Source organism: Crinia signifera, chromosome 3, assembly GCF_055691185.1.
Source record: "Crinia signifera chromosome 3, ASM5569118v1, whole genome shotgun sequence".
Classification (NCBI taxonomy): domain Eukaryota; kingdom Metazoa; phylum Chordata; class Amphibia; order Anura; family Myobatrachidae; genus Crinia; species Crinia signifera.
In genome coordinates this window covers 338,703,161-338,847,339 of record NC_139219.1, presented here as the reverse complement: position 1 = coordinate 338,847,339, position 144,179 = coordinate 338,703,161, and the positions used below count along the sequence as shown (strand labels likewise).

The 144,179-nt window shown below is 48.0% G+C and overlaps 1 protein-coding gene across 1 annotated transcript; it reads left to right on the top strand.

Moving 5' to 3' along the window:
- The first annotated feature begins 58,489 nt into the window (after positions 1–58,489).
- On the top strand, positions 58,490–142,941 carry LOC146063100 (uncharacterized). Its single transcript, XM_083175114.1, has 8 exons — positions 58,490–58,535; positions 80,033–80,103; positions 96,517–96,820; positions 99,743–99,936; positions 117,169–117,472; positions 118,565–118,716; positions 127,777–128,092; positions 142,009–142,941. The coding sequence occupies exons 2-8, from the start codon at positions 80,034–80,036 to the stop codon at positions 142,169–142,171; spliced, it is 1,503 nt and encodes a 500-aa protein (XP_083031240.1). The 5' UTR covers positions 58,490–58,535; position 80,033; the 3' UTR covers positions 142,172–142,941.
- The last annotated feature ends 1,238 nt before the right edge of the window (positions 142,942–144,179 follow it).

The following is a 144,179-nucleotide window of genomic DNA, read 5'->3' as shown; positions in this document are numbered from 1 at the left end:
GACCACACATGGAGACCACGGCACATACAGACTGTACTGACCACACATGGAGACCACGGCACATACATACTGTACTGACCACACATGGAGACCACGGCACATACATACTGTACTGACCACACATGGAGACCACGGCACATACATACTGTACTGACCACACATGGAGACCACGGCACATACAGACTGTACTGACCACACATGGAGACCACGGCACATACATACTGTACTGACCACACATGGAGACCACGGCACATACAGACTGTACTGACCACACATGGAGACCACGGCACATACAGACTGTACTGACCACACATGGAGACCACGGCACATACAGACTGTACTGACCACACATGGAGACCACGGCACATACAGACTGTACTGACCACACATGGAGACCACGGCACATACATACTGTACTGACCACACATGGAGACCACGGCACATACATACAGCAGTGACCACACATGGAGACCACGGCACATACAGTACATACTGTACTGACCACACATGGAGACCACGGCACATACATACAACAGTGACCACACATGGAGACCACGGCACATACTGTACATACTTTACTGACCACACATGGAAACCACCGTACATACTGTACATATGGTACTGACCCAGTGCTGCAAGAGAGGCGGTACGGGGTGGTACGCGTACCACTAAAACATAGGGTGCCAGTACTCCGTACAGCCATAAGAAATTGCCCCCCAGGAACATTGTGCACATGCGCGCATATGTAAGTGGCGGGGGCCGTGGCCTGTACAGGTCCACTGCCCCCAGCCACAGCAGATTTCCTATGGAGGGGAGGGGCGGGGAGCGCATCTCGCGTCTCTCCTTCCTTTCCCTCCCCTCCCTCAGCAGCAGCAGCACGGAGGTGGCGGCGCGTAGATGGCGGCGGGAGGAAGCAGCGGCTGGAGCCGGAGAGAGTGAGACCAGGCTGCAGCAACCAACGGTGAGTTGTGCTGTTCTGCAGCTGGCACTGTGGGGGGCACTGTGGGGCATATTTGGCACTGTGGGGGCATATCTGGCACTTGTGGCATATGTGTGGCACTGTGGTGGGCATATCTGGCACAGTGGGGGGCCTACCTTGCACAGTGGGGGCATATCTGGCACTGTGGGGGCATACCTAGCAGGGGGCATATCTGGCACTGTGGGGGCATGTATGGATCTGTCTGGCACTGTGGGGGCATATCTGACACTGGGGGCATATCTGGCACTGTGGGGGGCATATCTGGCATTGTGGGGGCATATGTGTGGCACTGTGGTGGGCATATCTGGCAATGTGGGGGCATGTCTGACACTGTGGGGGCATATTTGGCACTGTGGGGGCATTTATGGCACTGTGGGCATATGTGTGGCACTGTGGGGGCATATCTGGCACTGTGGGGGCATACCTAGCACCGCGGGGGCATACCTAGCACCGTGGGGGCATATCTGGCACTGTGGGGGCATATATGGTTCTGTCTGGCACTGTGGGGGCATATGGCTGGCACTGGGTACATATGTGTGGGCATATCTGACACTGGGGGCATATCTGGCACTGTGGAGGGCATATCTGGCATTGTGGGGGCATATATGGTTCTGTCTGGCACTGTGGGGGCATACCTAGCACTGTGGGGGCATATCTGGCACTGTGGGGGCATATATGGTTCTGTCTGGCACTGTGGGGGCATATGGCTGGCACTGGGGGCATATGTGTGGGAATATCTGACACTGGGGGCATATCTGGCACTGTGGGGGGCATATCTGGCATTGTGGGGGCATACCTAGCACTGTGGGGGCATATCTGGCACTGGTGGCATATGTGTTGCACTGTGGGACATATGATATCTGGCACTGGGGGCATATGTGTTGCACTGTGGGGGCATATAATATCTGGCACTGGGGGCATATGTGTTGTACTATTGGGCATATAATATCTGGCACTGGGGGCATATGTGTTGCACTGTGGGGGTATATTAGTAATGGGCATCAGTTGTGCTGTGCAATGAGCATTATGGCATGGGTCATATGTATTGGGTGTGTGACGCATAACAGGCAATACTGTGTAAATTTTGGCCGTGGGCAATATTCTAGCCACTCCCCCTAGTGTCATGACCACACCCCTGTCCACGCCCCTGATCATGCGGCACAGTACCACTAAGTCGTTTTTCCTACTTGCACCACTGTACTGACCACACATGGAGACCACGGCACATACATACTGTACTGACCACACATGGAGACCACGGCACATACATACTGTACTGACCACACATGGAGACCACGGCACATACATACTGTACTGACCACACATGGAGACCACGGCACATACATACTGTACTGACCACACATGGAGACCACGGCACATACATACTGTACTGACCAAACATGGAGACCACGGCACATACAGACTGTACTGACCACACATGGAGACCACGGCACATACATACTGTACTGACCACACATGGAGACCACGGCACATACAGACTGTACTTACCACACATGGAGACCACGGCACATACATACTGTACTGACCACACATGGAGACCACGGCACATACATACTGTACTGACCACACATGGAGACCACGGCACATACATACTGTACTGACCACACATGGAAACCACGGCACATACATACTGTACTGACCACACATGGAGACCACGGCACATATATACTGTACTGACCACACATGGAGACCACGGCACATACATACTGTACTGACCACACATGGAGACCACGGCACAAACATACTGTACTGACCACACATGGAGACCACGGCACATACAGACCGTACTGACCACACATGGAGACCACGGCACATACAGACCGTACTGACCACACATGGAGACCACGGCACATACATACTGTACTGACCACACATGGAGACCACGGCACATACATACTGTACTGACCAAACATGGAGACCACGGCACATACAGACTGTACTGACCACACATGGAGACCACGGCACATACATACTGTACTGACCACACATGGAGACCACGGCACATACAGACTGTACTTACCACACAAGGAGACCACGGCACATACATACTGTACTGACCACACATGGAGACCACGGCACATACATACTGTACTGACCACACATGGAGACCACGGCACATACATACTGTACTGACCACACATGGAAACCACGGCACATACATACTGTACTGACCACACATGGAGACCACGGCACATATATACTGTACTGACCACACATGGAGACCACGGCACATACATACTGTACTGACCACACATGGAGACCACGGCACATACATACTGTACTGACCACACATGGAGACCACGGCACATACATACTGTACTGACCACACATGGAGACCACGGCACATACAGACTGTACTGACCATACATGGAGACCACGGCACATACAGACCGTACTGACCACACATGGAGACCACGGCACATACAGACCGTACTGACCACACATGGAGACCACGGCACATACAGACCGTACTGACCACACATGGAGACCACGGCACATACAGACTGTACTGACCACACATGGAGACCACGGCACATACAGACTGTACTGACCACACATGGAGACCACGGCACATACAGACTGTACTGACCACACATGGAGACCACGGCGCATACAGACTGTACTGACCACACATGGAGACCACGGCACATACATACTGTACTGACCACACATGGAGACCACGGCACATACAGACTGTACTGACCACACGTGGAGACCACGGCACATACAGACTGTACTGACCACACATGGAGACCACGGCACATACAGACTGTACTGACCACACATGGAGACCACGGCACATACAGACTGTACTGACCACACATGGAGACCACGGCGCATACAGACTGTACTGACCACACATGGAGACCACGGCGCATACAGACTGTACTGACCACACATGGAGACCACGGCGCATACAGACTGTACTGACCACACATGGAGACCACGGCACATACAGACTGTACTGACCACACATGGAGACCACGGCACATACATACTGTACTGACCACACATGGAGACCACGGCACATACATACTGTACTGACCACACATGGAGACCACGGCACATACATACTGTACTGACCACACATGGAGACCACGGCACATACAGACTGTACTGACCACACATGGAGACCACGGCACATACATACTGTACTGACCACACATGGAGACCACGGCACATACAGACTGTACTGACCACACATGGAGACCACGGCACATACAGACTGTACTGACCACACATGGAGACCACGGCACATACAGACTGTACTGACCACACATGGAGACCACGGCACATACAGACTGTACTGACCACACATGGAGACCACGGCACATACATACTGTACTGACCACACATGGAGACCACGGCACATACATACAGCAGTGACCACACATGGAGACCACGGCACATACAGTACATACTGTACTGACCACACATGGAGACCACGGCACATACATACAACAGTGACCACACATGGAGACCACGGCACATACTGTACATACTTTACTGACCACACATGGAAACCACCGTACATACTGTACATATGGTACTGACCCAGTGCTGCAAGAGAGGCGGTACGGGGTGGTACGCGTACCACTAAAACATAGGGTGCCAGTACTCCGTACAGCCATAAGAAATTGCCCCCCAGGAACATTGTGCACATGCGCGCATATGTAAGTGGCGGGGGCCGTGGCCTGTACAGGTCCACTGCCCCCCGCCACAGCAGATTTCCTATGGAGGGGAGGGGCGGGGAGCGCATCTCGCGTCTCTCCTTCCTTTCCCTCCCCTCCCTCAGCAGCAGCAGCACGGAGGTGGCGGCGCGTAGATGGCGGCGGGAGGAAGCAGCGGCTGGAGCCGGAGAGAGTGAGACCAGGCTGCAGCAACCAACGGTGAGTTGTGCTGTTCTGCAGCTGGCACTGTGGGGGGCACTGTGGGGCATATTTGGCACTGTGGGGGCATATCTGGCACTTGTGGCATATGTGTGGCACTGTGGTGGGCATATCTGGCACAGTGGGGGGCCTACCTTGCACAGTGGGGGCATATCTGGCACTGTGGGGGCATACCTAGCAGGGGGCATATCTGGCACTGTGGGGGCATGTATGGATCTGTCTGGCACTGTGGGGGCATATCTGACACTGGGGGCATATCTGGCACTGTGGGGGGCATATCTGGCATTGTGGGGGCATATGTGTGGCACTGTGGTGGGCATATCTGGCAATGTGGGGGCATGTCTGACACTGTGGGGGCATATTTGGCACTGTGGGGGCATTTATGGCACTGTGGGCATATGTGTGGCACTGTGGGGGCATATCTGGCACTGTGGGGGCATACCTAGCACCGCGGGGGCATACCTAGCACCGTGGGGGCATATCTGGCATTGTGGGGGCATATATGGTTCTGTCTGGCACTGTGGGGGCATATGGCTGGCACTGGGTACATATGTGTGGGCATATCTGACACTGGGGGCATATCTGGCACTGTGGAGGGCATATCTGGCATTGTGGGGGCATATATGGTTCTGTCTGGCACTGTGGGGGCATACCTAGCACTGTGGGGGCATATCTGGCACTGTGGGGGCATATATGGTTCTGTCTGGCACTGTGGGGGCATATGGCTGGCACTGGGGGCATATGTGTGGGAATATCTGACACTGGGGGCATATCTGGCACTGTGGGGGGCATATCTGGCATTGTGGGGGCATACCTAGCACTGTGGGGGCATATCTGGCACTGGTGGCATATGTGTTGCACTGTGGGACATATGATATCTGGCACTGGGGGCATATGTGTTGCACTGTGGGGGCATATAATATCTGGCACTGGGGGCATATGTGTTGTACTATTGGGCATATAATATCTGGCACTGGGGGCATATGTGTTGCACTGTGGGGGTATATTAGTAATGGGCATCAGTTGTGCTGTGCAATGAGCATTATGGCATGGGTCATATGTATTGGGTGTGTGACGCATAACAGGCAATACTGTGTAAATTTTGGCCGTGGGCAATATTCTAGCCACTCCCCCTAGTGTCATGACCACACCAATGTCCACGCCCCTGATCATGCGGCACAGTACCACTAAGTCGTTTTTCCTACTTGCACCACTGTACTGACCACACATGGAGACCACGGCACATACATACTGTACTGACCACACATGGAGACCACGGCACATACATACTGTACTGACCACACATGGAGACCACGGCACATACATACTGTACTGACCACACATGGAGACCACGGCACATACATACTGTACTGACCACACATGGAAACCACGGCACATACATACTGTACTGACCACACATGGAGACCACGGCACATACATACTGTACTGACCACACATGGAGACCACGGCACATACATACTGTACTGACCACACATGGAGACCACGGCACATACATTCTGTACTGACCACACATGGAGACCATGGCACATACAGACCGTACTGACCACACATGGAGACCACGGCACATACAGACCGTACTGACCACACATGGAGACCACGGCACATACAGACCGTACTGACCACACATGGAGACCACGGCACATACATACTGTACTGACCACACATGGAGACCACGGCACATACATACTGTACTGACCAAACATGGAGACCACGGCACATACAGACTGTACTGACCACACATGGAGACCACGGCACATACATACTGTACTGACCACACATGGAGACCACGGCACATACAGACTGTACTTACCACACATGGAGACCACGGCACATACATACTGTACTGACCACACATGGAGACCACGGCACATACATACTGTACTGACCACACATGGAGACCACGGCACATACATACTGTACTGACCACACATGGAAACCACGGCACATACATACTGTACTGACCACACATGGAGACCACGGCACATATATACTGTACTGACCACACATGGAGACCACGGCACATACATACTGTACTGACCACACATGGAGACCACGGCACATACATACTGTACTGACCACACATGGAGACCACGGCACATACATACTGTACTGACCACACATGGAGACCACGGCACATACAGACTGTACTGACCACACATGGAGACCACGGCACATACAGACCGTACTGACCACACATGGAGACCACGGCACATACAGACCGTACTGACCACACATGGAGACCACGGCACATACAGACCGTACTGACCACACATGGAGACCACGGCACATACAGACTGTACTGACCACACATGGAGACCACGGCACATACAGACTGTACTGACCACACATGGAGACCACGGCACATACAGACTGTACTGACCACACATGGAGACCACGGCGCATACAGACTGTACTGACCACACATGGAGACCACGGCGCATACATACTGTACTGACCACACATGGAGACCACGGCACATACAGACTGTACTGACCACACATGGAGACCACGGCACATACAGACTGTACTGACCACACATGGAGACCACGGCACATACAGACTGTACTGACCACACATGGAGACCACGGCACATACATACTGTACTGACCACACATGGAGACCACGGCACATACATACTGTACTGACCACACATGGAGACCACGGCACATACATACTGTACTGACCACACATGGAAACCACGGCACATACATACTGTACTGACCACACATGGAGACCACGGCACATACATACTGTACTGACCACACATGGAGACCACGGCACATACATACTGTACTGACCACACATGGAGACCACGGCACATACATTCTGTACTGACCACACATGGAGACCATGGCACATACAGACCGTACTGACCACACATGGAGACCACGGCACATACAGACCGTACTGACCACACATGGAGACCACGGCACATACAGACCGTACTGACCACACATGGAGACCACGGCACATACATACTGTACTGACCACACATGGAGACCACGGCACATACATACTGTACTGACCAAACATGGAGACCACGGCACATACAGACTGTACTGACCACACATGGAGACCACGGCACATACATACTGTACTGACCACACATGGAGACCACGGCACATACAGACTGTACTTACCACACATGGAGACCACGGCACATACATACTGTACTGACCACACATGGAGACCACGGCACATACATACTGTACTGACCACACATGGAGACCACGGCACATACATACTGTACTGACCACACATGGAAACCACGGCACATACATACTGTACTGACCACACATGGAGACCACGGCACATATATACTGTACTGACCACACATGGAGACCACGGCACATACATACTGTACTGACCACACATGGAGACCACGGCACATACATACTGTACTGACCACACATGGAGACCACGGCACATACATACTGTACTGACCACACATGGAGACCACGGCACATACAGACTGTACTGACCACACATGGAGACCACGGCACATACAGACCATACTGACCACACATGGAGACCACGGCACATACAGACCGTACTGACCACACATGGAGACCACGGCACATACAGACCGTACTGACCACACATGGAGACCACGGCACATACAGACTGTACTGACCACACATGGAGACCACGGCACATACAGACTGTACTGACCACACATGGAGACCACGGCACATACAGACTGTACTGACCACACATGGAGACCACGGCGCATACAGACTGTACTGACCACACATGGAGACCACGGCGCATACATACTGTACTGACCACACATGGAGACCACGGCACATACAGACTGTACTGACCACACATGGAGACCACGGCACATACAGACTGTACTGACCACACATGGAGACCACGGCACATACAGACTGTACTGACCACACATGGAGACCACGGCACATACAGACTGTACTGACCACACATGGAGACCACGGCGCATACAGACTGTACTGACCACACATGGAGACCACGGCGCATACAGACTGTACTGACCACACATGGAGACCACGGCGCATACAGACTGTACTGACCACACATGGAGACCACGGCACATACATACTGTACTGACCACACATGGAGACCACGGCACATACATACTGTACTGACCACACATGGAGACCACGGCACATACATACTGTACTGACCACACATGGAGACCACGGCACATACAGACTGTACTGACCACACATGGAGACCACGGCACATACAGACTGTACTGACCACACATGGAGACCACGGCACATACAGACTGTACTGACCACACATGGAGACCACGGCACATACAGACTGTACTGACCACACATGGAGACCACGGCACATACAGACTGTACTGACCACACATGGAGACCACGGCACATACAGACTGTACTGACCACACATGGAGACCACGGCACATACATACTGTACTGACCACACATGGAGACCACGGCACATACATACAGCAGTGACCACACATGGAGACCACGGCACATACAGTACATACTGTACTGACCACACATGGAGACCACGGCACATACATACAACAGTGACCACACATGGAGACCACGGCACATACTGTACATACTTTACTGACCACACATGGAAACCACCGTACATACTGTACATATGGTACTGACCCAGTGCTGCAAGAGAGGCGGTACGGGGTGGTACGCGTACCACTAAAACATAGGGTGCCAGTACTCCGTACAGCCATAAGAAATTGCCCCCCAGGAACATTGTGCACATGCACGCATATGTAAGTGGCGGGGGCCGTGGCCTGTACAGGTCCACTGCCCCCCGCCACAGCAGATTTCCTATGGAGGGGAGGGGTGGGGAGCGCATCTCGCGTCTCTCCTTCCTTTCCCTCCCCTCCCTCAGCAGCAGCAGCACGGAGGTGGCGGCGCGTAGATGGCGGCGGGAGGAAGCAGCGGCTGGAGCCGGAGAGAGTGAGACCAGGCTGCAGCAACCAACGGTGAGTTGTGCTGTTCTGCAGCTGGCACTGTGGGGGGCACTGTGGGGCATATTTGGCACTGTGGGGGCATATCTGGCACTTGTGGCATATGTGTGGCACTGTGGTGGGCATATCTGGCACAGTGGGGGGCCTACCTTGCACAGTGGGGGCATATCTGGCACTGTGGGGGCATACCTAGCAGGGGGCATATCTGGCACTGTGGGGGCATGTATGGATCTGTCTGGCACTGTGGGGGCATATCTGACACTGGGGGCATATCTGGCACTGTGGGGGGCATATCTGGCATTGTGGGGGCATATGTGTGGCACTGTGGTGGGCATATCTGGCAATGTGGGGGCATGTCTGACACTGTGGGGGCATATTTGGCACTGTGGGGGCATTTATGGCACTGTGGGCATATGTGTGGCACTGTGGGGGCATATCTGGCACTGTGGGGGCATACCTAGCACCGCGGGGGCATACCTAGCACCGTGGGGGCATATCTGGCACTGTGGGGGCATATATGGTTCTGTCTGGCACTGTGGGGGCATATGGCTGGCACTGGGTACATATGTGTGGGCATATCTGACACTGGGGGCATATCTGGCACTGTGGAGGGCATATCTGGCATTGTGGGGGCATATATGGTTCTGTCTGGCACTGTGGGGGCATACCTAGCACTGTGGGGGCATATCTGGCACTGTGGGGGCATATATGGTTCTGTCTGGCACTGTGGGGGCATATGGCTGGCACTGGGGGCATATGTGTGGGAATATCTGACACTGGGGGCATATCTGGCACTGTGGGGGGCATATCTGGCATTGTGGGGGCATACCTAGCACTGTGGGGGCATATCTGGCACTGGTGGCATATGTGTTGCACTGTGGGACATATGATATCTGGCACTGGGGGCATATGTGTTGCACTGTGGGGGCATATAATATCTGGCACTGGGGGCATATGTGTTGTACTATTGGGCATATAATATCTGGCACTGGGGGCATATGTGTTGCACTGTGGGGGTATATTAGTAATGGGCATCAGTTGTGCTGTGCAATGAGCATTATGGCATGGGTCATATGTATTGGGTGTGTGACGCATAACAGGCAATACTGTGTAAATTTTGGCCGTGGGCAATATTCTAGCCACTCCCCCTAGTGTCATGACCACACCCCTGTCCACGCCCCTGATCATGCGGCACAGTACCACTAAGTCGTTTTTCCTACTTGCACCACTGTACTGACCACACATGGAGACCACGGCACATACATACTGTACTGACCACACATGGAGACCACGGCACATACATACTGTACTGACCACACATGGAGACCACGGCACATACATACTGTACTGACCACACATGGAGACCACGGCACATACATACTGTACTGACCACACATGGAAACCACGGCACATACATACTGTACTGACCACACATGGAGACCACGGCACATACATACTGTACTGACCACACATGGAGACCACGGCACATACATACTGTACTGACCACACATGGAGACCATGGCACATACATTCTGTACTGACCACACATGGAGACCATGGCACATACAGACCGTACTGACCACACATGGAGACCACGGCACATACAGACCGTACTGACCACACATGGAGACCACGGCACATACAGACCGTACTGACCACACATGGAGACCACGGCACATACATACTGTACTGACCACACATGGAGACCACGGCACATACATACTGTACTGACCAAACATGGAGACCACGGCACATACAGACTGTACTGACCACACATGGAGACCACGGCACATACATACTGTACTGACCACACATGGAGACCACGGCACATACAGACTGTACTTACCACACATGGAGACCACGGCACATACATACTGTACTGACCACACATGGAGACCACGGCACATACATACTGTACTGACCACACATGGAGACCACGGCACATACATACTGTACTGACCACACATGGAAACCACGGCACATACATACTGTACTGACCACACATGGAGACCACGGCACATACAGTACATACTGTACTGACCACACATGGAGACCACGGCACATACATACTGTACTGACCACACATGGAGACCACGGCACATACATACCGTACTAACCACACATGGAGACCACGGCACATACAGACCGTACTGACCACACATGGAGACCACGGCACATACAGACCGTACTGACCACACATGGAGACCACGGCACATACAGACCGTACTGACCACACATGGAGACCACGGCACATACAGACCGTACTGACCACACATGGAGACCACGGCACATACAGACTGTACTGACCACACATGGAGACCACGGCACATACAGACTGTACTGACCACACATGGAGACCACGGCGCATACAGACTGTACTGACCACACATGGAGACCACAGCACATACATACTGTACTGACCACACATGGAGACCACGGCACATACAGACTGTACTGACCACACATGGAGACCACGGCACATACAGACTGTACTGACCACACATGGAGACCACGGCACATACAGACCGTACTGACCACACATGGAGACCACGGCACATACAGACCGTACTGACCACACATGGAGACCACGGCACATACAGACTGTACTGACCACACATGGAGACCACGGCACATACAGACTGTACTGACCACACATGGAGACCACGGCACATACAGACTGTACTGACCACACATGGAGACCACGGCGCATACAGACTGTACTGACCACACATGGAGACCACGGCACATACATACTGTACTGACCACACATGGAGACCACGGCACATACAGACTGTACTGACCACACATGGAGACCACGGCACATACAGACTGTACTGACCACACATGGAGACCACGGCACATACAGACTGTACTGACCACACATGGAGACCACGGCACATACAGACTGTACTGACCACACATGGAGACCACGGCGCATACAGACTGTACTGACCACACATGGAGACCACGGCGCATACAGACTGTACTGACCACACATGGAGACCACGGCGCATACAGACTGTACTGACCACACATGGAGACCACGGCACATACAGACTGTACTGACCACACATGGAGACCACGGCACATACATACTGTACTGACCACACATGGAGACCACGGCACATACATACTGTACTGACCACACATGGAGACCACGGCACATACATACTGTACTGACCACACATGGAGACCACGGCACATACAGACTGTACTGACCACACATGGAGACCACGGCACATACATACTGTACTGACCACACATGGAGACCACGGCACATACAGACTGTACTGACCACACATGGAGACCACGGCACATACAGACTGTACTGACCACACATGGAGACCACGGCACATACAGACTGTACTGACCACACATGGAGACCACGGCACATACAGACTGTACTGACCACACATGGAGACCACGGCACATACATACTGTACTGACCACACATGGAGACCACGGCACATACATACAGCAGTGACCACACATGGAGACCACGGCACATACAGTACATACTGTACTGACCACACATGGAGACCACGGCACATACATACAACAGTGACCACACATGGAGACCACGGCACATACTGTACATACTTTACTGACCACACATGGAAACCACCGTACATACTGTACATATGGTACTGACCCAGTGCTGCAAGAGAGGCGGTACGGGGTGGTACGCGTACCACTAAAACATAGGGTGCCAGTACTCCGTACAGCCATAAGAAATTGCCCCCCAGGAACATTGTGCACATGCGCGCATATGTAAGTGGCGGGGGCCGTGGCCTGTACAGGTCCACTGCCCCCCGCCACAGCAGATTTCCTATGGAGGGGAGGGGCGGGGAGCGCATCTCGCGTCTCTCCTTCCTTTCCCTCCCCTCCCTCAGCAGCAGCAGCACGGAGGTGGCGGCGCGTAGATGGCGGCGGGAGGAAGCAGCGGCTGGAGCCGGAGAGAGTGAGACCAGGCTGCAGCAACCAACGGTGAGTTGTGCTGTTCTGCAGCTGGCACTGTGGGGGGCACTGTGGGGCATATTTGGCACTGTGGGGGCATATCTGGCACTTGTGGCATATGTGTGGCACTGTGGTGGGCATATCTGGCACAGTGGGGGGCCTACCTTGCACAGTGGGGGCATATCTGGCACTGTGGGGGCATACCTAGCAGGGGGCATATCTGGCACTGTGGGGGCATGTATGGATCTGTCTGGCACTGTGGGGGCATATCTGACACTGGGGGCATATCTGGCACTGTGGGGGGCATATCTGGCATTGTGGGGGCATATGTGTGGCACTGTGGTGGGCATATCTGGCAATGTGGGGGCATGTCTGACACTGTGGGGGCATATTTGGCACTGTGGGGGCATTTATGGCACTGTGGGCATATGTGTGGCACTGTGGGGGCATATCTGGCACTGTGGGGGCATACCTAGCACCGCGGGGGCATACCTAGCACCGTGGGGGCATATCTGGCACTGTGGGGGCATATATGGTTCTGTCTGGCACTGTGGGGGCATATGGCTGGCACTGGGTACATATGTGTGGGCATATCTGACACTGGGGGCATATCTGGCACTGTGGAGGGCATATCTGGCATTGTGGGGGCATATATGGTTCTGTCTGGCACTGTGGGGGCATACCTAGCACTGTGGGGGCATATCTGGCACTGTGGGGGCATATATGGTTCTGTCTGGCACTGTGGGGGCATATGGCTGGCACTGGGGGCATATGTGTGGGAATATCTGACACTGGGGGCATATCTGGCACTGTGGGGGGCATATCTGGCATTGTGGGGGCATACCTAGCACTGTGGGGGCATATCTGGCACTGGTGGCATATGTGTTGCACTGTGGGACATATGATATCTGGCACTGGGGGCATATGTGTTGCACTGTGGGGGCATATAATATCTGGCACTGGGGGCATATGTGTTGTACTATTGGGCATATAATATCTGGCACTGGGGGCATATGTGTTGCACTGTGGGGGTATATTAGTAATGGGCATCAGTTGTGCTGTGCAATGAGCATTATGGCATGGGTCATATGTATTGGGTGTGTGACGCATAACAGGCAATACTGTGTAAATTTTGGCCGTGGGCAATATTCTAGCCACTCCCCCTAGTGTCATGACCACACCCCTGTCCACGCCCCTGATCATGCGGCACAGTACCACTAAGTCGTTTTTCCTACTTGCACCACTGTACTGACCACACATGGAGACCACGGCACATACATACTGTACTGACCACACATGGAGACCACGGCACATACATACTGTACTGACCACACATGGAGACCACGGCACATACATACTGTACTGACCACACATGGAGACCACGGCACATACATACTGTACTGACCACACATGGAAACCACGGCACATACATACTGTACTGACCACACATGGAGACCACGGCACATACATACTGTACTGACCACACATGGAGACCACGGCACATACATACTGTACTGACCACACATGGAGACCACGGCACATACATTCTGTACTGACCACACATGGAGACCATGGCACATACAGACCGTACTGACCACACATGGAGACCACGGCACATACAGACCGTACTGACCACACATGGAGACCACGGCACATACAGACCGTACTGACCACACATGGAGACCACGGCACATACATACTGTACTGACCACACATGGAGACCACGGCACATACATACTGTACTGACCAAACATGGAGACCACGGCACATACAGACTGTACTGACCACACATGGAGACCACGGCACATACATACTGTACTGACCACACATGGAGACCACGGCACATACAGACTGTACTTACCACACATGGAGACCACGGCACATACATACTGTACTGACCACACATGGAGACCACGGCACATACATACTGTACTGACCACACATGGAGACCACGGCACATACATACTGTACTGACCACACATGGAAACCACGGCACATACATACTGTACTGACCACACATGGAGACCACGGCACATATATACTGTACTGACCACACATGGAGACCACGGCACATACATACTGTACTGACCACACATGGAGACCACGGCACATACATACTGTACTGACCACACATGGAGACCACGGCACATACATACTGTACTGACCACACATGGAGACCACGGCACATACAGACCGTACTGACCACACATGGAGACCACGGCACATACAGACCGTACTGACCACACATGGAGACCACGGCACATACAGACCGTACTGACCACACATGGAGACCACGGCACATACAGACCGTACTGACCACACATGGAGACCACGGCACATACAGACTGTACTGACCACACATGGAGACCACGGCACATACAGACTGTACTGACCACACATGGAGACCACGGCACATACAGACTGTACTGACCACACATGGAGACCACGGCGCATACAGACTGTACTGACCACACATGGAGACCACGGCGCATACATACTGTACTGACCACACATGGAGACCACGGCACATACAGACTGTACTGACCACACATGGAGACCACGGCACATACAGACTGTACTGACCACACATGGAGACCACGGCACATACAGACTGTACTGACCACACATGGAGACCACGGCACATACAGACTGTACTGACCACACATGGAGACCACGGCGCATACAGACTGTACTGACCACACATGGAGACCACGGCGCATACAGACTGTACTGACCACACATGGAGACCACGGCGCATACAGACTGTACTGACCACACATGGAGACCACGGCGCATACAGACTGTACTGACCACACATGGAGACCACGGCGCATACAGACTGTACTGACCACACATGGAGACCACGGCGCATACATACTGTACTGACCACACATGGAGACCACGGCACATACATACTGTACTGACCACACATGGAGACCACGGCACATACAGACTGTACTGACCACACATGGAGACCACGGCACATACAGACTGTACTGACCACACATGGAGACCACGGCACATACAGACTGTACTGACCACACATGGAGACCACGGCACATACAGACTGTACTGACCACACATGGAGACCACGGCACATACAGACTGTACTGACCACACATGGAGACCACGGCACATACAGACTGTACTGACCACACATGGAGACCACGGCACATACATACTGTACTGACCACACATGGAGACCACGGCACATACATACAGCAGTGACCACACATGGAGACCACGGCACATACAGTACATACTGTACTGACCACACATGGAGACCACGGCACATACATACAACAGTGACCACACATGGAGACCACGGCACATACTGTACATACTTTACTGACCACACATGGAAACCACCGTACATACTGTACATATGGTACTGACCCAGTGCTGCAAGAGAGGCGGTACGGGGTGGTACGCGTACCACTAAAACATAGGGTGCCAGTACTCCGTACAGCCATAAGAAATTGCCCCCCAGGAACATTGTGCACATGCGCGCATATGTAAGTGGCGGGGGCCGTGGCCTGTACAGGTCCACTGCCCCCCGCCACAGCAGATTTCCTATGGAGGGGAGGGGCGGGGAGCGCATCTCGCGTCTCTCCTTCCTTTCCCTCCCCTCCCTCAGCAGCAGCAGCACGGAGGTGGCGGCGCGTAGATGGCGGCGGGAGGAAGCAGTGGCTGGAGCCGGAGAGAGTGAGACCAGGCTGCAGCAACCAACGGTGAGTTGTGCTGTTCTGCAGCTGGCACTGTGGGGGGCACTGTGGGGCATATTTGGCACTGTGGGGGCATATCTGGCACTTGTGGCATATGTGTGGCACTGTGGTGGGCATATCTGGCACAGTGGGGGGCCTACCTTGCACAGTGGGGGCATATCTGGCACTGTGGGGGCATACCTAGCAGGGGGCATATCTGGCACTGTGGGGGCATGTATGGATCTGTCTGGCACTGTGGGGGCATATCTGACACTGGGGGCATATCTGGCACTGTGGGGGGCATATCTGGCATTGTGGGGGCATATGTGTGGCACTGTGGTGGGCATATCTGGCAATGTGGGGGCATGTCTGACACTGTGGGGGCATATTTGGCACTGTGGGGGCATTTATGGCACTGTGGGCATATGTGTGGCACTGTGGGGGCATATCTGGCACTGTGGGGGCATACCTAGCACCGCGGGGGCATACCTAGCACCGTGGGGGCATATCTGGCACTGTGGGGGCATATATGGTTCTGTCTGGCACTGTGGGGGCATATGGCTGGCACTGGGTACATATGTGTGGGCATATCTGACACTGGGGGCATATCTGGCACTGTGGAGGGCATATCTGGCATTGTGGGGGCATATATGGTTCTGTCTGGCACTGTGGGGGCATACCTAGCACTGTGGGGGCATATCTGGCACTGTGGGGGCATATATGGTTCTGTCTGGCACTGTGGGGGCATATGGCTGGCACTGGGGGCATATGTGTGGGAATATCTGACACTGGGGGCATATCTGGCACTGTGGGGGGCATATCTGGCATTGTGGGGGCATACCTAGCACTGTGGGGGCATATCTGGCACTGGTGGCATATGTGTTGCACTGTGGGACATATGATATCTGGCACTGGGGGCATATGTGTTGCACTGTGGGGGCATATAATATCTGGCACTGGGGGCATATGTGTTGTACTATTGGGCATATAATATCTGGCACTGGGGGCATATGTGTTGCACTGTGGGGGTATATTAGTAATGGGCATCAGTTGTGCTGTGCAATGAGCATTATGGCATGGGTCATATGTATTGGGTGTGTGACGCATAACAGGCAATACTGTGTAAATTTTGGCCGTGGGCAATATTCTAGCCACTCCCCCTAGTGTCATGACCACACCCCTGTCCACGCCCCTGATCATGCGGCACAGTACCACTAAGTCGTTTTTCCTACTTGCACCACTGTACTGACCACACATGGAGACCACGGCACATACATACTGTACTGACCACACATGGAGACCACGGCACATACATACTGTACTGACCACACATGGAGACCACGGCACATACATACTGTACTGACCACACATGGAGACCACGGCACATACATACTGTACTGACCACACATGGAAACCACGGCACATACATACTGTACTGACCACACATGGAGACCACGGCACATACATACTGTACTGACCACACATGGAGACCACGGCACATACATACTGTACTGACCACACATGGAGACCACGGCACATACATTCTGTACTGACCACACATGGAGACCATGGCACATACAGACCGTACTGACCACACATGGAGACCACGGCACATACAGACCGTACTGACCACACATGGAGACCACGGCACATACAGACCGTACTGACCACACATGGAGACCACGGCACATACATACTGTACTGACCACACATGGAGACCACGGCACATACATACTGTACTGACCAAACATGGAGACCACGGCACATACAGACTGTACTGACCACACATGGAGACCACGGCACATACATACTGTACTGACCACACATGGAGACCACGGCACATACAGACTGTACTTACCACACATGGAGACCACGGCACATACATACTGTACTGACCACACATGGAGACCACGGCACATACATACTGTACTGACCACACATGGAGACCACGGCACATACATACTGTACTGACCACACATGGAAACCACGGCACATACATACTGTACTGACCACACATGGAGACCACGGCACATATATACTGTACTGACCACACATGGAGACCACGGCACATACATACTGTACTGACCACACATGGAGACCACGGCACATACATACTGTACTGACCACACATGGAGACCACGGCACATACATACTGTACTGACCACACATGGAGACCACGGCACATACAGACTGTACTGACCACACATGGAGACCACGGCACATACATACTGTACTGACCACACATGGAGACCACGGCACATACAGACTGTACTGACCACACATGGAGACCACGGCACATACAGACTGTACTGACCACACATGGAGACCACGGCACATACAGACTGTACTGACCACACATGGAGACCACGGCACATACATACTGTACTGACCACACATGGAGACCACGGCACATACAGACTGTACTGACCACACATGGAGACCACGGCACATACAGACTGTACTGACCACACATGGAGACCACGGCACATACAGACTGTACTGACCACACATGGAGACCACGGCGCATACAGACTGTACTGACCACACATGGAGACCACGGCGCATACATACTGTACTGACCACACATGGAGACCACGGCACATACAGACTGTACTGACCACACATGGAGACCACGGCACATACAGACTGTACTGACCACACATGGAGACCACGGCACATACAGACTGTACTGACCACACATGGAGACCACGGCACATACAGACTGTACTGACCACACATGGAGACCACGGCGCATACAGACTGTACTGACCACACATGGAGACCACGGCGCATACAGACTGTACTGACCACACATGGAGACCACGGCACATACATACTGTACTGACCACACATGGAGACCACGGCACATACAGACTGTACTGACCACACATGGAGACCACGGCACATACAGACTGTACTGACCACACATGGAGACCACGGCACATACATACTGTACTGACCACACATGGAGACCACGGCACATACAGACTGTACTGACCACACATGGAGACCACGGCGCATACAGACTGTACTGACCACACATGGAGACCACGGCGCATACAGACTGTACTGACCACACATGGAGACCACGGCGCATACAGACTGTACTGACCACACATGGAGACCACGGCGCATACAGACTGTACTGACCACACATGGAGACCACGGCACATACAGACTGTACTGACCACACATGGAGACCACGGCACATACATACTGTACTGACCACACATGGAGACCACGGCACATACATACTGTACTGACCACACATGGAGACCACGGCACATACATACTGTACTGACCACACATGGAGACCACGGCACATACAGACTGTACTGACCACACATGGAGACCACGGCACATACATACTGTACTGACCACACATGGAGACCACGGCACATACAGACTGTACTGACCACACATGGAGACCACGGCACATACAGACTGTACTGACCACACATGGAGACCACGGCACATACAGACTGTACTGACCACACATGGAGACCACGGCACATACAGACTGTACTGACCACACATGGAGACCACGGCACATACATACAGCAGTGACCACACATGGAGACCACGGCACATACAGTACATACTGTACTGACCACACATGGAGACCACGGCACATACATACAACAGTGACCACACATGGAGACCACGGCACATACTGTACATACTTTACTGACCACACATGGAAACCACCGTACATACTGTACATATGGTACTGACCCAGTGCTGCAAGAGAGGCGGTACGGGGTGGTACGCGTACCACTAAAACATAGGGTGCCAGTACTCCGTACAGCCATAAGAAATTGCCCCCCAGGAACATTGTGCACATGCGCGCATATGTAAGTGGCGGGGGCCGTGGCCTGTACAGGTCCACTGCCCCCCGCCACAGCAGATTTCCTATGGAGGGGAGGGGCGGGGAGCACATCTCGCGTCTCTCCTTCCTTTCCCTCCCCTCCCTCAGCAGCAGCAGCACGGAGGTGGCGGCGCGTAGATGGCGGCGGGAGGAAGCAGCGGCTGGAGCCGGAGAGAGTGAGACCAGGCTGCAGCAACCAACGGTGAGTTGTGCTGTTCTGCAGCTGGCACTGTGGGGGGCACTGTGGGGCATATTTGGCACTGTGGGGGCATATCTGGCACTTGTGGCATATGTGTGGCACTGTGGTGGGCATATCTGGCACAGTGGGGGGCCTACCTTGCACAGTGGGGGCATATCTGGCACTGTGGGGGCATACCTAGCAGGGGGCATATCTGGCACTGTGGGGGCATGTATGGATCTGTCTGGCACTGTGGGGGCATATCTGACACTGGGGGCATATCTGGCACTGTGGGGGGCATATCTGGCATTGTGGGGGCATATGTGTGGCACTGTGGTGGGCATATCTGGCAATGTGGGGGCATGTCTGACACTGTGGGGGCATATTTGGCACTGTGGGGGCATTTATGGCACTGTGGGCATATGTGTGGCACTGTGGGGGCATATCTGGCACTGTGGGGGCATACCTAGCACCGCGGGGGCATACCTAGCACCGTGGGGGCATATCTGGCACTGTGGGGGCATATATGGTTCTGTCTGGCACTGTGGGGGCATATGGCTGGCACTGGGTACATATGTGTGGGCATATCTGACACTGGGGGCATATCTGGCACTGTGGAGGGCATATCTGGCATTGTGGGGGCATATATGGTTCTGTCTGGCACTGTGGGGGCATACCTAGCACTGTGGGGGCATATCTGGCACTGTGGGGGCATATATGGTTCTGTCTGGCACTGTGGGGGCATATGGCTGGCACTGGGGGCATATGTGTGGGAATATCTGACACTGGGGGCATATCTGGCACTGTGGGGGGCATATCTGGCATTGTGGGGGCATACCTAGCACTGTGGGGGCATATCTGGCACTGGTGGCATATGTGTTGCACTGTGGGACATATGATATCTGGCACTGGGGGCATATGTGTTGCACTGTGGGGGCATATAATATCTGGCACTGGGGGCATATGTGTTGTACTATTGGGCATATAATATCTGGCACTGGGGGCATATGTGTTGCACTGTGGGGGTATATTAGTAATGGGCATCAGTTGTGCTGTGCAATGAGCATTATGGCATGGGTCATATGTATTGGGTGTGTGACGCATAACAGGCAATACTGTGTAAATTTTGGCCGTGGGCAATATTCTAGCCACTCCCCCTAGTGTCATGACCACACCCCTGTCCACGCCCCTGATCATGCGGCACAGTACCACTAAGTCGTTTTTCCTACTTGCACCACTGTACTGACCACACATGGAGACCACGGCACATACATACTGTACTGACCACACATGGAGACCACGGCACATACATACTGTACTGACCACACATGGAGACCACGGCACATACATACTGTACTGACCACACATGGAGACCACGGCACATACATACTGTACTGACCACACATGGAAACCACGGCACATACATACTGTACTGACCACACATGGAGACCACGGCACATACATACTGTACTGACCACACATGGAGACCACGGCACATACATACTGTACTGACCACACATGGAGACCACGGCACATACATTCTGTACTGACCACACATGGAGACCATGGCACATACAGACCGTACTGACCACACATGGAGACCACGGCACATACAGACCGTACTGACCACACATGGAGACCACGGCACATACAGACCGTACTGACCACACATGGAGACCACGGCACATACATACTGTACTGACCACACATGGAGACCACGGCACATACATACTGTACTGACCAAACATGGAGACCACGGCACATACAGACTGTACTGACCACACATGGAGACCACGGCACATACATACTGTACTGACCACACATGGAGACCACGGCACATACAGACTGTACTTACCACACATGGAGACCACGGCACATACATACTGTACTGACCACACATGGAGACCACGGCACATACATACTGTACTGACCACACATGGAGACCACGGCACATACATACTGTACTGACCACACATGGAAACCACGGCACATACATACTGTACTGACCACACATGGAGACCACGGCACATATATACTGTACTGACCACACATGGAGACCACGGCACATACATACTGTACTGACCACACATGGAGACCACGGCACATACATACTGTACTGACCACACATGGAGACCACGGCACATACATACCGTACTGACCACACATGTAGACCACGGCACATACAGACCATACTGACCACACATGGAGACCACGGCACATACAGACCGTACTGACCACACATGGAGACCACGGCACATACAGACCGTACTGACCACACATGGAGACCACGGCACATACAGACCGTACTGACCACACATGGAGACCACGGCACATACAGACTGTACTGACCACACATGGAGACCACGGCACATACAGACTGTACTGACCACACATGGAGACCACGGCACATACAGACTGTACTGACCACACATGGAGACCACGGCGCATACAGACTGTACTGACCACACATGGAGACCACGGCGCATACATACTGTACTGACCACACATGGAGACCACGGCACATACAGACTGTACTGACCACACATGGAGACCACGGCACATACAGACTGTACTGACCACACATGGAGACCACGGCACATACAGACTGTACTGACCACACATGGAGACCACGGCACATACAGACTGTACTGACCACACATGGAGACCACGGCGCATACAGACTGTACTGACCACACATGGAGACCACGGCGCATACAGACTGTACTAACCACACATGGAGACCACGGCACATACAGACTGTACTGACCACACATGGAGACCACGGCACATACAGACTGTACTGACCACACATGGAGACCACGGCACATACATACTGTACTGACCACACATGGAGACCACGGCACATACATACTGTACTGACCACACATGGAGACCACGGCACATACATACTGTACTGACCACACATGGAGACCACGGCACATACAGACTGTACTGACCACACATGGAGACCACGGCACATACATACTGTACTGACCACACATGGAGACCACGGCACATACAGACTTTACTGACCACACATGGAGACCACGGCACATACAGACTGTACTGACCACACATGGAGACCACGGCACATACAGACTGTACTGACCACACATGGAGACCACGGCACATACAGACTGTACTGACCACACATGGAGACCACGGCACATACAGACTGTACTGACCACACATGGAGACCACGGCACATACAGACTGTACTGACCACACATGGAGACCATGGCACATACAGACTGTACTGACCACACATGGAGACCACGGCACATACAGACTGTACTAACCACACATGGAGACCACGGCGCATACAGACTGTACTGACCACACATGGAGACCACGGCACATACATACTGTACTGACCACACATGGAGACCACGGCACATACAGACTGTACTGACCACACATGGAGACCACGGCACATACAGACTGTACTGACCACACATGGAGACCACGGCACATACATACTGTACTGACCACACATGGAGACCACGGCACATACAGACTGTACTGACCACACATGGAGACCACGGCGCATACAGACTGTACTGACCACACATGGAGACCACGGCGCATACAGACTGTACTGACCACACATGGAGACCACGGCGCATACAGACTGTACTGACCACACATGGAGACCACGGCGCATACAGACTGTACTGACCACACATGGAGACCACGGCACATACAGACTGTACTGACCACACATGGAGACCACGGCACATACATACTGTACTGACCACACATGGAGACCACGGCACATACATACTGTACTGACCACACATGGAGACCACGGCACATACATACTGTACTGACCACACATGGAGACCACGGCACATACAGACTGTACTGACCACACATGGAGACCACGGCACATACATACTGTACTGACCACACATGGAGACCACGGCACATACAGACTGTACTGACCACACATGGAGACCACGGCACATACAGACTGTACTGACCACACATGGAGACCACGGCACATACAGACTGTACTGACCACACATGGAGACCACGGCACATACAGACTGTACTGACCACACATGGAGACCACGGCACATACATACTGTACTGACCACACATGGAGACCACGGCACATACATACAGCAGTGACCACACATGGAGACCACGGCACATACAGTACATACTGTACTGACCACACATGGAGACCACGGCACATACATACAACAGTGACCACACATGGAGACCACGGCACATACTGTACATACTTTACTGACCACACATGGAAACCACCGTACATACTGTACATATGGTACTGACCCAGTGCTGCAAGAGAGGCGGTACGGGGTGGTACGCGTACCACTAAAACATAGGGTGCCAGTACTCCGTACAGCCATAAGAAATTGCCCCCCAGGAACATTGTGCACATGCGCGCATATGTAAGTGGCGGGGGCCGTGGCCTGTACAGGTCCACTGCCCCCCGCCACAGCAGATTTCCTATGGAGGGGAGGGGCGGGGAGCACATCTCGCGTCTCTCCTTCCTTTCCCTCCCCTCCCTCAGCAGCAGCAGCACGGAGGTGGCGGCGCGTAGATGGCGGCGGGAGGAAGCAGCGGCTGGAGCCGGAGAGAGTGAGACCAGGCTGCAGCAACCAACGGTGAGTTGTGCTGTTCTGCAGCTGGCACTGTGGGGGGCACTGTGGGGCATATTTGGCACTGTGGGGGCATATCTGGCACTTGTGGCATATGTGTGGCACTGTGGTGGGCATATCTGGCACAGTGGGGGGCCTACCTTGCACAGTGGGGGCATATCTGGCACTGTGGGGGCATACCTAGCAGGGGGCATATCTGGCACTGTGGGGGCATGTATGGATCTGTCTGGCACTGTGGGGGCATATCTGACACTGGGGGCATATCTGGCACTGTGGGGGGCATATCTGGCATTGTGGGGGCATATGTGTGGCACTGTGGTGGGCATATCTGGCAATGTGGGGGCATGTCTGACACTGTGGGGGCATATTTGGCACTGTGGGGGCATTTATGGCACTGTGGGCATATGTGTGGCACTGTGGGGGCATATCTGGCACTGTGGGGGCATACCTAGCACCGCGGGGGCATACCTAGCACCGTGGGGGCATATCTGGCACTGTGGGGGCATATATGGTTCTGTCTGGCACTGTGGGGGCATATGGCTGGCACTGGGTACATATGTGTGGGCATATCTGACACTGGGGGCATATCTGGCACTGTGGAGGGCATATCTGGCATTGTGGGGGCATATATGGTTCTGTCTGGCACTGTGGGGGCATACCTAGCACTGTGGGGGCATATCTGGCACTGTGGGGGCATATATGGTTCTGTCTGGCACTGTGGGGGCATATGGCTGGCACTGGGGGCATATGTGTGGGAATATCTGACACTGGGGGCATATCTGGCACTGTGGGGGGCATATCTGGCATTGTGGGGGCATACCTAGCACTGTGGGGGCATATCTGGCACTGGTGGCATATGTGTTGCACTGTGGGACATATGATATCTGGCACTGGGGGCATATGTGTTGCACTGTGGGGGCATATAATATCTGGCACTGGGGGCATATGTGTTGTACTATTGGGCATATAATATCTGGCACTGGGGGCATATGTGTTGCACTGTGGGGGTATATTAGTAATGGGCATCAGTTGTGCTGTGCAATGAGCATTATGGCATGGGTCATATGTATTGGGTGTGTGACGCATAACAGGCAATACTGTGTAAATTTTGGCCGTGGGCAATATTCTAGCCACTCCCCCTAGTGTCATGACCACACCCCTGTCCACGCCCCTGATCATGCGGCACAGTACCACTAAGTCGTTTTTCCTACTTGCACCACTGTACTGACCACACATGGAGACCACGGCACATACATACTGTACTGACCACACATGGAGACCACGGCACATACATACTGTACTGACCACACATGGAGACCACGGCACATACATACTGTACTGACCACACATGGAGACCACGGCACATACATACTGTACTGACCACACATGGAAACCACGGCACATACATACTGTACTGACCACACATGGAGACCACGGCACATACATACTGTACTGACCACACATGGAGACCACGGCACATACATACTGTACTGACCACACATGGAGACCACGGCACATACATTCTGTACTGACCACACATGGAGACCATGGCACATACAGACCGTACTGACCACACATGGAGACCACGGCACATACAGACCGTACTGACCACACATGGAGACCACGGCACATACAGACCGTACTGACCACACATGGAGACCACGGCACATACATACTGTACTGACCACACATGGAGACCACGGCACATACATACTGTACTGACCAAACATGGAGACCACGGCACATACAGACTGTACTGACCACACATGGAGACCACGGCACATACATACTGTACTGACCACACATGGAGACCACGGCACATACAGACTGTACTTACCACACATGGAGACCACGGCACATACATACTGTACTGACCACACATGGAGACCACGGCACATACATACTGTACTGACCACACATGGAGACCACGGCACATACATACTGTACTGACCACACATGGAAACCACGGCACATACATACTGTACTGACCACACATGGAGACCACGGCACATATATACTGTACTGACCACACATGGAGACCACGGCACATACATACTGTACTGACCACACATGGAGACCACGGCACATACATACTGTACTGACCACACATGGAGACCACGGCACATACATACCGTACTGACCACACATGTAGACCACGGCACATACAGACCATACTGACCACACATGGAGACCACGGCACATACAGACCGTACTGACCACACATGGAGACCACGGCACATACAGACCGTACTGACCACACATGGAGACCACGGCACATACAGACCGTACTGACCACACATGGAGACCACGGCACATACAGACTGTACTGACCACACATGGAGACCACGGCACATACAGACTGTACTGACCACACATGGAGACCACGGCACATACAGACTGTACTGACCACACATGGAGACCACGGCGCATACAGACTGTACTGACCACACATGGAGACCACGGCGCATACATACTGTACTGACCACACATGGAGACCACGGCACATACAGACTGTACTGACCACACATGGAGACCACGGCACATACAGACTGTACTGACCACACATGGAGACCACGGCACATACAGACTGTACTGACCACACATGGAGACCACGGCACATACAGACTGTACTGACCACACATGGAGACCACGGCGCATACAGACTGTACTGACCACACATGGAGACCACGGCGCATACAGACTGTACTAACCACACATGGAGACCACGGCACATACAGACTGTACTGACCACACATGGAGACCACGGCACATACAGACTGTACTGACCACACATGGAGACCACGGCACATACATACTGTACTGACCACACATGGAGACCACGGCACATACATACTGTACTGACCACACATGGAGACCACGGCACATACATACTGTACTGACCACACATGGAGACCACGGCACATACAGACTGTACTGACCACACATGGAGACCACGGCACATACATACTGTACTGACCACACATGGAGACCACGGCACATACAGACTTTACTGACCACACATGGAGACCACGGCACATACAGACTGTACTGACCACACATGGAGACCACGGCACATACAGACTGTACTGACCACACATGGAGACCACGGCACATACAGACTGTACTGACCACACATGGAGACCACGGCACATACAGACTGTACTGACCACACATGGAGACCACGGCACATACAGACTGTACTGACCACACATGGAGACCATGGCACATACAGACTGTACTGACCACACATGGAGACCACGGCACATACAGACTGTACTAACCACACATGGAGACCACGGCGCATACAGACTGTACTGACCACACATGGAGACCACGGCACATACATACTGTACTGACCACACATGGAGACCACGGCACATACAGACTGTACTGACCACACATGGAGACCACGGCACATACAGACTGTACTGACCACACATGGAGACCACGGCACATACATACTGTACTGACCACACATGGAGACCACGGCACATACAGACTGTACTGACCACACATGGAGACCACGGCGCATACAGACTGTACTGACCACACATGGAGACCACGGCGCATACAGACTGTACTGACCACACATGGAGACCACGGCGCATACAGACTGTACTGACCACACATGGAGACCACGGCGCATACAGACTGTACTGACCACACATGGAGACCACGGCACATACAGACTGTACTGACCACACATGGAGACCACGGCGCATACAGACTGTACTGACCACACATGGAGACCACGGCACATACATACTGTACTGACCACACATGGAGACCACGGCACATACATACTGTACTGACCACACATGGAGACCACGGCACATACATACTGTACTGACCACACATGGAGACCACGGCACATACATACTGTACTGACCACACATGGAGACCACGGCACATACATACTGTACTGACCACACATGGAGACCACGGCACATACATACTGTACTGACCACACATGGAGACCACGGCACATACAGACTGTACTGACCACACATGGAGACCACGGCACATACATACTGTACTGACCACACATGGAGACCACGGCACATTCATACTGTACTGACCACACATGGAGACCACGGCGCATACAGACTGTACTGACCACACATGGAGACCACGGCACATACAGACCGTACTGACCACACATGGAGACCACGGCACATACAGACTGTACTGACCACACATGGAGACCACGGCACATACAGACTGTACTGACCACACATGGAGACCACGGCACATACAGACTGTACTGACCACACATGGAGATCACGGCGCATACAGACTGTACTGACCACACATGGAGACCACGGCACATACATACTGTACTGACCACACATGGAGACCACGGCACATACAGACTGTACTGACCACACATGGAGACCACGGCACATACATACTGTACTGACCACACATGGAGACCACGGCACATACATACTGTACTGACCACACATGGAGACCACGGCACATACATACTGTACTGACCACACATGGAGACCACGGCACATACATACTGTACTGACCACACATGGAGACCACGGCACATACATACTGTACTGACCACACATGGAGACCACGGCACATACATACTGTATTGACCACACATGGAGACCACGGCACATACATACTGTACTGACCACACATGGAGACCACGGCACATACATACTGTATTGACCACACATGGAGACCACGGCACATACATACTATACTGACCACACATGGAGACCACGGCACATACATACTGTACTGACCACACATGGAGACCACGGCACATACAGACTGTACTGACCACACATGGAGACCACGGCACATACAAACTGTACTGACCACACATGGAGACCACGGCACATACAGACTGTACTGACCACACATGGAGACCACGGCGCATACATACTGTACTGACCACACATGGAGACCACGGCACATACAGACTGTACTGACCACACATGGAGACCACGGCACATACATACTGTACTGACCACACATGGAGACCACGGCACATACATAGTGTTTTGTGGTCCAGCATCTGCAGACTGTTATGAATAAGATGTTTCCTCAGAAAAGATTTTTAATCCTTAATCTGTTTCTCTTGGGAAATTCAACAGGATGAAATTACTGTATATTGGGCAATATTTACTATGTGTCTACTTTTATCTGATAGAGAAGTGTTTACTCCCCAGTGTCAGAGGTTATGGCTACAAGCAGTAATATGCTGTATACACAGTATATAAGGGACTGCACCTAATACAGAACAGCACCAAGACAGAATCGCACACAGCAAGGTAGGCGTGGGTATGCCCCACCACCATTTTATTGTACTTTGGTAATGCCCATTACTGGTACATAAACTGCTAAATGCACACGCCGCTATTATATACTGTGCTATGGCAATGCTTGTTACTGGTACATAGACCACTAAGTGCCCACACCACCATCATACACTGTACTTTAACAATGCCTGTTACTGGTACATAGACTACTAAGTGCCCACACCACCATTATACACTGTACTATAACAATGCCCGTTACTGGGACATGAACCACTAAATGCCCACATTACCATTATACACTGTACTATAACAATGCCTGTTACTGGTACATAGACTACTAAGTGCCCACACCACCATCATACACTGTACTATAACAATGCCCATTACTGGTACATAGACTACTAAATGCCCACACCACCATTATATTGTACTTTGGTAATGCCCGTTACTGGTACATAAACTGCTAAATGCACACACCGCTATTATACACTGTGCTATGGCAATGCCCGTTACTGGTACATAGACCACTAAGTGCCCACACCACCATCATACACTGTACTATAACAATGCCTGTTACTGGTACATAGACTACTAAGTGCCCACACCACCATCATACACTGTACTATAACAATGCCTGTTACTGGTACATAAACTGCTAAATGCACACACCGCTATTATACACTGTGCTATGGCAATGCCCGTTACTGGTACATAGACTACTAAGTGCCCACACCACCATTATACACTATACTATAACAATGCCCGTTACTGGTACATAGACCACTAAATGCCCACACCACCATCATACACTGTACTAAAACAATGCCCATTACTGGTACATAGACCACTAAATGCCCACACCACCATCATACACTGTACTATAACAATGCCCATTACTGGTACATAGACTGCTAAATGCCCACACCACCATCATACACTGTAATATAACAATGCCCATTACTGGTACATAGACCACTAAATGCTCACACCACCATCATACACTGTACTATAATAATGCCCAATACTGGTACATAGACCACTAAATGCCCACACCACCATCATACTCTGTACTATAACAATGCCCGTTACTGGTACATAGACTGTTAAATGCCCACACCACCATCATACACTGTTCTACAACAATGCCCGTTACTGGTACATAGACTACTAAGTGCCCACATCGCCATTATACACTGTACTATAACAATGCCTGTTACTGGTACATAGACCACTAAATGCCCACATCACGATTATACACTGTACTATAACAATGCCCGTTACTGGTACATAGACCGCTAAGTGCCCACACCACCATCATACACTGTACTATAACAATGCCCGTTACTGGTACATAGACCACTAAATGCCCACACCACCATCATACTCTGTACTATAACAATGCCCATTACTGGTACATAGACTGCTAAATGCCCACACCACCATCATACACTGTACTATAACAATGCCCGTTACTGGTACATAGACCACTAAATGCTCACATCACCATCATAAACTGTAATATAACAATGCCCGTTACTGGTACATAGAGCACTAAATGCCCACACCACCATCATACACTGTACTATAACAATGCCCGTTACTGGTACATAGGCCACTAAATGCTCACACCACCATCATACACTTTAATATAACAATGCCCGTTACTGGTACATAGACCGCTAATTGCCCACACCACCATCATACACTGTAATATAACAATGCCCATTACTGGTACATAGACCACTAAGTGCCCACACCACCGTCATACACTGTACTATAACAATGCCCGTTAATGGTACATAGACTACTAAATGCCCACACCACCATCATACACTGTACTATAACAATGCCCGTTACTGGTACATAGACTACTAAGTGCCCACACAACCATCATACACTGTACTATGGCAATGCCCATTACTGGTACATAGACTACTAAGTGCCCACACCACCATTATACACTGTGCTATGGCAATGCCCGTTACTGGTACATAGACTACTAAATGCCCACGCCACCATTATACACTGTACTAAAACAATGCCCGTTACTGGTACATAGACCACTAAATGCCCACACCACCATCATACACTGTACTAAAACAATGCCCGTTACTGGTACATAGACCACTCAGTGCCCACACCACCATCATACACTGTACTATAACAATGCCCGTTACTGGTACATAGACCACTAAATGCCCACACCACCATCATACACTGTACTATAACAATGCCCGTTACTGGTACATAGACCACTAAATGCCCACACCACCATCATACACTGTACTATAACACTGCCCATTACTGGTACATAGACTACTAAGTGCCCACACCACCATCATACACTGTACTATAACAATGCCCGTTACTGGTACATAGACCGCTAAGTGCCCACACCACCATCATACACTGTAATATAACAATGCCCGTTACTGGTACATAGACTACTAAGTGCCCACACCACCATCATACACTGTACTATGGCAATGCCCATTACTGGTACATAGACTACTAAGTGCCCACACCACCATCATACACTGTACTATAACAATGCCTGTTACTGGTACATAGACTACTAAGTGCCCACACCACTATAATACACTGTACTATAACAATGCCTGTTACTGGTACATAGACCACTAAATGCCCACACCACCATCATACACTGTACTATGGCAATGCCCGTTACTGGTACATAGACCACTAAATGCCCACACCACCATCATACACTGTACTATGGCAATGCCCGTTACTGGTACATAGACTACTAAATGCCCACACCACCATTATACAGTGTACTAAAACAATGCCCGTTACTGGTACATAGACCACTAAATGCCCACACCACCATCATACACTGTACTATAACAATGCCCGCTACTGGTACATAGACCACTAAGTGCCCACACCACCATCATACACTGTACTATAACAATGCCCGTTACTGGTACATAGACCACTAAATGCCCACACCACCATCATACACTGTACTATAACAATGCCCATTACTGGTACATAAAATACTAAGTGCCCACACCACCATCATACACTGTACTATAACAATGCCCGTTACTGGTACATAGACCGCTAAGTGCCCACACCACCATCATACACTGTAATATAACAATGCCCGTTAATGGTACATAGACTACTAAGTGCCCACACCACCATCATACACTGTACTATGGCAATGCCCATTACTGGTACATAGACTACTAAGTGCCCACACCACCATCATACACTGTACTATAACAATGCCTGTTACTGGTACATAGACTACTAAGTGCCCACACCACCATCATACACTGTACTATAACAATGCCCATTACTGGTACATAGACTACTAAGTGCCCACACCACCATTATACACTGTACTATAACAATGCCTGTTACTGGTACATAGACCACTAAATGCCCACACCACCATCATACACTGTACTATGGCAATGCCCATTACTGGTACATAGACCACTAAATGCCCACACCACCATCATACACTGTACTATGGCAATGCCCGTTACTAGTACATAGACCATTAAATGCCCACACCACCATCATACACTGTACTATAACAATTCCCGTTACTGGTACATAGACCACTAAATGCCCACACCACCATTATACACTGTACTATAACAATGCCCATTACTGGTACATAGACCACTAAATGCCCACACCACCATCATACACTGTACTATAACAATGCCCGTTACTGGTACATAGACCACTAAATGCCCACACCACCATCATACACTGTACTATGACAATGCCCGTTACTGGTACATAGACCACTAAATGCCCACACCACCATCATACACTGTACTATAACACTGCCCATTACTGGTACATAGACTACTAAGTGCCCACACCACCATCATACACTGTACTATAACAATACCCGTTACTGGTACATAGACCGCTAAGTGCCCACACCACCATCATACACTGTAATATAACAATGCCCGTTACTGGTACATAGACTACTAAGTGCCCACACCACCATCATACACTGTACTATGGCAATGCCCATTACTGGTACATAGACTACTAAGTGCCCACACCACCATCATACACTGTACTATAACAATGCCTGTTACTGGTACATAGACTACTAAGTGCCCACACCACTATAATACAATGTACTATAACAATGCCTGTTACTGGTACATAGACTACTAAGTGCCCACACCACCATCATACACTGTACTATAACAATGCCCATTACTGGTACATAGACTACTAAGTGCCCACACCACCATTATACACTGTACTATAACAATGCCCGTTACTGGTACATAGACCACTAAATGCCCACACCACCATCATACACTGTACTATGGCAATGCCCGTTACTGGTACATAGACCACTAAATGCCCACACCACCATCATACACTGTACTATGGCAATGCCCGTTACTGGTACATAGACTACTAAATGCCCACACCACCATTATACACTGTACTAAAACAATGCCCGTTACTGGTACATAGACCACTAAATGCCCACACCACCATCATACACTGTACTATAACAATGCCCGTTACTGGTACATAGACCACTAAGTGCCCACACCACCATCATACACTGTACTATAACAATGCCCATTACTGGTACATAAAATACTAAGTGCCCACACCACCATCATACACTGTACTATAACAATGCCCGTTACTGGTACATAGACCGCTAAGTGCCCACACCACCATCATACACTGTAATATAACAATGCCCGTTACTGGTACATAGACTACTAAGTGCCCACACCACCATCATACACTGTACTATGGCAATGCCCATTACTGGTACATAGACTACTAAGTGCCCACACCACCATCATACACTGTACTATAACAATGCCTGTTACTGGTACATAGACTACTAAGTGCCCACACCACCATCATACACTGTACTATAACAATGCCCATTACTGGTACATAGACTACTAAGTGCCCACACCACCATTATACACTGTACTATAACAATGCCTGTTACTGGTACATAGACCACTAAATGCCCACACCACCATCATACACTGTACTATGGCAATGCCCGTTACTGGTACATAAACCACTAAATGCCCACACCACCATCATACACTGTACTATGGCAATGCCCGTTACTAGTACATAGACCATTAAATGCCCACACCACCATCATACACTGTACTATAACAATTCCCGTTACTGGTACATAGACCACTAAATGCCCACACCACCATTATACACTGTACTATAACAATGCCCATTACTGGTACATAGACCACTAAATGCCCACACCACCATCATACACTGTACTATAACAATGCCCGTTACTGGTACATAGACCACTAAATGCCCACACCACCATCATACACTGTACTATGACAATGCCCGTTACTGGTACATAGACCACTAAATGCCCACACCACCATCATATACTGTACTATAACACTGCCCATTACTGGTACATAGACTACTAAGTGCCCACACCACCATCATACACTGTACTATAACAATACCCGTTACTGGTACATAGACCGCTAAGTGCCCACACCACCATCATACACTGTAATATAACAATGCCCGTTACTGGTACATAGACTACTAAGTGCCCACACCACCATCATACACTGTACTATGGCAATGCCCATTACTGGTACATAGACTACTAAGTGCCCACACCACCATCATACACTGTACTATAACAATGCCTGTTACTGGTACATAGACTACTAAGTGCCCACACCACTATAATACACTGTACTATAACAATGCCTGTTACTGGTACATAGACTACTAAGTGCCCACACCACCATCATACACTGTACTATAACAATGCCCATTACTGGTACATAGACTACTAAGTGCCCACACCACCATTATACACTGTACTATAACAATGCCCGTTACTGGTACATAGACCACTAAATGCCCACACCACCATCATACACTGTACTATGGCAATGCCCGTTACTGGTACATAGACCACTAAATGCCCACACCACCATCATACACTGTACTATGGCAATGCCCGTTACTGGTACATAGACTACTAAATGCCCACACCACCATTATACACTGTACTAAAACAATGCCCGTTACTGGTACATAGACCACTAAATGCCCACACCACCATCATACACTGTACTATAACAATGCCCGTTACTGGTACATAGACCACTAAGTGCCCACACCACCATCATACACTGTACTATAACAATGCCCATTACTGGTACATAAAATACTAAGTGCCCACACCACCATCATACACTGTACTATAACAATGCCCATTACTGGTACATAGACCGCTAAGTGCCCACACCACCATCATACACTGTAATATAACAATGCCTGTTACTGGTACATAGACTACTAAGTGCCCACACCACCATCATACACTGTACTATGGCAATGCCCATTACTGGTACATAGACTACTAAGTGCCCACACCACCATTATACACTGTACTATAACAATGCCTGTTACTGGTACATAGACCACTAAATGCCCACACCACCATCATACACTGTACTATGGCAATGCCCGTTACTGGTACATAAACCACTAAATGCCCACACCACCATCATACACTGTACTATGGCAATGCCCGTTACTAGTACATAGACCATTAAATGCCCACACCACCATCATACACTGTACTATAACAATTCCCGTTACTGGTACATAGACCACTAAATGCCCACACCACCATTATACACTGTACTATAACAATGCCCATTACTGGTACATAGACCACTAAATGCCCACACCACCATCATACACTGTACTATAACAATGCCCGTTACTGGTACATAGACCACTAAATGCCCACACCACCATCATACACTGTACTATGACAATGCCCGTTACTGGTACATAGACCACTAAATGCCCACACCACCATCATATACTGTACTATAACACTGCCCATTACTGGTACATAGACTACTAAGTGCCCACACCACCATCATACACTGTACTATAACAATACCCGTTACTGGTACATAGACCGCTAAGTGCCCACACCACCATCATACACTGTAATATAACAATGCCCGTTACTGGTACATAGACTACTAAGTGCCCACACCACCATCATACACTGTACTATGGCAATGCCCATTACTGGTACATAGACTACTAAGTGCCCACACCACCATCATACACTGTACTATAACAATGCCTGTTACTGGTACATAGACTACTAAGTGCCCACACCACTATAATACACTGTACTATAACAATGCCTGTTACTGGTACATAGACTACTAAGTGCCCACACCACCATCATACACTGTACTATAACAATGCCCATTACTGGTACATAGACTATTAAGTGCCCACACCACCATTATACACTGTACTATAACAATGCCCGTTACTGGTACATAGACCACTAAATGCCCACACCACCATCATACACTGTACTATGGCAATGCCCGTTACTGGTACATAGACCACTAAATGCCCACACCACCATCATACACTGTACTATGGCAATGCCCGTTACTGGTACATAGACTACTAAATGCCCACACCACCATTATACACTGTACTAAAACAATGCCCGTTACTGGTACATAGACCACTAAATGCCCACACCACCATCATACACTGTACTATAACAATGCCCGTTACTGGTACATAGACCACTAAGTGCCCACACCACCATCATACACTGTACTATAACAATGCCCATTACTGGTACATAAAATACTAAGTGCCCACACCACCATCATACACTGTACTATAACAATGCCCATTACTGGTACATAGACCGCTAAGTGCCCACACCACCATCATACACTGTAATATAACAATGCCTGTTACTGGTACATAGACTACTAAGTGCCCACACCACCATCATACACTGTACTATGGCAATGCCCATTACTGGTACATAGACTACTAAGTGCCCACACCACCATCATACACTGTACTATAACAATGCCTGTTACTGGTACATAGACTACTAAGTGCCCACACCACCATCATACACTGTACTATAACAATGCCCATTACTGGTACATAGACTACTAAGTGCCCACACCACCATTATACACTGTACTATAACAATGCCTGTTACTGGTACATAGACCACTAAATGCCCACACCACCATCATACACTGTACTATGGCAATGCCCGTTACTGGTACATAGACCACTAAATGCCCACACCACCATCATACACTGTACTATGGCAATGCCCGTTACTAGTACATAGACCACTAAATGCCCACACCACCATCATACACTGTACTATAACAATTCCCGTTACTGGTACATAGACCACTAAATGCCCACACCACCATTATACACTGTACTATAACAATGCCCATTACTGGTACATAGACCACTAAATGCCCAATCCACCATCATACACTGTACTATAATAATGCCCGTTACTGGTACATAGACCACTAAATGCCCACACCACCATCATACACTGTACTATAACAATGCCCGTTACTGGTACATAGACCACTAAATGCCCACATCACCATCATACACTGTACTATAACAATGCCCGTTACTGGTACATAGACCACTAAATGCCCACACCACCATCATACACTGTACTATAACAATGCCCGTTACTGGTACATAGACCGCTAAGTGCCCACACCACCATCATACACTGTAATATAACAATGCCCGTTACTGGTACATAGACTACTAAGTGCCCACACCACCATCATACACTGTACTATGGCAATGCCCATTACTGGTACATAGACTACTAAGTGCCCACACCACCATCATACATTGTACTATAACAATGCCTGTAACTGGTACATAGACTACTAAGTGCCCACACCACTATAATACACTGTACTATAACAATGCCTGTTACTGGTACATAGACTACTAAGTGCCCACACCACCATCATACACTGTACTATAACAATGCCCATTACTGGTACATAGACTACTAAGTGCCCACACCACCATTATACACTGTACTATAACAATGCCTGTTACTGGTACATAGACCACTAAATGCCCACACCACCATCATACACTGTACTATGGCAATGCCCGTTACTGGTACATAGACCACTAAATGCCCACACCACCATCATACACTGTACTATGGCAATGCCCGTTACTGGTACATAGACTACTAAATGCCCACACCACCATTATACAGTGTACTAAAACAATGCCCATTACTGGTACATAAAATACTAAGTGCCCACACCACCATCATACACTGTACTATAACAATGCCCGTTACTGGTACATAGACCGCTAAGTGCCCACACCACCATCATACACTGTAATATAACAATGCCCGTTACTGGTACATAGACTACTAAGTGCCCACACCACCATCATACACTGTACTATGGCAATGCCCATTACTGGTACATAGACTACTAAGTGCCCACACCACCATCATACACTGGTCTATAACAATGCCTGTTACTGGTACATAGACTACTAAGTGCCCACACCACCATCATACACTGTACTATAACAATGCCCATTACTGGTACATAGACTACTAAGTGCCCACACCACCATTATACACTGTACTATAACAATGCCTGTTACTGGTACATAGACCACTAAATGCCCACACCACCATCATACACTGTACTATGGCAATGCCCGTTACTGGTACATAGACCACTAAATGCCCACACCACCATCATACACTGTACTATGGCAATGCCCGTTACTAGTACATAGACCACTAAATGCCCACACCACCATCATACACTGTACTATAACAATTCCCGTTACTGGTACATAGACCACTAAAGGCCCACACCACCATTATACACTGTACTATAACAATGCCCATTACTGGTACATAGACCACTAAATGCCCACACCACCATCATACACTGTACTATAACAATGCCCGTTACTGGTACATAGACCACTAAATGCCCACACCACCATCATACACTGTACTATAACAATGCCCGTTACTGGTACATAGACCACTAAATGCCCACACCACTATCATACACTGTACTATAACACTGCCCATTACTGGTACATAGACTACTAAGTGCCCACACCACCATCATACACTGTACTATAACAATACCCGTTACTGGTACATAGACCGCTAAGTGCCCACACCACCATCATACACTGTACTATAACAATGCCTGTTACTGGTACATAGACTACTAAGTGCCCACACCACTATAATACACTGTACTATAACAATGCCTGTTACTGGTACATAGACTACTAAGTGCCCACACCACCATCATACACTGTACTATAACAATGCCCATTACTGGTACATAGACTACTAAGTGCCCACACCACCATTATACACTGTACTATAACAATGCCCGTTACTGGTACATAGACCACTAAATGCCCACACCACCATCATACACTGTACTATGGCAATGCCCGTTACTGGTACATAGACCACTAAATGCCCACACCACCATCATACACTGTACTATGGCAATGCCCGTTACTGGTACATAGACTACTAAATGCCCACACCACCATTATACACTGTACTATAACAATGCCCGTTACTGGTACATAGACCACTAAATGCCCACACCACCATCATACACTGTACTATAACAATGCCCGTTACTGGTACATAGACCACTAAATGCCCACACCACCATCATACACTGTACTATAACAATGCCCATTTCTGGTACATAAAATACTAAGTGCCCACACCACCATCATACACTGTACTATAACAATGCCCGTTACTGGTACATAGACCGCTAAGTGCCCACACCACCATCATACACTGTAATATAACAATGCCCGTTACTGGTACATAGACTACTAAGTGCCCACACCACCATCATACACTGTACTATGGCAATGCCCATTACTGGTACATAGACTACTAAGTGCCCACACCACCATCATACACTGTACTATAACAATGCCTGTTACTGGTACATAGACTACTAAGTGCCCACACCACCATCATACACTGTACTATAACAATGCCCATTACTGGTACATAGACTACTAAGTGCCCACACCACCATTATACACTGTACTATAACAATGCCTGTTACTGGTACATAGACCACTAAATGCCCACACCACCATCATACACTGTACTATGGCAATGCCCGTTACTGGTACATAGACCACTAAATGCCCACACCACCATCATACACTGTACTATGGCAATGCCCGTTACTAGTACATAGACCACTAAATGCCCACACCACCATCATACACTGTACTATAACAATTCCCGTTACTGGTACATAGACCACTAAATGCCCACACCACCATTATACACTGTACTATAACAATGCCCATTACTGGTACATAGACCACTAAATGCCCACACCACCATCATACACTGTACTATAATAATGCCCGTTACTGGTACATAGACCACTAAATGCCCACACCACCATCATACACTGTACTATAACAATGCCCGTTACTGGTACATAGACCACTAAATGCCCACACCACCATCATACACTGTACTATAACAATGCCCGTTACTGGTACATAGACCACTAAATGCCCACACCACCATCATACACTGTACTATAACAATGCCCGTTACTGGTACATAGACCACTAAGTGCCCACACCACCATCATACACTGTACTATGACAATGCCCATTACTGGTACATAGAGTACTAAGTGCCCACACCACCATTATAAACTGTACTAAAACAATGCCCATTACTGGTACATAGACCACTAAATGCCCACACCACCATCATACACTGTACTATAACAATGCCCGTTACTGGTACATAGACCACTATGTGCCCACACCACTATCATACACTGTACTATAACAATGCCCATTACTGGTACATAGACCACTAAATGCCCACACCACCATCATACACTGTACTATAACAATGCCCATTACTGGTACATAGACTACTAAGTGCCCACACCACCATCATACACTGTACTATAACAATGCCTGTTACTGGTACATAGACCACTAAATGCCCACTCCACCATCATACACTGTACTATGGCAATGCCCGTTACTGGTACATAGACTACTAAATGTCCACACCACCATCATACACTGTAATATAACAATGCCCATTACTGGTACATAGACCACTAAATGCCCACACCACCATCATACACTGTACTATAACAATGCCCGTTACTGGTACATAGACTACTAAGTGCCCACACCACCATTATACACTGTACTATGTCAATGCCCGTTACTGGTATATAGACTACTAAATGCCCACACCACCATCATACACTGTAATATAACAATGCCCGTTACTGGTACATAGACCACTAAATGCTCACACCACCATCATACACTGTACTATAACAATGCCCGTTACTGGTACATAGACCACTAAATGCCCACACCACCATCTAACACTGTACTATAACAATGCCCATTACTGGTACATATACTACTAAATGCCCACACCACCATTATACACTGTACTAAAACAATGCCCGTTACTGGTACATAGACCGCTAAATGCCCACACCACCATCATACACTGTACTATAACAATGCCCGTTACTGGTACATAGACCGCTAAGTGCCCACACCACCATCATACACTGTACTATAACAATGCCTGTTATTGGTACATAGACCACTAAGTGCCCACACCACCATTATACACTGTACTATAACAATGCCTGTTACTGGTACATAGACCACTAAATGCCCACACCACCATCATACACTGTACTATGGCAATGCCCGTTACTGGTACATAGATCACTAAATGCCCACACCACCATCATGCACTGTACTATGGCAATGCCCGTTACTAGTACATAGACCACTAAATGCCCACACCACCATCATACACTGTACTATAACAATTCCCGTTACTGGTACATAGACCACTAAATGCCCACACCACCATTATACACTGTACTATAACAATGCCCGTTACTGGTACATAGACCACTAAATGCTCACACCACCATCATACACTGTACTATAACAATGCCCGTTACTGGTACATAGACCACTAAATGCCCACACCACCATCTAACACTGTACTATAACAATGCCCATTACTGGTACATATACTACTAAATGCCCACACCACCATTATACACTGTACTAAAACAATGCCCGTTACTGGTACATAGACCGCTAAATGCCCACACCACCATCATACACTGTACTATAACAATGCCCGTTACTGGTACATAGACCGCTAAGTGCCCACACCACCATCATACACTGTACTATAACAATGCCTGTTATTGGTACATAGACCACTAAGTGCCCACACCACCATTATACACTGTACTATAACAATGCCTGTTACTGGTACATAGACCACTAAATGCCCACACCACCATCATACACTGTACTATGGCAATGCCCGTTACTGGTACATAGACCACTAAATGCCCACACCACCATCATACACTGTACTATGGCAATGCCCGTTACTAGTACATAGACCACTAAATGCCCACACCACCATCATACACTGTACTATAACAATTCCCGTTACTGGTACATAGACCACTAAATGCCCACACCACCATTATACACTGTACTATAACAATGCCCGTTACTGGTACATAGACCACTTAATGCCCACACCACCATCATACACTGTACTATAATAATGCCCGTTACTGGTACATAGACCACTAAATGCCCACACCACCATCATACACTGTACTATAACAATGCCCGTTACTGGTACATAGACCACTAAATGCCCACACCACCATCATACACTGTACTATAACAATGCCCGTTACTGGTACATAGACCACTAAATGCCCACACCACCATCATTTACTGTACTATAACAATGCCCGTTACTGGTACATAGACCACTAAGTGCCCACACCACCATCATACACTGTACTATGACAATGCCCATTACTGGTACATAGAGTACTAAGTGCCCACACCACCATTATACACTGTACTAAAACAATGCCCGTTACTGGTACATAGACCACTAAATGCCCACACCACCATCATACACTGTACTATAACAATGCCCGTTACTGGTACATAGACCACTAAGTGCCCACACCACTATCATACACTGTACTATAACAATGCCCATTACTGGTACATAGACCACTAAATGCCCACACCACCATCATACACTGTACTATAACAATGCCCATTACTGGTACATAGACTACTAAGTGCCCACACCACCATCATACACTGTACAATAACAATGCCCGTTACTAGTACATAGACCACTATATGCCCACTCCACCATCATACACTGTACTATGGCAATGCCCGTTACTGGTACATAGACTACTAAATGTCCACACCACCATCATACACTGTAATATAACAATGCCCATTACTGGTACATAGACTACTAAGTGCCCACACCACCATCATACACTGTACTATAACAATGCCCGTTACTGGTACATAGACCACTAAGTGCCCACACCACCATCATACACTGTACTATAACAATTCCTGTTACTAGTACATAGACCACTAAGTGCCCACACCACCATTATACACTGTACTATGGCAATGCCCGTTACTGGTACATAGACCACTAAGTGCCCACACCACCATCATACACTGTACTATATCAATGCCCGTTACTGGTACATAGACCACTAAATGCCCACACCACCATCATACACTGTACTATAACAATGCCCGTTACTGGTACATAGACCACTAAATGCCCACACCACCATCATACACTGTACTATAACAATACCTGTTACTGGTACATAGACCACTAAGTGCCCACACCACCATCATACACTGTACTATAACAATGCCCGTTACTGGTACATAGACTACTAAATGCCCACACCACCATCATACACTGTACTATAATAATGACCGTTACTGGTACATAGACTACTAAATGCCCACACCACCATCATACACTGTACTATAATAATGACCATTACTGGTACATAGACTACTAAATGCCCACACCACCATCATACACTGTACTATAACAATGCCCGTTACTGGTACATAGACTACTAAGTGCCCACACCACCATCATACACTGTACTATAACAATGCCCGTTACTGGTACATAGACCACTAAATGCCCACACCACCATCATACACTGTACTATAACAATGCCCGTTACTGGTACATAGACCACTAAATGCCCACACCACCATCATACAATGTACTATAACAATGCCAGTTACTGGTACATAGACTACTAAATGCCCACACCACCATCATACACTGTACTATAACAATGCCCGTTACTGGTACATAGACCACTAAATGCCCACACCACCATCATACACTGTACTATAACAATGCCCGTTACTGGTACATAGACCACTAAATGACCACACCACCATCATACACTGTACTATAACAATGCCCATTACTGGTACATAGACCACTAAATGCCCACACCACTATCATACACTGTACTATAACAATGCCCGTTACTGGTACTTAGACTACTAAATGCCCACACCACCATCATACACTGTACTATAATAATGCCCGTTACTGGTACATAGACCACTAAATGCCCACACCACCATCATACACTGTACTATAATAATGCCTGTTACTGGTACATAGACTACTTAATGCCTACATCACCATCATACACTGTACTATAATAATGCCCGTTACTGGTACATAGACTACTAAATGCCCACACCACCATCATACACTGTACTATAACAATGCCCGTTACTGGTACATAGACCACTAAGTGCCCACACCACCATTATACACTGTACTATAACAATGCCCGTTACTGGTACATAGACCACTAAATGCCAACACCACCATCATACACTGTGCTATGGCAATGCCCATTACTGGTACATAGACCACTAAATGCCCACACCACCATCATACACTGTGCTATAACAATGCCCGTTACTGGTACATAGACTACTAAGTGCCCACACCACCATCATACACTGTGCTATGGCAATGCCCATTACTGGTACATAGACCACTAAATGCCCACACCACCATCATACACTGTACTATAACAATGCCCATTACTGGTACATAGACTACTAAGTGCCCACACCACCATCATACACTGTGCTATGGCAATGCCCATTACTGGTACATAGACCACTAAATGCCCACACCACCATCATACACTGTACTATAACAATGCCCGTTACTGGTACATAGACTACTAAATGCCCACACCACCATCATACACTGTGCTATAACAATGCCCGTTACTGGTACATAGACTACTAAGTGCCCACACCACCATCATACACTGTGCTATGGCAATGCCCATTACTGGTACATAGACCACTAAATGCCCACACCACCATTATACACTGTACTATAACAATGCCCGTTACTGGTACATAGACTACTAAATGCCCACACCACCATCATACACTGTGCTATAACAATGCCCATTACTGGTACATAGACTACTAAGTGCCCACACCACCATCATACACTGTGCTATGGCAATGCCCATTACTGGTACATAGACCACTAAATGCCCACACCACCATTATACACTGTACTATAACAATGCCCGTTACTGGTACATAGACTACTAAATGCCCACACCACCATCATACACTGTGCTATAACAATGCCCGTTACTGGTACATAGACTACTAAGTGCCCACACCACCATCATACACTGTGCTATGGCAATGCCCATTACTGGTACATAGACCACTAAATGCCCACACCACCATCATACACTGTACTATAACAATGCCTGTTACTGGTACATATACTACTAAGTGCCCACACCACCATCATACACTGTAATATAACAATGCCCATTACTGGTACATAGACCACTAAATGCTCACACCACCATCATACACTGTACTATAATAATGCCCGTTACTGGTACATAGACCACTAAATGCCCACACCACCATCATACTCTGTACTATAACAATGCCTGTTACTGGTACATAGACTGTTAAATGCCCACACCACCATCATACACTGTTCTATAACAATGCCCGTTACTGGTACATAGACTACTAAGTGCCCACATCGCCATTATACACTGTACTATAACAATGCCTGTTACTGGTACATAGACCACTAAATGCCCACATCACGATTATACACTGTACTATAACAATGCCCGTTACTGGTACATAGACCGCTAAGTGCCCACACCACCATCATACACTGTACTATAACAATGCCCGTTACTGGTACATAGACCACTAAATGCCCACACCACCATCATACTCTGTACTATAACAATGCCCATTACTGGTACATAGACTGCTAAATGCCCACACCACCATCATACACTGTACTATAACAATGCCCGTTACTGGTACATAGACCACTAAATGCTCACACCACCATCATACACTGTAATATAACAATGCCAGTTACTGGTACATAGACCACTAAATGCCCACACCACCATCATACACTGTACTATAACAATGCCGTTACTGGTATATAGACTACTAAATGCCCACACCTCCATCATACACTGTACTATAACAATGCCCGTTACTGGTACATAGACCACTAAATGCTCACATCACCATCATAAACTGTAATATAACAATGCCCGTTACTGGTACATAGACCACTAAATGCCCACACCACCATCATACACTGTACTATAACAATGCCCGTTACTGGTACATAGGCCACTAAATGCTCACACCACCATCATACACTGTAATATAACAATGCCCGTTACTGGTACATAGACCGCTAAGTGCCCACACCACCATCATACACTGTACTATAACAATGCCCATTACTGGTACATAGACCACTAAGTGCCCACACCACCATCATACACTGTACTATAACAATGCCCGTTAATGGTACATAGACTACTAAGTGCCCACACCACCATCATACACTGTACTATAACAATGCCCGTTACTGGTACATAGACCACTAAATGCCCACACCACCATCATACACTGTACTATAACAATGCCCGTTACTGGTACATAGACCACTAAATGCCCACACCACCATCATACAATGTACTATAACAATGCCAGTTACTGGTAAATAGACTACTAAATGCCCACACCACCATCATACACTGTACTATAACAATGCCCGTTACTGGTACATAGACCACTAAATGCCCACACCACCATCATACACTGTACTATAACAATGCCCGTTACTGGTACATAGACCACTAAATGCCCACACCACCATCATACACTGTACTATAACAATGCCCGTTACTGGTACATAGACTACTAAATGCCCACACCACTATCATACACTGTACTATAACAATGCCCGTTACTGGTACATAGACCACTAAATGCCCACACCACCATCATACACTGTACTATAACAATGCCCGTTACTGGTACATAGACTACTAAATGCCCACACCACTATCATACACTGTACTATAACAATGCCTGTTACTGGTACATAGACCACTAAGTGCCCACACCACCATCATACACTGTACTATAACAATGCCCGTTACTGGTACATAGACTACTAAATGCCCACACCACCATCATACACTGTACTATAATAATGCCCGTTACTGGTACATAGACCACTAAATGCCCACACCACCATCATACACTGTACTATAATAATGCCCGTTACTGGTACATAGACCACTAAATGCCCACACCACCATCATACACTGTACTATAATAATGCCCGTTACTGGTACATAGACCACTAAATGCCCACACCACCATCATACACTGTACTATAATAATGCCCGTTACTGGTACATAGACCACTAAATGCCCACACCACCATCATACACTGTACTATAATAATGCCTGTTACTGGTACAAAGACTACTTAATGCCCACACCACCATCATACACTGTACTATAATAATGCCTGTTACTGGTACATAGACCACTAAATGCCCACACCACCATCATACACTGTACTATAACAATGCCCGTTACTGGTACATAGACTACTAAGTGCCCACACCACCATCATACACTGTACTATAACAATGCCCGTTACTGGTACATAGACTACTAAATGCCCACACCACCATCATACACTGTACTATGGCAATGCCCATTACTGGTACATAGACTACTAAATGCCCACACCACCATCATACACTGTACTATAATAATGACCATTACTGGTACATAGACTACTAAATGCCCACACCACCATCATACACTGTACTATGGCAATGCCCATTACTGGTACATAGACTACTAAATGCCCACACCACCATCATACACTGTACTATAATAATGACCATTACTGGTACATAGACTACTAAATGCCCACACCACCATCATACACTGTACTATAACAATGCCCGTTACTGGTACATAGACTACTAAGTGCCCACACCACCATCATACACTGTACTATAACAATGCCCGTTACTGGTACATAGACCACTAAATGCCCACACCACCATCATACACTGTACTATAACAATGCCCGTTACTGGTACATAGACCACTAAATGCCCACACCACCATCACACAATGTACTATAACAATGCCAGTTACTGGTACATAGACTACTAAATGCCCACACCACCATCATACACTGTACTATAACAATGCCCGTTACTGGTACATAGACCACTAAATGCCCACACCACCATCATACACTGTACTATAACAATACCCGTTACTGGTACATAGACCACTAAATGCCCACACCACCATCATACACTGTACTATAACAATGCCCGTTACTGGTACATAGACTACTAAATGCCCACACCACTATCATACACTGTACTATAACAATGCCTGTTACTGGTACATAGACCACTAAGTGCCCACACCACCATCATACACTGTACTATAACAATGCCCGTTACTGGTACATAGACTACTAAATGCCCACACCACCATCATACACTGTACTATAATAATGCCCGTTACTGTTACATAGACTACTAAATGCCCACACCACCATCATACACTGTACTATGGCAATGCCCATTACTGGTACATAGACTACTAAGTACCCACACCACCATTATACACTGTGCTATGGCAATGCCCATTACTGGTACATAGACCACTAAATGCCCACACCACCATCATACACTGTACTATAACAATGCCTGTTACTGGTACATATACTACTAAGTGCCCACACCACCATCATACACTGTACTATAACAATGCCCGTTACTGGTACATAGACCACTAAATGCCCACACCACCATCATACACTGTACTATAACAATGCCTGTTACTGGTACATAGACTACTAAGTGCCCACACCACCATCATACACTGTACTATAACAATGCCCGTTACTGGTACATAGACCACTAAGTGCCCACACCACCATCATACACTGTACTATAACAATGCCCATTACTGGTACATAGACCACTAAATGCCCACACCACCACCATACACTGTACTATAACAATGCCCGTTACTGGTACATAGACCACTAAATGCCCACACCACCATCATACACTGTGCTATGGCAATGCCCATTACTGGTACATAGACCACTAAATGCCCACACCACCATCAAACACTGTACTATAACAATGCCCGTTACTGGTACATAGACTACTAAATGTCCACACCACCATTATACACTGTGCTATGGCAATGCCCGTTACTGGTACATAGACTACTAAATGCCCACACCACCATCATACACTGTACTATAACAATGCCCGTTACTGGTACATAGACTACTAAGTGCCCACACCACCATCATACACTGTACAATAACAATGCCCATTACTGGTACATAGACCACTAAATGCCCACTCCACCATCATACACTGTGCTATGGCAATGCCCATTACTGGTACATAGACCACTAAATGCCCACACCACCATCATACACTGTACTATAATAATGCCCGTTACTGGTACATAGACTACTAAATGCCCACACCACCATCATACACTGTACTATAACAATGCCCGTTACTGGTACATAGACTACTAAATGCCCACACCACCATCATACACTGTACTATAACAATGCCCATTACTGGTACATAGACCACTAAATGCTCACACCACCATCATACACTGTACTATAATAATGCCTGTTACTGGTACATAGACTACTTAATGCCCACACCACCATCATACACTGTACTATAACAATGCCCGTTACTGGTACATAGACCACTAAGTGCCCACATCACCATTATACACTGTACTATAACAATGCCCGTTACTGTTACATAGACTACTAAATGCCCACACCACCATCATACACTGTACTATGGCAATGCCCATTACTGGTACATAGACTACTAAGTGCCCACACCACCATTATACACTGTGCTATGGCAATGCCCGTTACTGGTACATAGACTACTAAATGCCCACACCACCATCATACACTGTACTATAACAATGCCCGTTACTGGTACATAGACTACTAAGTGCCCACACCACCATCATACACTGTGCTATGGCAATGCCCATTACTGGTACATAGACCACTAAATGCCCACACCACCATCATACACTGTACTATAACAATGCCCGTTACTGGTACATAGACTACTAAGTGCCCACACCACCATCATACACTGTACTATAATAATGACCGTTACTGGTACATAGACTACTAAGTGCCCACACCACCATTATACACTGTACTATAACAATGCCCATTACTGGTACATAGACCACTAAATGCCCACACCACCATCATACACTGTACTATAATAATGACCGTTACTGGTACATAGACCACTAAGTGCCCACACCACCATCATACACTGTACTATAACAATGCCCGTTACTGGTACATAGACCACTAAATGCCCACACCACCATCATACACTGTACTATAATAATAACCGTTACTGGTACATAGACCACTAAATGCTCACACCACCATCATACACTGTACTATAACAATGCCCGTTACTGGTACATAGACTACTAAATGCCCACACCACCATCATACACTGTACTATAATAATGACCGTTACTGGTACATAGACTACTAAATGCCCACACCACCATCATACACTGTACTATAATAATGCCCGTTACTGGTACATAGACCACTAAATGCCCACACCACCATTATACACTGTACTATAACAATGCCTGTTACTGGTACATAGACTGCTAAGTGCCCACACCACCATCATACACTGTACTATAACAATGCCCGTTACTGGTACATAGACCGCTAAGTGCCCACACCACCATCATACACTGTACTATAACAATGCCTGTTACTGGTACATAGACTGCTAAGTGCCCACACCACCATCATACACTGTACTATAACAATGCCCGTTACTGGTACATAGACCACTAAATGCCCACACCACCATTATACCACACCACTAGCACTCTGTTTCTCCACTGTCATTACAACAGAGGATGCCGGATCACATCGCAGTCAGTGCAGGGTGAGCTGCTGTAGGTGACAGAGGCCTCGCATTAGCCTGGATTTGTAAGCATAGAGGTGTAAAATCAGTGGCGGCTTTTACCATTTAGAAGTAGGGGGGCTGCTGCAATGCATGGCCCCCCTCTGCTGCTGATGCCACTGTCCCCCGCCGCAATCCCCAAGCCATCCTCTGCAGAGGACTGACAGCCGGGATGGCCTGGGGATTGCAGTAACTTCATACAGTATCCGGACAAGGGATCTACAGCAAAAAGATAGGCAACCATTAGGTCGACATGCAAAAAGGTTGACACAAGCATTAGGTCGACGGTGTCTAGGTCGACAGTCAAATGGTCGACATGGGGTTTTTAACTTTCTTTTGAGCCGACATGTGCCGACAGGCAGCATTTCATGTCCTACCATTCACTAGGGCGTAGTGTGCCAAGCGTAGCGAGGCACCGTGCCCGAAGCATCGCGAGTGGTGCACGTCAAACTGTGTCCATGTCGACTGTGTCGACAATCGGGGTAAAAAAACAGTGAAAAAACCCATGTCGACCTTTTGACTGTCGACCTAGACACTGTCGACCTAATGCTTGTGTCGGCCTTTTTCATGTCATTCTTTTTACATGTCGACCTTTTTGCATGTCGATCTAATGGTGTCGACCTAATGGTTGTCTATCTTTTTGCTGTAGATCCCTTGTCCCGGTTTCCTTCATACATGCTGCACATGCGCTGGCCCAAGCCTCCAGCCCCCGGAGGCTTAATCTGGTTCCCGGGTATTGTGTGCGGTTTGGGGGCTGCCGCGCATTTGCGCACAGAGAGGCATCCCGGAGGGAGGGAACACCTCCCAATAGGACTGCCTTGACTGACTGCATACCTCCCAACTTTAGAAGTTCTGTAGGCGGGACGATGCTCCTTAGTGCCGGAGGCGCGGTGAAATTTTCGGGGGCGTAGCCTAATATGGGGGCATGGCATATACTCGCGGCTCTTCCGCGAGGCCACGCCCCCATTTTGCCGCTATGGGGGCATGACCCAGAGGCTCTGTGAGCCTCTAGCCATGCCCCCAGCCCCCTGGCTGCGGGAATAGACGCTGTGTGCATGCGCACAGCATTTATTCCCCGCTGCTTAGCAGCTAACAGGGGGGACTCCCAACAGCCCCCCCACACCGCGGGACACTGCCGCCCGCGGGTGGGACATCGGGACAGGCCCTGACAATCGGGACTGTCCCGATAAAATCGGGACTGTTGGGAGGTATGGTGACTGGCAGGTCCGACAGGAAGTCACCGCCAGTCACAATGAAGCCAGAGCAGTCTCACAGACTGCATCTGCTTCGCTTTAGGCAGAGACAGTGGTGGATTTTACCTGGGAAGCGGGGGGGGGGGGGGGCTGCAGCCCTGCGGCCCTTAGATAAAAACTACCACTGTGTAAAATGAATGTGTGTGTATAATAAACTTTTAGTTTTCACTGTGTCTGTGTTTTTTTAAACATGCTTTTTACTGGTGGACTACAAGTTCAAGGCGGCCATTTAATGCTGCACATGCTGGATTTGTAGTTCATCTGTAAAAAGCAATGTTTAAAAATACGTATCAGCCAGTCATCCACCAGCCAGAGACACCAGGGACAGCCCCGGGCTTCAGCTCTGGATGGTTGAAGTTTGGGAGACCCCTGTATTTGGGGGGGGGGGGGTCCCCACTCCCTCAGGTACCCTGTCCAAAGTTCCCCGTCTATACATTGCAAATGCTACGGATGGGGAACCTTATGTAAAAAGTGTCCCCCGGCTGTGGCATGACACCGCGGGCTGTTGGAGACCGGTGCTGATTTCGAAATATGGGGGGACCCCCTGTTTTTGTCCCCTGTATTTTTGGAACCAGGACTGGTCCAAGAGTCCGGGGCTGGTTTCATAAATACGAGGGAGTCTGGTTCTGGTTATGCTCAGGAGGGGGGACCCCTCGCCATTTTTATTTTAACTTTGTTTATGACAGAACCATGCACAGATCTCAATGATCTGTGCATGTTTCTGTCAAATTCGCCTGTCAGAACCTTGTCCATTGTTTTTGCGACTTTTAGTAACGTTTTCTTGAAATCATATCACTTTAAAATTACGAGTTGTATACTTTATAATGGGAAAACATCTGGATGCGAATTGAAGTGTGACGAAAAATCGCCAGTTCAAAATGTGCGAATTTGCTGCAAAAAGTGCAATTTATAGCACAATTCGCATTTCATTAATTTGGCGATTTTGAAAAAAAATGTGCAAATTCGGCCATTTTTTTTTTTACTAAAAATCGCAAATAAAATGAATTTGCATCCCATTAAATCTCACCCATTGTCTCATAACACATCCAATATACAATTTCACCTTTATTAAACTGCAAACAGTAATGATACTCATACCACCCAGTAGGCTAGCCTTCAAATCTTCCATTAAACAATTAGATTAAGTAACACTAAGGTGTATATAACATCACTTGATGGGTTATTTACTACCTTTTTCACTTAAAGAGTGACTATAGCTTATAACACACCTAACCGTGTTTATACCGTTAAACTATATATATATATATATATATATATATATATATATATATATATATATATATATATATATATATATATATATATACACACATATATATACACATATATACACACATACACATATATACACACATACACATATATACACACATACACACATACACACACACACACACACACACACACACCGTATAATGTACATTTAACTTATTATTGCACAATTATGTGTATTATATGATCAACCTGGAAAGTACTGCTATGTTACCAGAGCCATTGGGTGACATTTAATAGAGTCCGATATTGTGTTTTTGGCGATAATCAGGAAACAAAATGGCAATTTTCCCCCGAAAACTCGCACTTTCTCAATGTGGGGGAAAAATTCACATTTTTATCGCATCCAGATGTTTTCACACAGAAAAGTATACAAATCGCATATATAATGGGATGCGCAAATGGAAATCGCACTTTTGAGGTGTCTATAAATCGCACTGTTTTCAGACCAGGGTCTGATGTGCGAATTGGTCAGAGACATGCAAAGATCATTGTGTGAGTTAAATTAAAAATTTGAAAAAAAAAAAAAACGGCGTGGGGTCCCCCCTCATGAGCATAACCAGCCGGTCCTGGTTTCATAAAATCACAGGGACAAACAAGTTGGGGTCCCCTGGATTCTATAAAACCAGCACCAGGCTCAAGGGCCGGTCCTGGTTCCCAAAATACGGGGGACAAAATGACTAGGGGTCCCCTGTATTTCAAGAACCAGCATCGGGCCCAACCAGCCAGCAGGGTAATGCCACAGCCGGGGGGAGACTTTTTATACAAGTCCCCCTGGCCAAAGCATTCATCCCCGTGACCAGTCAGCATGGGCAGGGGTCCTGGGGGAGTGGGGACCCCCCAAAGAAGGGGTCCCCCCCCTCCAGAACTTACCTGCCCATGCAGGGCTGGCGCTACCCACTCAGCAGCTCCTGCAAAGCAGGGAGGCGCCATGCTGAAAAGGCGCTGTCTCCCTCCCTGCTCTGTGCTGCCTTAGCCCTCACTATCACTGCCTCCTGCACGCCGCCCGCAGCACCTGTCTGACAGCGGGCAGCAGTATGGAGAGGCTGAGCAGCTCCCTGCACCGCGCACACACTGTCCTCCTGCGACCGGCCCCCTCTTCCTCACGGACACTTGCGCTGAGGCATGTAGCGCTGTCTGTGAATGCCTGGATGACATGTCATGTCCGGATCAGCCCCCTACCCATTGCTCCCTGCGCCTGTCAGCTGTCAATCAAATGACGAACAGGCAGCAGCGCCTCCCCTTCCTTCCCTCTTCTCAGTGTGCTGTGCCAGTGCCGCTGCCAGTCCTCAACACTCCGCCCCCTCTATCTCCTCCCCTCTTCCTCCATCTCCTCCTTCTCTCCCCTCCTTTCCCCCTCAGTCACGAGTGCTGCACATACTTTTTGAACTGCTTTCGGATCGCATCGCACACACATTGCATGCATGCCGTGCGATGCGATCTAGCCCATAACGTATGCGATTCTCGCAGAGTGTATGGGCACCTTTAGTTCCTGCAACATTTTGCGGACACAGCTCTGAGATGGTGTATCTGTCCTCTTGATCCGACATAGTCCAGGTCTTCTTTTTTAAAAAAAAATGCATCTACTGGTGCTGGTTTTATAAAATCCAGGGGACCCCAACTTGTCATTGTGATTTTATGAAACCAGGACCGGCTTTTTGAGCCCGGGGCTAGTTATGCTTAGGAGGGGGGACCCCGAGACGTTCTTTGCGCAATTTTTTTTTACCAAAAATCGCATGTTTTGAAATGCGCACATTTCCATGACATAAAATCGACACAAATCGCACCATATCGCAATTTTTCCCTGCGAATTCGCTTTTCATTAAATATGGGGATTACAAGGGAAAAATGCGAGTTCTAAAAGTGCGATTTGCGGCAATATGGTGCGATTTCTAAAAATGCGATAAACTTGCATAATATTAAATGTCACCCATTGAGTCTAAAGTGTTTTATTTGTATGTCTCTTTCCTAGGATGCGGTCTCTTTACTGACACTCTCTACTTTGTATAATTACACTTGTCAGATTGTTCTAAATAGATTCAATTAATCTCTAATGTCTTGCTAACTTCTGCTGTATGGGAAATTTTATTATTCTTGAGAAATAAAAACGCTGGTATTCACAGATAGTGTCCTGAGGATAGATTCGATTTTTTTATAACTCTCTGATGTTCTCTCTTTTGCAGGAGGTGTTTAACCAACACTGGTGAAATCGCGCTATTTCCTGCAGGTAAGCAGAGTGAGCTAAAGGTTATCACTGTGGGTAGTAAAATGTATCTCCTCTCTGTTCTGTGAAACACTCCTCTTTTATGCTGCATTTATGGACAGGAAAGAATGTCACTTTGTGGTGCACCTCAGAAAATTTTTATTAAAATGTAAACTTTATTGATAGCATTTAAAAATATTCATGGCGATAATAAAAGACACACAACATGAAAAAATACACAAAAATCATTAAAAAAAGGATATAAGTATCCTTACAACGTGGGACCCCACACTCCCAAATATCCCGAATTTTCTCACTATAATAGTGATATCTATATTGTCTAGTTAAGGTGCAAGAAGGTTTTCAAATAGTTTTCAAGTAATAATGTATGGCGGTGTGGTGAATTGGCAAATTATTAATGCCCAAACGTAAGTCAGAATTGACCTCTGCCCATTGGTTTAAATAGGATTTTCAGTATATCCTCCAAGGAGAAAATCTGCGATATGTATTGGGCTTTGTTAGCAGTGTAACAGTGTTAGCTCATACAATAGTCATTAGGTTATAATCCCCATCAGAAATGTCTGGTGAGCTAGGAGGCAGCAAATAACAAACAGTCCCCTTAGTTCCCGTATGCTACAGGATGTGGGGTGCTCCACTGAGACACGCCGTCTCGCTCTTACTGTAAGTCGGGGGACACCGATACTGCTTTTGTAATGCCCTATTGTGTTTCAGCGGAGTAGGCTAATAGTTCACCACAAGACTCGCCGTTTTATAGTTTACATACAGCGTGAGGTAGCGGTGATATGTTAGCACACGCTCCGTCACGTCCTTCAGCCAGCCGGCTGTCTATGCACAAACCGCTCACCGTCTCACACTTAATGTCAGGCGAGAAGCAGCAGTGGTATATTGGTATGTGTACTATCGCGCCTCACAGCCAGACGGGCTGATAACTTAGGCGGACCGTGTGAAGATACGAGTTCTTCAATCACTCAGACACCGAGCAGATGAAACCAAAATATGGTTTATTTTTATCACAGCACACACATGTAGATGAAGACAGGAAAAAGATTCAAATGGTAGCATAAAAACATCCGGGTAGCAAAGTCCTTGTAGCATCACAGTCCAAATAACGAAACTATCACTTATTCCACACAGCAGTGATAGCAGATAAGTCCACACGATACCTAGACAGAGCATAACCTCTTAGTCCAGGACAGTCCATCAAATCTCTCCCTCCTGGCTTGTGTGCCAGTCATTTTAAAAACTTCTAAATTCCCACGCATCTCCATACCATCAGTGGGCTTGCACTCAATCTCTATTGGTGGATTCAAGTCAGGTTTATCCCCCCTCCCAGGTACTGCTGCTGCCCCCCCCCCTGCTGTGTCAGGCCCCAGAAAGTCTGGAAGTGGCCAGGATATGCAGAGCAGTGTCAACACAAGATACAAAACACAGTCTGATTACATTATGTCCTGATTACCCCCTGTGAACATTTCCTGTTGATAGCAGGGGAATTGGATCACCCCCTGTGAAGATTGTCCCTCAGCTACCACCCTCCTGTGATAGCAGGAACAAAAGTATGGTAATTGGACATAACCTTTTGGTGAATTCTTTCCTGGGTATTTCCTGTCCGACCATATTTGCATCACAGCATCTAATACTATGGTACACACAGATATGGGGGATAGAAACATCTGCAGTGAACAAGAGACCTAAAATGTACATTAATTACTGTGGAGTTCTACAGCCTAATACTATATGATCTGGAAATACACACAGCTATGGGGAATATAGACATATATGGAGAATAAGAGGGTACAGACGGACTAAAATAGTACATTAATTACTACACCTAATAACATATCATAATTACAGTCTTACGGTCAGTTTGCTAACCTCACAACTATCACTTATTCCACACAGCAGTGATAGCCGAAACCTGTGTAAATCCACACAGCACGGTAGGATGCCCCCCCCGGGCAAACGTTGTGCTCCACAAGATCCAGTGGAGGGTATGACCCCTGAGCCAGGATTGCGACTAACATAAGGAGCCGGCATGTGTACAAGTCATTTTAAAACCTTCTAAATTCCCACACGTGCACAAACCAAAAGTGGGCTTGCAGTGGGTCTTGATTGGTGGATTCAAGAGTCAGGTATATCCCCCTCCCAGCTACTGCTGCTGCTCCCCCCTGCTGGGTCAGGCTCCAAAGAGTCTACTAGAGTCCAGAGATATGCAAAGGAGTGTCAATAAGGAGGAACAACCACAAGGTAATTTGGTTTATGTCCTGATTACCCCCTGTGGACATAACCTTCCTGTAAATAGCAGGGGAGTTGGATCACACCCTGTGGTGCCCGGTTCCACTAAGTCTGGTCTTGACCAGCATTACACAAAGGAAATGAAGATAGAGACACAAACACTGATTGCATTATGTCTTGATCACCCCCCCGTGGAGATTGTCTTTTGGTGGAATTCTACAGCCTAATACTATATGATCTGGGGAATAGAAACATCTGCAGAGAACAAGAGGGCTAAAATGTACATTAATTACTGTGGAGTTCTACAGCCTAATACTATACGATCTGGAAATACACACACATATATGGGGAACAGACATATCTATAGAGTACGAGAGGGTACAGACTGACTAAAGTGTACATTCATCACTACAAATAATAAAATATCATAAATACAGTCTTACTGTCAGTTTTCTAACCTCACAGACCACACGCACCAGATTGTTAAACTAGACAGTTCAAAATTTTTAGTACATTTCAAAGGGGAAGGGAGAGCCGGGGGTAGCCCACGAAGTGTACGGTCAGCGTACGCTTCGCCAGTGAGATTCGTCAGGACCAACCAGGGTGGTACCTGGAAGCTTGTTAAATACCTGTGGTCTCATGAATATGGTAATTGGTAAGTGGTTGTACGGTTCACTCATAGGTTGCACGCCCTCTGCATATGATGGAAGGATCAACCACAGTCCAGTTCCTTGTCTTGAAGTTGTCAATGTTGTACACCAGAATTAGGAAATTGATGTAGCTGGTGCTGAGGAGGAAGTTGATGAGAAGGAGGATGCTGCTGATGGTGATGTGGTTTGCTTAAATTAGACACCGGGTGAGACAGTAGTTTTTGGTGGGATGCAAAAGGCCGTCGCCATGCCTGGGCAGAAGACCAAAAAATCCACCTTGGTCTGGAATTATTTTTATCCAGTTGCGGCCAACAATTGTCTCGCCATATGTAGCTTATGCAAAGCTGCAATAAGTAAGGCTATTGGCCACCTAGGGACATCCTCACTTATGCATCGCCTAAAGCTAGTTCATAAGTCACTGCTTAGTTCAGAAACTGTGGCTAGGACGTAAGCAGTCCAGGGACACCGAAATCCCTTGATCCAGTTGTATCCAAGCGCTGCAAACCACACCAGCAAGTCACACCATGTCAATTTCCTCCTCCATCTGGAAAGGAGGTAGTCCTGCAGGCCATGTCACCTTCATGACTGACTCCTCTTCCATCCGGGATCATGCAGCGGTACGCCTACTACTGCTGCCGCTAGGAGTTGGTCATCGTATCCAAAGCAGATAACTGTGGCCTTGACAGCTATGTCAGTCTTGCATCCAGTGTCCGCCATCAGTGGAGTGGGATTTAGACAGTTGGAGGTATTGTGTCCCCAGTACCAAATCCCATCTAGATTCAACTTCATTAAGCAGGTGATATCGAGGATGTACAGAGATATCCGAAAAAGTGTCTTCGGTGCCCTGAAAAATGTGGTTGTAACCATACCATTAACATTGTGCGGGCATTACATATGGGCAATTTCCAGCACGTGCCTTGTTTTGCCCACACAATAAATTTGATGGTGCAGCATATTCTAAAAACTGAAGAAAATGGAGATGCTTGCGGTGGCCCGCAAAATTGCTGGCCACTTTCGCCATTATGCCACTGCCTGTGGCAGCAAAAACTCCTCAACCTGCCCTGCCATCAGCTTAAAAAAGAGGTGGTGACATGCTGGAACTCCACCCTCTATATGCTGCAGAGGATGGAGGAGCAGCAAAAAGCCATTCAAGCCTACACGGCCACCTACGACATAGGCAGAGGAGCGGGGCTGCACCTGACTCAAGCGCAGTGGAGGCTGATTTACGTGTTGTGCAAGGTTCTCCAGCCGTTTGAACTAGCCACACGTCAGTTCCAACACTGCCAGCTTGAGTCAGGTGATTCCCCTGATCACTCAACACATTTGTTGGCAAGGTGCCAAAAAGGAGGGGTAATTCTGGCTAGAAAAAAAAAAAAAAAACATTTTGTATCCCAATTGCACACTGAGTGAATATCTACCTAATAATCAGATAATACAGAGATATTGGTTGCATATATCTGCAGATATAATTTGGGTGGGGTGTTTTGAAACTGAAATCTAAATTGCAGTGTAAGAATAATGCAGCCAGTTTTTACCCTGCACAGAAACAAAATAACTCAATAACTCACACAAATCTAACTCTCTCTATACATGTTACATCTGCCTCACCTGCAGTGCACATGGTTTTGCCCATTTTGGGAACAAATTTGTACAGCAATCAAATCTGAATAAGGGCCATAGGGCTAAGCCCCCTGGCCATACATCAAGGCATCTCTGTGTCACTGGAGGTCCCTAATACTGGGTATGGGTCTGGGGTGTGGGCCCCCAACATGCCAGCACAGGCCGAGTACGCCAGGGGAGCACACAAATGAAAATTAGTGGGGGTTAAAAAGAAGTACATAAGTGTTATGTAAGAAAGTGAAGGTGTGAGTAAAATAATATAAAATATATACAATGTCATATGGAAAATATAAGTGTTAATAAAGTGTTAGGGTGTGCTATGTTGTGTCTCTGTTTGCAGCAGACACAAGTCTACAAAGGTGCAAAGATCTGCTGGTCAGGAGATTGTCATCTAAAGCGGACCGTGACATGACAACATCTCCTCCCTCATTTTCTCCCACACCTTTGGCTGCAAGGAAACAGCTGCAATTTCCCACACAACCCGCTGGTGGGATGCAGGGCAGGCTGGAGGGAGTTTGGACATCTGGTCTGGACTAAAGGACCTGCCAACGATTGTTTATGTGTCTACTGTTGCTGCATTGGATGCTGCCACCATTGAGAAAATGGTGGAGGATTACTTTGGTGACAGCATCCAAGTAGACATGTCAGACAGTCCATACCTCTACTGGCAGGAAAAAAAGGCAGTTTGGAGGCCCCTGTACAAACTGAATCTATTTTACCTGAGTTGTCCCCCTCAAGCGTGTACTTCAAAATAGTTTTTAGTACAGTGGGGAACCTGGTCAGTGAGCGGCATAGAAGGTTGCTTCCAAAAAATGTGGAGAAGATGAATGAAAATGAATGATCAATTCTTGAGCGAAGACCAGCAATTGCCTCCAGAGATTATAGAGAGACCTGTGATTGTGGAGTCCAGTGGGGATGAATTGATAGTCTGTGAGGATGAGGAAGTACACACTGAAGGGGGTGAGGAATCAAAGGATGAGGATGTCATCTTGGCTCTATTGAGCCGGTTTGTACAGGGAGAGGTGACTTGCTTCTTGTGGGTGCCCAAACAAACCAATCATTTCAGCCACAGTTTTGTAGGCCCTGTTGCTGAAATGATTGGTTTGTTAAAGTGTGCTTGTCCTATTTCCGCAATATAAGGGTGGGTGGTAGGTCCCAAGGAAAATCTTGCACCTCTTTTTTTGCCATTATGTGCTTTTCGGGGCCTAGATTTTCAAACTGCCATCCTATCTGCCGCTGCAGTGGCACTCCTAGATGGGGCACGTGTTGGTGCCGCACACTTGTATGGCTTAGCATAGTTATCCAGCTACCTGGGTCCAACCTTTTGCCCTGAAAACAATATTGTGAGGTGTGAGGTGAATAGACTGGAAATGAGTTATGATATTGAAGTTAATATAGTGTAGGAGCAAAAAAATACCAACATTCTTAGATTTTAGTGATTTTTATGTTTTTTGACAAAAAATACAGATCTCATACACGAAACACAAAAATGGTGGTGTTTTGGAACAGATCCAGATCCAAAACAAGGTCAGGTATACAGACCCAAAACACATTTCACGAAACAAGAGATGTGCCCGGTGCACATCCCACCTCTCTCTCTCTCTCTCTCTCTCTCTCTCTCTCTCTCTCTCTCTCTCTCTCTCTCTCTCTCTCTCTCCATATATATATATATATATATATATATATATATATATATATACACATTGTAGGGGCTCTGCACACACTAAATTAACTGATAATAGTGGGGATTTGGTTCATGAATTGATCAATGCATTTAAGCCTGCAGCCCCCTTCACGGGACCCCACTTCTCTGCAGGTCCTAACACTATCACTGAAAATGGCTACAATACACATGGCTATCACATCAATGTTTGATTCCAGGCATGCTATCTGGTCTAAAGCTGGGTACACATATATACAATTGTCGGGCCGTTCTTCCGTTCTGGGTCAGACGGCCGTTCAATTGTATATGTGTGTACGCTGTCCCGTACGAGCGATAAACGGCAAAAAACTGTCTTGACCGTCCATACTCGGTTGTCGACGGTTCTTTGCTGTTTAATTTTCATCCAACAGGACGGCCCCATATCGGTACAAAAGTGCAGTGTGTACGCACGTGCGACCGATATGCTGCTGTCCTTGCGACTATACTGACAAAGCTGGAACGCCCATGTGGGCGTTCCATAGCTGCATCATCTCTCCTACAGCACAAGAAGCATTCACCTCTCCCCATGTATATTTAAAGAAATAATCATATTATACATGCACCCCATCATTATAGCAGGTCGCCGTGTTTGTCCCTAGTCACCCTGCCGGCTGCTATAAAGACGGGGGAAAGCGTCTACAGTCAGCCGGCAATTATACCTTGATTGTATTACTGCAACTGTTTCACTTTGTATGTTTCATACGTTGCTCTTATAAGCATTAAATTGAGACAAAGTATCAGATTGCAGAATAGTGTTAAACTGCGTTAATTGCTGCAGTATGATATTGCAGTATGACCCGTCTTTATAGCAGTTTGGCGCTCTGTGTGCAGCAACTGTGCCTTGATATCATTAGCCCTTTTAAGGGCTATTGCCTGTCTGCTTGTGCTGCTCAAATTCCTTTCTGTTGTGACAGCCTGCTCTTATATATCATGCGCAGCGAGCCGCTGCTCCGTAATCTACATTAACCCTGTGACCACCACACATGATTTATTGAACTGTGCGTTCTGAATGCAATGTGCTTATTATACTACACTGCAGCAACTAGTGTACAGTAGTTCATTATTTGTAACTCCCCCCAGTCTATTACCATATACAGTACTTACAATATCATACTGCAGCAATTAACGCAGTTTAACACTATTCTGCAATCTGATACTTTGTCTCAATTTAATGCTTATAAGAGAAACGTATGAAACATACAAAGTGAAACAGTTGCAGTAATACAATCAAGGTATAATTGCCGGCAATGTTTCAGTCTCAGCAGAGACTAATAAGTTAATGGGAAATGCCGGCAAGGACTGTATGAATTAACGGGGTTAACAGTGATTAATGTGACTTCACAGGAACCTTAACCTTAATTATCCTGTGATGGTTCTCTAATGTGTCTTAAATAAACACTGTTATCACTGCGAGTCTGGCCCCTGATTTTTATGTGGGGATGACACCGTAATGACTGAGATACTGCAACCAACATTTCGAGTTGAGGTGATCCCTTAACTAGAGGATGTCAGTCACCTCTGTGTTGTGGTAATAAATCCACACCATGTTCAGTGGATGCAGCATCTGGGGATCAAGTAGGTTAAATGTGAGCGTAGCAGCTACAGGTAAAGTATAGACGCTAGTCACAATATAAAGGAGACGCATCACAGAGTCTATGTGTTCCGTCTATGTGTTATCTATGGTCTTCTATGTGTTCCGTCTATGTGTTATCTATGGTCTTCTATGTGTTCCGTCTATGTGTTATCTATGGTCTTCTATGTGTTCCGTCTATGTGTTATCTATGGTCTTCTATGTGTTCCGTCTATGTGTTATCTATGGTCTACTATGTGTTCCGTCTATGTGTTATCTATGGTCTTCTATCTGTTCCGTCTATGTGTTATCTATGGTCTTCTATCTGTTCCGTCTATGTGTTATCTATGGTCTTCTGTGTGTTCCGTCTATGTTATCTATGGTCTTCTATCTGTTCTATTTAGCATTTCAAAGGTGCTCTGTTCTGAACATGAATTTCCCAGACATGGGGCACATTATGTTACACTGTGGCAATGTAATGTGTAACATAATGTGCACCATGTCTGGGAAATTCATGTTCAGAACAGAGCACCTTTGAAATGCTAAATAGAACAGATAGAAGACCATAGATAACATAGACGGAACACACAGAAGACCATAGATAACACATAGACGGAACACATAGAAGACCATAGATAACACATAGACGGAACACACAGAAGACCATAGATAACACATAGACGGAACACACAGAAGACCATAGATAACACATAGACGGAACACATACTCTGTGATGCATCTATGACCTGCCGGCTGCTATAAAGATGCGGAAAGTGACTACCTAGTCACTTTGCCGTATCTGTCCCTAGTCAACCTGCTGGCTGACGCGTACCCCGTCTTTATAGTGGTCCACCTATATATTTCGTTTAGGTTCTGTAATCACGCCCCTTTATTTTGGTATGCCCTTAACCCAGCCCATTATGATAATTATGTTTATATATATCGTGTCAAAAGCCCAAATCGGGAGAGTGTGTACGGTGGTACAATCTTTTTCTGTTTGGACGGGAGTACAGTACATCGGACGTCGCAAGTAAAATTGTACAGGTGTGTACGCGCGTGATCGGCTGTTGTTTGTGGACAGGCCGACGGGAGTACGGTCGGCCGAACGGTTGCAAGAAACAGGGATTGTATATATGTGTACCCAGCTTAAGGCTCACAGCACACTAATCTTTTATATGTGAGCAGTTACCAACACACCTGTCACTATCAATTCATGAACCAAATCCCCACTATTTATTATCAGTTAATTTAGTCTGTTTAAACAATGTGGTCACAAGCCATAGGGCACCCCAAAACTAGGAAAGGTGAGTGCCGATGTTTAGTGTATATATATACATATATATATATATATATATATATATATATATATATATATATATATATACATATATATATATATATATATATATATATATCCCAGGTTCTTGTCCTACACCTTTTAGAAACAGGTGTTTTGCCTCACAGAGGGCTAATCAGCAAGCAAGCTGTAAAAAGGCTGCCAGAGAGCAGTGTGAGGGAACTGCCTGGGAGATTGCAGAGTCTCTGTGTGAGAAGCAAACCTGCCTTTTACAAGTGAGTCCCCAGTGTTGACAGTTAGGAGCATCCTGTGTATAGTTAGTGCTGGACAGGCAAGGTATTTTCTTTTTATGTTTATTTTGTTTTCTGCTGAAATAAAACTGGTTGCGGCCAGTTGTACCACAAAGACTGGACTGGTGTGATTACTCAGCTGCTGTTGGCTGCCTTCTACCCCAGGAGAAGGCATCCAAATTCCCCTACAGTGTTACAACTTATATATATATATATATATATATATATATATATATATATATATATATATATATATATATATATATATATATATCCAATTTCCCAAGGGAAAATAACAGCACTCAGGAGACTGATTGATAGCAGAAAAATTGTATTCAAGGTGTAAGGGGAACGTTTCGGGGAGTGACCCCCATCTTCAGCCCCAACCTACAGCACAGGAGTGAGCAACAAACATACAATTTATACTTACCTGCCCCCGGGACGCTCCAGGACACGCTAACAGCATGTGTCAAGCCGGCGGAAGTGGTCAGCTCGCAACTTCCTGTGCGTGACGCTAGCTGCAGGTTGCTAAGCAACCCCTGGCTTGCGCTTCACCAACCAGGAAGTGTAGCGTTCCATATCCCTCTCACGGCGGACCGCACTGAAGCCACGCACATAGAACGCCCGGGGCCAGGCACAACAATAAACTAATTGGCTGATTACCACACACTGATCCAGCACAAGTGACACAGCAACGGACAGCCAGTTACATGCATATGACACCCGGTCACACTGATTTGATGGTGCCTCTTACCGTGGATCCCCCACTCTGTAAACTTACGCAGCGCCCAGGAGTCAAATTGCATGAACTGTGGCTGACACAATGCCGTCAACTGGGCTTCTTGATCAGTTGTGTCGGCAAAGCCTAAAAAAAACAAGGCAATACATTAGAACAATTATACATGGGTGGAACATGTACACAGCGTGACAGACTAGAAAATAGACAATCAGCCCTGATGAGATACAGGGTCAATGGAAAGGCTTAATAAAGGCTTATTAAAGGGTATTCCAATTGATCTTCTCGTTGAGGCCATCAGGGTGGATGGTCCCCAATCTGAAGATCCACTCGGATTCCTTAATCAACAATTTTTTAGAACGATCTCCGCCATGCAGAGTTTCTGCTATTTGATCAATCATAAAATACTTGAGGGCGGAGATGGGGTGACCACATTTTTTAAAATGGCGAGCCACCGGCTGGTCGACCTCCCTGCCACGAAGTGACAGGTTAATCGCCGACCGGTGGCCCGCCATTCTTTCCCTGAAAGTGCGGGTGGTTTGCCCAATGTAGTAGAGCCCACATGGACATACAATGATGTATACCACGTGGGACATCCTGCAGGTCAACCCCTGACGAATGTCAAACATTTTGGACCCATGTGGATGTTTGAATTGCTTGCAAGATATGAGATGCTTGCAAGTCTCACACGACCCACAGCTGTAACAACCTGGCGCTTTAGTATAAGTGTTAGGAGGCTTGGGGATACCTCTGCGAGTGATGTCGGCCTTCACCAGGCGGTCCCTGAGATTTGGGCCCCTACAGAAGGCTGCTAATAGTCTGCATTTATTTAATCCCGGAAGATCCGGGTCTGTTTTTACAATGGGCCAGAGGGCATTAGTGGCATGCCGAATCACCACACTGGCCGTGGAGAAAGAGCTCGACCAAGGTAAAACAGCTGCAGGATTTTTGGGTCTGGGAGTGAGCAGATCAGTTTGGGACATCTGGAGAACTTCTTGTTTTTGTGACTGTAATAAACTGGGATCATAGCCCCTAGCCACAAATTTGGAAACCAAAGAATCCAACCGTGGTTCCACCTCCACCGGGTTGCTGACTATGCGGGCAACCCGCATCATTTGCGAGCATGGTAATCCACGCTTAAGGGCAGGTGGATGATGGCTGGAGCCCATCAAAAAGGTATTTCTGTCGACATCTTTGTAAAAAACATCAGTGCCAATGACATTATCCTTAATTGACACTGCCACATCAAGGAAGTGGGCTTTGGCACTGCTGTAGTTGGCTGTATATATGATGGTAGAATTGCCGCTATTGATGCCAGCAATGAGATTGCACAAAGCCTCCTGTCCACCCGTCCACAAGATGAAGATATCATCAATGTAACGGGTGTACAGGACCAGACTATCTCTAACAGCAGGGTCAATGAAGAATCTGAATTCCTCCTCAAAGAACATAAAGATATTAGCATAAGAGGGGGCCACAGGAGACCCCATGGCACACCCTCTTAGCTGTAGGTAGTACCCACCATCGAACAGAAAATAATTGCGCTGTAAGGTTAACAACAACAACTGAATAAATAACTCATGATCAAAAATAGCAGGATCTAAAAACTGTGAGATGAACCTCCGCACAGCCTCCACTCCCCCATCATGTGGGATGGAGGTGTACAGGCTGCACACATCAAGGCAAACCATGATCGTGCCCTCTGGGAGCACCTCAAATTGTTTCAGCAGATTTATAAAGCTGGTAGTGTCCTTCAAAAAAGACGGTTTGAGTAATAGTAATGGTTGCAAAAGATGGTCTAGCAGTTGGGCAACAGTTTGGTTGCTGCTGTGCTGCTGCCTTCGGAGGTCTCCACGTCAGCCCCCCGTGCCTCCCCACGTCTGGTCCCGGCGCCGCTCTGTGCTGCTGCTGCCGGAGGTTCCACGCCAGCCCGCTGCGTCTCTCTACGTCACTTCCACTGGGGTCCAGGGTCCTCGCTCTCCCGTCCCTAAGGCTTCACCTCCGCCTGTGCCCGTCTCGTATCTCCGATGGGGTAAGCTGGGTGTCTGCCTCTTCGGTGTCTTTTAGCTTGGCATTAATATCAGTGCCCGGGGCTTCCGTGTGTTTTTTTTAGCGGGTGGCCAGTTTTCTTCTCCTCTTGCCCGCTGCTTATCTCCTAACACCTCTCGGTTCTCACTTCCAGGGTGTTTTCTCAGGAATCTCCATCGGGTATAACCATCAGGCGTCAGGCTCCTGAGTTCTGGAGAGCCGTAAAACGTGACCTTCAGCTAGGTCCACCCCCCGGAAGCCCCCGGAGCCCTCTGGGTATATTTGTAACCCGGCAGCTCCACCAACACCAGGATTCCACAGGTAACAATGATCTGAAAAATAAATAAACAGGAGTGCGCCATAGTGCAGATATCAAAATGATAGGTTTTTATTCCTTTAAAATCCATGCAAGTAAAAGTAAAGGGTCACGTGACTTCCGGGTGCGGCATGAAGGAGTGAGCAGCGTCTCCTTGCAGCTCCGTCTCCGGCCCGGCTCTACCACCTTATAACCCTGTCGGCAGCTCCAAGACCACGCTCCCGCTCCCCACGGAGGACGAAGGAGAGCATGGAGCACCCCATGGAGGCACAAACAGCGCCTAAGCAGACTCCTGCGCCGCAGCCACAACGCCAAGACAAGCGACGGGCGGATGGCAACATGGCGGCGGGCGCGGACAATGCCCAGGGTACCCCGGCCTCCAAGAAGCCGATACTCGAATCTTCTATACATCATACAGGTACCCCTGAACCCCCAAACACCCTGATACCTACAGGCCTTAGTCATGGTGACTTGATAGCAATAATACAGGCTTCAATGGCGCCGCTATTGCAAAAAGCGGTTACTGACATAACAGCACAAATTGACCGCATTACAGTCAGACTTAATGAGGCAGAAGAACAGATCAGTGCAAACATGGATGATATTTGCTCATTGCAAAAAACGGTCAAATCTCTTACAAAGTCTAACTCTCAGTTAGAAGAGAGACTAGAAAAGGTACTCTTTACCTAGCACGGCGCCCGCGATTGGCATCGCGGTCATCGGGGGTAAAAAATCGCGGGCATCGCGGCCATCGCATGCACTAAAAAAACGGGTGCGACGCGATGCCTGCGATGTCCGCGATTTCCCATAGGGATCAATGTTAAAAGTGTCAATGGACGCGATTTTTGTGTTCAATGCCTCAATGCCCGCGATTTGTCCATAGGAAACAATGTTAAATGGGCCACAGAGCCCTAATAGTCCCCCTGAAGTCTGAAATGGCCCTCACAATTGTTAACGCCACCCCACGATCAACGTGAACCCGAAGCTTGGCGAGCGCAGCGAGCCCGCGAGGGGCGGCGGTACGCGTCCTCCGACCTTTTCATGCCCCCACTATCCACGTCGGCGTGGAGTTGAGAATAGAAGTGTGTGTCGAGCGCAGCAAACCACCGAGCCCGAAGCGTGGCGAGGGGACGCGGACACCTGTGAAGCCCGCGAAGGGACGCGTTTACCTGTGAAGGTATCCGCGTCCCCTCGCGGGGCTCGCTGCGCTCGCCACGCTTCAGGCTCGGTGGCTCGCTGCGCTCGCCACACTATTCTATTCTCAACTCCACGCCGACGTTGATAGTGGGGGTATGAAAAGGTCGGAGGACGCGTACCGCCGCCCCTCGCGGGCTCGCTACGCTCGCCACGCTTCGGGTTCACGTTGATCGTGGGGTGGCGTTAACAATTGTGGGGGCCATTTCAGACTTCAGGGGGACTATTTGGGCTCTGTGGCCCATTTAACATTGTTTCCTATGGAAAAATCGCGGGCATTGAGGCATTGAACACTAAAATCGCGTCCATTGACACTTTTAAAATTGTTCCCTATGGGAAATCGCGGGCATCGCGGGCATCGCGGCCATCGCGTCGCACCCATTTTTTAGTGCATGCGATGGCCGCGATGCCCGCGATGGGCGCCGTGATAGGTAAAGAGTACCCTAGAAAATATTGAAAACCGTATGAGGAGGAAAAATCTCAGGATCTCTGGGATCCCTGAAGAGATTAAAGGTCCCCAATTAGAGCAATTCTTCCGAGGTACACTACTTCCTATTTTGAAAGCTAGAATCACTGTCTCCTGACATCGTGGTGGAAAGAATCCACAGGGTTGGAAATATTTCGCCCCAAACACCCACAAGACCAAGGATAGTAATCATGAAGATACTAAACTACCTGCACAAGCAATCAGTGTGGACTGCATCTAGAAAAACTAACCCCATAAAGTGGGAAGGACATACCATCCGCTTGTTTCAGGACTACTCTAGTGATGTAGCTAAAGCTAGAAGATTATTCACCCCAGTGTGTACAGCATTGATAAATGCCAATTTAAAGTTCTTCATGCTTTTCCCAGCTAGACTGCGAATAATTACTGAATCAGGCCCGCAGGACTTTCTGGATGCGGCTAATGCCAAAACTTTTCTGCTAAAACAGAAGCTCATTAAACGTCAGGAAGATTTCCCAGACCATACAGGGAAGAAACCAGGATGAACTACTCAATGAAAACAAACAGTATGGTTCTGATTTTTCTTTGGTGCACCACGAAGGTTCCATATATATATCTTATGCTTTACTTCTTACTCTCCACAAATAACTAATGATTACGCCATGGTATGGTCTGATATTACCTTATCGACAGATTATAATAATAAGAATTTTAGATTTATGACATGGTAGAGCTGGCTGGGGACACGGCCTAGCCGCATTTCTTTTTTCTCTCGGTTGTTTTTTGCCTTGGGTAAGGCTATTTACCTAAGTTAGATCTAATTCTTTATCCTTTTAATATTTGGAGATATAACTGGTAGATTATATCTTAAAATTACACTGGAAGTCCAAGTTATGTTCATAACATTTAATAATGCTGCAGTTTACTTAGGCCCTTTTTCTCTTCATAAGTGTAAGAATTGTTTGCTTGTCTCAGTCTGTGTGTTTTATGTACTCCCTCTATGTGTCTCCTTCCCCCCACATTACTTCTTCTCTTTTATTGGTATAGTGTTTTTGTCTTACTATAAGCTAGACATCCAATGTCACTGATTATTGGATCACTGAATATCAGGGGTATACACACGCCTGCCAAGCGATGAAAATTGTTGACCTATGTCAATCTAATCTGTTTACAGGAAACCCATCTATTAGCTGAGGTTAAAAAATTACAAATGATGGATTGGGTTGTAATTGGCGCAGCTCAGTTCAACTCTAAATCGCGAGGTGTAGTGACATTGGCCAAACGCCCTCTGGGAGTCCAGGTAGAGTCAACAAACGGTTGGTCGCTACTTGATTAACAAAATAGATGTTGGTGGTCATGCTTTACATATTTGTAACATTTATGCTCCGAACCAATATAAGAAGGATTTTTTTGTAAAAATACTCGCTATGTTACATGTATTAGATCCTACAACCCTGGTGATCTGTGGTGATTTTAATTTGATGGCATCTGCCTTGTTGGATAGGTCCCCCCCCCCTTAAACGAACACTGACCCCGCCTAAAATAGGAATCCAATATTACATCCTATTGAAAAGGAATTTACATGTATGTCCTTGTCCCATGGAACTTGGTCTAGAATAGATTTTATTTTCTTGGCAGAACCCCTGTTCCCTTATGTTAAACAGTCAAACATATTTCCTCCAGTACTTTCAGATCATGGATTGGTAGTGACGGAACTAGATTTACCACAACTACATAAAAATAAACCATCTTGGAGGTTCCCGTCACATCTCTCCCAAACAGTAGGGTTACAGGAAAAGGTGACATCTGCATGGCGTAATTTTATGGAAGATAATTCCACCATGGAGAATGATATCCCTAACCCTGCCAATATTTGCCAAACGGCTAAATTGGTTATTAGGGGAACAATTATTGCGTATGTTTCTGGTCTGCGAAAACAACATAAAGTTAAATATCTAAAACTACAGGGAGATCTTACCGAAGCTTTCCAGGCCTTTAAACGCCACCCAGACCCAACCCTCAAACAAGCATACCAGAAAGCCAAAACTCAATTTGAAGAATACCTTGCCCTCCAAGGTGATAAATATCTATTTAATGTACATGCAAAAATTTTTAAATTTGGAAATAAGATAGGCTCTATGCTTACAAATTTATTAAGAGGATCCAGACAAAAAACAGTTGTTCATCCACTTTTGAGGGAGGATGGCTCTATCTCCACCTCAGATGAACAGATTGCAGAAGTCTTACGACAGTTCTACATTAAGCTTTACTCACCTCCGGGGGTTCTCCCGGACGACTCAACTCCAGACCCCTCGACTAGCTTTCTTAATTTACCAACCCTGAGAGAGACCTACTGGGACTCACTACCCTTTCCGAAAATTTCGGAACAAGATAGAAATGTACTAAAAAGCCCCAATTAGAATAGAAGAGGTCTCAGATGCAATTAATAAGTTAAAATTAGCTAAAGCCCCAGGCCCTGATGGCTATTCAAATGAATTTTATAAAATGATGGAACCCTTAATATCACAGACTTTGACGGACTGCTTTAACCAAATTTGGTCAACTGGACAGTTACCTTTATATTTCTCTGATGCTGTCATAAAAATAATACCAAAGGCTGGCAGAGATTTATCATTGGCTGGTTCTTATCGCCCAATCTCTCTGCTAAATGCGGATTATAAAATATTTACAAAAATTTTAGCAGAGAGATTGAAACCGATAATCCCCACAATTGTCCACAAAGACCAGACGGGATTTATAACAGGACGTCACTCTATCACCAATGTACGTAGAGTCTTGGCTGCAATTCACCACTCTAATAATACAGACAAAGACTTAAATTTTCCTCATATGGTGCTGACAGTCGATGCCGAAAAGGCATTCGATCTGGTGCTATGGAATCATATTTATAAAACTTTAGAAAATTTTGGCTTTCCACACCAATTTATTTTAATTATTAAAGCAATTAACTCTTCCCCAAGATCATCCATAGCTTGTAATGGTTTACTATCTGACTATTTCCAATTAGGTAGAGGTACTCGTCAAGGATGCCCACTCTCACCACTGCTTTTTGTGGTAGCTATAGAACCATTAGCTATAGCAATAAGATCATCTCCCCTTATTCATGGAATAAAAATTAATTCTGAGGAATTAAAAGTTGCTTTATTTGCGGATGATACTTTAATCTTTTTGTCCAAACCTTCTCACTCTGTCCCAGCTCTTTTACATATGGTTGAGTCGTTCGGGAGGATCTCCGGATACAAGGTAAATTTGTCAAAATCTGAGGTAATGTTACTGGGAGGGGCAGAGCCCTCATCTTTAAGCCAGCTGCACATTCCTTTCGTTTTTACAAGTCACACTTCAAATATCTGGGAATACAGATCTGTGCAGATTTATCTAAGCTGTATTATTTAAACTTCTCACCGATCATTAATAACATTGCAACCAAATTAACTGCTTGGAAAGACCTTCCTGTATCTCTGTTGGGCCGTATAGCAATTATAAAATCAATAATATTTCCAAAAATTTTCTATGCCATGCAGATGTTACCTATAAAATTACTGGATTCAGATATTTCCCGATTAGAGGCTTTGTTTTCCAAATTCATATGGCAGGGTAAAAGACCCAGAATAGCCAAAGCCAAATTGACTACTTCCAGAGAAAATGGAGGCCTTGGCCTTCCTGATTTACATAGCTACTCTATGGCCATTTTTTTTTAGATACGTTTCGGATTGGATATTAAATAAGTCAACATATACAAGTTTGGAATTAGATAGAGCTGTTTTTTATCCCTATGCCCCAGGAGCTCTCATCCAAACCAAAATTGGAAGAATCCCTTTAAAATTAAAACTGAATATTTTATTTAAAGATACCTACGCTGTATGGATGTCAATTAATAGAAAGACTTCTAGAAACCCTTACCTCTCCCAATACATACATCTCTGGGGCAACCCCTCTTTTACTCCTTCTCTGTTAAGTTCGATATATACTGATTGGCGGGATAGGGGGTTGGACCTGTCCAGCAAGGTGTTTGACCCAGGAGGTGACCTCTACACATTTTCACATTTAGCGCAAGTATATAATCTACCGCAGACTCACTTATTCATGTACTATCAGTTGAGGCATTATCTTAAAAATATTGCAGCCTCTAAGCTAATTGATAATTCCACCCCAATACTTTCGCAGATCTCTGCTATTGACCCGCTTCTAAAATATTTGGTTAATAAACCATTTAAAGTAAAATATTTATATAATATCATAATTAACAGGATTCCTAGAGGTGTTGGTCAATGGCAGGTACTGCTCAACAAATGGTCTACAGACATTCCAGGTATAACTAAATTAGATGACATAACTGCATTACAAACTCGATCATTGAAGACTCTCAAATCCGCATATCTTCAAGAGGTTTTTGTTCGTACACTACATAGAGCTTACATTACACCTAGTAGACACAAATTTATGGTGCAAGAAGAGCAAGGTAATTGCATTAAATGTGGCTATGGAAAGGCGGACTTTGCCCACTGCATGTGGTCATGTTTTAAGATTAGGCGTTTCTGGTGGAAAGTTTTGGACTTTCTTTACAAAATATTCCGAGTTAAATTCTCAATGGAACCTTTGGCGCTGATGGGACTCTCATTCAAGGACTGGCCGATGGAGGCTATGGATAAAAATAAGACTTCATTGCTTATTATCATCCTGGCAGTCGCTAAAAAGTGTATTCTGGTTCACTGGACCAAAAAATCATTGCCTCTGCTATCTCTACTTCAACAAAAACTCACCCAAATCCTATTCTTCGATAGGAAATACGCGAAACTGGACCTAAAAGGTGGAACTGATAAATTTTTTGCAAAATGGTCACTGTATATTGACACTCTCGAAGATAAGGTTAAATCAAGTATTATTTCAATGTTTGTAAGTGTTTGATTGAGTAACTAGTCCAACTAAGGTTCTCAGTGTTATAACTTCTTAAGTTTCTAACAAAAGAATTTACTGTTCGACGACTACATCTAGTATTACTTTCTGTAGAATTTTTGGGGCTACTATATATGTGAGTATATGATCACCCCCCTGTTAGAAGTCATGAAAAGCCACCTTCGGGCCGAAACCACTCGATTGGTAGACCCTCTGACTATTCTTATTAAGGAACACAATGACAACGTAACACATTACATTTTTTGAAATTATTTGATGTCTAGTACAGAAACAATAAAAACGTTTGGTATACTAACACATTCCATATATATCCCATCCCTTTACCCTTCTCCCCTTAGCGGTTAACTTAGCCCCCTCCCTCTCCCCTCTTTCTTTTTCAAATAACAATTTGGCTAATACTAATTAAACCTCCCTTATGTGTCCAGTCTTACGTCTTCAGTCTTTTATCCTGTCTCCATCCCTGTTTGGTATGATGTATTCATGTTTTACTTTTAACGAAACACAGAGGTTTAGCAGCATCAGTTCAAATCAGCTCCTCGCAAAGAGTTCCTTGATAGAGAAAAGTAAGTTTGGAAGGAGGGAGGAGTAGGTTAACCTCTCCTTCACCTTCCCTTAACAATATTCCTGAGAGGGGATATCTGAATTTTTTAAATTTATTCAACCTATATATATTGTTGAACAGATGTTAAATGTCAATGGAAATATGATCACTCTGTATTTCAATACAAATACCTTTCTGTTACATACCACTGTTCTAAATTGTATATGCTTGTAATACTGAAAATTTTACAATAAATATATTCTAAAAAAAAAAAAAAGTAAAGGGTCACGTACCACAGCAGGCAGTTAGGCACAACCGCAGCTGCCTCGGACACATGAGCGTCTCATACGCTTGTGCGTCTCAGTAATTTGTGTGTCAGGGTACAGCAACCCTGCCTGTGTCCGCTTTAGAGAGAAGGTCAGTGTTAGGGTTTCGCTAAAACATGCGTCTCGTGCACAAAGGTGGGTGTGCGGGTGCAAGTGCATCTCATGCACAATAAAGGACACATTGCCAGTACTCCACATTACATACTGGCAAATGCCTCCATTTCAAACCTTCACTATCCACGTCAGCCCGAAGGGTGGCGAGCGCGTGCGTTACGCATCTTCCCAACCTGTTCATACCCCCACTATCAATGTTGGCGTTGATTTTATAAAGTGTAGCAAGCACAGCATGCCACCGAGCCCGAAGCGTGGCGAGCACACACGGACAATGAGCCTGTAGCGTGGCAAGCACAGCAGAATACACGCTACGGGTTCGTTTTCCGCTGCGCTCGGTGGCTCATTGCGCCTGCCACACTTTATAAAATCAACTCCACGCTGACATGGATAGTGGGGGTATGGTTGGGAGGACGCATACCACATCCCCTTGTGGGGCTCGCTGCTCTCGCCATGCTTCGGGCTGGCGTGGATAGTGGGGGGTTTTCAAGAACAAATTCCACTGTCGTGTCAGGCAGGTTAAAAATGGTAATTTTTCTAAAATATAACTTTTAATAGTTTTTATTTTATTATTCCCTATATAAATGTGGGGCAACTTACATAAACAGCAGAAATTTTATAGGGGTTAAAATCACATAAAACATATACACAGATACATATAGTATGTTTAAAGAGAGAGGATAATTGTGTTTTAAAAATTTACACAGATGTCTGTCCAAGAGATATTGGACAGACATCTGTGTAAATTTTTAAAACACAATTATCCTCTCTCTTTAAACATACTATATGTATCTGTGTATATGTTTTATGTAATTTTAACCCCTATAAAATCTCTGCTGTTTATGTAAGTTCCCATACATTGATATAGGGAATATTAAAATAAAAACTATTAAAAGTTATATTTTAGAAAAATGATCAGTGCATTCCCCCAGACAGCCCTTTTTTCTTCTTGCTTGTAAAATGTGTATACCCATGTTGTAGGGAACAACACCCCCAATATTTATAAATATCTTCTGGGGCCTTTTTACCCTGTAAAAATAAGGGATCAATCAATTTATAAGGTTGTGCGAACATTCACTACACTCCATATGGAGTAAAACCCCAGGTTAAAAATGGTCAATGGTTCCCACACAATGTAATAAGTGGTGACACAATGCTGACTACACTAACAGCGTAAGCTCCGGTTACGTACGAATGTACACACAGTCACAGACACAATGCTGACTACACTAACTGCGTAAGCTCCGGTTACGTACGAATGTACACACAGTCACAGACACAAGATGACTTCGCACTGATTACGGTGGCTGCAAGAACACAATGCTGATGCTGACAGGGACACTGACTATGCTGGCTGTGGGAACATGATGCTAATGCTGACAGGGACACTACGCTGACTATGTAATTGGCGCCGTAAAACTAATCAAGTACCGTTTGTAATACATTACTTTCAATCAGCAAATAGAAAATATTAGCCTGTCAGCTAATGCTTCACTGTCATCAACAGGATGTCATTTCTTCTAACTATCACCCTCCTGTGGATTGTGTCCTGTACTGCAGATGACCGGGCCAAGGAAGGTGAGATCAGCCTTATCTAATGCAATACTGAAATGCAAACCATGGGCCTGTATCACAGGCAGACGCAGGTATTCTAATCCCACATATCCTCCATGTGCTGGGTATGTTCCCCTCTGCCACTGCACGATTGTCAGGCAATGGTGTAAAAGGGTGGTGGGGGGGAAAGAGGGGCTGCGATTGGGAAAACATTGGCCTTACACCTCATTTTCTATGAAGTGAGTCAGAGGTCTGTGTGTCAGAACAATTACTTCCTATTTCACAGTCCTCGCTTCTGATGGACAGCTGCACAAGATGAGGAATTTCCACTTGCCATCTGTGATGGTTACAATGTTGGACCCTGGTGTGAGGGTACGAGTTCCTCAATCACTCAGACACCGAGCAGATGAAACCAGAAGAATGGTTTATTTTCCACAGCACGCACAAATAGACAATAAACAGTGGCAAAGGTAAATTGCAGAGTAGAAAGATATTCAGGTAGCAGGCCCAAACAGACAGTCCTTGTATAGTCACAGTCCCAGATCAGTTCCACAGGGCAAACTATCCCTTAGCCCACACAGCAGTGATAGCATATAAGTCCACACAATACCTAGACAGAGCATAACCTCTTAGTCCAGGACAGTCCATCAAAATTCTCCTCTCCTCCTGCAAACACCAACTTACATCCCAAAGGCACCCCTCTCCCCCTCCCTCAGGAATTCTTAACCCTTCCTATGCTGGGTGCAGTTGTATGAATATAACAGGGTCTCCTATTACCTGTCCAGGGGCTGATTAACTCACTCCCTTCATCTGGCTTTGAAGCTTGTGTATGTGAGGGATTTCACACCTTCATGTAAACAGATCTCTTCTCTGGAGACTGACCCTGGTGTTATCCATCCTTAGCCTCTTGTTATTTGGGGGGGGAAGTGGATGTCTCTGCCACTACCTGTCTCTGTTACTAAACAGCCTATAAAGAGGTCCTTTGATCCCTGAACCAAAAACTATACACAAACTGAACAGATTCTAATCTAAGCATTTGGTCGCTTCTAGCCGGACCATTTGTCTCCACATATACAGTTACAATATTTAAGTAATACGCATTTGGGAAGACTGCCATAATTAACTTCATAGTCACAAATCCCTTATTCATGATACCATCGCAGTTTACTAAGAACATTACCTGGAGGCAGTGACGTAACCACGGGCAAATGGTCTCAATGGTATAATGCTTACATGAATAAAGTCCTGGGAAATACAGACATACATAGGGACTACAGGGTACAGACTGACTAAAGTGTACATTTTTCACTACAAATAATAAAATATCATAATTACAGTCTTACGGTCAGCCGGCTAACCTCACACTCCTCCCCCTACATCTTTAGTCACTGTGCCCAGTTGCTCAGGAACCAATAACAACCTGGAATAGCGGGATGCAGAGCCGAGAATCTGGGGTTTGGATGTACCACCGGAGTCCCACAGGGTGACATCATACCAAACCCATCTTGTAAAAGGCGGCTGGTTTGCCGAACCAGCAAGGGCATGATTACAGTCTAAGTCATACATTGGAACTAACAAGGGCTGTAGCGATTCCTCTTCTTCGGATTCTGGGTACCCCCCCTCTGCAACATTGTAACCTACTAATACTTTTGCCTCGGGCACAATGGGGCAGGGACCACTTTCCACCTCCCCCTCTTGCCCAAGGAACAGGGGCCAAACAGCAGGCCAATATAGGGGCTCTGGCCCTGGCACTTCCACCACCCCGTCCTGTCCTTCCTCCCCCAAACCCAAACTAGGGGCATGGCAAATTTCAGTCCAGCATTTGGTCTCAATGTCCAGGGCTGAGGAGGGACCCTCCATCACAAACAATTCCGCTGGTGGCTGCAGGACAGGCTGTGTCAGCTCTGTCCCCTTAAAAGCCAGATGCTCACCTGCAGCTACTTCTGCGCACACCTCCTTCTCCGCGATAGCCTCCTTCCCCAGCTGAGTATGCTGGGCAGCCCGAAACACGACGTCATCTGTGACTGGTGGGCTGGTGGCCTGGATGTTGTCGGATACTCCTCTAACCACGGCGATCTCTTCTTGGACGCAGTCCTCATAGATCCCCTGGCAGCAGGATAATAGCTCTGCATCTCCCACCTCAGCAAAAGGGAAGCAGTAGTGCAGCTCCTCCCTAGGATGGGGGAGAAGCAATTGCAAACGGTGCCTTTCATCACGCCCCCTGCGACACTGATCTTGCCATGCTGGGGTATCCAGGAGCCCCCGATCAATCGCCTCTTCCTCTGCCACCACGAAGCACTCCTCCAGACACTGCAATTGTTCCCACACACTCAACTGGGCACCGAAATGGAGGATCCAGGCTCGATAATCAGCAAATGCATTTGTAGGATCTCCCTGATCGTGAAGGATCTGCTGAAGGATTTCCCCGCGAGTGCAGGATTGGATGGGTATACCTCGCAGCTGACCTTCTGCTATCAGCTCCTCCATACTCATTTCTTCAAGGGCAGTTAGGGGCCCCCCTGACAACGACCCTTCTCTTGCGGTAACAATTAATTCTGTGGCAGACCCCTCGGTTGTCTGCCCAGATTGCAGTAGCCCCCTTCTAGACCTTTCCTCTGGTTCTATCTGGGGCATCAATTTATTCTGGACTTGTCCTTCAGCCTCAGAATATTGTCCTCTTTGTAGCATCTGGGTAACTGTAGCAATCACTTCCTCTGTAAATTCTACAAACTCTGGCTCTCCTAGCAGATTCCAAGAAGTGGCCTCACCTTTACAGTGCAGGAATGCATCCCCCAGGTAACACACTTTGTCCTGTATGCTGGATACTCTCCACCCGCTGACCATCTGCTGAGCGTCTTCCCAGTACTTCCAGATATACTGCATTTTCCTGACAATAAATAACAGATCCGGCTTCCCAGCCTGCCGATACACTGAAGAACCTCCATCCCTGAGCTCCTCTGCTCCTTCCCTTGGAAACATTTTCCCTTTCACAGGACTGACACCTGCTCACTTGCTGAACATCACCTTATTGCATTTTCCGTTTCCTTACATATGGTCTGATCCTCTGTTCTCTGTGCTTTCTGTGCTCGATGGTTGGTGTCTGAATGATCCCACTGTCGCTGCCGCCAAATGTGAGGGTACGAGTTCCTCAATCACTCAGACACCGAGCAGATGAAACCAGAAGAATGGTTTATTTTCCACAGCACGCACAAATAGACAATAAACAGTGGCAAAGGTAAATTGCAGAGTAGAAAGATATTCAGGTAGCAGGCCCAAACAGACAGTCCTTGTATAGTCACAGTCCCAGATCAGTTCCACAGGGCAAACTATCCCTTAGCCCACACAGCAGTGATAGCATATAAGTCCACACAATACCTAGACAGAGCATAACCTCTTAGTCCAGGACAGTCCATCAAAATTCTCCTCTCCTCCTGCAAACACCAACTTACATCCCAAAGGCACCCCTCTCCCCCTCCCTCAGGAATTCTTAACCCTTCCTATGCTGGGTGCAGTTGTATGAATATAACAGGGTCTCCTATTACCTGTCCAGGGGCTGATTAACTCACTCCCTTCATCTGGCTTTGAAGCTTGTGTATGTGAGGGATTTCACACCTTCATGTAAACAGATCTCTTCTCTGGAGACTGACCCTGGTGTTATCCATCCTTAGCCTCTTGTTATTTGGGGGGGGAAGTGGATGTCTCTGCCACTACCTGTCTCTGTTACTAAACAGCCTATAAAGAGGTCCTTTGATCCCTGAACCAAAAACTATACACAAACTGAACAGATTCTAATCTAAGCATTTGGTCGCTTCTAGCCGGACCATTTGTCTCCACATATACAGTTACAATATTTAAGTAATACGCATTTGGGAAGACTGCCATAATTAACTTCATAGTCACAAATCCCTTATTCATGATACCATCGCAGTTTACTAAGAACATTACCTGGAGGCAGTGACGTAACCACGGGCAAATGGTCTCAATGGTATAATGCTTACATGAATAAAGTCCTGGGAAATACAGACATACATAGGGACTACAGGGTACAGACTGACTAAAGTGTACATTTTTCACTACAAATAATAAAATATCATAATTACAGTCTTACGGTCAGCCGGCTAACCTCACACCTGGCGTCATAGTCACTGTGCCCTGTACTGTGCTCCCCCATCTGTGTGTTTCTGATGGACCAGGCTGGTGTGATCAGCTGTGTGTGTCTGATGGACGGAATGAATCTTTTATTCTGGTCGTGGGATCCAGGTTTAGCTTCTTATACGTATCTTGATCCGCCAGCTGCCTATTGACTTCCTCTATATATTGTGCTTTGTCCAAGATGGCAATCCCTCCACCCTTATCACAGGGCTTAATCACAATATTCCTGTCTTTCGCTAGGGAAGATAATGCTTCCTTCTCTTTACGAGTTAGATTATTTTTGGTCTTCTGTTTTGTTCCATTTATCTTCTCCAGGTCACTTATCACCAATTTATTGAATGTCTCAATAAAATTACCTCTTATGTGAGTGGGGTAAAACTTTGATTTCTTTAGAATCTTTTTGTTATTTTCTATTTCTGGTTCGGCAGTTGATGGTAATTCTTGTTCTGTTCCTTTCTTCTTATTCATTGCAAAAAAAAATTTCAATGTCACTTGTCTCGTGAATTTTTGTACGTCGACAAACCTGTCGAAACTATCTGTGCTTGAACTTGGAGCATATTTCAAACCTTTATTCAGAACTTTTTTCTCTATTTCTGATAGTGTTCTTTGACTTAGGTTATAGATAATGTCAGAAGATTCTTCTCTTTGTAGTAGGGATTTTCTTTTTTCCAACCTTTTCTTTTTGGTGTAATTCTTTTTAGAGACCTTGCCTCCCCTTTTTCCTCTTTTATTGGGCTTTTTTATTTCTTTTTCCTTTCTTTTCTCTTTTTCTTTCTCCTGATCTTGTTCCTTCCCTTGATGATCTAATTTCTTCTCTTTCTTCCTATATCTTCTTGCCTTCGTCCTAAAAAATGATTGGAAGAGGTTCTTTGGTGGGTCTTTCTTGTGATGGTCCGTGATGTTTCTCCTACTTCGAAATCACCCTTGATGTTACAATATTCATTCTGTACTTTCAAAGGAGTTCTGTGTTTTTCTCTGATTTTCTTCTCTTTTCGCTGTTCTTCCTTATTTCTTTCTCTCCTACTTCTTGATCTTCTCTTGGTGTCTCTTCTGTGATCCCTTCTTTCTATACTCCGGTTTACTTCTCTTCTTCTTCGTGTTGATGGTGACCTTCTTTCAGGTTACGTTCTCTGGCTTGTTTTCTCCTATTTTGATGTCTCTGAAAATTCGATTGTTCATTCCAAAATCTCCTACCAGGTGGTGGTTCTCTGTTCCTAAACGGGAGATCGGATCTCACATATCTTGTAGGTTGATATCTTTTATAATTTGGGGTTTGATAATTACTCCTTTCACCTCGATATCCTCTCCAGTTCTCCTCCTTTCTGTCTTCCTATGTTCCCTATAATCCTGATTGGATGAAATTCTTTCTATCGAAGAGAAGGCTTCTGTCAATACTTCCCGTTTCTTTTCGTGTTTACTTCCTTCTTTTTTTCTTCTTATTTGTTTCTTTCTTAATTTCTTTTTCTTTTCCAAATTTGTGGAAATTATAATCTAGGTGTAGTTTCTTCTGTTTCTTTTTAGTCAGAAACTTGGTGTTTCTATCCAACTTATCAATTACTTTCTGTTCCAGAGTAGGAAAAATAGCCATTTTACTGAATGGAGTGATTAATGATTGTATGGTGTCCACTCTTTCCGATACTTTTTTTTAATTTACTCCTCCTCTCTTTTAAAATGAGTTCCATCAACGAGAAAGAGCAGACATTCAAGATGTTATGCCATTCTTTAGTGAAGTTCTCAGTATTATCTTTGAACGAAGGAGTCTTTTTTAATCCTTTTGGTATTATATGTTCTGCCATATACCTCTCAAGGGTGGCTACTTCCCACCATAGTTTGTTTTCAGTGGTTAGCCATTCTCCAAGTTTCTTTATTGCGATTCCTAGTTTATCATCAGTCATCTCGATATCTTCCTTCAGTTTGAAGACTTCCTCCAAAGTTTCTATTCTCCTGTCTCTGTGGCCGAATCAAATTTTTTCTATGGGAAAAATACTGTAACTAGAACAAATCCTAAGGTTTTTTTGAAAAAATCTGTGGCGCTATTATGATAGGAATTCGCTCGTCCTGGGTATTTGGGATATTTCCCCTATCCCTAGTAAGCGTGAATAATGAATATAAAGTATACTCAGGATTTAAGCGCTTTCCTTACGGACTTTAAGGAGTTTCTACTCCAAATTTTTATAATATATATAGGCAAGTGTGAAAATAATCATGTACTCCCTATTCAGATGGTGTAGAGTCCTTTATCTATTTTCTTCTTTATACGACTCCTCAGTTGTTTATATGAAATGAGAGACAAAAAACATACACCATCCAATGTGTAGATTGGTTTACACAAATATGAAGACATTTTTCAATGATGGTTTTTTCAGAAGTGGGTTTGAACAAATGCGTACCCAACTCACTTAAACAGCTTTACACACATATAATGGTATCTTTGGGTTTAGGGTAGCATACCCGTACTCACGATGCGATCAGCTGTACAACACGACAAAAGGTATCTTTCTCCCGGGGACTTGGATCAAACAAATTTTATTCCACAATACAGCTCATTCACAAATATATAGATAAAAATAACCAGGATACAGGCAGTGTCAATACCGAAGACAACACTCAGGTACCCAAGGGTCCGGACCTGGGACCTGTGTGGGCCTCCAATCTCACAAATACCTGCTTCTCTGGTGATAGAACACTAGTCCAGGATCAACATGTTTCGAGACCTGAGTCTCTTCTTCAGGTTCCTGGCTAGTGTACTGCTTATGCTCCTTATTTATAACCCTGTCCTCTCAGGGTTTCCGGTTCCGGTTTTCTAAAACCGGAAGTGCATCTTCCGTGTGTATTATGTCACAGTTCCACCGAAAAAACTCATCATACTGCGCCAGGTAGTTCCACTGTGTGTGGGTGTGTCTGATGGACCCGGCCAGAGTGATCAGCTGTGTGTGTCTGATGGACCAGGCCGGTGTGATCAGCTGTGTGTGTGTGTCTGATGGACACGGCCGGTGTGATCAGCTGTGTGTGTCTGATGGACCCGACCAGTGTGATCAGCTGTGTGTGTCTGATGGACCCGGCCAGTGTGATCAGCTGTGTGTGTGTGTCTGATGGACACGGCCGGTGTGATCAGCTGTGTGTGTCTGATGGACCCGGCCAGTGTGATCAGCTGTGTGTGTGTGTGTCTGATGGACACGGCCGGTGTGATCAGCTGTGTCACACGTAGCCGCGACGGAGCGCGGCGGGTACAGTACTCACCCGTCCGCGCCCGCCGCCGGCTAGCGTGTGCAGGTCCCAGGCTGCGGCGTGCGAGTAGGGGCAGCTCCAGGTAGGGATGGCAGCAGGGGAGGCCGGCGTCGCCATCTTGGTTGAGGGCAGGAGACAGATTGGCCCAGAGTGGAGGTTCCCTCCTCTTCCTGCGCTGTCAGCCAATGGCAGCCGCCCCCTGGGGATATAGGGGATCTGCCTAGGCTGTTCAGTGTCAGTGCAATGAGTCTTTGGAGTCATTCACAACTCCTAGCTGATTCCCGGATCCTGGCTCTTTCTCTCCTGACTCTGGTGCCTTGCTCCCTGCATCTTTCTACAAGGAAGTTTTCTCCTGACACCAATGCTGCAAGTCCTACCTAGTGCTTGTTCCTGCTTGTGTCCCAGAATTACCCTGCTCAGCTTTCCGCTGTCCTTCTTCATTCAACTCATTCATTCCATCATCTTTCAGTCATCCGGATCCATTTCTTCTATCATCAAATCAACCTCTTTCCGGATCTTCCTCTATGTACTCTGGCTCATCAAGTATACGTTTCCAGATTTACCTGCCCGTTATTAGTATTGTGCTGGACTCTATTTAAGTTATCCAACTGTCACTTAAAGAAGTATTTGAGTGAAGTTTATCATTTATGAAATCCGTTATTAAACCGGCACGTTTCAATCCTACTCCTCCTGGTCCGTCTCCAGTTCCTGTGCACCACACGACTCCATCCAGCCCTTTAGCCGTGACAGTTTGCACTGACCCGATGGAATCGGGTGAAGCACAGGCCTCCATGACGGATGTTCTTCAAGGCATCATGGCTCGCTTGGAACAAGTAGAGGCTACCCAGCGTCAAGTGGCTCAATTCCTCCAGACCTTGTCACCACCTCAGGCGGCTCCCTCAGTTTCGGCAGCACCTACCTCCGGAGCTTCGGCCTCTGCTGCTTCTCCGGGGCCAGCTGCTCCTCACCATCTGCAGCTGTCAACCCCCAGTAAATATGACGGGTCCCCAAGGGGGTGTCGAGGATTCCTGAATCAATGTGACGTCCATTTTACCCTCCAGCCTTCCAATTTCCCCTCTCCCAAGACTCGGGTGGCTTACATCGTGTCCCTACTGGCGGGCCCAGCCCTGGAGTGGGTGTCCCCCCTCTGGGAGCGTGCGGATCCCATCCTCAACAACTATGAAGAATTTGTGGCTTCCTTCCGTCGCATCTTCGACGAGCCTGGCAGAGTGTCCTCCGCAGCCACGGAGATCCTAAGAATTCGTCAGGGCAGTCGCCCAGTGGGACAATATGTTGTGCAATTTCAAACCCTGGCTTCCGAACTCAGATGGAACGAAGAGGCTCTCGTCTCTGCCTTCTGGAACGGCCTAGCCGGCCGCATCAAGGACGAGTTAGCAACTCACGATTCTCCTTCCACCCTGGCTGAACTCATTTCATTATGTAACAAGGTCGATCTGCGACTCCAAGAACGCCAACTTGAGAGGAATCGCTCTGATCGCCTTCGCCCTCGATTCCCTTCCAATGTCGCACCCGCTTCCAGACCAACCCCGCCTCCTGCGGTGTCAACAGATGAGCCCATGCAAATCAACCGCTCTCGTCTTTCTCTCGAAGAGAAGTCCCGAAGACGGCGAGAGAATCTGTGCATGTACTGTGGCTCCTCAGCTCACCTGTTGGCTTCCTGCCCGCTGCGGCCGGGAAACGACCGCTCCTAATCTCCACGAGGGAGGTCCGATTAGGAGTCTTGCTTCCATCTCCCTCTTCTTCTGATTCCACCATTCCGGTTACCCTTGTGTGTCCCCAAGGGAGAAAAAGAGTTCAGGCCCTATTGGACTCTGGGGCAGCGGGAAATTTCCTTTCGTCTTCTTTTGTCACCCAACATGCCCTGCCGGTGCAACCCCTGGATCATTCGCTGGTCCTCACTGCAGTGGATGGGAGTCGAATTCGTAGTGGACAAATCACCCATCAGACCACCCCGGTGACACTGCTCATAGGAGCTCTACATCAAGAGACCCTCGAATTCCTCATTCTTCCACAGTCCTCACATCCAATGGTCCTGGGCCTTCCCTGGCTCTCTAAACATAACCCACACATCGATTGGACCAATATGGAGGTCAAGGCCTGGGGAACAGATTGCCAGTCTACCTGCATTCCTCAGATCCTTCCGGTCTACCAGACCCATCCACAACATGAGGATAACTGTCCTTCATCCTCTTCAGCTCCACCCTTGTCTATACCCGCACCATACCGTTCATTTACAGATGTCTTCAGTAAAGGAGGTGCCGACACCCTGCCTCCTCACCGTCCTTGGGACTGCCCGATAGAACTGGTGGCCGGGAAATTCCCTCCTCGTGGCCGCATCTATCCTCTGTCGCTACCCGAGACTGAGGCCATGTCCTCGTACATTCAAGAGAACTTAAACAAAGGTTTCATTCGACCATCTACTTCTCCGGCCGGGGCCGGGTTTTTCTTTGTGAAAAAGAAGGATGGCGGTCTTCGGCCATGTATCGACTATAGGGGCCTGAACGACATCACCATTAAAAACCGCTATCCCTTACCCCTTATCGCAGAACTATTCGACAAGATCAGAGGGGCGGCAATCTTTACTAAATTGGACCTGCGAGGGGCCTACAATTTGATCCGGATCCGTCCAGGTGACGAGTGGAAGACGGCTTTTAATACGCGCGACGGTCACTATGAATACCTGGTGATGCCCTTCGGCCTTTGTAACGCCCCCGCCGTCTTCCAACAGTTTGTAAATGATATCTTTCGGGACTTGCTGTACCACTCCATCGTAGTCTATCTAGACGATATACTCATCTTCTCTCCAAATCTTCAACTTCACAGACAGACAGTGTCCGAAGTCCTACGACGTCTTCGCCAAAATCAACTGTTCTGTAAGTTGGAGAAGTGCGTTTTTGAGGTCACGTCCATTCCATTCTTGGGTCACATTCTCTCCGCCACTGGGATAGAGATGGACCCAGAGAAGGTGAGAGCCATCCAAGACTGGGCAGCCCCCACAACGCTCAAAGGAATTCAGAGATTCCTAGGGTTCTCAAACTATTACCGGCGATTTATCCGGAACTTCTCTACTATCGCTGCTCCCCTCACTGCTCTCACTTGCAAAGGAGCTGATCCAAGCCGATGGTCGCCCGAAGCATCCTCTGCCTTCCAGCAGTTAAAAAGAGCATTCGTGACGGCACCAATCCTCCTCCAACCAGACCTCGACAGGCCCTTCATTCTCGAGGTGGATGCATCCTCGGAAGGGATCGGGGCCATCTTGTCACAAAAAGGTGAGGATCAAGAATTACACCCTTGTGCCTTCCTCTCCAAAAAATTCCTTCCGGCAGAGAGGAATTACCCCATCGGGGAACAGGAGTTGCTTGCAGTCAAGGCTGCGTTAGAGGAGTGGCGATACCTTCTGGAGGGGGCATGGCATAAGATCACCGTGTATTCAGACCACAAAAATCTGTCCTTTCTTAAACAGGCTCAGTGCCTTACTGCCCGCCAAGCCCGTTGGGCGATGTTTTTTGAACGCTTTGATTTCCAAATTAAATTCCGACCTGGAACCACGAATACTAAGGCGGACGCTCTATCCCGCTCCTTTGAGACGACTTCTGACCTAGAGACACCTCCTCGTCCAATCCTCGATCCGGTGGTCTTCGCCCAAGTAACCATACAGCCATCTCCTCCTCCAGGTAAAACGTTTGTTCCCCCCGAACTCCGCAAGAAAATATTGACATGGGCACATTCTTACCGCTTCGCAGGGCACGCAGGAGCACAAAAGACCTTGATGTTCCTGTCACGTTCTTATTGGTGGCCAACCATCCGCCACGACGTAACCAACTTCGTCGCCTCTTGTGTGAGATGTGCTCAGCATAAGGTGCCCAGAACAACTCCCGCTGGTCCTCTCCGCCCTCTAACCATTCCCACAGAACCATGGACCCATCTGTCAATGGACTTCATTTGTGAACTACCTCCCTCAAAAGGTCATACTGCAATCTGGGTAGTGGTTGACCGATTCTCTAAAATGGTCCATTTTTTCCCACTAAAAGGTCTCCCCTCTGCTCCAGTACTGGCCCAGCTGTTTATCTCAACCATTTTTAAACTCCACGGACTGCCCAAAGAGATTGTATCCGACCGCGGAGTACAGTTCGTTGCAAAGTTCTGGAGAGCTCTCTGTGCCACGGTACAGGTCAAACTCAAGTTTTCCACTGCCTTTCACCCCCAGACCAACGGCCAGACAGAACGGGTGAATCAAGACTTGGAGGCCTTTATACGACTGTTTGTCTCGTCTTCCCAAGATGACTGGGTGGATCTTCTCCCGTGGGCAGAATATATGCATAACAACTCCTATCACTCTTCCTCCGGAACCACTCCCTTCTTTACAGTATTCGGCAAACATCCACGGTCTCCGGATTTCTCAGAATTATCCTCTTCCGAAGTTCCTGCAGCAACCACTTCATTACAACGCTTTGCTAAAATCTGGTCAGAAGTCCACACCGCTCTTCTTAAATCTTCCGCCCGATACAAGAGGATGGCAGACAGAAAAAGAAGGGCAGCGCCCCGATTGAAAGTCGGAGACCGGGTATGGCTGTCTACCCGCCATATACGCCTCCGTCTGCCCTCTATGAAGCTGGCTCCTCGGTTCATTGGGCCATACCCTATCATCCAAGTCATTAATCCGGTCGCTTATAGACTTCAACTTCCTCCTTCCCTAAGGATTTCGAATTCCTTCCATGTGTCCCTCCTCAAGCCTTTAAGGTTGAACTCTTATCAAAATAGGATTCCCAAACCGCCCAAGATTAACTCCGAGAGTGGGGCTGAATTCGAGGTAAGACGCATTATAGACTCTCGCTGCCGCAAATCTCGTACCCAGTATCTGGTGGAATGGGTTGGGTTTGGTCCCGAAGAGAACTCTTGGGTGGATTCCATTGATCTTCACGCTCCGAAGCTGATAAAGCAATTTCTTCAGAGAAATCCTCACAAGGCCCATAGGCGCCCTGGGGTCACCCTGAAAAGGGGGGGTACTGTCACACGTAGCCGCGACGGAGCGCGGCGGGTACAGTACTCACCCGTCCGCGCCCGCCGCCGGCTAGCGTGTGCAGGTCCCAGGCTGCGGCGTGCGAGTAGGGGCAGCTCCAGGTAGGGATGGCAGCAGGGGAGGCCGGCGTCGCCATCTTGGTTGAGGGCAGGAGACAGATTGGCCCAGAGTGGAGGTTCCCTCCTCTTCCTGCGCTGTCAGCCAATGGCAGCCGCCCCCTGGGGATATAGGGGATCTGCCTAGGCTGTTCAGTGTCAGTGCAATGAGTCTTTGGAGTCATTCACAACTCCTAGCTGATTCCCGGATCCTGGCTCTTTCTCTCCTGACTCTGGTGCCTTGCTCCCTGCATCTTTCTACAAGGAAGTTTTCTCCTGACACCAATGCTGCAAGTCCTACCTAGTGCTTGTTCCTGCTTGTGTCCCAGAATTACCCTGCTCAGCTTTCCGCTGTCCTTCTTCATTCAACTCATTCATTCCATCATCTTTCAGTCATCCGGATCCATTTCTTCTATCATCAAATCAACCTCTTTCCGGATCTTCCTCTATGTACTCTGGCTCATCAAGTATACGTTTCCAGATTTACCTGCCCGTTATTAGTATTGTGCTGGACTCTATTTAAGTTATCCAACTGTCACTTAAAGAAGTATTTGAGTGAAGTTTATCATTTATGAAATCCGTTATTAAACCGGCACGTTTCAATCCTACTCCTCCTGGTCCGTCTCCAGTTCCTGTGCACCACACGACTCCATCCAGCCCTTTAGCCGTGACAAGCTGTGTGTCTGATGGACCCGGCCAGTGTGATCAGCTGTGTGTGTCTGATGGACCCGGCCAGTGTGATCAGCTGTGTATGTCTGATGGACCCGGCCAGTGTGATCAGCTGTGTGTGTCTGATGGACACGGCCGGTGTGATCAGCTGTGTGTGTCTGATGGACCTGACCAGTGTGATCAGCTGTGTGTCTGATGGACCCGGCCAGTGTGATCAGCTGTGTGTGTCTGATGGACACGGCTGGTGTGATCAGCTGTGTGTGTCTGATGGACCCGGCCGCTGTGATCAGCTGTGTGTGTCTGATGGAGCCGACCAGTGTGATCAGCTGTGTGTGTCTGATGGACCCGGCCGCTGTGATCAGCTGTGTGTGTCTGATGGAGCCGACCAGTGTGATCAGCTGTGTGTGTCTGATGGACCCGGCCGCTGTGATCAGCTGTGTGTGTCTGATGGACCCGGCCAGTGTGATCAGCTGTGTATGTCTGATGGACCCGGCCAGTGTGATCAGCTGTGTGTGTCTGATGGACACGGCCGGTGTGATCAGCTGTGTGTGTCTGATGGACCTGACCAGTGTGATCAGCTGTGTGTGTCTGATGGACACGGCCGGTGTGATCAGCTGTGTGTGTCTGATGGACCCGGCCGCTGTGATCAGCTGTGTGTGTCTGATGGAGCCGACCAGTGTGATCAGCTGTGTGTGTCTGATGGACCCGACCAGTGTGATCAGCTGTGTGTGTCTGATGGACCCGGCCGGTGTGATCAGCTGTGCGTTTGTGTGTGTCTGATGGACCCGGCCAGTGTGATCAGCTGTGTGTGTGTGTCTGATGGACCCGGCCAGTGTGATCAGCTGTCTGATGGACCCGGCCAGAGTGATCAGCTGTGTGTGTCTGATGGACCTGGCGGGTGTGATCAGCTATGTGTGTCTGATGGACCCGGCCAGTGTGATCAGCTGTGTGTGTCTGATGGACCCGGCCAGTGTGATCAGCTGTGTGTGTCTGATGGACCCGGCCAGTGTGATCAGCTGTGTGTGTCTGATGGACCCGGCCAGTTAGATCAGCTGTGTGTGTCTGATGGACCCGGCCAGTTAGATCAGCTGTGTGTGTCCTATGGACCTGGCCAGTGGGATCAGCTGTGTGTGTGTGATGGACCCGGTCAGTGTGATCAGCTGTGTGTGTGTGAGGGACCCGGTCAGTGTGATCAGCTGTGTGTGTGATGGACCCGGCCAGAGTGATCAGCTGTGTGTGTCTGATGGACCTGGCCGGTGTGATCAGCTATGTGTGTCTGATGGACCCGACCAGTGTGATCAGCTGTGTGTGTCTGATGGACCCGGCCGGTGTGATCAGCTGTGTGTGTCTGATGGACCCGGCCAGTGTGATCAGCTGTGTGTGTCTGATGGACCCGGCCAGTGTGATCAGCTGTGTGTGTCTGATGGACCCGGCCAGTGTGATCAGCTGTGTGTGTCTGATGGATCCGGCCAGTTAGATCAGCTGTGTGTGTCTGATGGACCCGGCCAGTTAGATCAGCTGTGTGTGTCCTATGGACCCGGCCGGTGTGATCAGCTGTGTGTGTCTGATGGACCCGGTCAGTGTGATCAGTTGTGTGTGTGTGATGGACCCGGTCAGTGTGATCAGCTGTGTGTGTGATGGACCCGGCCAGTGTGATCAGCTGTGTGTGTGTCTGATGGACCCGGCCAGTGTGATCAGCTGTGTGTGTCTGATGGACCCGGCCAGTGTGATCAGCTGTGTGTGTGTGATGGACCCGGTCAGTGTGATCAGCTGTGTGTGTCCTATGGACCCGGCCGGTGTGATCAGCTGTGTGTGTCTGATGGACCCGGTCAGTGTGATCAGCTGTGTGTGTGTGTGTGTGATGGACCCGGTCAGTGTGATCAGCTGTGTGTGTCTGATGGACCCGGTCAGTGTGATCAGCTGTGTGTGTGTGTGTGTGATGGACCCGGCCAGTGTGATCAGCTGTGTGTGTGATGGACCCGGCCAGTGTGATCAGCTGTGTGTGTGATGGACCCGGCCAGTGTGATCAGCTGTGTGTGTGTAATGGACCTGGCCAGTGTGATCAGCTGTGTGTGTGTGTGTGTGTGTGTGATGGATCCGGCCAGTGTGATCAGCTGTGTGTGTGTGTGATGGACCCGGTCAGTGTGATCAGCTGTGTGTGTGATGGACCCGGCCAGTGTGATCAGCTGTGTGTGTGTGATGGATCCGGCCAGAGTGATCAGCTGTGTGTGTCCGATGGACCCGGCCAGTGTGATCAGCTGTGTGTGTGTGTGATGGACCCGGCCAGTGTGATCAGCTGTGTGTGTCTGATTGACCCGACCAGTGTGATCAGCTGTGTTTGTCCGATGGACCCAGCCAGTGTGATCAGCTGTGTGTGTCTGATTGACCCGACCAGTGTGATCAGCTGTGTTTGTCCAATGGACCCAGCCAGTGTGATCAGCTGTGTGTGTCTGATGGACTCGGAAAGTGTGATCAGCTGTTTATGTAAAATGGCTGATCACCGTGTAAAAAAAAATAAAAAATATGTAAAAACCATACACACCTCCCATGTGTCTGGGGATAGCTGCACTGGTGAGGGATTTTGCTGTGAACCCGATGCAGTAAAGTGATGCTGCAATGTGGCTGGTCACTTTAAAGCACCAGGGGTCACAGGAGAAGGAAACACCTAAGACCATCAGAGCTGCAGGAGGTGATCCCTGGGAGTATTGGTGAGTATAAATCAGTGTGTGTTGGGGTGGTGGCATGCGAAGGGTCATCGTAACAGGGACGGTAGTGGAGGCACATGCACAGTACAGCATTGGGGTATTTATCCTGACATTCATGACTCACTGCAGGGAGACAGATTTATTACAGGCTCTGTCCTTGCATGTGATAATTGCATGTGATACATGCAATGTACTCAGTTTGGACGATATGATCACATCCACACCCTCAGATGTGGACGGTGATAAATGGGCCCCTTACAAATAGAAGCATCACACACTTCTGACTGATCTGTGCAATGCTTCAGGGCCGGCTCTGGTGAACTCAGCAGCCAAACAGAGATCATTTCACCATTGAGAAATAAGAATCTTAGCAAATAAGCTCCATTCGTCCACATAACAGAATCTTTCTGAATGAAGCTGACATTCTTAGTAGGTTTACCACTTAGTTTATTTTACAGTACGTTAATGAGGAGCTATACTGCATTACTATTACTTACTTGTAGACCATCTCAAATTCTAATCTTTAGTGTCTTTCAATTTCTTCCAGCATATGAGAACGTGGCTCTCCGGGGCCGTGTGACACAGTCATCTGTATACACCGGCAATGAATGGAAATTCTTGGCCCTGGCTCGGCATGCTGCAGATGGCAATCAGAACCCGTACTACATGCAGGGATCGTGCTTTCACTCTGATAAAGAGCTTTCCCCCTGGTGGAGAGTGGACCTCCTGATGTCCTACAAGGTCCACCATGTCATAGTCACTGCCAGAGGTGATGGCACAGGAGGACAACTGATCGGAGCTGAAATTCTTATTGGGAACTCATTGGCCAACAATGGAAACAGCAACCCAAGGTGATGTCACATTATACATAGGGGCCCATTTATCAAACCATATTTGCGGCTAAATCCCCGAAAACGGGTGTTTTAGCCGCAAATATTAAGTATTACCTAAATGTAAATTATCTAAATGTACCCTGCTGCGATCCCCCCTGCACCGCCGCCGGCCGCATCCCCCATAGGTTTCTATGGGGAATGCGAAGCTGCCTGATGTATCAACATCGGGCAGTCATGCTTTGCATCCATGGGCTATCGCCATTCTGGGATGGCGATAGCCCATTGTAGCCTAGGATTCAGTATGAAATCCCGGCGGTCGGGATCCCAGCGTTCAAAATCCCGTTGCCGGAATCCCGACCACCAAAATCCCGACAAGGAGGGGACATGGATCGCCCCCCCTTGTGGGCTCGCTGCGCTCGCCACGCAGCGGGCCCGGTGCCTCGCTACGCTCGGCACGCTAATTTATTCTCCCTCCAGGGGTGTCGTGGACACTCACGGAGGGAGAAAGTGTCGGGATTTTGGCGGTCGGGATTCCGGCGTCGGGATTCTGAACGCCGGGATCCCGACCGCCGGGATTTTAACTGTATACCGTAGCCTATGGCTGCGGGATCCACTGCAGAGCGGGGCAGTGCGGTCAGAGGGGTCGGCGGGGGTCAGCGCATGCGCAGAACCCCCCAGCTTCCGGGTCAGGGCTTTGCAGGGACGGGCTACTTTCAGCTCCCTGTCCCTGTGCCCTTCTAATAATACATCCAGGCGGTATTTCACAATACCGCAATGCGATGTCCGGCGATGTCACCGCGCCGGCATCGCTCTAGGTTGATCAATGCACCCCATAGTGTCATGCCTATGAGTTTTGTGAACCTGGCATATGTGTGTGAGATCTGTGCAAGTAGGTGGAAACAGGGAGGCAAAGAAAGAGAGAGCGATCCCTGACCGTCAATAGAACCCGGGTTTCAGCAGAGAGAGACGAATTCTGACCACTGGATCAACAGGGAGTTGGTTTTGATAGCAGAATGATGAATGTATAGTCTGTATGACTGTATTGTACTGGTTGTCAGTGCCTATAGACTGGCCTGGATATTAAATAGAACTGGACAGGACTGGATACTGGATACAACTGGACCAGGCCAGATGCTGGATATGAATAGGACTGGACCGGGCTGGATATTGGATAGAACTGGACCAGACCTGATACTGGAAACAATTGGACTGGGCTGGATATGAAAAAGACTGGATACTGCATACACATGGACCGAACTGGATACTGGATACAACTGAACTGTGTTGGATGCTGGATACTGGATATGACTGGACTGGCTGGATACAACTGGACTGGGCTGGATATGAACAGGACTGGACTGGATTGGATACAACTGGACCGGGCTGGATGCTGGAAATGAATAGGACTGGACCAGGCTAAATGCTGGATACAACTGGACTGGGCTGGATGCTGGATATTGATAGGACTGGACCGGACTGGATGCTGGATACAACTGACTGGGCTGGATGCTGAATATGACTAGGACTGGACCAGGCTGGATGCTGAGACCAGGCTGGATGCTGGATATGAATAGGAATGGACCAGATTGGATGCTGGATACGACTGGAGTGGACTGGATTCTGGATATGACTAGAACTGGACCGAGCTAGATACTGGATATGAATGGAAGCAGACTGTGAACTGGACTGTAAACCAGATTATAGCTTTAGAGTGGATGGATACAGGCGAAGAGGTTCATATGAACCAGGGTAGTCAGTATTACTCATGCAGGAGGCTCAAATACTAAGCTGTGAGACCCAGAGGAGCGTAGAGGAACTGACAGCCTTTCAATCCCAGTTCTCTCTATTTATACTTAGGTGATTGATGACTACAGTCAGGTGATTCAGAGAGACTCAGGCTGACACAGGATTGGATAGATCATGGTCAGATGATCAGACCCTGTGATGTCAGTACTTCAGGTAGGCTTTGAAGTGGAGAGAGGCCTAGTAGGCCATAAAACACTGAAGCCTAACTCCAAAGAATGCACAGGGAATGCTGGCTCTCATAATCCAGACACCAAAGAGCTGATTGCAGAGGAGAATAAAATGCTACACCCAGATTGTTGCTACCCACAGAGCAATTCAGTGACAGTTCAAATGGAGAATGCTGAACCACTGCTAGCAGGGAGCTAAGTGGTTACAGCTGTCAGAACACTGGGCTAGAGTTTCTTAAGTGTCTAATTAGGGAGAGCTGACCATAGTTTCACACACACACAGTAATTGTAGCCTAGGTGCAGACGGAATGAATCCAGGCAAGATACACTGAAAGACCATGTAGAAACTGGGGAACAGAAGAACAAACTAACAAAGCATTTCATCAAAAGAGGATGACAGACAGACAGACAGACAGATAGATGATAGACAGACAGACAGACAGATAGATAGATAGATAGATAGATAGATAGATAGATAGATAGATAGATAGATAATGAAAGGTGTTTTATAATGTATTATTTTTGTTAGGTTTATTGTTGGACTTTATGCAGTTTATCTTGTCTAAAGCGAATGTACAGTAATATATCAGCTGGTTACACAGTAGACGACTCGCTCGTTAATGACGAATCATCTAGTGCAAACACATTGAACAATATCATTAAAGCTGCTTGCGGGAGTTTGCATAGTTAATGATATTGAGTGTATATGTTTAACAATATAAACTATATATAATTAATGATATTGATATCGCTCATATTGTTAACTATATATTGTCAAGTATGTAAGGGGCTTAAGTTTGATATGCTTGTGCAATACTGTAAAAGTATATTTGACATAAGTCATGCAGCCATTTTTGTTTTTATAAAGTCACTTACAATATGTATTTCCTTTGTAATTGTCCTCCATGAATACGCCATACTATGTATCTAATGACTTCCAGTCCACAATCCTACATTTCTCCTGCAGATGTGCAAAGATTACATCCATAGCTCCTGGAGCTTCCGCAACCTATCAGTGCAATGATATGATTGGCCGATACGTGAACGTTGTGATTCCCGGAAGAGAAGATTATCTCCAGATATGTGAGGTGCAGGTGTTCGGAGTTCTTGCATCTGATGGTAATTACGTTGCTTGTTATGGATTTTATACTACACAGCAAGGTAAAGTCCTGCAGCACTTCCCTGTTGGAGACAGATGTTCCATTGAGAGAAACCCTCTTGCTATTATTTTTTTTTCATCTTTATTACCGGTATACATTGGTTTTCACAGTACAGGGATGGAAGTTTAAGTTTTTAAACCCATATAGGTTTGTTCACCTATTGATGTATGTTTACACATCATATAAATGACCAAGTTTTCTAGGATATAATAAAGGCGTGATATAAGAAATCTCTAAGAAGGAAGAGATATCTCTCCCCTAAGAAATATTGGGAGATACAAATCTCTCTAGTAAGACTGTTTACATTGTTCCCCTGATGAAGTCACTGTAGACGAAATGCGTTGAGACGTGTGTACATTGTTTTGCCTGTGACATCAAGATCGACTAAATAAACAAGTTATTGGATAAACTAACCTAGTTTGCTTCAATTAACGTTGGATCACCAGATGTGTGGACATTATCTATAAACTGTAGGCGCCATACCACATTTGGGTTTTGTATTGTTTGTTTGGTCCCTCAACCCTCAGGGGACACTGTGGTCAGGCAGCCGACCCTTCATTTGGCTTAATAATCCCTGTAAGCGTGTGGTGGATTATTGGGATATATATATATATATATATATATATATATATATATATATATATAGGTCTGGTGGTTCGGTCCGGCACTCCCTCTCTTATACAGTTACCCGGGTGCCTTCTGGAGGCGATTTGTAGTAAGTTAGAAATAACAGGCAGCGGCACTCAGTCGGGAATTTTCACGTGTATTTCAAAAAATCACAGCATAAGCCAACGTTTCGGGGATTAAGCGCCCCTTCACTACACCTTGACAAAGGGGCGCTTAATCCCCGAAATGTTGGCTTATGCTGTGATTTTTTGAAATACACGTGAAAATTCCCGACTGAGTGCCGCTGCCTGTTATTTCTAACTTACTATATATATATATATATATATATATATATATATATATATATATATATATATATATATATATATATATATATATATATATATATATATATATATATATATCAGGGTTGGATATATACTCCAATAAGGGTACTCACCATCAGTTCAAGAGTCAGTATCCTGACTCTTGAGCTGTGTGTGGACGTCAACTGCTGCTGTGTCTTGAGAAAGGCCACCAAAATGTAGACCTACATGAAACTTGATTGGTAATGTACCACTAATAAAACTTCATTGCGTGAACTGCGGTGAGTGCCCCTAATGGAGTATATATCCAACCCTGGAAAAATACAACAAATACTCTTGATCAGGTGCAAAAAGTGGTGCTAATTAAATAGCAAGCAGCTGGTAAATTTCTGGGGACCATCAATCTCCCCAATAAAGGAAACCCAAGAAATAGAATTTCCAACAATTGAAAAAAAAACAGCGCTGCAGAAAAGTGGGCTTCTATTAGTTAAATAGTCAAATAGTTGGATTCCAACACATATTTTAAACATTTCACAATAAAGCACCTTTTTTTCCTCCGAGAGGGTCAAATCACGTAACAGTACCCTATGTATACATTCTAGTCCTTTGTCATGGGGTATTGATGTGTACAGTGAGTTTATGTCTATAGTCCCCCAACATGCATTTTCTTCCCATTTTAGTTGTTCCTTAATTTGGAGAACTGTGGTGGAATCTTTGACATTTGACTGTAATTCAGGAACATATTTGTTCTAATAAAAATCAACCCATTCTGATACCCTAGATGACAGGGAACCGATCCCCAATACAATGGGGCGACCAGGGGGAGAGGACTGGTTTTTATGGACCTTCGGCAGAATGTAAACATAGGGTACTGTTACGTGATTTAACCCTCTCGGAGGAAAAAAGGTGCTTTATTGTGAAATGTTTAAAATATGTGTTGGAATCCAACTATTTTACTTTTCTGGGTGAATATTTTCACCAGCAATGCGGTAGTGCGATGGGTACGATTTGCGCACCGGGGTACGCAAATCTGTACCTAGGTGAATGGGAGAAGGAACATATATGATCACAATCCCTTTTCTCAATTTATTGTCACATACAAAAGATATATTGACGATTTGATCGTGGTATGGTCAGGGACTCAAGAACAATTTGTAGATTTCATCCAATACCTGCATATGAAAACATACAATTTGTCATTTACTTACAAATTTGAGAATAACACGGTGGATTTTTTGGATTTGAATCTTAGGGCAGTAGAAGTTTCTGGTGATAAGGGATACACCATTGAAACCTCAACATTTTTTAAGACAGTAGACTCAAACAACTACCTAGATTACACGAGTTGTCATCACAAAAAGTGGAAAGACAACCTTCCCTATTCTCAACTGCTGCATCTGAGACGTAATTGCAGCAATCTAGAGTTATTTGACAAACAAGTTGAAACCTACTGCGGGCATTTTAGAGAAAAAGGGTATCCTGAACCTATTCAGACAGCCATCGACCGATGTAGAAAACTAGAGAGGAAGGATTTGTTCGTATATAAAAGAAAAAAATGCGAGTAGAGTCAAGTCGCAATAATTCTGTCCATTTGTCACCAAATTCAACAACAGAAGTAATGATATTAGACATATCATTACAAAACATTGGTCGATAATTAAGATGGACACTTACCTACAAGAAGTAGTAGATCCTCGTCCTGAATTAATATTCAGGAGAGCAAATACGTTAAAAACAAGACTTGCACCAAGCTTACTATGTGTAGACCCTGTACCGGCTAATCTGTATCAGATGCCTTCCTTACCAGGTTTTTATAAATGTGGCAAATGTAAGATGTGTCCGCATGGAATGAAAAATATGAAAAAAATTGAGGGTAAAAATAAACAAAGTTTCTCTCTTAAAGGGGCAATGAATTGTCTTACAGCATATGTGGTCTACCTACTCATTGTCCTTGTGGCAAGTGCTACGTGGGCCAAACAAAAATAATGCTCAAAATCCGCATTTTAGAGCTCTACCGCAATATCAAAAATGGTATAACATCTCATAGTGTACCCCGGCACTTTAAGACCTGCCAAGCAGGTAACCCAGAAGGTATGCGGTTCAAGGGATTGGAGCATGTAGTTCTGGATATAAGAGCTGGAAATAAAGATACAGTACTCTGCTACTTAAAAGAGAGTCATATTGGATTTACAAGTTAGACACTCTGTATCCCATAGGGATTAAACGAAGGGATGGAGATTACTCCTTTTTTTAAACAAATTGTCATAATCAATTTCTGCTAATATTATGTAATGTACTAGTGTATGCTGCTGTCATTTGCACATGTGGGAGTGCATATATGTTTCCCATACATTTCTTATCTGTATTATGCTGATTTATTTGATTATTTTTCATGATATTTTTACCCCCAAAATATTTTTGTTTAAGCAAAAAAATGCTTTTTAAGAGTTTTTCATGTAATATGTGCATGTATTCCGATATAATCATATCGCAATCATTTAAATTGCTTGGGTTTTTAACTTAAGAGGGAGAAAATAGGAACTCCCTGCTATTTTATATGCTGTTTTAGGTTAGAAAATCTGACAAGCAATCCATGGGCTAATTATTGTATAAACTCGCCGCATGTGCGCTGATACTATGTAAGAGGAGTTACCCTGACGCTAGGCCAGCCCTCTGATGAAGTCCGGTGTGACGAAACGCGTAGGGGCGTGGCCTAGCATCTCTGTGATCTTATGCCTTTGGAGATTTGAAGAGTGTAACCTCTCCAACTGTTTCTCGGTATGAAGTACTCGGTTCATGCTGTACACACCAGGGGCAGGTAACAGCCGCAGTTTGCGGTACGTGACCCTACCTCTTTGTTCTGATCTTTCATTTCAATAAAAAGTTTTAAAAGTGGTAATACACTATTGAAGCGCCCACATCTTTTACTTCTATATATATATATATATATATATATATATATATATATATATTCAGTGGGAATAAGACAACGGCACTCAGAGGTCTTGATCAAAGAAAAAGTGTATTCAAAGATACATGCTGCTGCTGACGTTTCTGAGCTCTCGCTCCTTTATCAAAGCGTGTGGGTGAGACAGTGTAACATAGTGAAGTCTTACCTTAAATAGGATGTCTTCCCGCCGGTGCCCCGTGTGGGTCCCCGCCCGCTGCTCACGCTGCTTTTCCGGAAAACGGAAGTTGGCCGTTGCCGGATGTTAGGTGGAGGGAGATGTTCAGGCGCTGTGCATGACCCGCAAGCGTCTTGGTCTCCTAGGTGATCTCCCTGCATAACTAGTCTATGGTGCGTCTCAGCTGGCGGGGAACCTAGAAACGGGTGCACAGGGTAAAAAAGACATTAACATACGTGCAAATTAAGTTATATGCATATAATATTGCGTGTGCATAACACTTGCTGTGCATGAATGGCATATTACAGTATCGACATATCATTCCAAAGAAAACGTGCAAAACAATACTAATAAAAATTATGTGATCCATCTACCAAAAATATTATGTAAGGGGAAATATGTCTACTGTATGCGGTGTTAATAAAGTGCTGGTGCTAATGGTATGTGCATACATTTAAAATAGAGAAAATTTAAAAGGGATTTTTTAAAACCAGGTACAGCGCCTGATACTCTGTGTGTAGGTGCTGATGCGTTATGTGCGCATACTGGCTGCTGGATTATTTAGGGTGATGTTCCTGATGTTAGAAAGCATCTGTGTATTTACTTAAATGCAGCTTAGTGGTAATGGGGGATCACTGTTGGAACTAATGCGGGTACTACCAATCTCTATAGTACTCTTAGTGGGTGCTACACTACATCTAATATGTTGATGGTTAGGTCACCGAGGTGATACCCATGGTTCTAGACCTCGCTTTACATCATACTTTACACAGGCAATACATTTGGGATATGTCATATTGTAGGCATTGGTCAAATCAAGGAGGCACACAGACAATAAATCATACATATATAATCTGTGTGCAGAGGTTCAAATTGTTTATAGCAGGGTGGAACTGCGGGATTCCCTCATACTGCGGGTTCTATCATACTATTGGAATATTGGAGTTTATGTGATGGTACTAAGGAATGGCCAATTGGTGAATTTGTATATTGCACGTCTGTAGCAGATGTTGGTGGTTGTGGATAGCCCAGGATCTATCCGTTGCTGGGATCTAGGTCCAAGCATAGTATTGCGGTAAAAGGTCTAGTAGGGGGTGTGACACCGTGAGCCGCCTGTACGTAATTGGGTTTATTTAATGCTGGATCAGAAAAAGGGCCAGCATAGTTACTCATTATATGTGAGGAGAGTGGTCTATGGGGGGGGGGGTGTTTTATCTATATGTGGGTAGCACTCGTCCGTTACCGTTGGAATGGTGCACCGTAGGGGAGAAAAATGGGAACACTATGAAAAATCATGAAAAATTCCAATTTCAAAGTTGCATTGGATGGGTCATATTGTATATATTAGAAGTATCAGTCCACTCAGAAAACATTGTCAACATGGACTTTGTTGTAGAAAGATTGAGAAAGGGTTATTTTCATTCATTCCTCTGGGTGCGATAGTGTCCAGTTTGTAGATCTATTTACTCTCTTTCTTGCGAAGTAGTAGTGTTCTGTCTCCTCCTCTCGGTGGCGGTGGTATCCAGTCAATAAGCTTGCATCTTAGGTCTGGTACGTTATGTCTTGCTTTAATGAAGTGTCTTGGTACTGGTAGTCAACTGTTCCTGATTCCAGTGCTTGGTGGATGGAGAGCCTGTGATTGGCCATTCTTTCTCTAAATTTCCTTCTGGTCATTCCCACATAATAGAGCCCACAAGGGCATGTCAAGATATAGACCAGGTGGTCCATATTGCAATGTAGTCTAAATTTTATCTTCACTGGTTGTCCAGTGTGGGGATGTGGGAATTTTGGGCCAGTGAGCATGCTCCTGCATGTGGTGCATCCACTGCACTTGAAACATCCAGGGCGTCGTTCCAGTAGCCAAGTGGTGTTCTGGGGTGTATTTGGTTGTATAGTAGGTCTCAGTAGTAGTTGCTTCAGGTTGGGTGCTTTCTTATATGCCATCATGGTTTTTGACAGATGCAGTTGTGGGTCAGAGTTGATGATCTGTTAATGTTGGCTAATTGATTTGTTGATTGTAGGTGCCATGTTATCGAAGGTGGTTGTGTATACCATTCTTGCTGGTTTGTCCCTAATGTTCCTAGGGTCACTAGAGAATTTACGCCTCGCTTCTTGAGGCATCCATTGATGTTTGTGGTGGAGTAGCCCCTTTCGCGGAATCTTATAGAATGTTGTTGGTGTGTAATCAGTGCTTGTCTGAGCACTTCTATGCTTTCTTGGTGAGGGATAATGGTATAGAGCGATCCAACCTCCATAGTGGCAAGGATCACACCATTAAGGTCCCGGTTACAGCATTTCATTTTGATAGAAAGTCCGATGTGTCACGGATGTAGCTGTCTCCAAGTTGCATGATGGGTTGTAGAAGAGTCAATGTATATTGCAAGCGGTTGAAGAAGTGAATAGTGTGCAAAGATTATTGGCCTACCCGGAGGGTGAAAGGCGTTTTTGTGTATTTTAGGGAGGGTGTAGATTATAGGGCATATAACAGTCAGATAGTCAACTGTGTTCTTGTCAAGCCAGCCACTTGTGTGACCTAATTTTAATGTGTTGTAAACCTGTACTTTGAACAGAGGTATTGGGTTTGCGGTCAGGGTGGTATAGGTATTGGTGTCACTCAATTGTCTGAGTATCTCATGATTATAGTCTGCCCAATCGTGGACCACAACTGCTCCCCCCTTATTGGCTGTCCAATCACAAGTGAGTCGTTGGTTTTGAAGTTATGGAGTGCTGTTCTTTCTCTCTGGTTTAAATTGTCAAACCTGGTATGGGACTGTTTACTGGTGATGTCACCACTGACCATGCGGGTGAAGGTTTTTATGCTGGGGTTAGAGGAGATGGGGTCAAAAGTCGAAGGTTTCTTAAAAGGTATGCTTTCCTTTTGTTTCACAGAGGATGAAAAATGTTCCCTAAGGTGTAACTTACATCCAAATTTATAAATGTATATTGCTGACTCAAATTTTTCATGAGGATATGTCGGGACAAATGACAGCCCCCTTGCCAGTAACTGCATGGTATCAGTATCAAGTGGGTTGGACAATAAGTTAAAAACTAGATCTGTGGCCTCCTTCTGAATATCTGGCTTGTACCGCCCCTTCCGGGGGTGTGGCCTACGTGCTCTTGTGTTGTGGGATCTCCCACCTGATGGGTGTTTTGCCCTAAATAAGGATGCCTGGGGGAATGGGGATCTGCATAATCTGTATCAGACGCTGATGCCGATGACCCAGTGTCACGGCCAAAGTACGTCCTTCGGTTATCACGTCTTTGTCTGGAGTATCTCTGAGTTCTCTGTTGCCCCATATTGCCCAAAAGCCACCTGTAGACTGTGTGGTTCTGATAATCAGAAGCCACAGTTGCAAGTTTATTAGGTGTTGGCACGTAGTGTATGGCACTCGCCTCCCAGCTGCTGTACTGAATCACCTGAATCCTGCAGCTTTATCCAGAGTTTAGAGGATGTTTGCCGTGTCCACTTCAAGTTCTGCTGGCACTTGTAGTGATGTCCGAAAGGTAGGAGTATTCTGATATTTCAATGTTTCTGTCGCGTTTCCCCGCCTGCTGTGCGCTCTTAGCGGCTTCCTTACACTTCTGGTTTCTTTGAGGAACCCACAGAGATCGTACAGCAGGCGGGGAAACGTGTGCCATACACTATGTGTCCATGGGTGTGGTATAACACACCGACATTCGGGATTCCGACAGTCATTAGCGTGACTGCACAGCGAGGGGAGCGCAATGAAGCCCCTTGCTGTGCTCGCCAGCTATTTTATTCTTCCCCTATGGGGGTCATGGACCCCCACGAGGGAGCAGTCTTGATTCCGACATCGGAGTAATGACTGTCGGAATCCCGACTGTCGGTGAGACATCCGGCACCCGTATCAACACCTAAGATATCAAATATTTAATGTCTGGCCAGACATAAAAAGGACTGCCTTGTAATAATCTTTCTCTGTTGGAACTATTAACCCCACTAACTTCTGCATTAACAAAAACTTGCAGTGCACTGTTTTCACCAATTATGTGCTTGTGGATCACAGAAATAACACCTGCATGATTAAAATTCCACGAGTGCATTACTAACTTTGTTATTAGGGGATATATCGGGCCTAACATCGGTACTGTTTACATCAGTCTGTCGACAAATTTAAAAGTTAATTAATAAGGCCAATTATGACGTTATGTTTTATTTGTAAAATTATCTGTATTTTTTATTTACAAAAATTTTATTTTACTGCTTAAACATCACCTTGACCTCTGCGCAGTTTTGAATTGTGTTGTTTATGTTCTGTTTTTTTTCCTCAGAGGAGCCTGAGCAACTCCCACAAAACCGCAGCAGTTGGGTTATAGGAGTAGTTTTTTTGATAAAGCTCAGGTCAAATTTAGATTGATCAATTTTATATGATATAGAGTGCTAGAATTTTTCTTGTAATCCTGTGTCTGTCTCATCCTGCCTGTCGCCCTCTGTCTAATCCTGTGTCTGTCTCATCCTGCCTGTCGCCCTCTGTCTAATCCTGTATCTGTCTCATCCTGCCTGTCACACGTTCACCCTGTATCCGGCCTGTCACACTCTGCCTCACCCTGTGTATGTCTCATCCTGCCTGTCACACTCTGTCTAACCCTGTATATGTCTCATCCTGCCTGTCACACTCTGTCTAACCCTGTATATGTCTCATCCTGCCTGTCACACTCTGTCTATCCCTGTGTCTGTCTCATCCTGCCTGTCGCCCTCTGTCTAATCCTGTATCTGTCTCATCCTGCCTGTCACACGTTCACCCTGTATCCGGCCTGTCACACTCTGCCTCACCCTGTGTATGTCTCATCCTGCCTGTCACACTCTGTCTAACCCTGTATATGTCTCATCCTGCCTGTCACACTCTGTCTAACCCTGTATATGTCTCATCCTGCCTGTCACACTCTGTCTATCCCTGTGTCTGTCTCATCCTGCCTGTCACACGTTCACCCTGTATCCGGCCTGTCACACTCTGCCTCACCCTGTGTATGTCTCATCCTGCCTGTCACACTCTGTCTAACCCTGTATATGTCTCATCCTGCCTGTCACACTCTGTCTAACCCTGTATATGTCTCATCCTGCCTGTCACTCACTGTCTAATCCCGTGTCTGTCTCATCCTGCCTGTCACACGCTGTCTATCCCTGTGTCTGTCTCATACTGCATGTCACTCACTGTCTAATCCTGTGTCTGTCTCATCCTGCCTGTCACGCTCTGTCTATCCCTGTGTCTGTCTCATCCTGCCTGTAACACTCTGTCTATCCCTGTGTCTGTCTCATCCTTCATGTCACACTCTCTCACCCTGTGTCTATCTTACCTGTCTGTCACGCTCTGTCTAACCCTTAGTCTGTCTCATCCTGCCTGTAACACTCTGTCTAACCCTGTGTCTGTCTCATCCTGTCTGTCACACACTGTCTATCCCTGTGTCTGTCTCATCCTGCCTGTCACTCACTGTCTAATCCTGTGTCTGTCTCATCCTGCCAGCCACGCTCTGTCTAACCCTGTGTCTGTCTCATCCTGCCTGTCATACTCTGTCTAACCCTGTGTCTGTCTCATCCTGCCTGTAACACTCTGTCTAACCCTGTGTCTGTCTCATCCTGCCTGTCATACTCTGTCTAACCCTGTGTCTGTCTCATCCTGCCTGTCACACACTGTCTAATCCTGTATCTGTCTCATCCTGCCTGTCACACGTTCACCCTGTATCCGGCCTGTCACACTCTGCCTCACCCTGTGTATGTCTCTGTTGGGAATCTGGATTTATGATTCAGTCTGCTTTGGTTTTGTGTTCAGCAGTTGACTCACTGGTGGCCTCCAGTGGTAGCTATGTGCCACATCGGCTCAGTATCATGGCAGCTAATTATTCACTAGGCTGTGAGATAATTAAGCTAATCAAGCACTAGCCTGGGAGCTCCCTGAATCTTCAGGTGTAATTAATCACCTGAGCCCTTTATAGGGCAGGCTCACCTGCAGTACTCTGCCAGTGATAGCTTCATGTTAACCTATGTTTAGTTCCTGCTTCCTGTGGAGAGAACTCTCTGTCAGCTCTCAGCTTCGCTACCTGGTTCCCAGTTCCGTCTGCTGTTTGGATCTCAGGATTTATCCTCTGCAGCTCATTGCTCACTGTAGCATCATCCTGTATACCCGGACCCCGGAGCTTTCTGGTTCCTGCTGTTCTCCTTTGGAAATTCCAGTGCTCTCCTGGTTTCCTGCTTCCGAGTCTGCTTGGTGTGTCATCCAGTCCTGGGCCAGAGCCTGCGCCTGATCCACTTCCCTCTTCTCCCTGTGGGTCACGTAAGTGCTCCTTTGGAGCCCGGTGGTTCTATCTTTTATTATTCATTTGCCCGCCGTGGCTGTTCCCCGCTGTGGTGCCGTCGGTATTCCTTTGTGTCATTTTTCCAGCTGTTCCTCCTGTTTTGTTATTGTCTGTCGCCCTAGCTTCCATCAGGCAGGGGTGTTTCCCTTTCCATCTGCAACCGGTTTTGGGGAATCACTTGTCTTGGTGTGCCCCTGTTCCGAGATTCCCTATTGTATCTCTTGTGTCTGCGACTGGGTCGCAACTCCCGTCCTTGACCTGGTGTCGGTGAGTCAGGGGTCCCTTCCAGCTAGGCCCTTTAGCCAGTCATCCTTTTGAGATACTCCCTGGCGATCGTTAACCCCTTGTCATTACCTAACACCTGGCTGCATCGGGGTCAGAGCCGGCCTAACTGGCTCTGTCGAACGCGGCGGCTACAGGCGAAGCCTAGCACTTGCAGGGGTATTCCATCTGCCCGGGGGACTCAACAGAGTCAGTGTAGGTTTCGCTGTGGCCGTCCTAAACAGCGGTCCCAGCTGCGGGCTCACGCCTGACCTTTTTCCTCCTGCCAGCTGTCGTATCACCCAGAGCCCAGTCTGTCTCATCCTGCCTGTCACACTCTGTCTAACCCTGTATATGTCTCATCCTGCCTGTCACACTCTGTCTAACCCTGTATATGTCTCATCCTGCCTGTCACACTCTGTCTATCCCTGTGTCTGTCTTATCCTGCCTGTCATGCTCTGTCTAATCCTGTGTCTGTCTCATCCTGCCTGTCACACTCTGTCTAACCCTGTATATGTCTCATCCTGCCTGTCACACTCTGTCTATCCCTGTGTCTGTCTCATTCTGCATGTCACTCACTGTCTAATCCTGTGTCTGTCTCATCCTGCCTGTCATGCTCTGTCTAATCCTGTGTCTGTCTCATCCTGCCTGTCACACTCTTTCTATCCCTGTGTCTGTCTCATCCTGCCTGTCACACTCTTTCTATCCCTGTGTCTGTCTCATCCTGCCTGTCACACTCTGTCTAACCCTGTGTCTGTCTCATCCTGCCTGTAACACTCTGTCTATCCCTGTGTCTGTCTCATCCTTCATGTCACACTCTCTCACCCTGTGTCTATCTCACCTGCCTGTCACGCTCTGTCTAACCCTTAGTCTGTCTCATCCTGCCTGTAACACTCTGTCTATCCCTGTGTCTGTCTCATCCTGCCTGTCACACTCTTTCTATCCCTGTGTCTGTCTCATCCTGCCTGTCACACACTGTCTATCCCTGTGTCTGTCTCATCCTGCCTGTCATACGCTGTCTATTCCTGTGTCTGTCTCATCCTGCTTGACACACACTGTCTATCCCTGTGTCTGTCTCATCCTGCCTGTCACGCTCTGTCTAACCCTGTGTCTGTCTCATCCTGCCTGTCACGCTCTGTCTAACCCTGTGTCTGTCTCATCCTGCCTGTCACACTCTGTCTAACCCTGTGTCTGTCTCATCCTGCCTGTCACACGCTGTCTAACCCTGTGTCTGTCTCATCCTGTCTGTCACACACTGTCTATCCCTGTGTCTGTCTCATCCTGCCTGTCACACGCTGTCTAACCCTGTGTCTGTCTCATCCTGCCTGTCACTCAATGTCTAATCCTGTGTCTGTCTCATCCTGCCTGTCATGCTCTGTCTAATCCTGTGTCTGTCTCATCCTGTCTGTCACACACTGTCTATCCCTGTGTCTGTCTCATCCTGCCTGTCACTCACTGTCTATCCCTGTGTCTGTCTCATCCTGCCTGTCACTCACTGTCTAATCCAGTGTCTGTCTCATCCTGCCTGTCATGCTCTGTCTAATCCTGTGTCTGTCTCATCCTGTCTGTCACACACTGTCTATCCCTGTGTCTGTCTCATCCTGCCTGTCACTCACTTTCTAATCCTGTGTCTGTCTCATCCTGTCTGTCACACACTGTCTAATCCTGTGTCTGTCTCATCCTGCCTGTTACATTCTGTCTAACCCTGCATATGTCTCATCCTGCCTGTCACACTCTGTCTATCCCTGTGTCTGTCTCATCCTGCCCGTCACTCACTGTCTAATCATGTGTCTGTCTCATCCTGCCTGTAACACGCTGTCTATCCCTGTGTCTGTCTCATCCTTCCTGTCACACTGTCTCACCCTGTGTCTATCTCACCTGCCTGTCACGCTCTGTCTAACCCTGTGTCTGTCTCATCCTGCCTGTCACACACTGTCTACCCCTGTGTCTGTCTCATCCTGCCTGTCACACACTGTCTAATCCTGTGTCTGTCTAATCCTGCCTGTCACCCTCTGTCTAATCCTGTGTCTGTCTCATCCTGCCTGTCACGCTCTGTCAATTCCTGTGTCTGTCTCATCCTGCCTGTCACTCAATGTCTAATCCTGTGTCTGTCTCATCCTGCCTCTCACACGCTGTCTATCCCTGTGTCTGTCTCATCCTACCTGTCATACTCTGTCTAACCCTGTGTCTGTCTCATCCTGCCTGTCACTCACTGTCTAATCCTGTGTCTGTCTCATCCTGCCTGTCACACGCTGTCTAATCCTGTGTCTGTCTCATCCTGCCTTTCATGCTCTGTCTAATCCTGTGTCTGTCTAATCCTGCCTGTCACACTCTGTCTCACCCTGTGTCTGTCTCATCCTGCCTGTCACACTCTCTCACCCTGTGTCTATCTCACCTGCCTGTCACGCTCTGTCTCACCCTCTGTCTATCTCACCTGCCTGTCACGCTCTGTCTAATCCTGTGTCTGTCTCATCCTGCCTGTCATAATCTGTCTAACCCTGTGTCTGTCTCATCCTGCCTGTCACTCACTGTCTAACCGTGTGTCTGTCTCATCCTGATTCTCACACGCTGTCTAATCCTGTGTCTGTCTCATCCTGCCTGTCACCCTCTGTCTAATCCTGTGTCTGTCTCATCCTGCCTGTCACCCTCTGTCTAATCCTGTGTCTGTCTCATCCTGCCTGTCACACGCTGTCTCACCCCGTGTCTGTCTTATCCTGCCTGTCACACGCTGTCTAATCCTGTCTGTCTCGTCCTGCCTGGCACGCTCTGTCTAATCCTGTGTCTGTCTCATCCTGCCTGTCACACGTTCACCCTGTATCCGGCCTGTCACACTCTGCCTCACCCTGTGTCTGTCTCATCCTGCCTGTCACACTCTGTCTAACCCTGTGTCTGTCTCATCCTGCCTGTCACACTCTGTATCACCCTGTGTCTGTCATCCTGCCTGTCACACTCTCTCACCCTGTGTCTGTCTCATCCTGCCTGTCACACGCTGTCTAATCCTGTGTCTGTCTCATCCTGCCTGTCACACGCTGTCTAATCCAGTGCCTGTTTTATCCTGCCTGTCACACGCTGTCTAATCCTGTGTCTGTCGTCTCATCCTGCCTGTCACACGCTGTATAATCCTGTGTCTGTCGTCTCATCCTGCCTGTCACACGCTGTCTAATCCTGTGTCTGTCTCATCCTGCCTGTCATACTCTGTCTAACCCTGTGTCTGTCTCATAATGCCTGTCACTCACTGTCTAATCCTGTGTCTGTCTCATACTGTGTCTGTCTCATCCTGTCTGTCACGCTCTGTTTTATCCTGTGTCTGTCTCATCCTGCCTGTCATACTCTGTCTAACCCTGTGTCTGTCTCATCCTGCCTGTCACTCACTGTCTAATCCTGTGTCTGTCTCATCATCCTGCCTGTCACATGCTGTCTAATCCTGTGTCTGTCTCATCCTGCCTCTCACGCTCTATCTAACCCTGTGTCAGTCTCATCCTGCCTGTCACACGCTGTCTAATCCTGTGTTTGTTTTATCCTGCCTTTCATGCTCTGTCTAATCCTGTGTCTGTCTCATCCTGCCTGTCACACTCTCTCACCCTGTGTCTGTCTCATCCTGCCTGTCACACTCTCTCACCCTGTGTCTATCTCACCTGCCTGTCACGCTCTGTCAATTCCTGTGTCTGTCTCATCCTGCCTGTCACACTGTGTCTAATCCCGTGTCTTTCTCATCCTGCCTGTCATACTCTGTCTAACCCTGTGCCTGTCTCATCCTGCCTGTCATACTCTGTCTAACCCTGTGCCTGTCTCATCCTGCCTGTCATACTCTGTCTAACCCTGTGCCTGTCTCATCCTGCCTGTCACTCAATGTCTAATCCTGTGTCTGTCTCATCCTGCCTGTCACACGCTGTCTCATCCTGTGTCTGTTTTATCCTGCCTTTCATGCTCTGTCTAATCCTGTGTCTGTCTCATCCTGCCTGTCATACTCTTTCTAACCCTGTGTCTGTCTCATCCTGCCTGTCACACGCTGTCTCACCCCGTGTCTGTCTCATCCTGCCTGTCACTCACTGTCTAATCCTGTGTCTGTCTCATCCTGCCTGTCACCCTCTGTCTAATCCTCTGTCTGTCTCATCCTGCCTGTCACCCTCTGTCTAATCCTCTGTCTGTCTCATCCTGCCTGTCACCCTCTGTCTAATCCTGTGTCTGTCTCATCCTGCCTGTCACGCTCTGTCTAACCCTGTGTCTGTCTCATCCTGCCTGTCACACGCTGTCTAACCCTGTGTCTGTCTCATCCTGCCTGTCACACGCTGTCTAACCCTGTGTCTTTCTCATCCTGCCTGTCACACGCTGTCTAACCCTGTGTCTTTCTCATCCTGCCTGTCATACTCTGTCTAACCCTGTGTCTGTCTCATCCTGCCTGTCACACGCTGTCTAACCCTGTGTCTGTCTCATCCTGCCTGTCACACGCTGTCTAACCCTGTGTCTGTCTCATCCTGCCTGTCACACTCTGTCTAACCCTGAGTCTATCTCATCCTGCCTGTCACACGCTGTCTAACCCTGTGTCTGTCTCATCCTGCCTGTCACAACGCTGTCTAAGCCCTGTGTCTGTCTCATCCTGCCTTTCACGCTCTGTCTAACCCTGTGTCTGTCTCATCCTGCCTGTCACACGCTGTCTAACCCTGTGTCTGTCTCATCCTGCCTGTCACACGCTGTCTAAGCCCTGTGACTGTCTCATCCTGCCTGTCACGCTCTGTCTAACCCGGTGTCTTGATGTAGAATGAATGATTTCAGGGTTTTATAAGGACACATTAATTCTATACCTCTTTATCATTGCCTATTGCGCTATATATATATATATATCGCTGTCTAACCCTGTGTCTTTCTCATCCTGCCTGTCACACGCTGTCTAACCCTGTGTCTTTCTCATCCTGCCTGTCATACTCTGTCTAACCCTGTGTCTGTCTCATCCTGCCTGTCACACGCTGTCTAACCCTGTGTCTGTCTCATCCTGCCTGTCACACGCTGTCTAACCCTGTGTCTTTCTCATCCTGCCTGTCACACGCTGTCTAACCCTGTGTCTTTCTCATCCTGCCTGTTATACTCTGTCTAACCCTGTGTCTGTCTCATCCTGCCTGTCACACGCTGTCTAACCCTGTGTCTGTCTCATCCTGCCTGTCACACGCTGTCTAACCCTGTGTCTGTCTCATCCTGCCTGTCACACTCTGTCTAACCCTGAGTCTATCTCATCCTGCCTGTCACACGCTGTCTAACCCTGTGTCTGTCTCATCCTGCCTGTCACACGCTGTCTAACCCTGTGTCTGTCTCATCCTGCCTGTCACATGCTGTCTAAGCCCTGTGACTGTCTCATCCTGCCTGTCACGCTCTGTCTAACCCGGTGTCTTGATGTAGAATGAATGATTTCAGGGTTTTATAAGGACACATTAATTCTATACCTCTTTATCATTGCCTATTGCGCTATATATATATATATATATCGCTGTCTAACCCTGTGTCTTTCTCATCCTGCCTGTCACACGCTGTCTAACCCTGTGTCTTTCTCATCCTGCCTGTCATACTCTGTCTAACCCTGTGTCTGTCTCATCCTGCCTGTCACACGCTGTCTAACCCTGTGTCTGTCTCATCCTGCCTGTCACACGCTGTCTAACCCTGGGTCTTTCTCATCCTGCCTGTCACACGCTGTCTAACCCTGTGTCTTTCTCATCCTGCCTGTCATACTCTGTCTAACCCTGTGTCTGTCTCATCCTGCCTGTCACACGCTGTCTAACCCTGTGTCTGTCTCATCCTGCCTGTCACACACTGTCTAACCCTGTGTCTTTCTCATCCTGCCTGTCACACGCTGTCTAACCCTGTGTCTTTCTCATCCTGCCTGTCATACTCTGTCTAACCCTGTGTCTGTCTCATCCTGCCTGTCACACGCTGTCTAACCCTGTGTCTGTCTCATCCTGCCTGTCACACGCTGTCTAACCCTGTGTCTGTCTCATCCTGCCTGTCACACGCTGTCTAACCCTGTGTCTGTCTCATCCTGCCTGTCACACGCTGTCTAAGCCCTGTGACTGTCTCATCCTGCCTGTCACGCTCTGTCTAACCCGGTGTCTGTCTCATCCTGCCTGTAACACTCTGTCTAACCCTGTGTCTGTCTCATCCTTCTGCGTACCCTTGAAGAAGGTGGTAGCACCACCGAAACAGGCTGTCGGGTATCCTGCTTGGAAGTGGTGATGGGTGTCCTATAGAATATGCAGTTTCATTGATGCACTTGGACCATGATAAGTAACCTTCCCACTTTTTGGAAAATGTTTTAGCTCAGTATGTTGCCATGTGCTATTGTTCAAGTTTTTTGCTTATAAAAGCTTTTTTCATATTTCATAAATTGGTGTGCTGAACATTTTTTCACCTTGTGTGAGAATATACCTATGATATCTCTTATATGATCAGGCACCCACCATTGGGAACAAAGTTCTTTGTGTGCGGTTTCTCTATTTGTATATATATATATATATATATATATATATATATATATATATATATATATATATATATATATATATATATATATATATATATATATAATGTCTCACCTCTGTGTCTTGTGTCTTTTCCTAGCATATGTGAATGTGGCTCCCAGGGGCCGAGTTACACAGTCATCCGTAAACACAGAGATGCAATGGGGATATTTGGCGCGGGGGGTGAACGCCGCCGATGGAAACCTGGACTCAAACTATTTCCGTGGATCGTGTTTTCTCTCTGCAAAAGAGCTTTCCCCATGGTGGCGGGTGGATCTCCTGGGACCCCACAAGGTTCACAATGTAGTAATCCTTTCCAGAGGTGATGGTTTGGGAGGACAACTGATCGGAGCAGAGATTCTTATTGGGAACTCTTTGGCCAACAATGGAAACAGCAACCCAAGGTGATGTCACATTATACATAGTGATGTCAAAACAGTATAAGTGCTTAGGTAAATAACTAGTAACTAATATCAGGAAATGATTACTGGCAGAACATATATAGAAAAAATTCGGGGTACTGATAAAAACCAGAACCAGACAAGACCCCAGAACACCAACTTGTGAAATGCCCCCAAATGCCATTTTTCATAGTGCACCACCCCCACTATTAACGTCAACCCGAAGCGTGGCGAGGGGTGGCAGTACGCGTCCTACGACCTTTTCATACCCCCTCTATCCATGTCGGCGTGGATTTGAGAATAGAATAGTGTGACGAGCGCAGCGAGCCACCGAGCCCGAAGCGTGGCGAGCTGACGCGGATTCCTTCACAGCTATACGCGTCCCCCGCGGGCTTCACAGGTATCCGCGTCCCCTCGCGGGGCTCGCTGCGCTCGCCACGCTTCGGCCTCGGTGGCTCGCTGCGCTCGCCACACTATTCTATTCTCAACTCCACGCCGACGTGGATAGTGGGGGTATGAAAAGGTCGTAGGATGCGTACCGCCGCCGCTCGCCACGCTTCGGGTTGACGTTGATAGTGGGGGTGGTACACTATGAAAAATGGCATTTGGGGGCATTTCACAAGTTTAATACACATTTCAATGCATTCTGATGAATTTCAGTGCAAAATCGGGTGCCATCGCATCGCATGCCATCGGATGCGATCGCATACTATTTTTGAGCAAAAATGCTCAAAAATCGGTAAAAATCGTATCGCATTGCATGCCATCGTATGCCACTACATATGGCATACAATGCCATACGATGGGAGCCGTGATACTCCACAAGTACCAATTATTCAACTGAATTGTGATTCCTATTCGTATTCTTCCAATGGTGTATGCATTTGTATTTGTAAATACAAATATGAATGTGCCATAAACACGAATATGAATTGGTGTCTTTTTGGCATAGTAAATGCCAAAATATGTGTAGACCGTCCCATTTGCATAAGACTGCCTACAAAACTGCCAAATCCAGGCATATTTTCATATTTCGGAAATTTTCCCTGATGTAACTAATAATTTACAGGCCACAATCCTACATTTCTCCTGCAGATGTGCAAAGATTACGTCCATCTCCCCTGGCGCTTCCGCAACCTATCAGTGCAATGATATGGTTGGCCGGTACGTGAACGTTGTGATTCCCGGAAGAGAAGATTTTCTCCAGATGTGTGAGCTGCAGGTCTTTGCCATTTCTGTACCTGATGGTAATTATTCTGAATATTATACCACACAGCAACATCATTATCCTGCTTAGGACTGTAACACACTATGACTGTAACCAACAATGTATACCCGTATCTCAGACATGTATCCAGATCAGGCCTTTACCAATTTGATGCCTTAGAAAAGATTTAGATTGGTGCCCCCTAGTACCACTGCTAGTTCCACCTCAAATCTAGCTCCTACAGTATCTCTATCTCCCAACACAGAACCCATTACCCATCAGCAGGGATTACAGCCGCAGACAGCAACACCAAACATCTCTCTCAGAGCAATCCTTGTCCACAGATGGTGACTAGACATTTTGTTGCCCTGTCCACTCCCATATTTTAAATATGACATTTTGGTGCCCTGCAAACCACCAGCCACTGCCGCCCACTCTTTGCTGCCTGTTTTGATTAGAGTATCTGCATCCAGCATGATGTGCCTGTACCACAACCTTCAACCGGCCCTAGTCTTATAGTGCCCCTAGATTTCCCAAGTGCCCATGGCAGCTGCCTAGTTTGCCTATACAAACAAAGAGAAAGAAAAGAATGTTCTTACATGAAGGTGCACCTAAGGGAAAGTTTATATAAAATTTAACCTTTATTGGATATGTTCTAAAAGGCTGCGAACAATTTTTAAAAAACATATAACATCAAAACATTTATGGGGTGGGGTGACGTATGTTAAAACAAAGGTGGCAGGCAGACTGTTGCTTTATTATTGTTGGTAACCAGTGTGTAGGTGTAGGTGGGGCTACCCTTGTCTGGGGATATCATATGTAACCAGAGCCGGCCCTAGCCTAAATGACGCCCTAGCCAAGATTTTGGCTGGTGCCCCCTAGCACCGCCACTAGTTCCGCCTCTGACCCTGCTCCTCTTTCCCAGCACCATCAACCCTCATCATAGCAGTCCTCAGTTTGGTGCTCCTACCCTCAATATTTTAAATAGAAACAGTGCACACATTCGGTGCGCAGCCAGGGGCGGGCTGGGCCGGGGGGCAGGGTGCCATGTGCCCCGGGCCGCTGAATAGTTTTGTGTGCGGGCCGCCATTGTTCTGAGGCTGCTACTGCAGCCAGTCTGACCAGTTTCCGACTGGTCTCCATAAACATGGCCGCCGGCCTCCTGCACTGAGGACATGTCTAGTGCAGGAGGCCACTACAGAGATTCTGTGTGTTCCACCTACTTCCTGCCTGTGTGTTCCTCTTACTTCGCAGTTCCCTATGCTGCCTGCAGCCTGCCTCACTGTCTGCCATCAAGGTAAGAGGGAGTGTGACTGTACAGGCTGAGCAGCCTGTGAGGGTCCAGTTGTTATTATACAGGGGGAGCAGCCTGTGAGGGTCCAGTTATTATACAGGGGGAGCAGCCTGTGGGGGTCCAGTTATTATTCTAAGGGGGAGCAGCCTGTGGGGGTCCAGTTAATATTAAAAGGGGGGCAGCCTGTGGGGGTCCAGTTAATATTAAAAGGGGGGCAGCCTGTGGGGATCCCATTATTATTATACAGGGGGAGCAGCCTGTGGGGATCCCATTATTATTATACAGGTGGAGCAGCCTGTGGGGGTCCCGTTATTATACAGGGGGTGCAGCCTGTGGGGGTCCCGTTATTATTATACAGGGGAGCAGCCTGTGGGGGTCCCATTATTATTATACAAGGGGAGCAGCCTGTGGGGGTCCCATTATTATTATTAATATTATACAGGGGGAGCAGCCTGTGGGGTCATGTTATACACGGGGAGCAGCCTGTTGTGTCCTGTTATTATAAAGGGGGAGCAGCCTGTCATGTATTTTTATTATATAGGGGGAGCAGCCTGTGGGGGTCCTGTTATTATTACACAGAGAGAGCAGCCTGTGGGGTCCTGTTATTATTATACAGGGGAACAGCCTGTGGGGGTCCCGTTATTTTTATACAGGGAGAGCAGCCTGTGGGGGTCCTGTTATATACAGGGGGAGCAGCCTGTGGGGGTCCCGTTATTGATATTGTTATTATTATTATAATACAGGGGGAGCAGCCTGTGGTGTAATGTTATTATTATACAGGGAGAGCAGCCTGTGGGGTCATGTTATACAGGGGGATCAGCCTGTTGTGTCCTGTTATTATAAAGGGAGAGCAGCCTGTGATGTATTTTTATTATACAGGGGGAGCAGCCTGTGGGGGTCCCATTATTATTATTATTATTATACAGGGGGAGCAGCCTGTGGGGGTCCCGTTAATATTATATAGGGGGAGCAGCCTGTGGGGGTCCCGTTATTATTATACAGGGGGAGCAGCCTGTGGGGTCCTGTTATTATTATTATACAGGAGGAGCTGCCTGTGGGGGTCCCGTTATTGTTGTTATTATAATACAGGGGGAGCAGCCTGTGGTGTCATGTTATTATTCTACAGGGAGAGCAGCCTGTGGGGTCATGTTATACAGGGGGATCAGCCTGTTGTGTCCTGTTATTATAAAGGGGCAGCAGCCCTGTGATGTATTTTTATTATACAGGGGGAGCAGCCTGTGGGGGTCCCATTATTATTATTATACAGGGGGAGCAGCCTGTGGGGGTCCCGTTATTATTATACAGGGGGAGCAGCCTGTGGGGGTCCCGTTATTATTATTATACAGGAGGAGCAGCCTGTGGGGGTCCCGTTATTATTATACAGGGGGAGCAGCCTGTGGGGGTCCCGTTATTATTATACAGGGGGAGCAGCCTGTGGGGGTCCCATTATTATTATTATTATTATTATACAAAGGGAGCAGCCTGTGGGGTCATGTTATACACGGGGAGCAGCCTGTTGTGTCCTGTTATTATAAAGGGGGAAGAGCCTGTGATGTATTTTTATTATACAGGGGGAGCAGCCTGTGGGGGTCCTGTTATTATTACACAGGGGAAGCAGCCTGTGGGGTCCTGTTATTATTATACAGGGGGAGCAGCCTGTGGGGTCCTGTTATTATACAGGGGGAGAAGCCAGTGGGGACCTGTTATTATTATAAGACAGGGGGAGCAGCCTGTTGTGTCCTATTATACAGGGAGAGCAGCCTGTGGTGTACTTTTATTATTCAGGAGTAGCAGCCTGTGGGGGTCCCATTATTATACAGGAGGAGCAGCCAGTAAGGGTACTATTATTATACAGGGGAGCAGCCTGTGTTGTCCTGTTATTATTATAAGACGGGGAGTAGCCTGTGGTGTCCTGATATTATACAGGGGAGCAGCCTGTGGTGTCCTATTATTGTTTTTTTTTTTTAATTAATACATATTTTTAAACCGCAAAACCTAAATTTAATGATGCGCAGTTACTTATGGGCCAGTGCTCTGGACTTGCCCCCCAGGCTAAACGTTGCCAGCCAGCCCCTGTGCACAGCCCAAACAGGGGTGTGTTCTTGCTGGGAAGGGGCATGGCCACACAATAATACCCCCAATTCAAATTATGCCACACAGTAGTGCAACTTTATTCCCATTATATCATGCGATGGTGTTCCTTACTCATGTTACATCACACAGTAGTACCACTTTACCTTATGTACATTACTCCTCACATTATTCATATTATACCCTTAGAAAAAAATCCTGAGAAAATATTGTATTTTAAGCACCTCCATGGCCACACTGCAACCCAGCACAAAGCAGTGTGTGCTGTGCAGAGGAGAAGAGCTGCAGCAGCTGCTGCTGTCACTTAAGGGGATGGGGCCCTGGGCCCCCACTGGGCTCTTCGATCAGACTTTGGCCTGGGTAATTTGTACCCCCTACCCCTTTCTCTCGGCACCGCTGATAATACCACACAGTAATGCCCCTTACACATGACACACATTATTAATGTCCTTATAAACATAATGCCCCTTACACATTATGCCAACCTTTATTAATGCCCTTCATACACATAATGCCCCTTACACATATGTTGCACATTATTAATGCCCTTATACACATGACACACATAATGCCCATTACATATATGTTGCACATTACTAATGCCCTTATACACATGTCACACATAATGCCCATTACACATATGTTGCACATTATTAATGCCCTTATACACATGTCACACATAATGCCCCTTACACATATGTTGCACATTATTAATGCCCTTATACACATGTCACACATAATGCCCCTTACACATATGTTGCACATTATTAATGCCCTTACACACATGACACACATAATGCCCCTTACACATATGTTGCACATTATTAATGCCCTTATACACATGACACACATAATGCCCCTTACACATATGTTGCACATTATTAATGCCATTACACACTTGACACACATAATGCCCCTTACACATATGTTGCACATTATTAATGCCCTTATACACATGACACACATAATGCCCCTTACACATATGTTGCACATTATTAATGCCCTTATACACATGACACACATAATGCCCATTACACACATGTTGCACATTATTAATGCCCTTATACACATGACACACATAATGCCTGTTACACATATGTCACACATTATTAATGCATTTATACAGGACACACATAATGCCCCTTACACATATGCCGAACACTATTGCACAACCAACCCACCCGCAGACAGCACTTGCACAGCCGCTAACACTGTGACCTCTGCCTCTGCTTGGATACAGATGTTTCCTCATACATCTTGCCTCAATAGGCCGTGCAGCTCCTGGCCAGTTCTGCTAACGTTGGGTGCCTTTTTTGCTGAAAATTCATCTTATTTGCATTGTTATGTGACCATGACACACAAGGAGCTTCCGATGATTAAAATGATATGCGGCATGCCTATATTCTGTGGCTGTATCTGCATACGGAATACTATGTTACAGTGATTTCCATGAATATACTATTTCATATTCCTCACTCCCACACAGAATATAGGCATGCTGCATATCCTTTTAATCAGCAGAAGCTGATGATGCCCCTGGGCATTCCAAATGCCCTAGGCAATTGCCTAGTTTGCCTATGCCTAAGGCCGGCTCTGTTGGCCAGGGGCCCTGGGGGAGTGGGGACCCCCCAATAAAGGGAGGGATCCCCCCCTCCAGGACTTACCTGACCAGACTGAAGCCTGTTGCTGTCCCCGGTGGCCCTGTGCGGTGGTCACCGCACTGATCTTTGTGTAAAAGAAAGAATAAACTATTGTTTAATACTGTTGAACTATGAGTCCCAGCAAGCCTCCCCCGCAAGCTGGGACTTGGAGAACCACAAGTCCCAGCATGCGGGGCATTAAAGTGCCCGCTGGCACTTGCAGTTCCACAGTAGTAAAAATAGTAAAATAAACACACTGACACACAAGAAAAATAAAACTTTAATACATCCAAAGCCCACACATACTGATACTTACCTATCTTGAGCCTGTCGGTAGGTCCCTTGGTCCGGGGTTTGGTGCTCCTGGGTCCGGGCCTCCATGGTCCAGGTCCGGGGTCCAGTGCTTCAGGGTCCGGGGTCCAGTGCACCAGGGTCTAGGGCTCCATGGTCCAGGGTCCGGTGCCTTGGTTCCTGGGTCCAGGGCTGCAGAGTCCGGGGTCTGGGGCCTTGGTTCCGGGGCTCCAGGGCTGAAGAGTCCGGGGTCCTGGATCTGAAGAAATCCATATGGGGACCTGTGGAAGGAAATCCAACTTACCAAAGTCCTCCGGCGAAGATCACTTCCTCTTCTGTCCAAAGTAGTCCAGGTCTTCTGAAAATAACAAACACCGGCGATTCCGGCCGGTACCTGAGACTGAGGAGAGACACAAAGATGTGTAATCTTCCGCACCTGTCCTCTGAATGATTCTATTGGCCGCCTAGCGGCCAATCAGGAGCCGGCTTTCTCGACGTGATCTTCGCCGGAGGACCTTGGTAAGTTGTATTTCCTTACACAGGTCTCCCTATGGATTTCTTCGGATCCAGAGCCCCGGACTCTTCAGCCCTGGAGCCCCGGACCCCTGGACCTGGACCATGGAGGCCCGGACCCAGGAGCACCGGACCCTGGACCCAGTGACCTACTACGGGCTCAAGCTAGGTAAGTATCAGTATGTGTGGGCTTTGGGTGTATTAAAGTTTTATTTAGTGTGTCAGTGGGTTTATTTTACTATTTTTCATACTGTGGAACTACAAGTGCCAGCAGGCCCTTTAATGCCCCGCATGCTGGGACTTGTGGTTCTCCAAGTCCCAGCTTGCGGGGGAGGCTTGCTGGGATTCATAGTTCCACGGTATTAAACAATAGTTAAATCTTTCTTTTACACTGAATTAGCCGCACAGGGTCACAGCACCAGGCTTCAGCCTGGTCAGGTAGGTAAGTCCTGGAGGGGGGAGACCCCTTTTTTTGAGGAGGGTCCCCCACTCCCCCAGGGCCCCTGGCCAGGCTGACTGGTCGGTGGGGTGAATGACCTTATCTAACAAGTGTCCCCCGGCTGTGACATTACCCTGCTGGCTGGTTGGGCCTGGGGCTGGTTCTTAAAATACGGAGGACCCCTATTCATTTTATCCCCCGTATTTTGTCAATCAGCCCCGGACCTGGAGCCTTAAGAAATCGGGGAACCCCTATTTGGTTGGTTTCCTGCTTTTTTAATACCAGCCCCGGCTCTTTCAGCCTGGTGCTGGTTTACGGCTGTGGGGGGGACCCCACGCTGTTTTAATTTTTATATTTAACTATTTTTTTTACACACTGCAGTTTGCCATATATACGGCCGTTAATACGAATGGTTACACCATTGGAGGGTTACAAAGCCGTCGTATTCGACGGCTTTGTAAATTCCCCTCCGGAACACGACTTTGCATACTGCTGAAACATCCGCATGCTGTCGTATTGATTCATATTAAGAATACGAGTATGATTTTTTTTATTCGTATTCTTACTAAATTTTCCCCATCAACTATGTGCCACCCATAGAGCACCTGGGTTGCCCCATAGGACCCCTCCCCTCCAATATATATCATTTAATATGTAAACATCCTGTAATAAAAAGAGTGAAACACTTTGGGGCCGTACACACCAGAACGATTTGGCATAAAAACCTCTGATTTTGACGGGTCGTACGAGCGTTTGTTCTGAATTTGTGCAAAATCGTTTATTTTAAGCTCACGTTTCTGATCTGATGCGCGTACCCGCCGGTCATAGGTCGGATTGAAGATCCTACCTACTGCACTAAAGATCTGTCAATCCGACCTCAGATTCGTGCCGATTGTATGTAGAGCGTGAGCAGATCGTGTGCGCTTGCCTCGTCAGACCGTCTTCAGATCATTTCCTGGTCACTCCCTCCGCAGCCATTTTGTCAGACTCGTGGATGGTACAGGATAGCAGTGACGGAGGATCCTGGATCTTGCTGGTAAGAACCCATCACTGCAGACTGCATAATGGACACAGGAAAAGCACACTGTGTAATGCCAGGCAAAAACAAAGCAGAGCAAACAGCTATGTACAGCGTTCAGCAGGGATACACCAAGCCTCACTAGTCACAAAGCACAAATGCACAGATCTAAAATGGCTGCTGTTATTTGTCCCCTCACAACTAGTCCCGCCCATTATTTAAATTTCCAAAACGACAGCACTGTGCACACACAATGCACCAAAACGACAGTCGCATGACCATCGCAATCGGATCGCGATCGTTTGACGATCGTAAGTACCCAAATACAGCATCCTATGCAAATCGTGAGTCTGGGCCCGGGAGAGAGCTCCTGGGAAGTTCACAGTAAATCATTTCACGATCGTGGTCGTTCTGGTGCGTACGAGGCCTTAGAAAGACTAAGACAGCAAATCTGGGCATGAGGAACAACATGTGATACAGCCACAGGCTTTAACTTAGAAATGGACGCCACGATCTGATTCTATAACATACATTTTATCAGATGATTATTCCACCCCATGGATTATTTCACCAAATACCCATCCATAACAGAACTACCCACAAAAATGTCCACAAAAGTACAAATGATTGTGCACCGCTTCCCTTGTGTAATATCTTCCTGATTTATGGTATTATCACCTCTACTGTGTATTGACCGTTTCTAAAGATCTATGATTTTGTAAGTTCCAGAAATTATAGAAAATAATTTTACTTCAAAAATATGTAACACTTGATAAAGATTTGATATCTGTTCATTTCTTTATACATTCTGCAGACAGATCTTTGTTTAACCCCATCATTTTAGGGGACAGTTTTGCATGCTTACTGTATACTGTATAGATTCATACATACAGTAGAAGCAAGGGGATATTGCATACAGGGTATGTGCTGTCCTCGTTTTTGGGTTTCCTGGTCACAGGACTTTTTTAGAGATATACACTTAGGTAACTACACAGGATCACATCAGGGCATCCATCTTATTTATCTACAGTATATTAATCCTAATAATCTCTGTGGACAGAATTATAACTACATGACATGTCAATCTCCATCTACTCTTCATGTCCCTAAAACCTTAGATCACATACTCCTTTTTTTAGGAGAACATTTTTAAAATACTTTACTTTGCATGAAGGAGCAAATAGCACCATAACAAAGGTGTCTGACTGCAAATATGGAAGGTCATGGGTACGAGTCCTGGTTATGAGGATATTTTTTGCATTAAATAAAGGAGCATGTGACTGAAGGTCTTTACTGTGACTGCTAAGAAATCTGATTTAAATTAAGAAAAATATAAATAAAGAGCCCTAAAATGAAGTGCATAAAATATAGTTTAAGAGGATTGGTGCCCAAATAAGCACTAATTTTCAAACAATTATCACATTTTTTTTACTAAGTAGACCCCTTAAGGTGTTTGATATGTATGTATTGAATTTAGTGTTAAGAAAGGTTTCATACCTGTGTACATTTATTAATTATTGGCCTGGTTATAATGTTCCACCTGTCAGATTAAGGAAACTAAGGGCAGCACTTCTTGGTGAAGTGATAAAGTTGTTATAAAGTGTGAGGTGATAATGCAGCAGCCAATCGGCTTCTAACTGTCAAGTTACAGGCTGGGTTTGAGGTGACTGGCTGCTGCATTATCCCCTTCCACTTTATAACAACTTTATCACCTCTCCTGTCTTAATACAGTAATCTGTCGCTGAGTTCTCACTATTACTTGTTTTCTAAAGATACGCTCTTATTGCAAATATCTATGTGCTTTCTCCCTCCAGAACAGGTCAGAGAATATGAGAATGTTGCAATCAGAGGCCGCGCCACACAGTCATCCACATACAAAAACACTGAGTGGGGATTTCTAAGCCATGCTGGGAATGCGATTGATGGAAACTTGGACTCAGATTTCTATCACGGCTCATGTTTTCACTCCGATAGTGACCTTTCCCCCTGGTGGAGGGTGGACCTCCTGATGACCTATAAGATCCACCACATAACCATCACCAACAGAGGTGACGGCAGTCCAGAGCGACTGATCGGAGCGGAGATTCTTATTGGGAACTCACTGGCCAATAATGGAAACAGCAACCCAAGGTGATGTCACATTCTATGTTCAGCAGAATGTCATAGTCATGTCCACATATCTGTAGTGGTTCCGTTTCATAATTATACTCAGGTAGAACATTTAAGAGGATGTGACGTTATAAACTTTGGATATACAGATGGGGCAGGCCTTTTCCTTGCTGGCAAATCGCCGGAACGTCAGTGCTGGCGAATCGCCGGAACGTCTGTGCTGGCGAATCGCCGGAACGTCTGTGCTGGCGATCCGCCAGCGGCCTGCCTAACCATCCGACTGAGACACGCGTGCGTCTCATGCGCACACGCGTCTCAATCTCCATTGGCGGGGCAACGGGAACCCTGTCCATCTCCGCCTCAGGGAGACGGACAGGGTTAGGGGGGGTGCGGGCAGGTGGCAGGGACCCCGAGTTACCGCCGACAAGCCGGCGGTGACCCGGGGGAGCGGCTGGGAGCGCCTTCGGAAGGGGATGCGCGCGCCTCTCGTGCGCGCGTCCCCTTCTTGCTATGCAGATGGCGCTGGCGGGGGATGGCGGCTGGCGTCGCCATCGCCATCCCCTGCCAAGATGGGACCTGCCCCATCTGTACAGTATATTCCATGTAATGCCCATAGGGCATAGGTGAATCTAGGGGGTGGTCTCCCTGACTAGCCCCCTGGGAACCGGAGATACTGCCAGGCAAAGCTGGAACGTTTTCCCTATAGGATAACATGGGACCCGCTAATTCAGACCCCCACCCAGTTCAACGGCTGCCAGTTCCCCCTTTGGCATCACTGAAGCTCGAAGTTGATCTCAGTCGAACCCAAATCGCTGGGCCTTCAATCTGATACCAGGCTGGATCAATATGGGTTAATTGGTTCCAGGGATATTGAGGTTAAACCATTTTTTTTTTTTCATTTCTTAAATGTTTATGTTCTTTGAGGGCAAATTTTTCTGGAACCAAACAGCCCAGTTTCACGGGACCAAAATCATTCGAAGCCAACTCAAAAGTTCTTCAATATGTTACTGGTCTCATGTAAATGGGTCAGTTGGTTCCGAAGATATAGCTGGTTTGTTAATGGGGGGTAGGGATGGGGAGTGGTTGTCTCTCCCCCTCACACCAGAAAACGCAGGGACTAGGCTGGTGTATAAGGGGTCAGCCTGGGAATGTCCCTGCATGATCCTGGGACCATATTCCCAGGTAAATCCCTGCATTTTCTGTTGTGAAAGGGGTATTATTTCAAACAGCCGTGACCTGCAGTGCTCTGAATACAGCCAGGCAGCCCCCTGCTCTCTGCCAAGCTGTCAATGGTCACCCCTGCAGCTTCCGCTCCAATTCTTCTCCCCGCTTTCACCTTAGCCCGTCACGTCATGCACAACAACAGCGCGCACAGTATTTCAAATATCCACTCGGCTAGAGGGGACACCAGGAGGGGAGTGGGAGCGTGCTCTGCGCTGCGCTCTGCTCCTCTCCCCATAGAAGCAGCTGCACCGCTTTCCATCTCTCCCTGCAGCAGCAGCGAAGGCTCATATAAAAATGTACAGTAAGTGGCACTTTTGGGGGCATTGCTTAAGGGACGCTACAAGTGGTGGTATGTGGGGGCATTATGCATAATGTGAGGCTTAATGTGTAAGGGGCATTACGGTGTGCAGCATCATGTGTAAGGGGCATTATGTGTGCAGCATCATGTGTAAGGGGCATTAAGGTGTGCAGCATCATGTGCAAGGGGCATTATGTGTGCAGCATCGTGTGTAATGGGTACTATGGTGCCTGGCATCATGCGTAATGGTACTATGGTCTGCGGCATCATGTGACATGGGTACTATGGTGTGCGGCATCATGTGTAATGGGTACTATGGTGTGCGGCATCATGTGTAATGGGTACTATAATGCCATCAAGCAAGAACCCCCTAGTAATGAGCACGTAGGTAAGCAGCACTTATGTGTGTATGTCCAGGGTGTGTAAAGTGGTAGGTAGTGTGTATGTCATCGGTGTGTATAAGGGGTAGGAAGTGTGTATGTCCCAGGTGTGTATAAGGGGTAGGAAGTGTGCATGTTACGGGTGTGTATAAGGGGTAGGAAGTGTGTATGTCCTGGGTGTGGAAAGTGGTAGGTAGTGTGTATGTCCTGGGTGTGTATAAGGGGTAGGTGGTGTGTATGTCCCAAGTGTGTATAAGGGGTAGGAAGTGTGTATGCCCCAAGCGTGTATAATGGGTAGGAAGTGTGTATGTCCTGGGTGTGTATAAGGGGTAGGAGGTGTGTATGTCCCGGGTGTGTATAAGGGGTAGGAAGTGTGTATGTCCCAAGAGTGTATAAGGGGTAGGAAATGTGTATGTGCCGGGTGTGTATAAGGGGTAGGTGGTGTGTACGTCCCAAGAGTGTATAAGGGGTAGGAAGTGTGTATGTCCCGGGTGTGTATAAGGGGTAGGTGGTGTGTATGTCCCAAGCGTGTATAAGAGGTAGGAAGTGTGCATAAGGGGTAGGAGGCGTGTATGTCACGGGTGTGTATAAGGGGTAGGAAGTGTGTATGTCCCGGGTGTTTATAAGGGGTAGGAAGTGTGCATGTCCCAGGTGTGTATAAGGGGTAGGAAGCGTGCGTATCCCAGGTGTGTGAAAAGGGTAGGTAATGTGTTTGTCGCAGGTGTGTATAAGGGGTAGGAAGTGCGTATGTCCCGGGTGTGTATAAGGGGTAGGAAGTGTATATGTCCCGGGTGTGTATAAGGGGTAGGAAGCGTGCGTGTCCCAGGTTTGTATTAGTGGTAGGTAGTGTGTATGTCCCAGGTGCCTATAAGGGGTAGGAAGTGCGTATGTCACGGCTGCAAGTAAGGAGTAGGAAGCGTGCGTGTCTCGGGTGTGTATAAGTGGTAGGAAGTGCGTATGTCACAGGTGTATATAAGGTGTAGGAGGTGTGTATGTCCCGGGTGTGTATAAGGGGTAGGATGTGCGTATTTCCCGGGTGTATATAAGGGGTAGGAAGTGCGTATGTCCCGAGTGTGTATAAGGGGTAGGAAGTGCGCATGTCACGGGTGTATATAAGGGGTAGGAAGTGTGTGTGTCCCGGTGTGTATAAGGGGTAGGAAGTGTGTGTGTCCTGGGGGTGTATAAGGGGTAGGAAGTGTGTGTGTCCCAGGTTTGTATTAGTGGTAGGTAGTGTGTATGTCCCAGGTGCCTATAAGGGGTAGGAAGTGCGTATGTCACGGCTGTGTGTAAGGAGTAGGAAGCGTGCGTGTCTCGGGTGTGTATAAGTGGTAGGAAGTGCGTATGTCACAGGTGTATATAAGGTGTAGAAGGTGTGTATGTCCCGGGTGTGTATAAGGGGTAGGAGGTGCGTATTTCCCGGGTGTATATAAGGGGTAGGAAGTGCGTATGTCCCGAGTGTGTATAAGGGGTAGGAAGTGCGCATGTCACAGGTGTATAAGGGGTAGGAAGTGTGTGCGTCCCAGTGTGTATAAAGGGTAGGAAGTGTGTGTGTCCTGGGGGTGTATAAGGGGTAGGAAGTGTGTGTGTCCTGGGGGTGTATAAGGGGTAGGAAGTGTGTGTGTCCCGGTGTGTATAAGGGGTAGGAAGTGTGTGTGTCGTGGGGGTGTATAAGGGGTAGGAAGTGTGTGTGTCCCGGTGTGTATAAGGGGTAGGAAGTGTGTGTGTCCTGGGGGTATATAATGGGTAGGAAGTGTGTGTGTCCCGGGGTTGTATAAGGGGTAGGAAGTGTGTGTGTCCTTGGGGTGTATAAGGGGTAGGAAGTGTGTGTGTCCCGGTGTGTATAAGGGGTAGGAATTGTGTATGTCCTGGGGGTGTATAAGGGGTAGGAAGTGTGTGTGTCCTGGGGGTGTATAAGGGGTAGGAAGTGTGTGTGTCCTGGGGCGTATAAGGGGTAGGAAGTGTGTGTGTCCTGGGGGCGTACAAGGGGTAGGAAGTGTGTGTGTCCTGGGGGCGTACAAGGGGTAGGAAGTGTGTGTGTCCTGGGGGCGTACAAGGGGTAGGAAGTGTGTGTGTCCTGGGGGCGTACAAGGGGTAGGAAGTGTGTGTGTCCTGGGGGCGTACAAGGGGTAGGAAGTGTGTGTGTCCTGGGGGCGTACAAGGGGTAGGAAGTGTGTGTGTCCTGGGGGCGTACAAGGGGTAGGAAGTGTGTGTGTCCTGTGGGCGTACAAGGGGTAGGAAGTGTGTGTGTCCTGGGGGCGTACAAGGGGTAGGAAGTGTGTGTGTCCTGGGGGCGTACAAGGGGTAGGAAGTGTGTGTGTCCTGGGGGCGTACAAGGGGTAGGAAGTGTGTGTGTCCTGGGGGCGTACAAGGGGTAGGAAGTGTGTGTGTCCTGGGGGCGTACAAGGGGTAGGAAGTGTGTGTGTCCTGGGGGCGTACAAGGGGTAGGAAGTGTGTGTGTCCTGGGGGCGTACAAAGGGTAGGAAGTGTGTGTGTCACGGGTGTATATAAGGGGTAAGAAGTGTGTGTGTCCTGGGGGCGTACAAGGGGTAGGAAGTGTGTGTGTCCTGGGGGCGTACAAGGGGTAGGAAGTGTGTGTGTCCTGGGGGCGTACAAGGGGTAGGAAGTGTGTGTGTCCTGGGGGCGTACAAGGGGTAGGAAGTGTGTGTGTCCTGGGGGCGTACAAGGGGTAGGAAGTGTGTGTGTCCTGGGGGCGTACAAGGGGTAGGAAGTGTGTGTGTCCTGGGGGCGTACAAGGGGTAGGAAGTGTGTGTGTCCTGGGGGCGTACAAGGGGTAGGAAGTGTGTGTGTCCTGGGGGCGTACAAGGGGTAGGAAGTGTGTGTGTCCTGGGGGCGTACAAGGGGTAAGAAGTGTGTGTGTCCTGGGGGCGTACAAGGGGTAGGAAGTGTGTGTGTCCTGGGGGCGTACAAGGGGTAGGAAGTGTGTGTGTCCTGGGGGCGTACAAGGGGTAGGAAGTCTGTGTGTCCTGGGGGCGTACAAGGGGTAGGAAGTGTGTGTGTCCTGGGGGCGTATAAGGGGTAGGAAGTGTGTGTGTCCTGGGGGTGTATAAGGGGTAGGAAGTGTGTGTGTCCTGGGGGTGTATAAGGGGTAGGAAGTGTGTGTGTCCTGGGGGTGTATAAGGGGTAGGAAGTGTGTGTGTCCTGGGGGTGTATAAGGGGTAGGAAGTGTGTGTGTGTCCTGGGGGTGTATATAAGGGGTAGGAAGTGTGTGTGTGTCCTGGGGGTGTATATAAGGGGTAGGAAGTGTGTGTGTGTCCTGGGGGTGTATATAAGGGGTAGGAAGTGTGTGTGTGTCCTGGGGGTGTATAAGGGGTAGGAAGTGTGTGTGTCCCGGTGTGTATAAGGGGTAGGAAGTGTGTGTGTCCCGGTGTGTATAAGGGGTAGGAAGTGTGTGTGTCCCGGTGTGTATAAGGGGTAGGAAGTGTGTGTGTCCCGGTGTGTATAAGGGGTAGGAAGTGTGTGTGTCTCGGGAAGTGTGTTGTGCTTAGTATAGTATGAGCTATGTGGGTGTCATTGGGCATCATTCAGATACGCTTGTTCTTGCGATTACTGTTTCTATATTTGCTGGATGCAGTAGTGACTCAAGGCCTGATTCAGGTCTGCTCACTGTGCTGTGAGTGCTCAGAGCCCAGTGATCAGGTAAACCCCAACAGTCACACAGGGCTCTGAGGAAGTGCTGTGTCCTTAGGGGCTGATTGTGGATCACATGCAGTGATCTAAATTTGGACCCTGCCCCAATGGTTTTGATTTGGATATGTGATTTCTGCTCCAACTGAGAATGGCTGTGATGAGTCTCTCACTCGCTGGGCCGCTCGCTGCGGGGAGGGAGGAATGGGGGCAGTGCTGGGCCATGGGAAAGTGCAGCGTTTTATGGGCTTCCCATAGGTACACGGCTGGAGCAATGCCTTCCGAGGTGGGCGGCTGATGTCACATGACGTCAGCTGCCTGCCGTGTCTTCCTCCTGAGACAGGATAAATCATTCGATGGTCGGTGATCTTCGCAGCTTTCCGAGCCAACAGGAATCAGGCCCTTAGTTTAGCCGACCAGCTCACAGCCGATGTTTGTGAAATAAACAGAGATGATTCCCGCACCAGGCTTCAAGTTTACAAGAAGACTCTCCTATCTCCTCTAATGTGGATACTTTAGAGGGATGTTATCCCACAATTTGAAAAAGGAGGGTGCTACCTACTACTCAATTATAGATACACATTATAAACAAGAAGAGGTAAGTATGGTATACTGTAGATGCACTGAAAATCTAATAATAATAATAATAATAATAATAATAATAGTAGTCTATTACCCACTTCGTTGCAACAAAATAACACAAATGTAAAAACTCTTCCTGACATAAAACTGAGGGAGAAAGTGCTTTATTACAACACATGAAAAGCACACAGGGACAATTTAACCCTGCAAAGTCAGGACAGAGTGGAGTAGCAGTTATTTATGTTTTAAATCTTATATCTTCTGTTCTTTATTTCGATCTATTATATTTTAATATTTCACCAATTTTATTGAATATCATTAAAAGCTAAATCATAATTAGATGTTTGTGAAATGTCTGAAGGTCTGGTCTGAAGTCATGTTTAGGAAAATGCAGATTTAATGGGAGGCAATCAAGCTGCAGGGCAGGCAGAGTCACACCGGAGTCCAGGGGAAAAGCCTATGTCCGGGCTGCAGGGCAGGCATAGTCACACCGGAGTCCAGGAGACAAGCCTATGTCCGGGCTGTAGGGCAGGCAAAGTCACACCGAAGTCCAGGGGACAAGCCTATGTCCGGGCTGTAGGGCAGGCAGAGTCACACCGGAGTCCAGGAGACAAGCCTATGTCCGGGCTGCAGGGCAGGCAGAGTCACACCGGAGTCCAGGAGACAAGCCTATGTCCGGGCTGCAGGGCAGGCAGAGTCACACCGGAGTCCAGGAGACAAGCCTATGTCCGGGCTGCAGGGCAGGCAGAGTCACACCGGAGTCCAGAAGACAAGCCTATGTCCGGGTTGCAGGGCAGGCAGAGTCACACCGGAGTCCAGGAGACAAGCCTATGTCCGGGCTGCAGGGCAGGCAGAGTCACACCGGAGTCTAGGGGACAAACCAAAGTCCAGGCTGTAGGGCAGGCAGAGTCACACCGGAGTCCAGGGGACAAGCCTATGTCCGGGCTGTAGGGCAGGCAGAGTCACACCGGAGTCCAGGAGACCAGCCTATGTCCAGGCTACAGGGCAGGCAGGGTCACACCAGAGTCCAGGAGACAAGCCTATGTCTAAGCTGCAGGGCAGGCAGAGTCACACAGGAGTCCAGGAGACAAGTCTATGTCAGGGCTGCAGGGCATGCAGAGTCACACCGGAGTCCAGGAGACAAGCCTATGTCCGGGCTGCAGGGCAGGCAGAGTCACACCGGAGTCCAGGAGACAAGCCTATGTCTGGGCTGCAGGGCAGGCAGAGTCACACCGGAGTCCAGGAGACAAGCCTATATTCGGGCTGCAGGGCATGCAGAGTCACACCGGAGTCCAGGAGACAAGCCTATGTCCGGGCTGCAGGGCAGGCAGAGTCACACCGGAGTCCAGGAGACAAGCCTATGTCCGGGCTGCAGGGCAGGCAGAGTCACACCGGAGTCCAGGAGACAAGCCTATGTCCGGGCTGCAGGGCAGGCAGAGTCACACCGGAGTCCAGGAGACAAGCCTATGTCCCGGCTGCAGGGCAGGCAGAGTCACACCGGAGTCTAGGGGACAAACCAAAGTCCAGGCTGTAGGGCAGGCAGATTCACACTGGAGTCCAGGGGACAAGCCTATGTCCGGGCTGTAGGGCAGGCAGAGTCACACCGGAGTCCAGGAGACCAGCCTATGTCCAGGCTACAGGGCAGGCAGGGTCACACCAGAGTCCAGGAGACAAGCCTATGTCTAAGCTGCAGGGCAGGCAGAGTCACACAGGAGTCCAGGAGACAAGTCTATGTCAGGGCTGCAGGGCATGCAGAGTCACACCGGAGTCCAGGAGACAAGCCTATATCTAGGCTGCAGGGCAGGCAGAGTCACACCGGAGTCCAGTAGACAAGCCTATGTCCGGGCTGCAGGGCAGGCAGAGTCACACCGGAGTCCAGGGGACAAGCCTATGTCCAGGCTGTAGAGCAGGCAGAGTCACACCGGAGTCCAGGAGACAAGCCTATGTCCGGGCTATAGGGCAGGTAGAGTCACACCGGAGTCCAGGGGACAAGCCTATGTCCAGGCTGTAGGACAGGAAGAGTCACACCGGAGTCCAGGAGACAAGCCTATGTCCGGGCTGCAGGGCAGGCAGAGTCACACCGGAGTCCAGGAGACAAGCCTATGTCTGGGCTGCAGGGCAGGCAGAGTCACACCGGAGTCCAGGAGACAAGCCTATGTCCGGGCTGCAGGGCAGGCAGCGTCACACCGGAGTCCAGGAGACAAGCCTATGTCCGGGCTGCAGGGCAGGCAGAGTCACACCGGAGTCCAGGGGACAAGCCTATGTCCGGGCTGTAGAGCAGGCAGAGTCACACCGGAGTCCAGGAGACAAGCCTATGTCCGGGCTGCAGGGCAGGCAGAGTCACACCGGAGTCTAGGGGACAAACCAAAGTCCAGGCTGTAGGGCAGGCAGAGTCACACCGGAGTCCAGGGGACAAGCCTATGTCCGGGCTGTAGGGCAGGCAGAGTCACACCGGAGTCCAGGAGACCAGCCTATGTCCAGGCTACAGGGCAGGCAGGGTCACACCAGAGTCCAGGAGACAAGCCTATGTCTAAGCTGCAGGGCAGGCAGAGTCACACAGGAGTCCAGGAGACAAGTCTATGTCAGGGCTGCAGGGCATGCAGAGTCACACCGGAGTCCAGGAGACAAGCCTATGTCCGGGCTGCAGGGCAGGCAGAGTCACACCGGAGTCCAGGAGACAAGCCTATGTCTGGGCTGCAGGGCAGGCAGAGTCACACCGGAGTCCAGGAGACAAGCCTATATTCGGGCTGCAGGGCATGCAGAGTCACACCGGAGTCCAGGAGACAAGCCTATGTCCGGGCTGCAGGGCAGGCAGAGTCACACCGGAGTCCAGGAGACAAGCCTATGTCCGGGCTGCAGGGCAGGCAGAGTCACACCGGAGTCCAGGAGACAAGCCTATGTCCGGGCTGCAGGGCAGGCAGAGTCACACCGGAGTCCAGGAGACAAGCCTATGTCCCGGCTGCAGGGCAGGCAGAGTCACACCGGAGTCTAGGGGACAAACCAAAGTCCAGGCTGTAGGGCAGGCAGAGTCACACTGGAGTCCAGGGGACAAGCCTATGTCCGGGCTGTAGGGCAGGCAGAGTCACACCGGAGTCCAGGAGACCAGCCTATGTCCAGGCTACAGGGCAGGCAGGGTCACACCAGAGTCCAGTAGACAAGCCTATGTCTAAGCTGCAGGGCAGGCAGAGTCACACAGGAGTCCAGGAGACAAGTCTATGTCCAGGCTGTAGGACAGGAAGAGTCACACCGGAGTCCAGGAGACAAGCCTATGTCCGGGCTATAGGGCAGGTAGAGTCACACCGGAGTCCAGGGGACAAGCCTATGTCCAGGCTGTAGGACAGGAAGAGTCACACCGGAGTCCAGGAGACAAGCCTATGTCCGGGCTGCAGGGCAGGCAGAGTCACACCGGAGTCCAGGAGACAAGCCTATGTCTGGGCTGCAGGGCAGGCAGAGTCACACCGGAGTCCAGGAGACAAGCCTATATTCGGGCTGCAGGGCATGCAGAGTCACACCGGAGTAAAGGAGACAAGCCTATGTCCGGGCTGCAGGGCAGGCAGAGTCACACCGGAGTCCAGGAGACAAGCCTATGTCCGGGCTGCAGGGCAGGCAGAGTCACACCGGAGTCCAGGAGACAAGCCTATGTCCGGGCTGCAGGGCAGGCAGAGTCACACCGGAGTCCAGGAGACAAGCCTATGTCCCGGCTGCAGGGCAGGCAGAGTCACACCGGAGTCTAGGGGACAAACCAAAGTCCAGGCTGTAGGGCAGGCAGAGTCACACTGGAGTCCAGGGGACAAGCCTATGTCCGGGCTGTAGGGCAGGCAGAGTCACACCGGAGTCCAGGAGACCAGCCTATGTCCGGGCTACAGGGCAGGCAGGGTCACACCAGAGTCCAGGAGACAAGCCTATGTCTAAGCTGCAGGGCAGGCAGAGTCACACAGGAGTCCAGGAGACAAGTCTATGTCAGGGCTGCAGGGCATGCAGAGTCACACCGGAGTCCAGGAGACAAGCCTATATCTAGGCTGCAGGGCAGGCAGAGTCACACCGGAGTCCAGTAGACAAGCCTATGTCCGGGCTGCAGGGCAGGCAGAGTCACACCGGAGTCCAGGGGACAAGCCTATGTCCAGGCTGTAGAGCAGGCAGAGTCACACCGGAGTCCAGGAGACAAGCCTATGTCCGGGCTATAGGGCAGGTAGAGTCACACCGGAGTCCAGGGGACAAGCCTATGTCCAGGCTGTAGGACAGGAAGAGTCACACCGGAGTCCAGGAGACAAGCCTATGTCCGGGCTGCAGGGCAGGCAGAGTCACACCGGAGTCCAGGAGACAAGCCTATGTCTGGGCTGCAGGGCAGGCAGAGTCACACCGGAGTCCAGGAGACAAGCCTATGTCCGGGCTGCAGGGCAGGCAGAGTCACACCGGAGTCCAGGAGACAAGCCTATGTCCGGGCTGCAGGGCAGGCAGAGTCACACCGGAGTCCAGGGGACAAGCCTATGTCCGGGCTGTAGAGCAGGCAGAGTCACACCGGAGTCCAGGAGACAAGCCTATGTCCGGGCTGCAGGGCAGGCAGAGTCACACCGGAGTCTAGGGGACAAACCAAAGTCCAGGCTGTAGGGCAGGCAGAGTCACACCGGAGTCCAGGGGACAAGCCTATGTCCGGGCTGTAGGGCAGGCAGGGTCACACCAGAGTCCAGGAGACAAGCCTATGTCTAAGCTGCAGGGCAGGCAGAGTCACACAGGAGTCCAGGAGACAAGTCTATGTCAGGGCTGCAGGGCATGCAGAGTCACACCGGAGTCCAGGAGACAATCCTATGTCTGGGCTGCAGGGCAGGCAGAGTCAGACCGGAGTCCAGGAGACAAGCCTATGTCCGGGCTGCAGGGCAGGCAGAGTCACACCGGAGTCCAGGAGACAAGCCTATGTATGGGCTGCAGGGCAGGCAGAGTCACACCGGAGTCCAGGAGACAAGCCTATGTCCGGGCTGCAGGGCAGGCAGAGTCACACCGGAGTCCAGGAGACAAGCCTATGTCGGCTGCAGGGCAGGCAGAGTCACACCGGAGTCCAGGAGACAAGCCTATGTCCGGGCTGCAGGGCAGGCAGAGTCACACCGGAGTCCAGGAGACAAGCCTATGTCCGGGCTGCAGGGCAGGCAGAGTCACACCGGAGTCCAGGAGACAAGCCTATGTCCGGGCTGCAGGGCAGGCAGAGTCAGACCGGAGTCCAGGAGACAAGCCTATGTCCGGGCTGCAGGGCAGGCAGAGTCAGACCGGAGTCCAGGAGACAAGCCTATGTCCCGGCTGCAGGGCAGGCAGAGTCACACCAGAGTCCAGGGGACAAGCCAAAGTCCAGGCTGTAGGGCAGGCAGAGTCACACCGGAGTCCAGTAGACAAGCCTATATCTAGGCTGCAGGGCAGGCAGAGTCACACCGGAGTCCAGTAGACAAGCCTATGTCCGGGCTGCAGGGCAGGCAGAGTCACACCGGAGTCCAGGGGACAAGCCTATATCCGGGCTGTAGAGCAGGCAGAGTCACACCGGAGTCCAGGAGACAAGCCTATGTCCGGGCTGCAGGGCAGGCAGAGTCACACCGGAGTCCAGGAGACAAGCCTATGTCCGGGCTGCAGGGCAGGCAGAGTCACACCGGAGTCCAGGAGACAAGCCTATGTCCGGGCTGCAGGGCAGGCAGAGTCACACCGGAGTCCAGGAGACAAGCCTATGTCTGGGCTGCAGGGCAGGCAGAGTCACACCGGAGTCCAGGAGACAAGCCTATATTCGGGCTGCAGGGCAGGCAGAGTCACACCGGAGTCCAGGAGACAAGCCTATGTCCGGGCTGCAGGGCAGGCAGAGTCACACCGGAGTCCAGGAGACAAGCCTATGTCCGGGCTGCAGGGCAGGCAGAGTCACACCGGAGTCCAGGGGACAAGCCTATGTCCGGGCTATAGGGCAGGCAGAGTCACACCGGAGTCCAGGGGACAAGCCTATGTCCGGGCTATAGGGCAGGCAGAGTCACACCGGAGTCCAGGGGACAAGCCTATGTCCGGGCTTTAGGGCAGGCAGAGTCACACCGGAGTCCAGGAGACAAGCCTTTGTCCGGGCTACAGGGCAGGCAGGGTCACAGCAGAGTCCAGGAGACAAGCCTATGTCTAGGCTGCAGGGCAGGCAGAGTCACACAGGAGTCCAGGAGACAAGCCTATGTCCGGGCTGCAGGGCAGGCAGAGTCACACCGTAGTTCAGGGGACAAGCCTATGTCCGGGCTGTAGGGCAGGCAGAGTCACACCGGAGTCCAGGAGACAAGCCTATGTCCGGGCTACAGGGCAGGCAGAGTCACACCGGAGTCCAGAAGACAAGCCTATGTCCGGGCTGCAGGGCAGGCAGAGTCACACCGTAGTCCAGGGGACAACCCTATGTCCGGGCTGTAGGGCAGGCAGAGTCACACCGGAGTCCAGGAGACAAGCCTATGTCCGGGCTATGGGGCAGGTAGAGTCACACCGGAGTCCAGGGGACAAGCCTATGTCCAGGCTGTAGGGCAGGCATAGTCACACCGGAGTCCAGGAGACAAGCCTATGTCCGGGCTATAGGGCAGGTAGAGTCACACCGGAGTCCAGGGGACAAGTCTATGTCTGGGCTGTAGGGCAGGCAGAGTCACACCGGAGTCCAGGAGACAAGCCTATGTCCGGGCTGCAGGGCAGGCAGAGTCACTCCGGAGTCCAGGGGACAAGCCAAAGTCCAGGCTGTAGGGCAGGCAGAGTCACACCGGAGTCCAGGGGACAAGCTTATGTCTGGGCTGTAGGGCAGGCAGAGTCACACCGGAGTCCAGGGGACAAGCCTATGTCCGGGCTGTAGGGCAGGCAGAGTCACACCGGAGTCCAGGGGACAAGCCTATGTCCGAGCTGTAGGGCAGGCAGAGTCACACCGGAGTCCAGGAGACAAGCCTATGTCCAGGCTGCAGGGCAGGCATAGTCACACCGGAGTTCAGGGGACAAGCCAAAGTCCAGGCTGTAGGGCAGGCAGAGTCACACCGGAGTCCAGGAAACAAGCCTATGTCCGGGCTGTAGGGCAGGCAGAGTCACACCGGAGTCCAGGGGTCAAGCCTATGTCCGGGCTGCAGGGCAGGCATAGTCACACCGGCGTCCAGGGGACAAGCCTATGTCCGGGCTGTAGGGCAGGTAGAGTCACACCGGGGTCCAGGGGACAAGCCTATGTTCGGACTGTAGGGCAGGCAGAGTCACACCGGAGTCCAGGAGACAAGCCTATGTCCGGGCTGCAGGGCAGGCATAGTCAGACCGGAGTCCAGGAGACAAGCCTATGTCCGGGCTGCAGGGCAGGCATAGTCAGACCGGAGTCCAGGGGACAAGCCTATGTCCAGGCTGTAGGACAGGCAGAGTCACACCGGAGTCCAGGAGACAAGCATATATCCAGGCTGCAGGGCAGGCAGAGTCACACCGGAGTCCAGGAGACAAGCCTATGTCCGGGCTGTAGGGCAGGCAGAGTCACACCGGAGTCCAGGAGACAAGCCTATGTCCGGGCTGTAGGGCAGGCAGAGTCACACCGGAGTCCAGGAGACAAGCCTATGTCCGGGCTGTAGGGCAGGCAGAGTCACACAGGAGTCCAGGAGATAAGCCTATGTCCGGGCTGTAGGGCCCCCTTGGAGGTTTTACATTCAGCATTTTAATATGGAGGACATGAAAATCCTGATTCAGTTGGGTAGTTGCCTCCTATTGTTCTTTTAGTATTACAGCTAATGTAAGTTCTACAATGTGCGACCCTATGAATGTCATTGCTTACGGCATATGCTGACTGTATATGTTCATCTCTGCAGGTGTGCACAAGTTACCACATTATCGGCTGGAACCTTCCATTGCGACAACATGGAGGGCCGCTATGTGAACATAATCCTGCGCGATAAACACGAATATCTCAATTTTTGTGAAGTACAGGTCTTTGGGGTCACTGCTGGAACAGATTGTACCTCTAGCTCATAGAAAAGCATAATAACGGTCAACGAACTAATCACAACTAATCACAACTAATCACAATAAAAAATGACTAATAAAATAATATTGTATACAATGTAAGTGGAAGATTTATACATCACAATTATACATTTAGAAAAACAAATGTATGAGGTGTTTGTGGGGTGGGGGGGGGGGGTTCATGGGTGCAGTACACTCCCTCAGGCAATTCATTCATTCCTGTTATTCCTCATGGTATTATCTGAATAAAAGGATATTACAGACAGTGACGGGGGAGATCCTCCTATGTGCTTAGAACTTCAGGAGCTATTTTAGGAGCATTGTTTGTCCCCATGGCTGTACCAATGAGGCACCAACCAACCAACCCATATCCTATGATCACCGATCTTTGTATAAGTCAGTCAGTGGGATGTTTGTGTAGGTAAGTTATCCAATGAGGAGTCAGTAGAGGAGGGAACAGACTCTAAATTAGGGTCTGTGTCTCCTCTCCATGATATCCCCTCAACACCTCATGGTTTTCTGGTGGGAGTCAGCATCAGGTCACAAAAAAGTGAACATGCAATCCTTTATATGGGAACTTGGTGGCATAGCCCTCAGCGGGGCATGGGTGGGTGGGACATCCAGTATGCATAATAAGAAGGAGTAGGTGGACACCATTGTATGACACCAACTGATGTACCTGAGTCCACTGATGGCTTGCATGGCCTCTTACCTGCATTCTGCTCTGATGAGTTTCATCTTTGGTACAAAACTAATTCTTGTTATAATGATTATCAATAAATGTCTGACCGAATTTAACCCCAGCGCATGTGTCTTATTATTTATTAGGGCTGCAAAGTTTGTCAGAACATGCTGAGAGGGAATGAGTAAAATCAGACAAATGATGCAAAAGCAATGAAGCACTTATGACCTCAACACAACTTTTTTTTTTTTATTCTTTTATTATAAGATTCTAAGGTATTAGTTCAAGATACCAGGTTTCATAAACAATATACAATCCATGTTTATGCACATCAAATTACATAAAGCAAACAGTGTATTTTACATTGATATAAACAATACAGTTTTTTTTTCCCCTTTAAGGAAAGGTCTCTTAGGGCCCCCTGCCCCTGTTGTCACTAAAGTATCGGATCATTAGCCATCAATCGTGTTAAATACCAGGAAGTATTTGAAAAGCAATTTATAATTAATAGTTTTGTTGAGTCAGGGAGAGTTAAAATATAACTTTCCCATAATTCAAAAAAAGAGGCCACCTTAGTTTTGATAAGAAGCTTCCATCCAATCCATCCGAAATATGTGTAATAACTTTTCCTTAAACAATGAGAAAGGAGGAGACTCCAGGTGAGTGCATACCTGGAGAATTGTTTTTTTGGCCGCTGAACTAAGGATTAATAACAGTTTACAACAACCTCTTGAGATTCTTTGGCCTTGAGGTATCATACCAAAGATAGCCGACTTGGGCGTAAAAGGTAAGTAGTTTAACAAATTATCTACAGCAAATTTATAAACCTTAAGCCAAAAATGTCTTATTTTTGGGCATAACCATAGGCAATCAAATAAGTCTGCGTTATCTACTTGACATTTTGAGCATCTGTGATTTTGAGAGGATTTCATCATAGAACTACGTTGTGGACTAATATAAGTTCTATGATGAAGATTTAAAAAGAATTCCCTATAAGAGCTTACTGGAATAATATGCCAAGAATCATAAAAAAATTTCAACAAAGAGTCTACCGTAATATCAGGAAAATGACGCTTCCATTGAGGGAGACCAGAACTCGGGGAGCTGTAATCTACTATATTACGTAAGCAATTATAATGTTTTGATATCGCTTTACAGTCTGGGTTAGGTAGGTTAAGACCCGATCAAGGGTATTATTCCAGTCTTTATCTGTAAGTGTAGACACAAACTTCCTCTTATAATGCTGAGCTTGAAAATAAGCAAAAGGAAAGGGAGCTATAAACTCAAACTTATTAACTGCCTGAGTAAATGTAAAGGTATTTTCAGAAGTTTTAT

Coding starts and splice junctions, on each gene's coding strand:
- LOC146063100 (XM_083175114.1), top strand. CDS start 80,034: ATGTCATTTCTTCTAACTATCACCCTCCTGTGGATTGTGTCCTGTACT. Junction 99,937..117,168: donor ATTTTATACTACACAGCAAG/GTAAAGTCCTGC, acceptor GTCTTTTCCTAG/CATATGTGAATGTGGCTCCC. Junction 118,717..127,776: donor TGCCATTTCTGTACCTGATG/GTAATTATTCTG, acceptor TTCTCCCTCCAG/AACAGGTCAGAGAATATGAG.